Source organism: Salvia splendens, chromosome 18 (assembly GCF_004379255.2).
Source record: "Salvia splendens isolate huo1 chromosome 18, SspV2, whole genome shotgun sequence".
Classification (NCBI taxonomy): domain Eukaryota; kingdom Viridiplantae; phylum Streptophyta; class Magnoliopsida; order Lamiales; family Lamiaceae; genus Salvia; species Salvia splendens.
This window is the reverse complement of record NC_056049.1, coordinates 18,307,001-18,413,960: the sequence shown is the minus strand read 5'-3', so window position 1 is coordinate 18,413,960 and position 106,960 is coordinate 18,307,001. Positions and strand designations below refer to the sequence as shown.

The 106,960-nt window shown below is 39.0% G+C and overlaps 7 protein-coding genes, 3 long non-coding RNA genes and 1 pseudogene across 11 annotated transcripts; 4 read left to right on the top strand and 7 right to left on the bottom strand.

The window, feature by feature from the left end:
- Positions 1-6,952: 6,952 nt before the first annotated feature.
- On the top strand, positions 6,953-9,219 carry LOC121776847 (8-hydroxyquercetin 8-O-methyltransferase-like). Its single transcript, XM_042174006.1, has 4 exons — positions 6,953-7,229; positions 7,323-7,492; positions 7,601-7,792; positions 9,184-9,219. The coding sequence occupies exons 1-4, from the start codon at positions 6,953-6,955 to the stop codon at positions 9,217-9,219; spliced, it is 675 nt and encodes a 224-aa protein (XP_042029940.1).
- A 12,600-nt stretch (positions 9,220-21,819) lies between these two features.
- Positions 21,820-23,282, bottom strand: LOC121776572. Its single transcript, XM_042173765.1, has 4 exons — positions 22,734-23,282; positions 22,435-22,647; positions 22,187-22,354; positions 21,820-22,093 (listed from the first exon to the last, which is right to left on the bottom strand). Exons 1-4 carry the CDS (start codon positions 23,238-23,240, stop codon positions 22,013-22,015), a joined length of 969 nt encoding a protein of 322 aa, XP_042029699.1. The 5' UTR covers positions 23,241-23,282; the 3' UTR covers positions 21,820-22,012.
- Positions 23,283-31,136: 7,854 nt separating this feature from the next.
- On the bottom strand, positions 31,137-35,766 carry LOC121777409. Its single transcript, XR_006045488.1, has 5 exons — positions 35,681-35,766; positions 32,721-32,785; positions 32,209-32,265; positions 31,626-31,743; positions 31,137-31,421 (listed from the first exon to the last, which is right to left on the bottom strand). It is a non-coding gene; the product is annotated as an uncharacterized LOC121777409 (long non-coding RNA).
- Positions 33,070-34,809, top strand: LOC121777408. Its single transcript, XR_006045487.1, has 2 exons — positions 33,070-34,444; positions 34,547-34,809. It is a non-coding gene; the product is annotated as an uncharacterized LOC121777408 (long non-coding RNA).
- Positions 35,767-39,650: 3,884 nt separating the features above from the next.
- On the top strand, positions 39,651-41,511 carry LOC121776358. Its single transcript, XM_042173529.1, has 3 exons — positions 39,651-40,110; positions 40,184-40,300; positions 41,122-41,511. The coding sequence occupies exons 1-3, from the start codon at positions 39,667-39,669 to the stop codon at positions 41,287-41,289; spliced, it is 729 nt and encodes a 242-aa protein (XP_042029463.1). The 5' UTR covers positions 39,651-39,666; the 3' UTR covers positions 41,290-41,511.
- A 395-nt stretch (positions 41,512-41,906) lies between these two features.
- Positions 41,907-42,683, bottom strand: LOC121777036. The gene is made up of 2 exons (XM_042174163.1): positions 42,206-42,683; positions 41,907-42,109 (listed from the first exon to the last, which is right to left on the bottom strand). Exons 1-2 carry the CDS (start codon positions 42,664-42,666, stop codon positions 41,953-41,955), a joined length of 618 nt encoding a protein of 205 aa, XP_042030097.1. The 5' UTR covers positions 42,667-42,683; the 3' UTR covers positions 41,907-41,952.
- A 1,521-nt stretch (positions 42,684-44,204) lies between these two features.
- LOC121776846 lies at positions 44,205-50,787 on the bottom strand (annotated as a pseudogene).
- A 6,743-nt stretch (positions 50,788-57,530) lies between these two features.
- LOC121777977 lies at positions 57,531-60,388 on the bottom strand. Its single transcript, XR_006045569.1, has 2 exons — positions 59,468-60,388; positions 57,531-58,062 (listed from the first exon to the last, which is right to left on the bottom strand). It is a non-coding gene; the product is annotated as an uncharacterized LOC121777977 (long non-coding RNA).
- Positions 60,389-72,356: 11,968 nt separating this feature from the next.
- Positions 72,357-72,743, bottom strand: LOC121776845 (glycine-rich protein 5-like). The gene has a single exon (XM_042174004.1). The coding sequence runs from the start codon at positions 72,741-72,743 to the stop codon at positions 72,357-72,359; it is 387 nt and encodes a 128-aa protein (XP_042029938.1).
- Positions 72,744-77,476: 4,733 nt separating this feature from the next.
- On the top strand, positions 77,477-78,441 carry LOC121776844. Its single transcript, XM_042174003.1, has 3 exons — positions 77,477-77,569; positions 77,666-77,803; positions 78,233-78,441. The coding sequence occupies exons 1-3, from the start codon at positions 77,477-77,479 to the stop codon at positions 78,368-78,370; spliced, it is 369 nt and encodes a 122-aa protein (XP_042029937.1). The 3' UTR covers positions 78,371-78,441.
- Positions 78,442-97,699: 19,258 nt separating this feature from the next.
- Positions 97,700-100,221, bottom strand: LOC121777436 (probable pectate lyase 8). 2 transcript variants are annotated; one of them, XM_042174698.1, is made up of 7 exons: positions 100,076-100,221; positions 99,899-99,958; positions 99,724-99,798; positions 98,783-99,425; positions 98,600-98,703; positions 98,392-98,530; positions 97,700-98,319 (listed from the first exon to the last, which is right to left on the bottom strand). In XM_042174698.1, exons 1-7 carry the CDS (start codon positions 100,180-100,182, stop codon positions 98,098-98,100), a joined length of 1,350 nt encoding a protein of 449 aa, XP_042030632.1. In that variant the 5' UTR covers positions 100,183-100,221; the 3' UTR covers positions 97,700-98,097. The 2 variants fall into 2 exon arrangements, with proteins under 2 accessions (XP_042030632.1, XP_042030633.1); XM_042174699.1 differs by having other exon boundaries at positions 99,899-99,955; positions 100,076-100,216.
- Positions 100,222-106,960: the final 6,739 nt, after the last annotated feature.

Sequence of the window (106,960 nt, the reverse complement as noted above, 5' to 3'; positions counted from 1 at the left end):
AACTTTGGAGGCTGGATCGAGGCTTGAGGCGGAGGTCCTGGCAGTCCTTGAGGACGTGATACTGGCCAAACAATTTGGTGATCATATCTGGATTGAGTCTGATTCTAAGATGGTGGCTAGGTGGATCTCGATGGGGCAGTTGGGTGTGGCAGATGTATGCCACAGCTTGGCGAGGATTAAAGGTGATCTGAGAGGTATTTCGTGGCAGATGACTCATATTTTTAGGGAAGGTAATAAGGCAGTGGATCATCTTGCGGCAATTGGCATCAAATCAGCGACACATTTGGTTTTTTCGAGGATGTCGGCACCCCCCTTGGTGAAAGCATTGTGCAGATTAGATCAGCTAGGTCTCCCTAACTTTAGGTTTTGATGTTTTATGTTTTGGTTATCTAAGTTTGTTGACAGATTATCCACTTTCGGGATAGTTTTATGTGAACTCTTTCTTTGATGATATATATGGAATGAGGGTCCTACTTAATCCTCCACCGTGAAGGTGTTGGATAAAAAAAAAGAAAAAGTTTTTAAAAGTCCAAATTGGCCAAACCCTCTAAAGGGTATTTTCGTATAAAAAAAGCCAAGAGGACCAATTTCAAGATAAACCCTTAGTCCAAGGTTGTTTGACGATATTTTTAAAGTCCAGAGACTATGAAGGAGATAAACCTATAGTGCATGGACTATTTTTATAGTTCACTCTTTATAATAATGTTTGTTAATTTCAAAATTGGTAAAAATAATTATTTTTCATTTATTTGATGGTAATAATCCCAAAAAACATCTCATGCTCGAATCTAAAAAACCAGTGGTTTTCTTTCGTTATACTCGCGCTCTATCTACAAACACTTGGTGTGCATATATAAACCAAAACCCATAAATCGCAGGCACAGACACATATTTCTCAGTAACTTCGACAACTCTACTGTGTGGTGATGGTTGAATATCACCGACGGGGCTAATCGGAATTGCCGAACTGGCCGCGCCTCTGGATTGATTAACCATCTTATACAGATCTTGTTTATTGGAGTTTCTAGATCTGAGGTTTCTCGATTGAATCTGGGTTTTATCTTTCTCGCAATGGCCACAGATTATCCTCTGCCCGTCACCGCAGCCTAGGTCCCATTCCCCTCTCTCTTCTATAGCAGCATTTGAAGGGTTTTTACAATTAGAGCAGCGTACAAGATAAGCGTGCTTCTGAATTTTATTGCCCCTTCTTCTGAATAAATGCTTTTGGAAATTAGAATTTGGATTCATCTACACCTTTGGCTTTCTGCTTGTTTCAGTATCATGCAGTAGAATAAAGTGGTTTAGCGTATGATTTGTTCAATACAAAAAAAAATGAATCTTTCGTCTTCAAGGATTGGAGATATAGACTAATGCGATTACTTGTTGTTTCATCTACTTCTCAATTTATGCAATTGTAATGTAGATATTTGTCATTGTCTCATTGATGGATATTGTTGGATTCTTGTTCATTAGTTTAGGTGGGTACATACTTTGTTGGACAATACTATAAGATGTTATGTTATAATCGGGGCGCGATTGAACGAGATCAAGAAGAACAATACGAAGGGAATTTTACGTGGCTTGGTTTTGGCAAACCTACGTCCACAGGCAAGAAATGGATTCACTCTTTATTGATGTATGTGTGAGGGTGGATTACAACTCAAGGCTACTGTGTATCAATCACCTATCACTTCTAATCTCACTCTAATATACAAAGCTAATCAAATTATGATGATACGCTCCTTGAATCTAGTGTGTGTGATATGTGTGCTCTTGGTGTTGAGTTCCTTTATATACTCAGCTCCTAGCCTCTCGTAGCTCGTGGTCCCAGCTCGAGTGTTCACACACATCACTTCACATAACAGAAAAACGGTTGACAACTCGCAACAACTCTTTCCAAAAGATCTAACCAATTCTCTTCCCTTTTCAGCCATTGATCTTCTTTCATGAACATCCAACGACTCTCAATAGGTGATGCATGGTTACATCTAACAATCTCCACCTTAATCATGACATCAACTTTGTGATTCTTGCCAAACTCCTTTCTGATCTACTCTTGAAGTCCCACCAGCCCTAGACAGTACTTAAACTTCACGGCAGGCAATGGCTTTGTCAACATTTCTGCAGCATTGTGATCTGTTGAAACTATCACCATCCTTATCTCTCCCTTCTGAACTTCATCTCTGACAAAATGCATCCTTACATCAATGTGTTTGCTCATCTCATGAAAAACTTGGTGCTGCTATCACAGAATATGTCCACAGTTTCTTGTCTTTCACCAAAGTCTTCCAAAATCCCCTTCAACCACTTGGCTTCCTTTACTGCTTCTGTAATAGCAATATACTCGGCCTCCGTTGTTGATAGGGCCACCACATGCTGAAGTCCCGACTTCCAGCTTACAGCAGTACCAAACAAATTAAAAACATAACCAGTTTGTGACCTTCGATTATCTCTGTTGGAAGCATAGTTCAAATCACAAAAACCTGTGAGAGCTCCACCTTGATGATCACTTTCTGCCTTGTAAACCAGACCAAATTTTGATGTACCCTTGAGGTATCTGAGCATCCATTTCAGTGCAACCCAATGTTGTCTCCCATGATCAGCCAAACCGGCTAGTCACACTAATGGCATGTGCCAAGTCTGGCCTAGTACACAACATCGTGTACATAACACTTCCTATAATATTTGCATATGGTATCTTGCTGAGCTCATTCCTTTCCTCATTAGTGCTCGGTCTCTTATCCATACTCAACTTAAAATGGCTGGCAAGGGGAGTGCTTACTGCATTTGATTCATTCATTTGGAACTTTACTAGCAACTTATTAATATAATCAGATTGAACCAACCTGAGCTCTTTCTGTCTCCTATTTCTGAATATATCCATCTCGAGTATTCTTCTTACCTCCCCCAGGTCCTTCATTTCAAATTTCATCTCCAAACCAAATTTCACCTTCCTCACCTCATCAATGTTGGGTGCTGCTACCAACATATCGTCTACATATAGGAGAAGAAAAGTTAGAGCAATCCCCTTACTTTCCTTAATGTATACACAACTGTCGAAGTGAGATTTTCTGAAACCCAAACTAGAGATATGCTCATCGAACTTGATATACCACTGCCTACTACTTTGCTTTAATCCATAAAGACTTTTCTTCAATAAGCAGACCATACCTTCACTGCCTGGTGCTATGAAGCCCTCTGGTTGCCGTATATAAATTGTTTCTTCCAAATCACCATGTAGGAATGTTGTTTTCACATCTAGTTGATGCAGTTCCCAATCATATCTCACAACCAGAGCCGACAAGATCCTTATAGAAGTGTGCTTGACCACGGGTGAGAATACTTCATTAAAATCCACCCCTTCCTCTTGAGTGAAACCTCTTGCTACAAGCCTAGCTTTATACCTGATACTTTCAGCTTCCCTAACCTCAATTTTTCTTTTGAAAATCCACTTACAGCTGATTAGCTTTTGAGTACCAGGATTCTTCACCAGAACCCAAGTCCAGCTTTTCAACAGAGATGCAATCTCATCTCTCATTTCCCTGACCCACATTTCTCTATCCTTACTCTTCATATCTCCTGAATAGTTAGCAGGTTCTGAGTGCTCTATAATCTCAGCAACACATAAGGCAAAAAAACTCATCTCATAGTCATTATACTTGGATGGTCTCTTCCCTACTCTCCTGACTCTATCTCTAGCCAACATGTACTCATTGTCACTGCTTCGGGTTGGCTCAGATTGTTCACCCCCAGCCACATCAGTCAAAGACACACCTTTACATTGAGTGGTTCTTTCTTCAGCAACTGCAGAGGACTCAGCTCCACCTAGATCAGAATACTCAAAGACCACAGACTTCAGACTATTTTGGAGCTGTTCTTCATCTCTTAGATAAGGCATGCAGGTTTCATCAAAAATTACATCTCTACTGATGATAATCTTCTGATTCCATTTCTCTGTACACCACAATCTGTATCTCTTTACCCCATGCTGATAACCAATCATTACACATTTCAGAGCCCTTGGATCCAACTTCCCTTGCTTGCAATGAGCATACGCTCTACAACCACAAACTCTCATCTGATTGTAGCTGGCATCTTTACCATACCATCTAGCATTTGGAACTTCATTTCCTATGGCAGAAGAGGGTGAATTGTTGATCAGTGTAGCTACAGTGGTGACTGCTCCCCCCCAGAACACCTTAGGCATACCAGATGAAAATAACATACATCTGACCTTTTCTAAAAGAGATATGTTCATTCTCTCCGCCACACTGTTCTGCTGTGGATTGGCTGGCACCGTTCTGTCTTTGAATGCCATTATCTTTGCAAAAGATCTCAAACTCTGAAGATAAGAACTCCAATCCATTGTCAGTCCTCAAGCACTTGAGAACCCTGCTTCAACTTCATCTCTTGTCACCATTCTTTGAATTTTTCAAATGCCTGCGACTTCTCTTTCAGAATGTATATCCACACTTTCCTCAAATAATCATCTATGATGGACAAGAAATGCTTTCCTCCACCCATAGTGCTTGGCTATGCAGGCCCTCAGAGGGTAGAGTGGGCATAATCTAAGATCAAGAGGAACATCATGTTTCACTTGGCTTGGAGACTACGCTACCAGTGATAGATCAAGAGGAACAAGGGCAAGTCGAGGAACTCCTTGCCCAAGGTTCAAGTGCATTAACCTTGTCTCCTTGTGATGCCCCATTGAATGTGGTTGGATTAGAGAGGTCTATTTGTCTTGGTATATTTTTCATTGTTCATGTGTGTAATATGTGGCATCAAGAGCTTGAATTGTTAAGTCATAAACCCATTTTTACATCATATGCTGATCCTTTCTTGAGAAATCCAAGCATTGATAAACATGTTATTTCTATTGTGGATTCTAACTTGTAAGATGGATTGCATGCTAAGATGTCTAAGCTTTCATTTGTCGGTAATCTTGTGCTTCATGAGCATGTGGATGGAAATAGTAGAACCACGAGGAGTGACATTGTTGATGCGTTTAGAACTTGGTGTTTGTTTTGTTTTCATTGCAAAATGGTTAAACCCTTCAACGGGATTGCAATGTTTTATGGCCATTTTGTGAAGGATTTTTCCACTCACATGTCTCATATAGAGTGTGTTGTGATTAATGGAATAACAATGTATCGTTCTCATATTTGTGCCCATGCCTTGAGATTGTTGGGGCAATTGAGTGAAATCCTTTTTGATAAAATTGGTTTATTGGTTGATACATCTTCTTGCAAGCTTGATGTGAATTGTCATGAACCTACTCGATGTGTTGGACAAGAGTTTTTCAATTTGTTGAAGAGTACTCCTTAATTGAGCAAGAATGATGTGTTAATGGTTGTTGATGGTCTTCCCTTGTATGATCTAGAGGTTAGAGATTTTGTGCTTAGGCTTTTCTTGGTGATATTCAACTATGCACAATATGAAGACCCTTTCTTGTGTACTTTTAGCCCTAATGTGAATGTCAAATCTTTTGTGAAGATGTTCAAGAATTTGAGCATAGATAGTGTGGGGATGATTGAGCCAAATAAAAATAAAGTGCTTGGGACATGTGTTTTTTGTCATGTTAATTGTTTTTATTGCATCTCAATCAAGCCTTTTAATGCATTTGAGATATTTTATGGTCTTTTTGTTAAAGACTTTGTTTCTAATGGTCTTGTTTGGGATTTCATTGTGAAAGAATGTATAGGCTTATGTGCACCCACGTCTTGTGCCTATTTTTTGAGATTATTTGAGTATTGGCATGAAGGATATCTTGACGACTTTCTTTGGTTTTATTATGAGTATAATAATTTGAAAAATTTCTATGGAAATCTTGTTATAGACTTTTCCCTCCATGGATTGGTTTTGGACATGAAAGACTTCATGAATTTATATTCTTATAATGCTTGTGATTTGGTCTTGAACTCGATGAAGCATATGAATATGTTGGATTGGCTTTTGGTTTTGTGCATGATAATACCCACCTTATTGGTGTGCTACCCTCTTTTGGATGTTGTCGTGGTCTTCATCCCTTTTATCGTCCTATGATACTTGGTTGGTTCGTGTTTACTCTTGTAGGTACGCGCGGACTGGATTTGAGGACAAATCCTTTCCAAGGGGGGGAGGATGATATGACCATGCATGCCGGGAATCAAGAGTCACTCCAACAACGTGAGCCGTGGATTGATTGGGGTCCAAGGATGAGACCGAAGACACTTCAAGGATCTTACAAGGCTCGATGGCCTCTCGATGATGATAGGAAATGAGCACGCTCAGATTTGAGGACAAATCCTTCTCAAGAGGGAGAGGATGATACGATCATGGGAGCCGTGCATCAAATATTTCAGCCGCAGTAGGATTCCAAGGGTAATCGACCTATGTAAATGACGTCCAAACGATCTTCAAAGGCCACCATTGTGTTCATCTCCGAAAGAGGGTCGTGTGAGTATATTGCACGCCTCGATCGGAGTCCGGTGGAGAGAGTTATGATCAATTTACCAAAGCTGCGCAGAAGAGAGAGCGAGTCTAGAGAAAACGCGCGGGCGGGCGATTTTGAGGTTCAAAACGCCCGGTCGGGCGTTTTGCACGTTTTTGCACAATTGAGGCAAAAAGTTCGCCCGGCCGGGCGATTTCACTTGGACGAACCTCCCGACCGGGCGTTTTTACTGCTTTAGTCGTTTTTCACTTATTTTTTGCCCTTTTCTTGGGATTCCAACCCTAGCTATAAATACTTTTTTGTACGACTTTTATCAGGAGACTTTGATGAATGATATTTTGAAGACTCCTTTGAGAGCATCTCCCTTGTGAGATTTTAATCCAAATTTCTACATGTAGGTTGCTTGGTTTATGTTCATTAGACTAGATCAAGTATAGGTATGCATTTATGGTAGTGCAGTCATGAATGTGGAGCCAATGTAGTCATGAATGTGGAGCCAAATCCCACGCCCTCTATCGCCTCATGCGGATGCTAGTCCACTCGAACATCTTCCACAAGGAGGGAGAGGCCTATTCCCTCACCACGGCTTCTCGTCTTTTCCTAAGAGATAATCCTCATAGCCTTGCGCCTTTCGCGGGTGTCTTCACTGACCCTATCATGATGCACCCCTTCCATCACTTGAGTGAGTGGTTTCGAGACGAATGCCTATCCCCATTCGTCACAACACATGGGATGAATTATTGGGAGTTTGTGGGGAGTGATGAGAAATGGAACCAGTTGTTCAATGAGGCCATGACTAGTGATGGACGGTTCGTGGGGAGCATAATTGTTAAATAATGCAGACATGTTTTTGAGGGTTTGGAATCTGTTGTGGATGTTGCTGGTGGCTCAGGGGCGGTTGTGAAGATTGTCGCGGAAGCTATTCCGGGATTGGAGTGCGTTGTCCTGGAGCTTCCACATGTTGTTGCTGCCAAGGAAGGCTTGTCTGATCATGAGAATGTCAGATTTGTAAGTGGTGACATGTTTAAGTTTATTCCTCCTGCTGATGCTTGTTTCCTTAAGGTATCAATTTTTATTCTTGTTATTTAAACATAGCTATGATTTAGGCTTCTATCTTTTTTCAAATTGTTATTATTAATCTACAATGGATACGGGTGGAACGACGAAAAGTGTGTTAAGATACTGGAGAAATGCGAAGAAGCGATGATTGGCAGCGAAAACGATAAAGGCGGGAAGGTGATTATTGTGGACATGGTTGTGGATGAGGAGAAGGAAGAAGAGAAGGGAACTGGAACTCAGCTGTTTATGGATATGGTGATGATGGCTCATTTTAATGGGAAAGAGATAAGTGAGAAAGAGTGGGTGATAAGTCGTATTCTAGGCCTTGGTTACTGGTGAGTATGATGTGCATATTTGAACTTTATCTGCAAAACAAGTTGCTTAAGCGTACAGGTTGAGTGTTCTACCCAGTAGGCAAAGCTTCAGATACTTCAGGTGAAAAGGGCGTTAGGACGATTACGTATTGACCAGTATACATGCAAAAATGGCTAGAGATGGAGAAGAAGGATAGCTGGGACTGATCAACCACAATTAAGGGCAAAGAAGTCATCTCACCACAAGGTTTTACCCTAAAATCAAGGGTAAGCCTCCCTATAAAAGGAAGCCACTTGGAGAGAGAAAGGATCATCAACAGATTCATCATCATCACTCTTAGGTAGAATTCTCTCGGTAGTTCAGTCCTTCAGCCCAGTCCAGAGTCTCGTTCCTCGCCACTGCCATGGTCACTTGAAGATCAAGAAGTTCCCAGAGTTCCAGACGTTCTCATCCAGTCATCAAGATCGTAGTTAGAAGTTCCATCGCCCAGCGTGGCAAAACACTTTTATTTCGCTTTCGTAGTTAAATTGCTTGTTTTTCCTTACGCTGGATCTTTGTTTGCTTTTGAATTTCACCGCCTAGAAGTACTTTGTTTGAAGATCCAAACATGTTTTATGCTATGAAGTTGTTTTCTGTTCAGTTTACTTCGCCGATCTCTTTTCCTTCTACCTAGTTAGCTTAGATCTAGAGTTTCTGGTCGTTTTGAGTATCGAATCGTGTGTGTCCAGTTAGTAGTTTATTTCTTCGAGTTAGCATAATCTGTTTACTTTTATTTCATAGAGGTTTGTTTCATGCAAGGTGCAGTTATGTGTTTCCTGTTTTCTTCCATGCTGATCAGTAGGCGGGATTTCAGTTTCGATGTTTGATTTTCGATTTGGAATTTTTGATTGTAGATCTGTGTTCGTGAGTTATTAATCTGTGTTTTTATGGTGTTGAATCTGGTTTGTTTTCTGATTTTAGTTTGTGTTTGTTGAAGAAGATGATGTCCATATCCAAGTTTGGGACCACTTTGCTTTTTAGATGCTTTTTGCTTTTTGTCCTTCACTTTTAGTACACCCTGCAGATCTGTCTGCCTAGTCACCACAACTACCACTTATTCTCTGCTTTTCTGTTTAGCCTTTTATAGAAACCTAGTATTTTCCGCATATTTTCTGTTACACCGCATCCACGGAAATGATGGCTACCAACGGAGATGATGATCCAGATAATGGTACCCTGAACGCGCATACCGAGGGAGAACCACCGCAAGCCATTGTAGTCACCCATGGGCAGACTGCCTGTGATGTGAAGCCCCATGTTATCGCAATTCTGCCTACATACTGCGGAAAGAGCTATGAAGGACCTTACGAGTTCCTGCATGAGTTTTGTAAGATTTGTAGGGCGCAAAGGAGGCCAACAGGGGCGACCGAGGATGACTATAGACTGAAGGCTTTGCCGTTTGTTCTAAAAGGGGAAGCCAACACTTGGTTCATGCGTCTGCCACCCAACTCCATTGAGAGTTGGGCCGATTTCAAGTCAGCATTCTTAGGCGAGTTTTTCCCATCGTCGAAGATAAGTGCGCTGAAGAGATAGATAACTAATGTGAAGCAAGGGTACGATGAGCCTTTGAGTGATTACTGGGCGAAATATATGAGCCTCTTGGATGCGTGCCCCAACCATCGCATGGCAGAAATTGAAGTACACCATGTCTTTTATGAAGGGATGAACAAAGCAACCAAGGATCTAGCGAATTCCTCGTCAGGAGGAAGCTTCACGCAGCTAAGGGTCAGCGAAGCTAAAAGGGTCCTAGGGAAACTGTTGAGCGCAAAAAAGGAGTATGACAATTCCAGAGATGGTTACAGCAGAGAAAGGATTGCCAGCGCCTTGTCTACTGACCAGGAGCAGAAGATAGAACAGAAGATGGATTTGAAGATGGACGAATTGAAGAAGACGCTCTTAAGCTCAATCGAGAAAAATGCGCCACCAACTTCCCCAGCTGGAAACTACAAGGGTGCAGAACAAGGGAACCAAGGGCCGAGCTATGATCAGCCCAATGACTTCGTGAATATGGAGTAAGTCAACGCTGCTGGGTATTACAATTCTAGTGGGCATTGGATCCAAGGGAGACAACGGGATGCACCATGGAGGGATCATCCAAATTTTCGATGGGGAGATGGGAGCCAAAATCAAAACCAAGGTCAAGGTCAGAACCAATACAACCCCCACCCGAACCAGAATTTCAACTGTGGCCCAGAAAATCCAAACAACCAGTTCAACTGGTCAGGAAGGAACCAACAACCCCACAGTCAACAACCTCAAAACCAACACCCACAAAACCCAAACCCTGTTTATGTACCACCCCACCAGAGGAACTTTCAAAATTATCAGATTCAACCTAACCAAGGACCACCACCTCAGCAAAACCCAACCCAGTTCCAAAACCAGAACCAGAACCAATATCCTACTGATCAGTACAACCCTCCTGGCCAGTATAACCAATACCCACCTAACCCGAACCAGCAAAATTTCCAAAATTCCCAGTATAACCAGCACCAAGGACCGAATCAATCCCAATATCCTAGCAGGTCAAGAAGATCTATGGAGGACATGATGGGAGAATTGCTCGCATCGCAGCAAGGTATCAATGGTGAGTTACAATCCCATAATGAAGTAGTGCAAGGGATGCAGAGTGCCCAGAAGGAGCATAAGGCGAACATGGATATGATGAATAGGCAGTTGGCCCAACTGGCCAGTTCGATGGGTGAAATGAAAGGAAACTCAGGGAAACTCCCATCCACAGTCCATGTGCCTGAAAAGGCGAATGTGAGCAAAGTCACACTACGATCCGGCACTACCTATGAAGGACCCCAGCCAAAGAAGTCTAGTGGAGAACCAAGTGGAACAACATTATTGGGGGACGTTGTCTCAGAAGAAGAGCTACGCAGACCTCTACCCCAGATGCAGGACCCATTTTTCTTGGGAGAAACACCATGTGGAAAAGGCGAGCCCGAGAACGTACTGGTCAGGAAGGAACCCCATCAAGACGTAGAATCCAGAACGAAGGAAACTCAGACCCAGAATCTGCCCAAGGAAGGTCCCAAGAAGGTTGCTGAGGGACCGGTAGAGGAGAGAAAGGGGGAGAAACCATTCCCTTACCGTTTGTAACTAAGAGGAAGAAGGAAAACCCAGTGGATTACTTGTCAATTTTCGGGAAACTGGATGTTACCATACCATTCCTCCAAGCTGTGAAGATACCCCCACTTGGGAAATTTATTAAGGAGTTCATAGCCGGGAAAGCCCAGGAGGATGGAAAAATTATGGTAGAAGGGATCGCATCAGCAATAGTGCAGGAGAAGCTACCGCCCAAGAGGGCCGATCCAGGTATGTTCACCCTGCCTATAACAATAGCAGATGTGAAAGTCGAGCATGCAATGTGTGATCTTGGAGCTTCTATTAATGTCATGCCTTTGTCGATCTATAACCAATTGAAAGGGGTTAGATTGTCGAGTACTAGGGTGTTGATCCAACTCGCTGATAGGTCATGCATAAGTCCTGAGGGTGTTTTAGAGAATGTGTTGGTCAGAGTGCATGAGTTTACCTACCCTGCTGACTTTTATGTGATCAAAATGAGTGAGTCCGAGGCTAGGGAATCTAGTGGAATATTGTTAGGTAGGCCATTTTTTAGAACGGCCAAGACGATAGTAGACATGGCTGAGGGAACAATTTGCATTGATTTTCATGGGGAGAAGTTTACTTTTGATATTAATGAGGCCATGAAAAAGCCTATCGATTCTGAAAATTTATTCCATGTTGATGTGATTGACCCCTTAGTCTAAGATTTTCTTGAGACCGAACTATTGCAGGAAAAGCTCCAAGCTTTAGATGTCTATGAGCAAGCTGACGTAGAAGCCGCTGCATGGTGTGATCTGATCAGTAGCCAAGGGCTGACTGATGAAGAGATAGAAGGAGCAATTAAGAACTTCTGCCAGAAATCAGAGTTCATTGGAGCCGCAGGGGTTCAGCTACCAGTCAGTATAGAGGAATCTCCAGAGGGAGAATTAGAGAAAGGAGGAGAGGCTGAGAAAAACCCTCTACCCGAAGACACACTTCCACCCCAAGTTGAGCTGAAGTAACTGCCATCGAATTTGAAGTATGCCTTCCTCGGAGAGGAGAACTCACATCCAGTGATCATCAGCAGCAGCCTTACGAAGGAACAAGAGGCTAGGCTACTGACCGTGTTGAGCAAGAACAAGAAGGCGATTGGATGGAGTCTCACAGATTTAGTTGGAATTAGCCCCGACGTCTGCATGCATCACATTAGGTTGGAGGAAGGAGCAAAGGCACATCGAGATGCTCAAAGGAAGGTAAACCATAACATGCGAGAAGAGATATTGAAGGAAATCTTGAAGTTGTTGTCGCTAGGGATTATCTATTCAGTGCCGGACAGCGAGTGGGTCAGCCCCATTCACATGGTTCCAAAGAAATCAGGGATCCAAGTCGTGAAGAATGAGAAGAATGAGCTAATACCAACGAGGCTAGTCACGGGTTGGCGAATGTGCATCGATTACCGTAAGCTGAACAATGCGACCAGGAAGGACCATTTTCCCTTGCCTTTCATCGACCAAATGTTGGAGAGATTAGCTGGGAATAAGTACTTCTGTTTTCTGGATTGGTACAGCGGTTACTTCCAAATTTACGTGGATCCGGAAGACCAGGATAAGACCACCTTCACTTGCCCATTCGGAACCTATGCATACCGACGCATGTCTTTCGGTCTATGCAACGCTCCAGGCACGTTTCAACGATGTATGATGAGCATATTTTCCGATTTGATTGAAGACTGCATAGAGATATTCATGGATGACTTCACGGTCTACGGAGACTCTTTCGATTCTTGCCTTCATCATTTGGATATAGTTCTAGAAAGGTGTCAAGCAAAAAGTCTGGTGTTGAATTTTGAGAAGTGTCATTTTATGGTCACCGAAGGGATTGTTCTGGGACACGTGGTTTCAGAGAGGGGAATCCAGGTGGATAGAGCTAAGGTGGATGTTATATCCAAATTACCCTTCCCTACTGATCAGAAGGGGATAAGGGGTTTTCTGGGGCACGCCGGATTTTATCAAAGATTTATCAAGGATTTCTCCAAGATTGCCCAACCCCTTACCCGACTCCTTCAGCATGAAGTAGAGTTTGTTTTTTATGAGCAATGCAAGGCTGTGTTTAACCTTCTCAAGGAAAAGCTGATATCCGCACCTATCATACGGGCTCCTGACTGGGACTATCCTTTCGAAGTGATGTGCGACGCCAGCGATTATGCAGTGGGAGCCGTACTGGGACAGAAGATCGATGGGAAGAGGTACGTAATTTTTTATGCATCTAAGACTCTGAATCAAGCCCAGCGGAATTATGATACCACTGAGAAAGAGATGCTGGCAGTGGTGTATTCTTTCGAGAAGTTCCGGCCATACTTGTTGGGATCCAAGGTCATCATTTATACTGACCATGCAGCGATTAAGTATCTGATTGCCAAGAAGGAATCCAAACCCCGCTTGATTCGATGGGTCCTTTTGTTACAAGAATTCGATTGGGACGTGGAAGATAAGAAGAGAGTCGAGAATAAGGTGGCGGACCATTTAAGTAGAATAGTGCAAGAGGGAAACAGCGAAGAAGTGTACGACAAGTTTCCAGAAGAGCATTTATGTGAGGTAAATTTTGAGGCCAGGAAGATTGACTGGGAAGAAGTGATGAAGCTTACTGGCCAGTACGATACTGAAAAAGGAAAAGAAAAGGTAGGGCAAGAGCCGTGGTATGCAGACCTGGCCAACTACCTAGTGACTGGAGAACTTCCAGAGGTGCCGAGTATTACCATGGCCCAGAGAATGAAAATCAGGAGTGAGGCAAAATACTACTTTTGGGACGACCCTTATCTGTGGAGAGTAGGATCCGATCAAGTGATAAGGAGGTGCGTTCCTGACTGGGAGCAAAGGGACGTTGTGACACATTGCCACTCTTTGGCATGTGGAGGACACTTCGGTCCTAAGAAGATGGCAAGGAAGATTCTAGACAGCGGCTTTTATTGGCCAACGCTCAACAAGGATGCGTACGAGTTCTGCAAAACTTGTGAGCGCTGTCAACTGACCGGAGGAATATCTGCCCGGGATGAAATGCCGCAGGTACCCGTCATTGTTTGTGAGTTGTTCGACATATGGTGAATGGATTTCATGGGTCCATTTCCTTCGTCCTATGGCAATTTGTACATTTTAGTTGCAGTGGATTACGTCTCCAAATGGGTGGAGGCCAAGGCCACAAGCACGTGTGAAGCAAGGGAGGTGGCCAAGTTCCTAAAGAGTCATATCTTCAGTCGGTTCGGAGTACCAAGAGCGATCATATCGGACCAAGGTACACATTTCTGTAATCGCACAATTGAAGCATTAATGAAAAAATACGGCGTACACCACAGACTATCAAGCCCCTACCATCCGCAAGCTAACGGTCAAGCGGAGATTTCTAACCGCGAGATAAAGAAGATCTTGGAGAAGACTGTAAATCCTTCTAGGAAGGATTGGAGTGCAAGGGTAGAGGATGCTCTATGGGCATATCGTACAGCCTACAAGACCCCCATAGGAATGTCTCCATACCGGATCATTTTTGGGAAGATGTGCCATTTACCGGTTGGAATTGAACACCGGGCATACTGGGCAGTACAGAAAGTGAATATGGATGCTACAGCCTGTGAAGAGGAAAGGAAGCTGCAGCTGCAGGAGCTTGAGGAACTTAGATTGGAGTCATTTGATTCAGCTATGTGGTACAAGGAGCGAACCAAATTGTGGCACGACCGGAATCTGAGGACCAAGGATCTCCATGTTGTGCAGAAGGTACTACTCTTCCAGTCGAGGCTGAAGCTCATGCCTGGGAAGCTCAAGTCGAAATGGACAGGGCCTTATGTCATCACCTCACTCCGTTCCAATGGAGCAGTGAAAATTTCAGGGAGTTTTCCTAACTCTGAACCTTTCATAGTAAATGGACATAGGCTAAAATATTTAGGGAGAATAGTGAGGTGGGTGTAGTGGATGAAATTCCACTGCAACCACTTACTACGGTTGTCTACTGATCAGTAAGATAGGAATTTGGAGTTCCACGTGGCTAGTTTCTTTTTTTTTAAAATAGTTTGCATATACTGGCCAAGTGGAATTCCAAATTGCCTAAGGAAGATGTAAATATTGTAAATACGTAGTTAATCTCTGCATGCAAGATAATTTCTAAAAAAATCCAAAAAAAATTTCGGGCCTTAATTTTAATTTGGAATAAGTATTGAAAAAATTGCCTATCTGGTGCTATTTCAGATTTTATTTAAGGGCCCATTTGATTTATTTTCCTTATTAGGTAAGTATAGGGGGGATTATGGAGAGGACGAAAATTTGAATTAAAGTTGGTGCAGCTTTTGCAGGGTGGCAGCGGCTGGGAGTGGCGCGTGAGCAGAGAGAAGGGACACGCTGACCAATCAGAGGCCAGCAATCTCAACCGCCTCCCATCTGAAGCGTCGCGACCGGCAACCCCTGATAACCGGTTACAACCACCTGCAACTGCTCTCTCTCATCCAAATTAAACTCACCGTCCCAACCATTTTCCCTCACAAACCCTCATTTACACTTTCTCTCCCAAAAGTTTCTTTCCCATTTCCACCAGTTCAAACCCTACTTTCCACCACCAAATCGTAAATTTCCGATCATGGGGAAGAAAGCGTTCGCCAATAAAATCAAACCTCGCCGCCAAGAAACCCCGGAGGCACAACCACAGCCAAATCCACCACCACCGGCACCGACCGCTCAGCCGCCACCCATGATTTCCATGGATGCCATGATGGCATTTCTTCGCCAACAAGACCCGACAAGAAACTGGACGACGGCGCTGACCAGTTTCGGCCAAATGGGGGGCATAGGAACCGCACCCAGTGAAATTCCGCCTGCGCCGGTTAGCCATACAGCAGTACATTCAGAGGAGGGAACTCCTTCGGCGACCGCGCCATCGGAAACCTCAGTACCCAATTCGGCGGAACTTGACGCTGTCGCTGCCCATTACGACTCTAACCCTGAGGAGCGTGAGGCCAGGACGAGTCAGGAACAGGGAGACAAAGAAGGGAGCGGTGAGACAGAGAAGACACCGATAGCAGAGCCGGTTCCTCAAGGAGTAGCAAGAGAGACCATAGATCTAAATGAGACGGCCAGAAAGCAGGGCCTTATGACGGATGAAGAATTTCAAGCGATTCTGGAAGGGGCATATCGGCAGGAAGAAGACGCTGCCAGGATGGTTGAGGGACCAGACCTCAAATCCGGGGTAGCAGGAGGAATGGTGGAAGACAAGTCAGAAACTCCCTAGCAAGAAAAAGGGGCAGTTGAGGAGCATACTGCTCAAAAGAAGACGGCAGAGAGTTTAGAGGAATCTGAACAAGTAGCACCACCCGTGATAAAACCAAAGGTAGTTAAGAGGAAGTAAGTGTTGAAGGGAGACCAGAAGGAGGTACAACCGAAGCCGCAAAGGGTATCGCAATGATGCCTGGGCAAATGGGCAGCTAGTAAGGCGAAGCCGAACACAGAGGCAGATCCCGTGGAGATATTGAGTGAAGATGAAAGGACCACTCCCACAAAACCTGGGGAGGAGCCTTTACCTGTTACCGACCTAGAGGATACTGCAATGGAAACCAGAGCGGTATCTCCAACACTGAGTGGCCAAGGTGAAGAGGCTGACGGGATGGCTGAGGGTCTGGACCTCGCATCCAGGTCAGTAGGCCACAAGGAGACCAGTCCTACTATCCAGGATCCACTTTCAACACAAGCTGAGAAGGAACCCGAAGAAGAGAAAGACAAAGATGACGGAGAGGAAGTTAGATACCGTGAAGAGAGAAAACGAAAGGGGAAGGCCCCTATGAAGAAGAAGCCCAGCAACAAGAAGCCACGTACAGTAAACACTGGCATAGTCATTACTGAGTCAGTTCAGCAAGTCTAGGAACACCGGAGGGAGTGAAGTGATAGCGAATACGCTGCCAGCGAGGAATCAGCCTCCGACAGCGATATCTCTTTGGAGGATGAGGAGTACGCAGAACAACATCTTCAGAATGATCATCGAGAGTTAGTCCACCCACCGGTAGAGAGACTGAGGTACCGGCGCTGGACAGTGGACCTTACTGATGATCTGGTGGAGGAGATGAAGCTTTTCGACTTGAAGGAGCTACAGAAAGCTTTCGATAGCAAGGATGAAGGGAGTAAGCAGGTGAAGAGCGGAAAGTTTTAGGCTGTTTGGCGTAGAGATACGGATGAGCTTGATTGAGTGGACCGTGCGTCTGGGAATGTGCAGTTTAGAGGAGGCCATAGGGCCTGAGTGGAGAAGTAGTGAGCGGGGAATTCCCCGCAGGCATGTGGAATTTGAGCCCCAGGAAGCCTGGGAGGAACTTACTCACCCTGATGCAGGGCAATTCCAGTCCACTATTTCCCGCTCCGTTCATTTTAACAACCCAATTCTGCGTCTTGTACAGCTTTACCTGAATTTCAATTTATTGGGGCAGTCGAACTCCGCTGTTAGGACATCGATGACGGAGTTATATCTTCTCTGGTATGCCAAGCAGGGGAGGAAGTTGCATCTGGGTTTTTGGACCGCCTACCAATGCCATCTAATTGCCACCCACCCAGCGAGGAACCTCACTCTCTGCCATGTCTTGGGAGTGTTCGTCAGAAACAACATCATCATCACGGAGGCCGAAGACTTATCCGACCAGATCATGGTGGATCCTCCTGGTCTTTTTGATACACCTTTGTTCGTCCGAACGAACACCGTTTACATGAGGCAGGGCGCACCGCAATTCTACGCAATGGGAGAAGAAGCTATACCGACTGGGAGATCTGCAGCACATCCGGGAACACAAGATCAGGAGCAGAGACAGGAAAAGCTAGAGAAGGCTATGGACGAGATAGCGGAGGAAAACAGACAGATGAGATCAGAAATGACACGGTTAGCATCAGTAATGGAAGGGATCCTGAAGGAGTCTGCAGGACAGACGAGGCAGAGTCAGAAGCAAGAAGCTTTGGAGACGATTGTTACTAGGCTGGGAGAGGAAAACCACCGGTTGATAACAGAAATGGCCAGGATGACGTCCGTGATAGACGAGATATTGATGGAGTTAACACAACGAGGCCAAGAGGAAGTTGTTGAACCAAGTGGCCATGGAGGCCGAGCTAATGAACCACGAGTATCAGAGGAGGTATTAACCGAGACGACAGAAGCAGCGCAGAAACTAGAGGCGGAACAAGAGGAAGGAGATGCCGAAGAGTCGGCAGAATCTGGGAACAAGCAATCCGAGAATGAGGAGGAGAAACCGGTAGAACCACATGCACCACAACCTGCCCCGCGAAGGAGCAGGAGGAACAAGTGACCACCACACCTACTGACCAGTTAGTTTTTTTTTATGTTTTTAGTTTTCCGTATTTCTGATTGTGTTTTGTTTATTTAGGTAGTATAATTTCTGTTTGTGCGCAAACCCCATTGATAACACTTAGCCTATTTTATAGTCTAAGTGTGAGAAGTTAAGGGTTTGTCTTTTTGGCGCATGTGTTTGTGTTTTCTGTTTTCTTTTTCGTAAGCATGTTGGCTCACACTTAGCCCATTGCATAGCCTAAGTGTGAGGAGTTTTGTATATATGTGTGTTTTGTTTGTTGGTTTCTGTTTAGGTTTTCAAACTTTCCCACTTAGCCCATTCCATAGTCTAAGTGTGAGAAGTTTTAGTTTTAATATGTTGTTTTTGTCTGTTTGTCTATGTGTCCATCATACTGGTCATTATCTTTTCCACTTCACAGCCCTATCTGAGGGCAGACACTTGTAAAGTGGGAGGGGGGACGCAATGACCAGTATGATGAATGTGTATATGTGTGGTCTGTGTTTGTGCTTGTGTTAGTGTCCTGTTAGGTATAGTTTTTTTTTATTTTGTGTGTTGATTGGGCTTAAAACTCAACTGTCTTGAGCTGACGGTGAGGGGAATTGAGGGAAATAAGACATGCTGGAAAACAGAAACCACCCCCCTTAGTACCTCCTAGCCAGGATAGATGATGTGAGTATGAGAGAAAAGCTCATACTTAGAGCCAAACACGAAAGCCCTCTTAAAATGTGAGTTATAAGCTTTAAGTGGAACCACTTTCCATATGTTTAGAAAAGAAAAGAGCGGCTGCCACAAATTGCGTAGGGTGAAGTGACTGCGTGTAGCAACACTGAAGGCAGTAGGAACCCCCCCCCCAAAAAAAAAACCACCTTTAGAACCTCTTTTCTAACTCTTTATACCCAGATAAATACCCCTAGCCACTGGGACTGTGTGTGTGCAAGGCATGAAGCGAATGAAGCTTACTGGCTAGAAGGGTGTACAAGAAAGCAGAATCCAGCTGGACAAGAAAGTTTGGAAGAAAATCGGCCAGGGAGCCATCCCAGGCCCAAAAAGAAGGTATAAGGGTGGCGAAGCCACGGGGGAAAAAGTAAAAAAGAGAAGAAGTAAGAATATGAAGAAAATGGTCAGAAAAAAACTCGGCCTCAAAAAAATTGAAGAAGGAATAAGGGTGGCAAAGCCACAAGAAGCTACTGACCAGTTGGAGATCATAGCCAGAAGCGCCAGCCAAGAGAAGCAACAACCAAGAGCCCAAATGCACACAGTTTCCCCACCTCAATGAAGTAGAAATTTTGAACCTAGAGCCTTAGGAACATCCACCCCAAAACATTACAAGCCAATAGCCCATTTACAAGCTTTTAAGTCCTTCAGTCGCTGCACGTGAGATCTAAGTCCGAAGCATTTTGTGGTCCAGCAATTAGAGAGAATAGTCCTAATACTCCTGGTGAGGTATGAGTGACTGAGTGAACCTAGTGTTCGGCCGAGAGTGTGGGCGATCTTGACAAGCGGATGTACTGACTGGGAAAGAAAAGGGGGGCGGCAGAAGTTCAAGGCAGTCTAAGGCCGGATTGCACCTGATCCTGAGGGGAGGGATGGTTGAAAATATAACCCGATCTTTGTGTTTTAGTCTTTTTATGTTTGTTTGTGTGTTTTTTCTATGTTTGTTCAAGTGTTTTTCTTTGCGTCGTAGTATAGAGTCTAGTTTAGGTAGAGTCGGTCAGGGGAGTAACCAGGCTAGAATTCGACTTATTTCTTTTTTTTTGTTTGTTCTTCACGCTTGAGGACAAGCATGTGGTAAGTGTGAGCAGTTTGATAAGTCGTATTCTAGGCCTTGGTTACTGGTGAATATGATGTGCATATTTGAACTTTATCTGCAAAACAAGTTGCTTAAGCGTGCAGGTTGAGTGTTCTAGCCAGTAGGCAAAGCTTCAGATACTTCAGGTGAAAAGGGCGTCAGGACGATTACTTACTGACCAGTATACATGCAAAAATGGCTCGAGATGGAGAAGAAGGATAGCTGGGACTGATCAACCACAATTAAGGGCAAAGAAGTCATCTCACCGCAAGGTTTTACCCTAAAATCAAGGGTAAGCCTCCCTATAAAAGGAAGCCACTTGGAGAGAGAAAGGATCATCAACAGATTCATCATCATCATTCTTAGGTAGAATTCTTTCGGTAGTTCAGTCCTCCAGCCCAGTCCAGAGTCTCGTTCCTCGCCACTGCCATGGTCACTTGAAGATCAAGAAGTTCCCAGAGTTCCAGACGTTCTCATCCAGTCATCAAGATCGTAGTTAGAAGTTCCATCGCCCGGCGTGGCAAAACACTTTTATTTCACTTTCGTAGTTAAATTTCTTGTTTTTCCTTACGCTGGATCTTTGTTTGCTTTTGAATTTCACCGCCTAGAAGTACTTTGTTTGAAGATCCAAACATGTTTTATGCTATGAAGTTGTTTTCTGTTCAGTTTAGTTCGCCGATCTCTTTTCCTTCTGCCTAGTTAGCTTAGATCTAGAGTTTCTGGTCGTTTTGAGTATCGAATCGTGTGTGTCCAGTTAGTAGTTTATTTCTTCGAGTTAGCATAATCTGTTTACTTTTATTTCATAGAGGTTTGTTTCATGCAAGGTGCATTTATGTGTTTCATGTTTTCTTCCATGCTGATCAGTAGGCGGAATTTCAGTTTCGATGTTTGATTTTCGATTTGGAATTTTTTATTGTAGATCTGTGTTCGTGAGTTATTAATCTGTGTTTTTATGGTGCTGAATCTGGTTTGTTTTCTTATTTTAGTTTGTGTTTGTTGAAGAAGATGATGTCCATATCCAAGTTTGGGACCACTTTGCTTTTTAGACGCTTTTTGCTTTTTGTCCTTCACCTTTAGTACACCCTGCAGATCTGTCAGCCTAGTCACCACAACTACCACTTATTCTCTGCTTTTCTGTTTAGCCTTTTATAGAAACCTAGTACTTTCCGCATATTTTCTGTTACACCGCATCCACCATAATTCCACGTACACCACTACATGTCGACCACCATTCACCCTTCCTAGTCAGTAGGACACCATCTTAATTTCCCGTCTAGGTAGAGACTCAACCCAAGCGTGGTAGCTAACCAAACCATCCAAAATATCACCGCAATCTGTCCAACCGTCACCATCTCTGTGGGATTCGACCCTTACCTTCACTATACTACCCAGTAGAAGAGGGTTGAGGATTCTTTGAAAGCAGGTTCTAGGCTAGCGGGGATTCTTATACTGATCAGTAGGATAGATCCTTGCTTGAGCGACACCTATGCAAACCATGCTCTTTCAGTGGGCTAATTTGTTTGAAGCTGCTGGCTTCAAAGATTATATGATAACTCCTGTGTTGGGAACAAGGTCTGTCATTGAGGTGTTTCCCTAATTGTGTTGGGCTAAGGAGAGTATATCCTACCTATGTAATGTATTTTTTTATCATAAGGCATACATTAAATAAAGTTGTTGACTAAGATATTTCTTCTTTGGAAACCCTAATCCAACTAATATACCTAATCACAGGTTAAATTGATAGTATAAACATCATGAAGCTTAATTTAAAGAAACGAAACCAAATTAAATCGGAGAACTTTACAAATCAAACAAACAATAAAATCGAAACCTCTCGAAGCAGCTCGATATAAAGGTCATGAAATGTAAATTATTAAACACACAAAACATCGAGCCTCATTAAAACCTCTCGAAGCAGCTCACCATAAGATGACCGAGTAGGAAAAAGAGTACTCGTCCACATAATAAACACACACAAAAAAATCAAATAACATTACATTTCAACTATATGTAGTCACATGATAGTGCACATGCCGGAGAGGCTGGCTATGGTGAGGGCCATTTCCACTATTTTGAATGTGGTAGTCACCATTTTCTGGAAATAAAAACACAAGAAATTAAACAAGCGTACTGAAAATGAAAGATATTATATAAGATAAAACAAAACAAACAGCAACATAACGCTAACCAGTGGAGATATTGTTCCATTTGATGAAGAAGTCTGCACGTTTGGACCATAACTCGAAGGAATAGGAATAGGAATAGGATGATTCGCGTAATATGTATAGGGAGTTGAAGGTGAAGCTGTATGATACGCAGTTTTTGTTTCTGAGGTTTGTCTGAATTTCATTGCCAACTGCGCCACAACATAATTATACTACTATAAATCTAATCTTAGTATCCAAAACAATATTGCAAATCAACTTCTATCAATACCGTGTTCTTCATATAATTAGTGGCAGGATCAGAATCAGGCGCGGGAGTAAGGAATTCCTCTTGCTGTTTGGTGAGAGTGGACGAGAACTTTTTAATATCAACGCGGTTGTCAGATCCCATGGATTTGAAGTAGCTAACCGCCATGCCCTCCACAGCCGGAGAGGCTGCTCCAGCTTTGGACTTGGCTTCCTCCCACATTCTTTTCAACTCTTTCTACATACCATTTGTACTTAATATATCACTTACTATAAATCTTCAGTCATAACAAAAATATTGATTTAATGAATAATATTAATGACCTTGGATCGAGAGGTTGATGGATGCGCAGAGATGAGGTCGCTAAACTTAATAAGAAGAGCTTGGTCGCGCAACAAAGAGGAGGAGGAGGACGACGAGGAGGTCAAGGGGTGTCCGTGTTGGACCTTTCCCGTGGCATAACAAGCATGGCAAAGGGAGAATCTGTGGTCAGCAGTGTTGAAGAAGCATTGGAAGCATGAATAAGCAGTGGCGAATATAAGTACGGAACAGCCGCGACAACGGAGGATTGTGATCGCCTTTTTCACGCTGTGGTAAAAGAGCAGCAGAACATCTTCGAATTCGAGGAATCCGTCTCCGTTTAAGTCTAGTTGCTTGAAAATTTTCTCCTTGGAAAGACTAGATTCCACACCCTTTTTAAATTCTAGCACCCTTATTTTTCCGTCTCGTTTCGACTTTAGTCTCTCATAAAACTCACTCGCTTCTCTTTTTTCACTTTGGCTTGCTCTTTCATACAAAGCCCTCGCAATTCTTCTGTTCCCTTCACCCATGTCGTAAAACTAGTCTATTTTTTGAAGACAAGTGATACGAAAGGGGATTGGTATGGCATGCTTTTATAGTACGTGTGACAAATTTATTGTTCAGTCATATGTTAATGTTACATTAAAGAGGTTTGGTATACCATGCAATTTTTATTATACACTATTTTTTTAATGTTTTTTGTAAGCCTGCGTTTATATTTTGTTACGTAAGTTGTTTCTTAACGTAATCATTTCTCGATAAATAAAGGAAAGGTCAACTGTGGAAGTTAAACTGCTCATTTAAAAAAAATTAAAAATAAATAAATAAAATGTTCAACTGCTCGAATTATTAAAACCCAATTCTAACTTCAAAGTCTTTCTTTACATTTTTCCTATTTTCATGTTATTTACGATTGAAGAGACTATGTCGGTATAGAAAGTAGTAGTGTTAATATGTAACTGCAAGAAGCATTCCGGTGAAATTACTTGTAATCAAGTCAAAACACAAATAAATGTTTAATAGTATGATATGAATAAACAAATAAAGAGAACTTAATTATAGAGCATCGAATTTTGCATTTTATATATTGATTTAAAATGTTCAATGGATTGATTGATTATATTAAAAGATTAAAATCAGAAACACTTCACATATTAATGGAATGCACAAAATTAGCAGGGTCATCAATAAATTTCGTTTTACTATGAATGTATTAGTATTTGTCTTGGGCAGATTAATCTATATCTATACTAATCTAAAGTGCCAATGTGGTGAAAAGACATTTCGTTTTAATATGAATGTATTAGTATTTGTCTTGGGCAGATTAATCTATATCTATACTAATTTAAAGTGCCAATGTGGTGAAAAGACATTGATATCCTTTTTTGGAGGGAAAATAGAAAGTGGTAAAAAAATGTGAGAAGAAAAATACATAGAGAAATGAATTGACTGCATTTGTGCAGAGCTAAAGTGGTCTTCCCAAAAAAAAAGTGGTCGTCCAAAAAATTTAGCTTAGAAGAGAAGCTTTGGAGCATTATCTATAAAAAAATGCACCATTGCTACAAAAGCTTAAGTTGTAGAGAGGGAGATCTGACTGCGAGAAACGGCTATGGTCTTTTAATGTGCACATAGGTGGAGCAATGCGGCGAGGCAGGCGGGTGGGTGAGCGCGAGGCGCTAGAAGAGGGTGGAGCAGCGAAGAAGACGTCGACGGTGGCGTGTTTAGGTGGGGCAGTGGCGGTAGTCAACCACCGTATGCAGCGGCGGCCACCACCGCCCGCAGCAACGGCGGAATGACTGACGGTGTTGAGGTGGGGGTCGAGTTTGCGGGGACGACGAAGAGGCAGGCGGTGCTGTGGCTGACGGCGACCGGCGAGTGCAGGCAGCAGCGTTAGCTGGGGAATGGGAATGGAGGTAGAAGTCGAGAGAGAGATATATCCGAAAGAGAGAGATAACTAGAGAGGTTGAGAGAAAGAAGATATTGAGAGAGAAGGATCGCCGGAGGAGGAGGCATGGCGGGCAAAGGCAGAGACTGCGACAGGTATAGAGAGAGGGAAGATCATCTCTCTCCAAAAGGTTGGGAATTGTGATGAAAAAAGATGAAGATAACTAGGTTGAGTATTTATATTTTGGGCCGGTGATTTATATTTCTCTTGGGCTGAAACCAATGCAAGAATTTAATTACAAAATTAATTAAAGAGTGTTTTCTTAAATTTTCGTAGTACTTACTCTAAAATTTTATGTATGAATATGAGACCCAAATCGTGTTTCTTTTAATTGTTAAAAGATTTAAAAGAATTATATGCATTTTATATTACTGATTGTGATGAATTTTGAATATGGGATAGTTTGAAAGTCATATATAAAATAAAATATATTCATTTCATTGGATTTTGAAATGAAATTTAAGTAAATATTTTAATTTTTACATAAATCAATAATGTTTAAATTTGTCTAATATTGTAGAGAAATAACTTTATTCTATCATCGGCTATCATCGGCTTTATTCTCTTCATCTCTATGTTTTGAATATTTTAATCTTAATGAAATAAGTAATTACTCCCTCCGTCCACTAAAAATATGACGCATTGTGAATGGCACGGGTTATACACATGAGAGATAAATCATAAATGTTTTAAGTTGTGAGGTGCTATTCATCTAAATCTATATACCTTTTGTAGGACAAATTAAGAACGTGAATAATCATAAAATTGAACAATCTATAAACCTAATGGAGCTTATAAGAAAATTGAAAATCACAAGGTTTTGAATTATATTTATAATTCAATTCATATCAAATGAACTATATCTATATGTGAAACTGCCGAAAATGACTTTAAATTTAAGCAAATTTTTTTATATAAATTTAAATTAATATAATGCCATTCATGTATTTTTTTATGAAAACTCTCCTTTTATATATGTATAAATAAATACATAGATATATATAAATTATTAATGTACCAATTTATCATTAAATGGAAATTTGTGAAAAACAGAGTTCTGGTCTATTATTATTATTGTTGTTGTTGTTGTTGTTAATATTGTTATTGTTGGGCATAATAAAAAATAGAAAAGAGAAATCCTAGTTAAAGAAGAAGAAGCCCTAGAAAATTATCAATCCTTATTTCTCATCGCATTTACGTATACTCCCTTCTCCCTCACGCCTGAACCCACCGCCGGACTTCTCCAACGCCGGCAGCAGCCCGCCGAGTATCTTCCCTATATATTTTTTTTCAAAACTTGTCTTTTATCTATTGATAGATGATATGAAGAGTTAATAGAGAAATCTTACCAGTCTTCAGTCATGGACAGTTGTATATTGCTATATCTAGAGTTACGAGTCGTGGAGGTCTCAAAATTTTAGTTTGTGGAGATGAAGATGATAATAGAAGCACTTATGAACTATTGGTTGATTTGTTGTTGTTTTCTAATTTTTCTCTTTAATCTCTACTCAAATAATAGGTTCTTTATTTATGTATCTTATTCTAACTAACTCATACTCTTTGATTCATGTTATTTACATCTCTTATTTGTCATTTATTTTACTCCACTTATATCATAAATTAAAATCGATTGCCGAATATGAAATATTTCATTTATAGTTGATGAGTAAATTCTTCATTTATTATGAATATTTTATTTATAATCACATTTATGTTTTTGTAAATCTTTATATTGTTTTTAATTCTTAGTTTCTATATTTCATTAAAATTTATATTCATTATTTAAAAATTATATGCCCCGTGCATAGCACGGGTGTAAATACTAGTTAATAGTAATATGAAAGATATATGCGAATGATTTATATGAAATACCAGGAAATTACCCTGCAAAGCATCACAAATACCGCGCGTTTTCTAGAAACTATACCTCAAATTGTATATTCACATCCCCAACTAAAAAAAAATAAAAGATCACTATCTATTGGACTAAACGGATTGACTAACTCATAAATATTTTTGCAATATACGTTTTCACAAGAAAAAAATTAATTAATATGGGCCTTTCGAATGAACCAACTATTTAGGGGCTACTTGGTATGGTAGAATAGAATCATATTCCTACTTTATTTTTTTCCCTTAGAAATAATGATTTCATTCCACATGGAAATAGTCATTCCTTCCATTTAGCTAAGGAATAAGCATTTCTCTCCATTTCATTATCCTTTCTTCTTCTTTTAATTTTTAACAAAATTATATAACATAATATCTTATATTATATTTAAATTTAATATCATCTCAGTTTTAAAATAAAACAAAAAACTTTAGAAGTTTTCATGATTGAATTGACACACACACAAAAAAAATTAATTAGTACATTAATACTTAGTTAGAAAAATTGGAATACCATAAATATTGAATAGCTAGAAAATCACATCTGATCTGTTAGCTAAAATTTTTAGGGCCAGTTTGGGAATTTTAAGTGACGACCTTATCTATGTTGCACGAAAAATATTAGGCAAAAATATTTTTAAATAAATATTTTTTTTGATAAAATTAACATATTAATTATTGGAATAAGGAAATCAATTAATTGGATAACAAGAAAGCAATGGATGAAGTTATGGCAAGAATAAAGAAGGAAAGCAATTAAAGATTATGGAAAATCAAATAAAAAGATATTAGTATAATTAGAATATATTTTCTAAGTATAGCTAGAATTGGAGCCTATAAAATGTTGTGTAACCATTGAGATAATAAAAAAATCAAGTCATTCAAAATATAGTTTTTGAAGTTCTCTCCGTCTTTTACTTTCTGCAATAATATTTTATTTTCCGCATTATATTTTCTAACATGATATCAGAGCAGCTAACGATCCTTCGCTAGTTTGTTCAAAACAAAAAAAAACACAAAAAAAGAAGTTATCATTGGTATTCATCATTGAGAAAGCACACAGCCGAAGGATTCCTCTTCGAACTGAGGAAAGAACCATCTATGGAAGAACAACCACAGTCAAGAGTCGCTGGTGGTCGCTGATGGAGCAAGCATCGCACAACCACAGTCAAGAGAAGAAACAAGGAGTCCAAGGTTTGTTTGGCCGAGGGAGAGAGGAAATATCTGACCAAACAATTCCTCTAGAATCTATGTTGGTAGAGAAGGCCAAAGACACCCCCGATGAGAGGGTGAGAAAGCTGCAGATGACGAAGCCACACCCCAATGCCTGGAATGAATCTCGGAGATGCATTCTGAGCTAGACCAAAGAAGAAGAAGCCAAGGCTGCCAGAAAGGGAGTCGAGAAAGCAGCCATCTAAAAAGGACCGGAGAAGGAGAAGCCAAGCCAAACCTTATATTTGGAGGTCGTTAGATCCAAAATAAAGTCTTTATATTTAATGAATCATCCGAAAGAGAGGCAGAGCACTACCCTTGTCGAATGATTCCACCTACCGCCGGAGAACGCGAGGGGGTAGGCGTAAGGGCGCCTGGAAGAATGCTTAGAAGAGAGCAGCAAAAGCAGCCAGTAGAATATGGGCCGCCGAGAAGGGCGAGGCGGTGACCGAGTATATGCAGTCGAGAAAGCTGCAGAGCTAAGGGCCGACGATTCTCCCAGATGCAGCCAAGGAAGCAGTCACCGAGGAGGAATGACCAAGAATGCTGCTAAATGAAGACCAAAGATGACCGCCGGTAAGAGGGCGAGAATGCTGCTAAAGTATTTACAGCAAAAGGATTGATGGAAGAATTGCCCCAAGAGAAAGCTTAATAAGAGAAAATAGTATATTAAGTAGATCTGTGTCACAATCTTCAATAATGCAAGATGAAAGGTCCAGTATTAAACATCTCTCCACATCAGTAACAGCACTCTTCAGCATTCTCCTAGGGACAGCTTTCTCCTAAACAATGAGGAGAAGCTCAGACAAAGCCATGATGAAAGCACCTCAAAGAAAGCAACATGCTACTATAATAAGCTAGCTGTAGTAAAGCTTGCCATGAAAGAAAGCACAACCGACGAAATGACCAGAGAAATCTCCTAGAGACAACTCGTGTCAGCTTCTAAAGTGGAAGTCGTCACAGGTTGTCCCTGGAAAGCTAAGGTTGTGGAAGCGGTCACTGAGAAGGGGACCAACGGCGGTGGGAATTGTCTATGGCCGGAGAAGAAAGCAGTGACCGGAGGAAAAGAGCTCGGGCTACTCAACCATAGAATTATCACCCACTGAGAAAGGAGACATTGATGGAGGAACCAACGAAATGGTTGACAGAATCTTGAGAAGATGCTGGCAAGTGCATTGCCGCCGGAGAACAGGTTGTTCTCCGAGATGAGAAGAGGAAGGAGACATTGTGATATGTCTGCTTCATTGTTAAGTTTCCAAAATAGAAAAGTAAATTTGGGCCTAGTAGTTATTAGGCTCAAGAAAGAAAAGAAATGAATGGGCTCATAGTTTGAGTTGGAATGGGCTGAGAATGGTCTAAATTTGGCTCCTAGATACGAGCAAAAACTGTCTAGATTAGCTCCTTGACATGAGTTAAAACTGTCTGATGGCTCCTAGATATGAGCAAAAATTGTCTAGATTAGCTCCTCGAAAAGAGTCAAAACTATCTGAATTAGCTCATCGACAAGAGTCAAAACTATCCGAATGAGCTCCTCGACACGAGTCAAAACTGTCTGAATTAGCTCCTCGACATGAGTCAAAACTGTCCAAATTAGCTCCTTGACACGAGTCAAAACTGTCTGAATGAGCTCCTTGACACGAGTTAAAACCGTCAACAGAAAATTGAAGAACTCCTTGAAACGAGTCTAAACTTTCAATAACTCTTTGATACGAGTATAAATTATCAATGATGAATTGAAGAAGCTATATGATACGAGCATAAACTATCAATGGAAATTGAGGAACTCTTAAATACGAGTATAAACTATTTATCAAACTAAAGATCGTGCAAGTTAAGTGTCGAAAAACTCGATACTTAACTTGAGGGGGAGTGTTGGAATAAGGAAATCAATTAATTGGAGAACAAGAATGCAAGGGATGAAGTTATGGCAAGAATAAAGAAGGAAAACAATTAAAGATTATGGAAAATCGAATAAAAAGGATATTAGTATAATTAGAATATATTTTTCAAGTATAGCTAGAATTAGAGCCTATAAAAGGTTGTGTAACCATTGAGATAATAAAAAATTCAAGTCATTCACAATGTAGTCTTTGAAGTTCTCCCCGTCTTTTACTTTCTGCAATAATATTTTATTTTCCACATTATATTTTCTTACATTAATTATTCATATATCATTTCATTTCATTCATATATTATTTGTAGTTACTAAACATAGAAATTGAATCAATCGAGTAATAACAATTTCATTCCCTTTATATTCCTTGTACTTACCAAGCACAACAATGAAATGGAATTGTCATTTTATTCTCTATCTCCATTTTACTCCTTCCTTATTCTGTTCCATCTTACCAAAAAGTCCGTTAATCATTCAGTTGACGTAAACCGCGATGGTCTACCAAGGTGCGTTGTTAACAAGATAGCATGTCCTAAGTTGACTACGGAGTTGCTACAAATATGACATCACACCCATAAATTATCGCTTAGCATTTTAAGAAGTAATATGTTTGGTCAGTTTTGAAAATTCTATCAAGCTCACCAATTTAATAAAGTAGTACAATGTAATTCCTCCGTCCGTCATTAGCAGTTCCATTTAAATTTAAAATAAATTTTAAAAAATATAAAAAAATGAATGAAAAAAGATAATGGAATGTGAGACCCATTTTCATATGCTATTAGTTTTATAATAGAACGTGAGTGGAATGCATTATTGGAAAATGAAGTGTATCTACCATTTAAAATAAAAGTGTAAACCGGGACTCTAATGGTGGACGACCTAAAATGGACGGAGTGAGTAAGTATTAATTTAGACCATTATAAAAATTAAGATTAAATTTATATTCATAACTAAATAATTAGTAATTTGAGACTCCTTTATAATTCATTATTTCATGTATTTGAAATTTATGATATGGATCAATAATTAGATCATGCTATCGGTTTTTATTAATTAATATATTAACCAAGAGTTATTACTTTGCTGAAGATGACAAGATTCGGGAAACCCCGACCTGAGCAGGGATTTGAGAAGAGGGGTGAAAGCAGCTTTAGATGATTCAGTGCATGTAGATGAAAGTTGAACTGTCCAAGGACTCCCTGAACCTAGTTACTTGTCATTGAGCACCTAATCCAAGTGTTCAAAACCATAACCCACTAGCTATTAATCAGTATATGGAAGTAAGGATCAATCCCACGAAGATGAATGGATTGTAACATGTATGCATGGATATTTTAACAAGGGTTTGATTGCTGCAACACATTTATGTGAGTTAAGTTTTACTTACTTCAAACAGGACTCCAAACAGAGTGTATTGACTAGACTGACTAACTAGCCACAATATAAAAACAAAGCACGATCGCATTTTACTAAGGATAGCAAAGCTCGATAATCTATTACTACAGATGAAAAAAGAAGAAGAGGGGGTAGAAATGGGGAAGGAAAAGTTGACGATCATGCACTTAATAGAGTACTAGACTGATATTCTTACAATACGACTTATCAAACATCAGAGTCTTAAGGAAACTGAAAAGTTCAACTTATTTTAATAACACAACGGAAGCAAATGAAACATGATTTCATGTATGAAGACATGAACCGCCGAGAGTCCTACATATACATAAGAGTAAGTCACTTGGATCAGCACACTTCACTCCATCACGACTCAACCTACACATTTAGAAATACATGCAGGGATGAGTACATGGGTACTCAGTGAACACATTGCCAAAAATGTAATTATTAAAAAAGTAATATTATGAGGCCATCATCACAGTAAATACTTGAATTTTTCTTAAACGGCCCAAGCTTACTAAATATTCTTTGTAAGCTAAAGTCCGACTACAGTTTAAATTCTTTTGTAATTTGCCATACCTGAAATAATGTACTGGGAAGTGGCCGCTTTCCTCGGTCACCGGACATGCCAACCCTTACGATGACTCATGGTCTCCGTGTATACTAGTCCGAGTAGGGACTCTCCCCTAGCTAGGACCTAAATTCGATTTATCAATTTTGGCATAGCACATTCGGTATAACCAAAATAGATAGGCATTATTACGTAAAATAAAATCATTTATGGAAAGACAACATCATTTGCATAAGTAAATATCATCTCGAACAATTTTACATTTTTATCCATATTAGGATAGAAAAAGTTCACCTTAGCCTTCCAACTTTGGTAAACTACTTACTCATTGGGAAGTTACTTGTCACGACCACAACTCCCTAGTGATAGTGAGCGCAGCTATAACGTGACTAAAATAGTCTCAAATGAAAAAGGATCAACATAAGGGATAAGTCAAACTCAAAACATTAGTTCTGAAGGCGAAGATGGTACATAGTCAAAAGAGAATCAGAGTATCAAGACTGAATTCATAAATCCCTAGAACATAGTTCTATTGCAGTGGAATAATCCAAGACAAAATAGTATGTATGAAGACATACTACTTTGGGATACCTTACTACTTATTAATAGCCATTTCCCAACACCTTCACCTCCTCCTTCACGTTCAACCTGCACGTTGGAAAAGAAACATGTAGGGCTGAGTACTTGATATACTCAGTGAGCATCGTGCCAAAAGTAAGTTCCTTTTAATTTGTCAGCCATAGTTGAGTGAACACGGGGTTTTCATTTTAAAAGACTCGAGTCACTAAGTTCCTTTCATTTCATAAAATTGATTGCGCAATCACATAACATAGATACCATATCTGAACGTATGTGAACCGGGAATATGGCCACATTCCACGACGGTCACTGGACCGGCCAACTCAAAAGCTAGCACCGGTCCCCATATGTGTGTACAATAGTCCGAGTAGGGTTTGCGGCCCTACTAGGACTCGAATTCGATTTAACATGATTGGCATAGCCAAGCAGATAGGTAATCGTAAAAACAAAGCATGGCATGACAAACATGTTTAGAAAAGATTCACATTTTCATACTAAAATCACGTTTTGAAAAGAATACCCACCTCAGAAGCTATTTCCCTATCGAAAAGTTCCTTGATTCGGTCTTAAGCGACGTGTGAAGACTCCCCTTTAGAAAAAAAGAATAATGTTTAATTAGGCTTAAGAAGCCGAATAACTTAACGTGGATGCATCCTAAATGCATGATCATTTTATTCATTATCCATATTCCATAGAAAGTCCTTCAGCATTAATTAAATCGAGAGATTTAATTACGTGGAGACTCACAAAATTATTCGTAGTCAAGAGAGCATTACCTCCTATGCAAATTATTCCAGCATTAAAAAAAATAAATCCGAGGTCTATGCATTATTTCATAATTAATTAGCGTACCATTTCTTAACATCAATTATTCGAGCATTAGATTAATGTTCGGGAATTAAGTTTATCATTGTTGAATTAATTAGTGGACGGTCAATTTCTTGATAGGCAGAACATTTGGAGGGCCCGTGATTAAATTTTTAACCCAAACTCTTAATTTTTAATGGGTGGCCCAACTCCATAATAAAATTCGCCAGCCCACTTCCCCATTTAACTCTTTAGTCTATAATTAATTTGTGAGGCCCAACAGCAAAAGGGTGGGAATTAGGCCCCAAAACAAAGAAACTTGGCCCAAACCCTACCCCTTCCATCGCTGCCTCTCTCTCCCCTTCACTTCTCATTTCAAAATCCCCGAATTGGGGAAGGGAACCCTAGCCCTTATCTCCCTCGTCCTCGGCTCCTGTTGGCGACGCAGCATCGCCGCCTTTCTCACCATTGTCGGTCGCTACTCCGGTCGGTGCCATTAATTGGCCGTCGGAGCTCGTTTCTTCTTCCTCCTTTCGGCATCTCCTCAGTCGAGCTCCCTCCGCCGAGCTCTCTCACTCCGGCGGTGCTCCGATAGGGATGCGACACCTTGCGGTGGCTGTCCCACTCTCACGGCTGTATGAACTCCCTCCGGTTCTCTTCTTCGCCCACGCTAGCCTTGGCAGCCGACATCCAGCGGTTGTCCCACCGTCGCAGTCCAGCCGAGCAGCGGTGCCGCTCCAGGAGACTCGCCGTCACGGTCGATGCTGTGACAGCTCCGCCCGTCGCCGTTTAGTACTCCTCCGATGAGAAACTCGAGACCGTCGATGTATAGAGATGAGTTCTCCTAACTTCCTTCTCGTATTTTCGCTAGAAACAGTTGCTCTTTACAGCTTAATTTAATTGAAGAACATGAGTCTTATTCGTGTGTGGATTTGGTGATTTACGGGTCAATGCCTTTAGTTGGATGTTTTCAATAGAGGTTTGTTGGAGGTGAGAGTGCAGAGTTGCAGCTGCGGCAGAGTTTACTTACCTTGGTGATGCAAAGGTTTCTCTTTGGAATTGATTGGAAGTGGTGAAAGGAAAAAAGTGCGAAACTGAAAAGAGGCATTATGGGTTCATATATATTGGAACTGAAACCTGCAGTCTCTTGTTTTTTGTTGAGGACTTGATGGCTGTTGTTTGTAGTACATGGTGGGTACTCGTGGTGTTATAAATGGAGCTGTTCTTTTCCTGCAGCAAATGCTCTTTTCTTATACTACTGCAGCAACTCTAACTACCAATTGGTGGTGTACTAGGAGATAAGGACTCTTGTATTCATGTTATTTGTTGATTTTGCAAATGTACATGGTGGTGATGCAAAGGTTTGTTGGAGGTGAGACTGCAGAGTTGCAGCTGTGGCAGGCTGCCCTTTTGGGCAAGTTTTTTCTATTACTCTTGAAAGGTTTTGCTACCCTTTCCTCTACTTAGGAAACATGTTTATTTGATGTTGTTTGCTAGCTTTTGGTACTTCAATTGCTTTAATTAACTTGTTTGCATATTGTAGACTTTGGAGAGAGATAAACTGCCACACGGGCTTGTAGCTCTCGGTCCAATGGGCTGCTTCGGACACGGGCCGTGAAGGTGTGGCTTGGGCTCGAAAAGAGAGGCCCACGTTTACATATTTGTATACCCACACATTTGTAAACATAGTTACTTAAGTACATGTAATAGTTCTTATTAAAGCCATCATCTTAACTCTTAGTATTCTCTTATATTAGTGTACTTTGTTTAATTAGAGGAATAAAAACACTAATTCGTTTTAGTTCATTCGAGTATCATTTTAACTTTTGTTTCGCGAGCTAACAACACTAAGCATTCACAAATGGTAATAAATTCCATTCCAAAGCACAAATCAAGAGAGCTAGATTTACTAGTTCGACCTTAACGTTAATGGAAAAAGATAATAAAAGGGGTCGGTATTACTTCTTGCTATTGCCTTTATTTGAGAAAAATAAATAAGTTACTTAGCTTCGAGATTAAATATAAATTAATGACGGATGACATGCACCTATCCTATAGGCATATGCATCCTATTTCGCCTTATACATTTGTTCGCAATTTCTTACATTATAACATAGAAATTAATTAATCAAGAGATCAATTAATTATAAATCCTAAGGATTTGCTTAAACGAGCATACTTGCCCATAAATTAATTTAATTCAAGAAATACTAAATTCCAAGTAATTGATTTAATTTCATTCACAACAATTAAAAAAACTTTAATCGAAGGTCAATTAAGCTAAACCAAAATGTAACAAATGAGTCCACCAAATAAAATTAGGACTAACCATGCGTCTCTCTCTCACTCATTCTCTTTCTACCGTCAAACACTCCCCTCTCTCACACCTCACGGCTTTTCTCGCCGCCACCCGCCGTCGACCACCCGCAGAAATTTCTAACCCGAGGTGAGCATCCTCCCCCTCTAGTTATTTCTTAAATAGCTGACTTCGAAAGCTTATTTTCCAAAATAAAAGCTTCTTTTTAAACACATTAAAATCGAAAGAGTGACAAAGAAATTTGAAAAGTTCATGCTTGGTTTTAGTTTTGGCCGAGGCTATCTTTGAATTTTATTTTGTCTAGGAAGTGCTACGTAATAATGTATATTTTGAAGTAATAGCTTCGGAAAAGAAACTTACTTCAAAGGGAGAAAATGTGGAAAAGTGAGTGAGCTTCAAAATGCTGCAAAAAACTCCTTTCTACCTTACTGACTTGAAAGTTCAAGAGTGCATTTTGGTGTGTTAGTGATGAAAGCCAAACACAATTTTTATACTAAAACTTTCGGTGCAACATTATGAAGATTTTGAAAACTTCTTTTTGTCGTGTTGCAGTCAACTTTGAAAAACTAAAGGTTGTCTGCCAAGAAATCTTTGCACAATGTAAATATGTTCGTGCAATGATACATCTAAAATGTAAAATCTTTTTACTATTATGCAATTCTCATGAAAACAAAACAAGTCTACTCCTTAATTTTGCACATGTTTAAACAAGAGAGGAGTGGCAGGTCGTAGAGAAGAGGACACATCCGCTACTATTCCACACTCTATATCATTTACTATTTACTATTCACTATTCATTTTTACCTCACGGTAAAAGTATTTATTAACTTACCTCTTTACTTTGTAGGACCATTCCCAGAATTGGAGCACCGAGTGTTACAGCGTAGATTTAAATGCACTAAGTGCATTTCTCCTTTGTAAAGAAGGAGCTTTATCATTTGTAAACAGTCACTTAATATCCACTTAGACTATACTTGCATGCACAATTTACCTTCTATAATTTGACATCTTGAGTAGATATAATTCTCAAAAAGTATTTAAATACGAAGATATAAGTGGGATGTCACATACTCAGACTTGACCGATAATGAGAATTAACTTTCAACCGCAGTAATCTATTAAAAACCAGTAAATAGATCAGATGAAAACTATCTTAAAGAGACCAACAAACTGAAAAAGCAACTTGGGATCACATTTCCTAATTAACCTGAAAGAACAAAACTCTGAAAAGTAAAACGATAAAGCATAAACAAACTGCAGATCTTACCCTAATTGATTTCCTACTGCTTCTTCTCCAAATAACAACTAAAACAAGTAATGAGAACACCATAGATGAGATCAGAACAAAGCAAGAACCTAACGAAGACATGAAGTAAATCTGGTCAAAATAAACAGATAAGATCGGAACAAAGCAATAACTTAACGAAGATATGAAGTAAATCTGGTCAAAATAAATAGAAACTACTTAAACGGATCAACTTGCATGCTTAAGAAAACTAGACAGAAACTAGATCTAAGCATTTTTACCGATTGTAATGAAGTGAAACATTCACAAGACTTTAAATAACTCGAGATCTACCATGTCAAAAATAAATTAGTCGCGCCAAGCATCCAACGTCAGACATCTAACAAACCCATCTCAAAACAAACATAAAATTCCATAGATTGACAAAAGCTAACAATATTTAGAGTTTCCAAGCCAACGTAGCTTCAAACACAAGTATGAGATTACAGAAACTTAAATGCGAGCAAGATTTAAATTACAAAATACTAAAACGTGAGATATAAAGTAAATAAAACTGGAATGTAGAATTGTTTCTCGCTCCAAAGAGCGGTAGGACAAACTAGGGATGTCAATCGGGCCGGCCCTACTCGGGTTGCGGATCAATCGGGTGTGGGCTAATCAGGTTGTGAATTCTTTCGGGTTGTAAAAGTTCAACCCTAACCCTAAAAGCTCGGGTTTCGGGCTAGCCCAGCGGGTTAATCAGGTTGCTACCTATAAGATTAACATGCGATCAATCAAATAAATAATGATGAAAATTGAATTAAATAATATTTGAAGTAACTTAGATGTATCCACACTTAATGTGTTAATAACAAAATCCACTTGATACACTTTCTCACTTCGGATAATAAATCTCTGCTTTGAGCTCACTTTCAAATAAAAAGATAACAAGCTATTTAGCTGCAAGAAGTATTTTGAAATTGATCATTTTCTGGTTGTCATAAGGTAGTTGAAGCATTTACCTTTTTGGTAAAATCTTTATCTTCTCACTTAGGCCATCCACAATGGGGCGGACGATGGCGCGCATCGTCCGCGCCCGCCATCGTCCACCCCATTGCAGGTGCGTGACATAGGCCGCGGACGATCGTCGCGCCCTATACTAAAGGCGCGGAGTATAGCGCGGACGATGCCCATCGCCCGCGCCATCGTCCGGCCCACTGTGGGCTACGCGGACGATCGACGCGGACGATGGCACGCGGTTTCGTTTATTTATAAATAGAGTTCATTTGTAATTTTATTTCAGGATTTCACTTTCGAAACATATTACATTTACATAATTACTACGAAATGGATTCAAGTCCCAATAGTCCTATATTTAGCGGAGAGGCGCGTTGGCCGGGTACAGAACCCGGCGAATATCGTTCGTTCGACGCCGACACCCAGTACGATCCCGATTTCAGTACGGAATCGTACGGGTTGTCTGACATGGAGCCGTCTCCAAACCGACCAAGCGCTCCCTCCCACCGCTTCCGCCCCAGCCAAAAAGAAGCGGAACCGGCAGTGGGCGCAGAAGTTGCCGCCTCCCGGAAATTGCGATGAGTACGCCCCCGGCCGTACGAACTACACCGACGACGAAACCCTCATTTTGGCCCGGTGTTAGGTAGATATATCGGAAGACCCGATTTTCGCGAACAACCAGAGACAGGTCGCGTACTAGGAGCGCATCGCCGGCCTCTACAATGAGGCTAAGCCGGCGACCGCGTACAAGCGCAAACGTGAGCAACTCCGCAAGCACTGGGATCAAGTGAAGAAGCAAGTGAACTTGTACGCGGCGGAGTTCGAGAAGTTCACGCGGGCACAGGGGAGCGGCGAGAGCTTAAGCGACGTGCGCGCTAAAGTGCTGTTGTCGTACCGGTCGATGTACGGCGACTTCAAGCACGAGGCCATCTGGGCGCTCTTGAAGGACAAGCAGAAGTTCCAAGGTGGAATTCTGCACACTGATGCGCCGGAGAGGACGAAGACCACCGAAGCTGGTGATTACACGAGCAGCGGCAGCGGCAATCACCCGGTTGACCTCAACCGGACGTACGTGGATGAAGGGAGTTCCGGCACACCGGTGTCCTCCCGGCGTCAAGGCTGCAAAGGCCAAGGGGAAGGCGGCCGCGACCTCATCCTCGACCGCTGCAAATCCATCCCCGTTCCCGGAAACGCTCCCGACCCAGACGGCCACCGCGTTTAAGTCGTTGGCAACAGCGTCGATGGCGAGGACGTTATTGCAGAAGCACAAGGCCCTCAAGAAGTGTATCGACCCCGACGAAGCCAAATATCTCCGGGTGTTAATCGATGAGCTGCGTCGGAAGTTGGGAATTGCACCGACTTAGTTGTTTTTTTTTGTAAGTTGAATGGTGTAACTTTTTTTTATTAATGCGTCGCCATTTGTTATTTAGACGTTTTTTATTTACTCGTTACTTGTTATTTGAAAACATTTAAATTAATTAAACAAAACAATAAAATGATGATGTGGCGTGCCATAGGGCGCCCCACTGCAGGTGGGGGGGAAGGAGGATAAAACTGATGACGTGACGCATCTTAGGGCGCCCCACTGCTGATGCCCTTACTTTACTCTCTCTTCTGCTCTATTACTTTACTCTCTCTACTTCAATATTTAACACATAATTTCTTAAATCTCGTGCCCAAAATAAATGCCTTAACTATCTTGGAATAGAGGGAGTACTATAATGGAACAAACATTCATTCTTCTACATTGGTCACTTATCGATAGATTCATGGTTATAGAAGATTCTTGGTTATTATATTATTCATCCTTAATCTCGATTAACAACTTCTTCTTTCAAATATCTTAGCTAATCTAGGTGAGCTTAATGTTCAAAATAACAAATGGGAATAATGGGCAATTTTGATCATACAACGCAATCAATGAATCAATACTCAAATCATACATATGCAACAAGAATTCCATACAAAATATTTAACCAAAACCAAACTGTCTGGCTGAAATGACCGAAAAGCCCTTGAAGTCGCTACCACTACCAGTATATAAAGCGCGATTCATTCCCTTTCCCTCCTCTCCCAATTTATGAAAAATTCAGTTGCAGCAAAGATGGGTGATGAAGAAATCACTTACCTCCAACACCAAGACAACATCTGCGATCACCTCTCCATCGGAAAGACACAGTATCCTCTATCCCGATCAACTCTTCCAGAACCCCTCCCCAAGAGGCCCACTCTCAGCCCCTCCTCCGATCCCGACCACTTCGGCTTCAAGAAACTCTCCCTTTCTCAGTATTTCACCCCCGCGCCGCTCCGCCGCACTATTTCCGAGCCAATTTACTCCCCAGCCACCACCAATTCCGCCGCGGCGCCTCCAAGATCGTCGGAAATCCCCAATTGTCCAGCTCCGGTCAATGCTGGTCAAGAAATGTCGCCCTCTCTGCACCGCACACTGTCGGCTCCGATTCCTATCTTCTCCGCCACTCCGCCTCGCCCTTCCGCCGGGAGGAAACCTTCTAGGTCTCCCAGCCGCGGAGAGAATCCCAGTGCCAAGGCTTGTTTTTTTTTTCTCTGTTCAATTGATTTGGGGGAAAAGCGATTAATTAGGTTTTTTTCAATTAGGGCAGAGGTTGAAGAGGATGAAGGAGAGGCTGAAAGTGATGAGCGAGTGGTGGAATCAAGTTGCCAGTGAAGACGATGACGATGAGGAAAATCTTGAATCGGAGAATGATAGCGATCCCAAGGTCTTGATTCTTTTCACAAATTCCTCCTATTTTCAATTGTTAATTCAATATCCACAAATTCCTTCAATCTTTTGCACATAGATTTCATAAATTCAAGTATCTGCTTTCGTGTTATTCCGTTTTGCTCTGTGATGTTTATAAAACAACCTTTAATAATGATTATGTTAGTATTTCTGTTTGTATTTTGTTTGATCAAAATGAATGTTTCTTGTGCTGCCTGCTTCTTTAGAATTTAGGGCTTTGCCTTTTTATGATCAGTTAAACTGTTATTATGATTACCATCTCTAGTTTGGAAAGGGATTTATTGATATTTCAGGATATGTAATTGTAAGTGAATTAGATTTCTGTTAAAACTCTGTTCTGATGAAACTCGAAATGTTTTCTTACCTTTTGGCTTATTATTTTTCACTTGGTTTATAAGTGTAGGCAAACTTCTTTAAGTGTTTTTGTCATACTACTTTGAGTTCAGTACATTCAATCTTTGGTCCTTGCGAAATGGACCTTGGTTTTATCGATGCTTCTGAAGTCCGTCTGCGTGTTTCATGTTACCATATGTAGTTGAGGTGTTACATTTTTTTTACCATATGGAGTATCATAGTATTTCTGATTGCTTTTATTGAATACTGGGTTTTTATACAGTTGAACACTGTTAATGTACGCTTTAACTCAGAGCACACTTCTACCGATACTGTTTATCATCATATCCAGTGTTGTTGTAGTTTCGCTATATCATACACTCAGTTGCTTGAACAATTTATATGGTGCATTGTGATTGATGTTGATTAGCTGTTATTAAAGGAATTAGTGGTGTAACGTTGCAGGAAGAGTGCGAAGGAGAGGCTGAAATTCCTTCACAAGAAGCTGTGTTTGTGGAGAAGAGTGGAGAATGCCTAGTCCTCCATTTCAAGTGCCCTTGTGGTGATGGCTACCAGATTCTGCTTTCTGGGAACAACTGCTACTACAAACTCACTAATTTCCGAAACTGCTGAGATTTAATCTTCTATCTCGAAGATTTCTAGCGACTGATCAAATATTCGACATGCTCGTTCTCTTGTGTAATCTACCCCTCATACATACATCGTGTGATTAATTTTCATGTACAAAGAATTTCGCAGGATATTAGTATATGTTTGTTGATTTGTTTCTTTGATGAATAAGCAGTGAAACTCAAGTCAAGTGTACCATTTTCAATAAACTGATCTTTACTTTTATACCTTTTCCTTAGATGGATTATCAAGAGTAACATCTAGTGTTAAAAAGTGCACATATTTGGTATTCCTAATAGCTCCATCTTTCATAAAAATACTAATACTGACAATACAAAATAAAATTAACCTCCCTAATCGAAATATGCTAATACAAATATTAATAAATTGAATTGGTGAATACGGAAGTGGTCGTGCCGGAGTGGTAATCGGGCATGACTAGAAATCATGTGGGCTTTGCCCGCGCAGGTTTGCTTTTTTAATTTTTTTTTATTATTATCATTGCATTCAATTTCATTATCTTCATGTTTAAGAATGCATTCACATAAACATTAAAAATCAATAAAAATCAGAAATACACAATTTCAATGATGCCTTAAATCACTCGATATGATGGGTGAGTAAATCTAAAGTATCATACATAATAAAGCCAAGAGGCAGAAATTTTTAAGCCAAGAGCCAGAAATTTTTATGTGTTTTACTATTAAGAAGATATCCTCCTCCGTTAGCCTTTCTCTGCACTGCAACACACGTGCATTTACTATTCTCAACCGCATACTCCGCCGTGTCTGCCAATCCTTTCAACGACAAACCTCTTCTCGCCCTAAACAACAATACCAACATTCATTAATGGATACGTTAAAATGCTAACTCACCAACGCGTTGTGTATTAAAATTTTGATTCAAATTATGAACTCACCCTAAAATGGATTTGGAAAAAGCACTCCGCTTTTGGCCTATAATAAGAAGCTCAACATTGCTAGCGGCGCTATGGGCAACGATGACGGCGCCCTTGTCCTTCCCTTCCGGCACCTCCGCCTTCTCCACCGCCACCTTCACCATCGGCTTGGCAGCCGCGCACGCGCGCCTCATCCCATCGAGAAATTCCACCTCTCCTCCTCCTCCTCCACTGCGACCGACACTTCCCTCACCGGAAGAGGTGGGCCCACCGAGACGGGGGACGGCCGGGGATATTGGATTCTTGAACAAGCCGCCGAAGGAGTTCTTGGGGGGCGGGGCGGCGTGCTCGACGTGGAGGAGGATCAAGGTGTCGTTGTCCACCACCGCGTGCGAGAGGGCGTATTGTAGCGCTCCGGCGGCCTCGCGGCTGCCATCCGCCACCACCATTACTCGGCGGGCCGCCGCGCTGTCGGCTTCCATTGTTCGTCTACCTTGATTTTCTCTGTTGGAAGGATTGTGGGTGTGGTGATTAAGAGGTCCTCATGCATGATAACTTTTTTTTTATTTCTCTATTCTCTATATTTGCATTCAAACTTTCTGGCTTTATTACCTATATTTGTGGGAGTTTATGTTTCATATACCGTTAAAATCAGTTATTAACGATAGCCATTCAGATTCTACTATATTTAAATATATTATCCATTCAGCTAGGGATAAAATACTACCTTCATTTTTAAAAAATACCCTCTGCATTTTTCCATAGTTGAGGCGAAACTTTTCAGCAAGAAATTTAAGAAATAGATATTAAGTGTGTTAGATAAATAGATAAAAAAGTAAGAGAGAGAATATAGTAGAAAGTGAATAAAGAGAGAGAGTAAAGTAAGATGGAGTAAAATAAGAGAGAGAAAAAGTTACTCCCTCCGTCCCAGCTAAGATGACACATTCCTTAGTCGGCACGAGATTTTAGGAGTTATTGGTTAATGTGGTTAATTGGAGAGAGAAGAAGTGTGTGTAAGTAATGAATAGAAAGAGAAAGAGAGTTGAATATTTAAATGGAAAGAGAAAAAATTGGTTGGTTGTATTAATTGGAGAGAGAAAGTTACCAAAAATAGAAATGTATCATCTTGGTTGAGACAAACTAAAAATGAAAGTGTGTCATTTTAAGTGGGACGGATGGAGTACTATATATGGAAATGACTCAACTATAAGGGAATTTCCTGAATGGAAAAATGACTCAACTATGAGGGAATGGAGGAAGTAATAAATTTTTAAAATGGTACAAATTTTAATACACAATGATAAAGTAAGGAGATGGATCATAAAGGAAGAGAGATGGAAAGAAAAACGATTAACATACGAGATATTGGAGAGAAAAAGTGGAAGCATTGTTAGTGAATTGTGGATCCACTTTCTAAAATAGAAAGTTATAGAAAATTTATACTTTTACTAGACTAAGGTAGTATAGCTTATTAATTTATGGATCCGCTTTTTAAATAATCTTGTAATCTTTTTTACATGAATTAACTGATAATTAAGCTATTTTTCAATAAATGACTTCGATTTCTTCGGCGAGGGGCCGATTTTAATTGGACCCTGCTGCCTAACCGACATGGATTTCTTCAACTCACGATTTCAACGACCAGACATCATTTTCCATATAGAAACGAGACTATTTTCGTGGACATGCCAAAATGAGATTATTTTTCGTGAATAGGAGTAGTACATACCACATCAATCTCTCATCGCCTGTACATTTTGCTGCAAAACGATTTATCAGATTCGAATTTCAGATATCTTTTAGTGCTCACTCATGCTTAATGATGAAATTTTAATAGATCTCTTTTTAGCAATCCCTAATTTCGCCATACGCTTGATGTTTCATTTGGCCTTTACTTCCAAAATAAAACTAAAAAACAAGTAAACTTTACGACCATTTTGTTAAATAAAATCTATGCTCTCCTAATTAGCCACTCACTAGAAAATTGAGATATAAATATTGCAGTTGAAGCATGTGATGATGATAAAAGCAAAATATGTGTGTGAATGAATCCCCCACATAGATCTTGTAATTCATCAGAAACCAGAATTTTGATATAAAAGGGAATATTAGGATTAGTCCCTTCCTCTTAAATCAATAATTAATAAGGCATTCAGCAGAATAGCCCAAAGAATACACACTCAAAGCAGCTAAATTAGCCGGCGACCAGCAAAATGCATAATCGACCACCGCATCAGCACAACATTTCCTTCTCTACTTCTTAGCATTCCTCTTTGGCAAATTCCCAACTGCACATAATTTTAACTTCGCGACTTGTTAGATTGGGAACCAACCTGACACAAATAAGAAACACTGTTGAGCTTGCTGGAACAAATCCTCGGCCTTAAAGACATATTTGAGGACAGCTTCCGCGTCATAATCCCATGCTTCATATGAGTCCGGATTGTGCGAATAAGAAGCTGATTCTCATTCTTGTAATAGAGTTACCCCATTTTTATGCAACACAGCACCTGAGTACTGAAGCAGGTGTAACATTAAACATTTATCCTGGCACAAAATTGGGCTCACATCATATACTATACTAAAGAAGATAGATCTAACTAACCGTATGAGTTCTATAGGGTGCATAATGTGAGATATCACGATCAACTTTCCTATGTCGATGTTGGAACCTTCAACCAAAACAAATAAAATTATACGTACTACGATATAAGCAATTGAAGAGGAAATATATGATTTAGGGTATGGACATGTTATAATCATTAAGTGCTTCACCTAATGGATGGCCAAAATCATAATTAAACCTATAAATTATTATTGATTAGCACACATGAGCATTCTCTACCTCCACCATGTTATTATCATCTGGAATGAGGGATTTATTGGAACTGAAGCCATGCGAACTATCACATTGAAGGATCCTCAGCTTTCCTTCCTGGCACGTTAAAAAAAACCATATTTGAAGTAAAAAACTGATTCATAAACTTGAAAAACATGCGTATTAGTTTCCTTCTTTACCTTGGTTCCGTATACAAGCCCGCCTCCAACTAAAGGGTGGAAACAAGCTACATTAACCTCATCCTCTGCACTTGGAAGAACTCGCACAAGTTCCATATCAGAAACTCTATAGATCTGTAAGATCACCAAAGATCTAAGAAACATGGAAAACAAACTAATAGTGTATATGGATATGCAAGTATTTCAAAATTCACAATTGATTGTACAGCAAAAAAATAGAAAGATAAACAGCCGGTGCAAATCATGTGAAACCTGCAAAAGCAAAAGAACATCAAAATTATAATTCATGAAACATCTTACCTCCAAAATAGTGTATATGGGTACTGTTGTATCTCCACCAATGACAACACTTTTAAGAAGTGAACTATGGCGCCGACCATAGGAAAGTAAAAGATTCTCAGAGGTTGGAGAAAACTGCAAGCCAATAAAAAAGGATATAACACATCGACTTCCCATGGAAAACATGCAGATTAATAGTTATAAATTTGATCAAACAATAAAGATTTCAATACACCAGTAAAACGACATCATCAAATCAAATAAATGACTTTATCTCCAGCAGAGAAAGCATATACAAGCAGCTTGATTGAGAGAAGCACAGTGTCATAACTGGAAGCAAGATAATGGAACATCTTGCAACTGTAGAACCTTGCCCAAGAGACACAAAGATAGGATATATATTTATGTAGTTTAAGTACTGACAATTAATGTCATTGACCTACTCCAGTTATACCCAGCTTCTCCTACATTTATTTTATATGGCAACAAACTAGATCTCTTCATAAGTATATGCAAGTACCAACTAACCCAAAAGAATTACCTTACAGAGAAGACCAGCACTAGTAAATGGGTAAGAATAATAGCTAGATCAGAGAGCCACATATGCACTATTTGACCAACCTACTCAGTAAATATTGTGCATCCATATTCTACCATGAAACATAACTGTGTAGTGTTTGCAGAATCTGTATCTATTACTAGCAGTTTCATAATAAATGCTACTTATCTACTTTAACTGGACAACCTCAAACTTCATAAAATCACTCGAAAACAATAGAGATATCTGAACTAAATATCTCAGAAATTCGTTTTTGAAACAGACCTTCCAACAGATGTTCAATATACATTTAAGAGCAGGTTTCACCCAAAACAATGTTCAATTTCAAGCTCATAATTTCGATTGAATCCCGCAATACAACTAACCTGTATTGATTTCAAACAGTGAGCAGCTCTGATTGCCCGAGAGGCCAGAACAGATCCAAATCTACAGGAATAGAGTCATCATCCCTTTATGAATTTATTTTATTTGGCTGATTATGTAAGATTTCACTATTGCAGCAAAACAAAAGAAAAAGGCTCACGTGGTCTTTTCAAGGGAATATATCCTTAGCTCATACATAACCCATTGAGCTGAAATCGGATGTCGAGTAGGTGATGTCGAGGCCTCAATTACACCATGAATTGGGCTATTAAACCCTGGATCAACATCCGTTGTTGGTAGAATGCATGCTACACACACTGCCAAAAACCTTCCACAAGGTGAAAAATGAGCACCCATTTCACTGCAAAAACATTTTCCATGTAAGAATTTAGAACAATCCAATTTCCAAAGCTAATAATTAGGTGAATTAAGCAACATCCATACCTACAAAGTATGACATAAAGAATTATTAACTGACATCGTTCTGAATCAAGACGTGCGGATGGATTTTTTAAATTATAAGACCATATTCTAAGCTTTACGGTACAAGGCAACTCAGCAGGCGCAGCCAGTGATGTGGCAACCTCAGACTGGATTTGGTTCATGAAAGGCTGTGCATTGCTCTGATCTGGTTGGCTATTGTTAAAAGCAGCAGTATCTCCAGATCTTGCTGTTGATATTGCACGGGTGCGTGGAGACTGGTTCGGCAAGCCAGATCTTCTAGGAACCCTTAAATTTCTGCCTGTACTAGGTGATACTGGAGGACCGACTGTTGATAGGTCCCCTATAGCACTACGAGAAGGCAGACCTTCATTACTGTCTCCATTTTGTGAGTGCATAGCACGTTGGCCAGCTTGGCTTTGACCAATCAACCAACCCTCCAAAAATGGTAGCAGCTCCCAATTCGCTGGGTTGCCAAATGGGAAAAAATGATTGCTTCTCGATTCAGCTAGCATATCTGTATCCATTGTATCCCTTGCATGCTCAGAAACAGAATTTCCAGTTTCCCTTGTTGAATAATTATTTCGCCGCTCATCTTGTGTAGTGGAGCTACTAGATCTACCGGAGACAATACCAACTCATATTGACCAGATGGAGTTGAATATGTGAACAATCGCACAGAGGCAGAAGTATCCACCCTGTTGTGAAGCATTAGAGCTAATATCCACATCACTTTGTTGTGAAGTCCTATCACCTATTCTGATTGAGATGGTACAGGCATGGCGGGAACATTTCTTGAATTTGACTGATTGTTTGTATGTTCGTCTGCCAAATATATAGTAGGAGGAGGGTAGTGCAAGTAGCCACGCGAAGTTGCAGGGATCATTGAAGGGTCAGACGAGTCAAGATCGTTGACCTGGAAAATCAGTATTACATATTGATCACCGATAATAAATTTTGTAACAGCACCAGAACAAATACCTCAGCAGTCAGAAGAAATGGTGTAGCATGTGGGTGGAAATGCACAGCCCGAAGCGTACGGCGAGTCTTTAATATAACCGTTGGTGAGGAAGCGTTGCGTCCCTTGGCGTAATGCCACATATAGAGCTGCCACATAAGCAAAGGTTAGCAGCATATAGCCACAAAATCAGAATCAAAGGTGCGCAATCTAGGTTGCTAACCTTGTGACCAGAGGCAACGGCTAAAATTTGCCTCTGGCATGGAATGCAATTGAAGCTATCGGACGATCTGCATGAAAGTATTTCAGCAAGAAATTTGATAAGGTTTAGTTTATAACTGAACAGAAACAGAAACTGAATAGCTTAAATTTAGAAAAGTCTTCAAAAATTACGAAAATTCCGCCATCCTATACACTTGGCAGCTTTTGCATCCCATAATCGAACTTCATGGTCAAGACTTCCACTAGCGAGAATGTCAGGATAAAGTGGATGAAATCTAACCTGCAGGAAGTTCATATAAATGATCAGGCAAGTATTGCATGTAGGACATGCTCGAACTAGAGCCAAAAATGAAGAGCTTACATGACCTTAGGCTAACAAATAAAAGCAGCGTCTACGTAAAAAATCAATCTATCAGTAGTCCATACTCCATGCATTTTCAGCTATCACAATTCACGAATGTCTCATTAAAAAATTGGCAGATCAGAAAACAGCCTTACCACCCAAGGAGTCCTCCGATGACCACTTAACACTTTCAAGCATTTTCCAGTTTGACAATTAATTATTTTCACAGTATGGTCTCCGCTGCCACAATCAAAGATCTTACTTTTAAATATGCACCTAAGATTTTGTATATAACAACATAATACTACATACAGAGAAGAAGAGAGAGAGAGGCAGTAACTGTGTCGATGCAAGTGTCTTTCCATCAGGACTAAAGGCTGCAGCAATTATTGACCTAGGTCGAGGCTGTAGAGAACAATACTTGGCTGATATATGCAGCAATGACCCTGACTCAACCCTATAGTCCAAATAAAGATGATTCTAAACGATTAGCAATCGTTTACAGTGACCCTGACTCAACACTATCGCTGATATATGCAGCAACGACCCTGACTCAACCCTATAGTCCAAATAAAGATGATTCTAAACGATTAGCAATCGTTTACAGTGACCCTGACTCAACACTATCGCTGATATATGCAGCAATGACCCTTGATAGCAACTATATTCCGTATAAAAACAGATAAAACCATAGATACCATGAACGAAGTTCTTGTCTAGCATCATTGGCTGATTCAGATCTAGTTCTGCAGGCACCAGCACAGTGACTGGAGTCCTGGCCTCAAAATTTTCTGGCCAGACGCTTTCTTTGAGGAGATACCTCTCTCTGAGCTAACAACTAGAATACATTACTGAAACTGCATTTGGAAGAAAAAATAGAGAATCAACATGATAATAGAATCATCTTGATTAAAAGGAATTTCTCAAATGTCATGAAAGTCTTAGACACTGCTTGTAACTTTCTTCATACAAATCCTGGAAACAAGTCATCCAGGCCAGGCATCTTTTGCAACACTGCCAAACTTACCAAATAAGAGAAATAACAGAATTGTTATAGGTTGAGAATAACAACACAGGTGCAGAGTAAAATAGTTATAATCCCTGGATACGGTCTACATCTAAAATGTAATAAAAAAAATGTGTTATAAAATGCACATGTAATCACGTTTTAGCACCTAGAACGCAAGAAACAAAATCCCTAGAGACTATCCAAAAGACTTGCTGAAATATAATAACATGCAATCAGATAACTGCTGCACCACATCCACAAGATACATATATAGTACTCCCCCGTCCCACTCAAGATGGCCCACATTCTTCAGTGGCACTGAGTGGGATAAAGTAGAGAGAAAAAGGAGAGGTAATCATCTTAAATGGTGCAGAGGGAGTATGTATTATATCGGTGGAAAACAAGATGGTGATTGTTCAGATGTGTAAAGATCTGTTATCCGGTAAACTGAAAATAAATTACCACCATATTTATTCATTGCATAGAATGTGTAGCATATATTTTTAAATAAACATACGAGCAGACCAAAGCCTTGTGGCTCAAACCCCTTCTGCTTTCACAAAAGAAATCATGCCAATACCATAAGCAGAAACTTTGTTGTTATTAAACCCTCAAAAGTGCTCTGTCATTAAACAGAGGGCTTGATTCCCATTCTCAACTAGAGATACATATCTTTCGAAGAGTTATTAACAAACATATTATAGAGATAGATTAGCTAAATTCAACAGCATCTATAGCATTTAAAGTCCGAATTATGCTATCTTGCAGAAAAAAAAACAAGTGATTTACCGCTCCGCATTTAAATTAGCTCATTGCCTCCATTTTATTAAGATTGATTAACGAAAAAGTTCTCATGAGTTTTCAGCAAACACATAAAATCAGCTTAATTCAATCATGCACCAATAAATTTCGAGAGAGGAAAAGAAAACGCAACAGAGGACACCGATCGAACTCCATGCATGGAAGTAAGGCAAAATTAAGGTAGGATAGGATTGGGGTACGAAATTGAATTGAACCTTTGCCTCGGAAGAAATTTCTCGGGAGTGCCTGTATCCACAGGCGGGGGCACGAGCTGCTGGAAACTCGACGACGAAGACGCGGCAGAGGCGGAATCATACTTCCGGATCGAAGATGACATGATCGCAAGCAACGATTCGCAATTTCAAATCAATGATTCTGGAATCCTAATACAATTACCATCCTAATCGTCGCGATTCCAGCATAAACGAGGCTTACGTCTACCGATGAAAATGCCGAGGAAATGCCGTTGATTGAGGATAATTCGAGGCATTCAGGAGGAGGGAGATCATAGAGGCATGGGCAAACGAGCAGCGAATTCGTTGGTGGAGGCGGAGCAACATTTTCCGGCAAACGGGGCAATGGGTATTTTTCAATATGAGTAAAATTTAATTGGAGTAAAACCAATAGTAAAATTAATGACAAAAAGTATGATTATGAGTTAATTAAAATAAGATATACTCCTTCTATCCCATTATAAATGCAACGTTTTCCTTTTTGGGACGTCCCACTAAAAATGCAACATTTCCTTAAAAGGAAAAAATCAGGGAATTTTAATTACTAATTAGGGCTCACTAATTAAGTTCATTAAGCATTAAAAAATAAAAAAAACCCTAGCAGACCCTACCCTACCTACTCTACAATCACTTTTCGTCTACCCTCATTTCTCCCAGGCGATGGCTTAATTTCTCCGCCGCCAGGCCTCCGACGACCCCGCGCCGCCAGGCCTCCGACGATGACAAAGCTTCCCGCTTTCCCATGCGCCTCCGAAGACGGGAACACTTCATGATGTCTGATTCACCTTTCTCGCCGCTTGATTTCCCCGTTCGCCTCCAGAATTCCACTCTTCACTCACTGATTCCCGATTTTCTAACCTTCGTCGCCCAATTATCCCTCTTCGTTGTCTGATTCGCCGCGTTAGGGTTGATCCGCTGCTCAAACTGTGGAAATGTTGCTCCAAGGTTTTATCTTGATACAGATCTTTGTTCTCAGTTTTCGAGATCTTGTTAATTGCTTTGGGTTCGTTTATTTTTGTATGCTAATAATATGCGATCGATTTTATTATCCTAATTATAATAGCAAGGCTGGTTTATTGAGTGTGAGGCGCCATAATTTTAAGACATAGCCGCCAACTTTGAAAATTAGACTTCGAAATTTTATAAATGTGGTTGTTCTAATTACTTTGGCATTTGTATTGTTTATCATTTTTTATTGTGCTTATTATAATCATTTTTTAGAACATTATTTAGAAATGTGGAATCAAAATTACGAATATGAAACGCTTAAGTACGGACGGCAAATTTGGTAACCGAATGTCAAATTTATTCAAGTCAACAAAATAGAATTAATAAATCAAGTCAATATATTCACTTTTTCTCTCTCCTTTAAAACATCCACCAATTTTTTCTCTCTCTTACTTTTCTCTCTCCTTTAAAACATCCACCTATTTTTTCCCTCTTTAATCATTCAAACTTTTCTCTTTCTTACTTTTCTCTCTTCTTTAATCACTCACCTACTTTATTCTCTCCACTTAAATTCACTAAACCATCTTGCATAAAATCTTGTGCCCAAAAGGAAACGTTGCATATTTATCGGGACAGAGGGAGTACAAATAAAGAAGATATGTGTGAGTAAAGATGTTTATTGACCGTGCTTACAAGTCATTAATCCAAATAAAAGGAAATTAATATAAAAATTTAATAGCTTAATTTAAAAAAAATTAATTTGAAAATATATATGGAATATTAAACATATCCATATTAAATATATGAATAATTTAAATCATAAAAATTTAAAACTTCTTTGAGAAGTCAAGTTAGAAAATTTGTATTATCCAATAATCACATTTTAGTTCACTATTTATTTATTCCGTTTAATTTCAGACCATAGCATAACTTGATATATGGTCAAAAACTAAATGAATTTTTTATTTTGGAAATAATAAGTTTCTTACTTCCCGCTACATATACGTATAAAAAGTAAATTATCACTTAAAATAATGATAATATTTTATGCATCTTATTTGTTTTGAATAATATGACAATTTACATTACTATTTATATTAAGAAGTTATACAAACTTTATAAGTTAGATTTAATTTTAAATATATATATATATATATATATATATATATATATAATTTCATCGTATTTTGTAGTTTAATCTATAAACTTAGTAGTATTATCTAATTAATTAGATAAAAATTAAAATATATGAATTAAAAACTTTAATTGAGTAAACATAAGATGAAAATTGTAAACATTACATATTTATGTTGTCATTTAGCTTGTGAATTAATTTGGAGAAAAAATATTGCAATAAATTATTAAATCTCAATTTTATCCTAAATAAATGGAAGACAAACTAAACTCTCTAGCACAGTTCCAATTTTAACTCAAATATAAGACTAATTAATATATAAACTTAGTCACTTAATTATAAAAATTAATGGTTGTTCACTATTTAAATGTGTTTTAAAACTTCTTTAAGAAGCTGGCATTTTATTGGACCATTATTTGTCCAATTATTTTTGCATAGAAGACACTTCATCTTTCCATTTTCCCTCCAAAAAGGGCATTAGGGTCTTTCACCCAACTTGCGCTTTTGATTAGTATAGATTTGGAAAAGAATTTGTTATGCACAACCTACGAAGAAAATGTACTCTCTCTTTATCAAAAAAGTTTGAGTTGCTTTTTATTTACATTTATTTTTAAAAAATTTATTCTAATAAATAGTTAAAGTGGATAAATATAAAAGTAAAAGTGAGAATAATGTAAAGGAGTAATAGATCAGAGCCGCTTCTTTTTTGAACGAAGATTAAGAATAGTGTGTTAAGTGGATAGTAGATAAATTAAGAGAGAATAATGAATCATCGATTTAGGTTGTTCTCATCATGCAACCCGAAAACAACTCCTTTTTCTCGAAGATACGTGATCATCATGGAGAGTGGGTTGTTGTTACTGTAGACAACTCAACTCATCCAGTAGTCAAAGAAGGTGGCGTGATTATTGACGTTGTTAGAAATCCAACGGCCAAAAGTGTCAAGCAGCATTATATTTACCACGGTCCAAGTTTGAAACCAAATCTAGTTTCGGTTACTCAAATTATCGATCATGGGAAATATGTCCTGTTTGGTCCTAAATTAGGGGTGGGTAAACGGTCGGTTCAGTTATTACCCGAACCGACTTGTCGGTTAATCGACCCTAAAAATTGGTTAAAAAAACTAACCAGAACCGACCCAATTTTTAGCTCGGTTACTTAACTAACCGACTCGATTAGAACCGATCAGTTATCGATTATAACTGAACTAACTGAATGATTCAAAGATCAACACTTTAACTTTAAAAAACAATTCATCTACTTTTTAGTTATAATTATTATTATATTATTTTTCCTAAGTAATACATAAATTTGTTTAGGCACTTCAAAAGTTTAAACTTTAAATGATCTAAAAACATTTCTACGGTAATTAAGTGAAGGGATATCCTATTTTTAAAATAATGTTTAGGCACTTTATTGACTTTGAGATATTATAAATGAAAGTGACACAAATTAAATTAGACTATAAAAAATTTGAAAGTAAAATACATTTTCTTCTATCGTGACTCCACATAAAGAAGTACAAAATCAATGTAACGTAGATATGAAATTTTAAAAGTATAAAAATATTATGGAAGTTTATTCATTAAAAATATAATCGAATTAAAATTGAATCTAATTTAACCGATAACCGATAGGTTATAACTTATAAACGATTTCTAGAAAAAATGCAAACCGGTACCGACCCGAGCACCGTGGATTTCGGTTATCGGTTAACTGATAACTGACCAGTTTTGGTTCGATTCTCGGTTAACTGAATAACCGAGAATCGTTTACCCAAGGTTCACTCAAGGTTCACTCGGGGGAAACCTTTGAAAGAAAAGAGTGAGGCTTTGTCCAAGTTTATGGAGTTCAAGGACATTGTTGAAAAGGAGTTCACGAAGAAGATAAAGTGTCTTCGGAGTGACAATTGTGGAGAGTATATGTTAGATAATTTCTTCCAATATTGCAAAAATAATGGTGTTCAACGACAAATGACTTGTCCAAACACTCCTCAACAGAACGGAGTGGCGGAAAGAAAGCTAGCTCATCTCACCTCTATTTGTCTTTCATGATTGCATGTCAAGCATCTTCCTCGAGAACTTTAGGTTGAAGTTGTTCCATTGCATGTCATGTGACGAACACAATACCTCCCTTGCCAGGTACTCAAAAATCACCTTTCGAAATGTTATATGGTGAAGTCTCATATGTTAGTTACTTCCGGGTCATTGGTTTTATTTGCTATGTATATGTCCCTAAGTCTAATAGAACTAAACTTGACACAAAAACGAAGAAGTTTGTATTTGTAGGATATGATTGCTATGGAAAAGTGGAGGTGCATGGATCCAAAGACGATGAAGTATACTACGTCTAGAGATGTGGTATTATGAAGTGCCATCACTTTATTCTGCTCGAGATTCACAGCTCTTGATAGGGATCAAGATAGTTTAGAGCCGCTATTTCTTGACATAGATGTACAAGCTTCTAACCGTCAAGAAGCTGAAAATGGAACACCGATTTTTGAACAGATTGCTGATGCTTCTTTAGTCCCTAGACAGATTGGAAGTGCAAAAAGAAGAGAGACACGACAACTAGATTATCTCAAACATTATTCAAGAAACATAAACAAATATGTGCAACAAATATATTACCTAGCGCCACATGGCATATAGGGCTGGTGCACGGGGGCTACTACGAAGGACGGCCTCAATGTGGGTATTCTTTCTCACACCCATAGCTGCAGAAGCATCATAGGTCCGCCCAACTCGTTCCTCTAACCTATGGAAGCCTCACACAGATAATGGTACATATAAGACCAAGTGACACTGCCCCAACTAATCGTGATCACCTCATCCGGATCCTCAAAAGCATTCAGCCACATGAAAGGAGCCTTACACCCTGTGATGTAAGGTAAAATGAGTCCCCCAACAAAATTAGACCATGAATACATGCCCTTTGGATATATGCATAAGTAGGTAGATCATCATCCCAAGGTATCTTTGATTGGTTGATCAGAGTTGTCATCAATGTAACACCCCTTACCCGATTAATTCAATAATCGAATAAATGATGACACATTTCTGGTACAAATATGAAAAATACAGAAAATCCTTAATTATTTATTTGTTTATAGATAATTATTTTTCATTACATGGCAAATGGAAAATCTACTATATAACGTCTATATATATATGTGTGTGTGTTAAGGTCCTTCGCAGCTTTTCAGCCCAAGCTTCAATCAGATCACAGCCCTTAGATCCTTGAATTGGATGGTTGTGATGATCTGCATTATTACAATATAATTGTGCATTATTCAACTGAAAATCTGCATTATTACACTATAATGGTGCATTATTAGTCGGTGTGCATTATTCAACTGAAAATATGTATTATTAAATGACACGTGGCATCAATCTAACCATCGGATGACAAAATCGTGGGTCTGAGATTAAAAAGAACAATAGAACAAAAGATACAAAAAGAAAATGAATACATCCCTACATATATATATATATATATATATATATATATATATATATATATAGTAGTGATCTATAGCAAACACCTTTTAACCATATAACTAGAGAACAAATAATAGCCACAAGATCAAAAAAATCAAGGGCTAATATTAATTTTCGAATTTAATGAGATATTAGCTCCATCAATCACAAATTTACTCCATAATAACAAGTCAGGGGTATTATTGTCATTGCACAAAAAATTAGATTATGTAAATTTTTACTTCATTTGAAGGTTAACTTCACGGACATGAAGCGAGTGGATCTGATCAAGGAGATCGCGGCGGAGTTCGAGCTGATCGCGAACCGGTTGTCGGAGACGGAGGTGGCGACAGTGGCGTCGGTGGTGGAGTTGGAGCCGCAGCATCTGGCGGAGATCGCGAAGCGCGCGCAGAAGCTGACCGGGCCGAAGAATGTGAAGCTGAAGACGGTGATCGACAAGTCGCTACTCGCCGGAATAATCATCCGGTATGGGAATTCCGGCTCGAAATTGAGTTTAATTACTCTTAGGTTGCTGAATGTTGTATGTGAATTCAAGAATTATTGAAGAATTCGGAGCTCTGTTCATCAAAGCTAGAATTTGTCCGAGCAAAGGCGGCGATCGGTTTCAGCTATAAATACGGCGAATTGAGCTACAGAAATTCTTGTAATAATAGTAATTGAAGTTCATCCTCTTCTAATTCGGCTAAATTTTCATTCTTAATTATTTATTTGATCAGAGAGAAATTTGTAAATGCTGATGCTAGAAGGTGTTTGATCAATCTGATTTTACTTCACTCTTGTTTAGAAAATGCTTCACTCTTGTTCACAAAACACATCACTCTTATTCTAATTTTACTTCACTCTTGTTCACAAAACACATCACTCTTATTCTGATTTTACTTCACTCTTGTTCACAAAACACATCACTCTTATTCTGATTTTACTTCACTCTTGTTCACAAAACACTTCACTCTTGTTCACAAAACACATCACTCTTATTCTGATTTTACTTCACTCTTGTTCACAAAACACATCATTCTTATTCTGATTTTACTTCACTCTTGTTCAGAAAACGCTTCACTCTTGTTCACAAAACGCATCACTCTTACCATGATTTTACTTCACTCTTGTTTACAAAACGCATCACTCTTATTATGATTTTACTTCACTCTTGTTCACAAAACACTTCACTCTTGTTCACAGAACACATTACTCTTATTATGATTTTACTTCACTCTTGTTTACAAAACACATCACTCTTGTTTACAAAACGCATCACTCTTAGCATGATTTTACTTCACTCTTGTTTACAAAACGCATCACTCTTATTATGATTTTACTTCACTCTTGTTCACAAAACACTTCACTCTTGTTCACAGAACACATCACTCTTATTATGATTTTACTTCACTCTTGTTTACAAAACACATCACTCTTGTTTACAAAACGCATCACTCTTAGCATGATTTTACTTCACTCTTGTTTACAAAACACATCACTATTAGAATGATTTTAGTTCATGTTGCCTCCCAAATGATAGACAAATGAGTAGAGAGTATGAGCAAAAATGACAAAATCAATCAGCAGAAAATCACGAACTCAATTCTCCAACGTACAATGGAAAGAAAACAAAAAAGGAATTCAAAATTAGAGAAGGAAAATGGAGTAATTATCATCATATCATTCTCGAATCGTAATTATAGCTAGGGATTAGTAAAAACCCCTTGTAGAACCCTTTATTTCAAAATCTCCTCCAAATCTCACTAATTTACAAAATGCAATATCGAGAATAAGACGAGAATGCGAAAACAAATAAATGTTGATGGAGTTGAGCAGAAGCGAGTTCCAGTTGCGGCGCTGCTCGGTAATGAGATCGGTTAAGATTCAGCGAGCCGCAAACAGCCCGGCGGAGGACGCCTTCAGTGGAAGAACCGGCGCATGTGCGGCGGCGGCGGAGAGGTCGGCCATGGCGGTGGCTGGAGACAATTCAGATTCAGATTGTATAAATTGCGCAGAAGACAATTCACGCTGATACATTTGAGATATTGAATTCCAAAAATGCCCTTTGGCTATTATTTTTTTATAAAAATCTGCAAGATTATTTAAGCCATAAGATTAATTTGAAGTATAAAGATGTGTGACTGAGATTTGTTCTCTAGTTATACACTTAAGATTAGTTATACATTGATCACTATCCTATATATATATATATATATATATATATATATATATATATATATATATATATATATATATATATATATATATATATATATATACTTATACAACCTGGATAACCATTTAAGAAATTTACATGTTTAACAAAAGTGTACGAAAACTAAATCGCTGCAGATACATTGTACTTCCTATACATGCCACAACTAATATAGCAAAAGAATTACTCAAATGCAAAACATAGCTAATGACCCGACATGTGTATTTATACCACAAAAGCAAAAGGGCTAGTCTGATCACCTAATCTGCAGGGGGAAAGGAAAGGAGCGAGCTTCGACAAGCTCAGTAGTATACTCAAGATTAGAGCGTAATTTCCTAAGTTTATCCACTTATATTTATTTAAATTCAGAATCAAACAATATTAAAATCTTACATTTATGTCGTCAATCTTTGATCTCATGGAATTTTACCAGAAAGTTTATAACCACATATCAACTCATAAAGCATATATGATAATACAAAATAAAATTGCATAACACCAATTACCAAGCGAAACACAGAATATATAACAATATTATTCAATCACCAACACCTATGCAGATCACTAACAATTTCACATATTCAAACACATATAGCCCCTTTAAGTGCTTAGTGGCAGACTAAGAAGAAGAAAAAAAGTGCTTAGTGGCAGACTAAGATACGCGGACCAGATCAGAAACAGAATTCAGAATCAAACCACCCATTTAGGGTGCAGACGGATAGTCAGACCACCCATGAGGATGCATTTCAGACATATCAGATAGACAGATGTCAGACGATCCTCGCTTCGGTTATCCAAAAGACGAGTGATCAATGATAACACATCAAGCACGGGGCGTAAGCACAATCAAATATACTTTATATCTGACTATTTCCGACATAACACATCAACGCATATAGACCAGCCATCATCACAGACAGATCTGACATCTTCCCATGTAAATCATATAAGTATACATATCATAGGCATATATCATTTATCTCATTTACCTTAATGCTTATTTCCACATTTATCTCATTAACTTTACAGCCACAATTATATTCATTTTCTCATCAAATTACTTATTTCCAATAATCTTTAACATATCAGATCATCTTTTCACACCATATCATATTAAATAAACAGATAAATTCCAATTCTATCAATATCATCACATATCCAATATTCACATATTTCACCTCATAAGCAAAATATATAGATCACATAATGTATCACCGATTAACACACAATATTCTATATGCAATCACGTAAACTTAATCCAGGAATTAAGACGTAATTACCTCAAAATCAATGTCTTTGACATGTGAATCTCTTTATTCCTCCCCTTCTCCTTCTCCTTGCCCTTGTTAGTTCCTGGCAGAACAGGGGCAGTCTCCTTACAAAAATCATTATAAATTCATTTGAACTCGGTTAAAGCTGAATCTCGGTCACAAGGCAGAAGACACGCAAAACTATGTTAAGCTAAAATTTGGTAAGAAAATGAGGTCGTTTACTTGGTTAAACTGGAGTCGCAATATGCTGCTAGAACATGACACAATAGCTGCCTCTTTGGTTTCTTTCACGGTTTCACTTCAGCATGATTTCTAGTTGTATACTTTATTTCTATACTTTATCTCATACTAGCAGTGTGAATTCTAAAGTCACGTCAAAGTAGCAACAAAGATTAAAGAATGCTAAGCTAACATTTTATTTATATATTAAGATCATATTTTTCTTCCAATTCACCTCCCAACGATCTCTAGAAAAACAATTTTCCATCAAAACTTTAGAATTTTGTCTAAATAGCTGAATTTCGAAATGAGAATCACTTGAGTATAAACCCTAGCTTTCAATTAAAGATGAAATTGGACAAATATGAGGTGAAAGGAGGTTGCTTACACAAAGCGGAGTCAAGTCTTTGTCTAAATCTGCCCGAAAATGGCAATGGCGTCGCCGAAATCAGTCGGGCAGCAGCAACGCAGAGGGAAGAGATCGGCGAGTGTTTGAGCAGCAAAAGAGAGGCTGAGACACAAAGAGAGAGAGAGACGAATATGAGTGTGCTGCGCCGGTCGTCGGAAGGAGGCGACGGAGTCGCTGTGTGCCCCCTCCGAATGGTCGTGTATGGCGGTGTATGTATGTGTGTAAATTGGAAGTGTAGAAGGTGTGGTAAACATTATTTCCCGTAATTTCTAGAGCAAAGATATTTTCTCCATTTTCCTTATCTTTTCAATTTACTTTTATTTTTAAAATCCCACACTATTGGATTATCATTATATACACACATTTCTAATCATTTGAATTTCCTATTAACGTGACACAAATTTTCAGGTCCAATTTAGTTTAATTATTGACTTCTAACACATTTTTTTAAAAAACTAATTTCCGAGTTATGAAATTTTGGGTCGTTACAATCAACATACCGTCTTGTTTTATCTCAGTGTCCGGATCAGGTATCCATCCTAACAAATCTTTGCACTTGCTAGCCCAATCGGTATATTCGACGGGATAATCACGACCTGTGAAAACACAACCGTCTATTCTCAATCCCACAGGGCTTGCACATCTTCTAACGTCACTATAGCCTCTCCAACCGGTAGATGGAAAGTGTGCGTCTCCGACCTCCAACGCTCGATCAAAGCAGTGATAAGCTCGTTGTCGAGCTTCATCGACTTGCCACAATCCACCACGCCTTCAAAACCAAACATGTCAAGCCAAGGCCTCACTTTGTGATGATTATCAACTTCCCAAATTTTACTTTCTATCCGGCGAACCTTGAAAATTTGTGTTGTGCCATTTACCAACAATTGACTTGAAATGTGCTTATTTTGAAGATGTAGCACTGACGGATCTTCAGGTCCATAAAATAATTATCCTCTAGTCTCCATGTAATCAAATATATTTACAAAAACAAAAATTACAAATAAATTTTAGAAATAAAACATATATAAACCATATAATTTCAAATTCACATCTAATATAAACATATAAACCATATAATTTCAAATTCACAACTAATATAAATTTTAGAAATAAAACATATAATTTCAAATTCAACATCAATATCACAAAATATTATAAATCAAATGATGACCTACACCCCTAATCGACTCATATCCACAACAAGTAGACATTGTACATTAGAATCTCACATCTCTAATTGCACAAAACTATTTCACATCTAAATTCAAGCATGGTTTAATGATGGTTGTTACACTAACCAGGGCACTAATGTTGGAGAAAAAGTGGTCATTTAAGTATGCAGGAGCTGAAAATACATCGGAGCAGCTAAGTGTTATGGCAACTTGATCAACTGAAGAAAGAGCGGAAAAACTGCCAAAAAGTGAAAGCAAACTGATCAGGTGGAGGCAAGCGGAGCAACTGAGCCTGGCAGCTGAGTGAGTTGATCAAGCGGAGCCAACTACATGGGGATATGAGATGATAAGTCAGAGGAGAGAGAAACAAGGAACGCCCCTCTTAGCAAGGGTATTAATGTCAAATCAGGAGGATCTTGCCCTAGGGATTGGTGCCGAAGCCGTCCTATATATAGAGGAGGACATGAAGAAGAAAGTATCATTGAGCAACACACTCTCTACATTCTCTCATATACTTAGTCCGCAAGATAGCAATGAGCAAGGGGGATAGCAGCCACTGGAGTCGAAGTTCTACCACTACACCCCTCTCTTCTTCCTCATCTAGGAAGAAGGGAGCTAAATCTTAGAAGAAACTTTCATCCGTTTGTGTTTCTCTTAAATCCCGAGGGGTTGAAACATTGTTTATTTAGCTTTCAGTTTACTTTCTCGGATAATTTATGAATCCTTAGTTGTTTTTGATGTTTTCTTTAGTTAACTCTGGTCGCAATCTGTTTTTGTTGTTCGATCTTTGAATCTGAGTTTGGAATCCTGAATTTGAGATGTTGTTATTTGAAGGGTGTTGATGAAATGGAGTTGGTTTAGATCTGATGTTTTCCGAGTTGGAGTTTGTTTCGCTTGAGTTTGATTCTGTGTTTATAGCGTAGATCTGAGTTTAATGTTAGATCTCTCTGAATCTGTTCGTTTATGTATGGATCTGAGTTTAATGTTAGATCTCTCTGAATCTGTTCGTTTACGTTTGGATCTGAGTTTAATGTTAGATCTCTCTGAATCTGTTCGTTTACGTTTGGATCTGAGTTTGAGATATCAGTTGCATGGAGTAACAGTAGTTTCCATGTTGATCTGTTTTCCTTACGCTTGAATTGCATGGATCTACCTCAGATTTGTTTTCTTGTTTGTTTTGAGCTAAATGCTCTGTTTGGATTTGTCGTAGTGTTTAGCTACTCTGTTTTTTAGTTGATTGTAGAAGAAGAAGGTCGTAGTTAGTTAGCATAACCGTCTCTGTCACCTTTTTCGTAGTAGCATCTTTACTGTAGTATGTCGTTTCTTTTCAGTGGTCCCGCTTACTTTTTGCAGTAGCATCTTTAGTCAAGTTGATCAGTTTGATATGCCTAGTTTTCTGTTTGCTTAGTTTAGTTTCGTGACTTGAGCAGTCTATTCCCTTAGAAGTAAAACTTAACCTACTTTGAAGCGTGGCAGCAGCCAAAACCTCCCAAATGTCCCAAACACAACTCGACACGCCTTTGTCTCTATGGGATTTGACTCTTACTTCCCTTTACTAGTTAATAGTATTGTAGGTTAAGGTTTTGAAAGTCGGAGTCTCTCAGGTTGCACAAACAACAAGTCAGTAGTTTACTTGATACGTTGACAGTTTGCCTTGATCAAGTGCGCAAATCGTATATGTTTTAATCAGTGCGTGAGCTAGAGAACACTCAATCCAAAATAAGAGCTTTCAGTTATATATCCCAAATATATACAGCCCCATTTCCCATTTTTACTAGAAGCTAAATTGACATCTAACTTCATAAAGTTACAACAACACTTTCATGAACTCTCTATAACTTAACAAAACAACAACTAATTGAGCAATTAACAATGAACAATGTATATAAAAGCCATCAAAATTAACAAAACAACAAATCATTGGACCAAATTGAACGATTTTAAAATAAACCCTAACTTATAAAATTGGGGAAAACCTACACAAAACAAACCCTAACTTATAAAATTTGGGAAAACCTACGAATACCAAAATATTGAAGAAAATGACCACAATCATCGGATTCATCAGAAAATCGCTTGGAAACCTCGTTGCTGCCTCTCTCTCTCGAGTGTGTTCTGTTGTTCTGGGATGAAGGGTTTTATTTCGTGGAAAGACGCATGAGCTACATGCGTCTCTTGTAAAAACGCATGAAGCTCATGCACTAGAAAGAAAAACGTATTTTTTGTTATGCGTCGTTACATCAACGCATTCGTCACATGCGTTTCATTAATAGAAACGCATGTCCGTCATTCGTCACTCCCTTTGTGGAAATCAATAAAAAAGCAACCCTCTTTTACGGAATGTTTAAAGTTCCCTAGAACAAAAAAAGAATTTTCTCGATCATTGCTCGGTTGTCTTGTGTTGCTTTACATGAGAGTTGAAGAAGCAAAAGGTTGTCCAAATTCGGAACCTTAGATAGAAACAAGACATGGGAGTTGGTGTCCAGACCAAAAACTATCAACTTGTCTCGTGCAAATGGGTGTTCCGCCTGATCAAAAAGACGGATGGAACCGTTGACAGGTTTAAAGCTCGTTTAGTTGCTCGCGGGTTTTCTCGGAGCTATGGAATTGACTGCGAATCAGCCTTGTAGTAAAAATGGTGACAATAAGATCTATATTCTCAATTGTTGCGTTCAAAGGTCGGAAGTTGTGGCAACTCAATGTAAAGAATGCATTTCTTTACGGTGAGTTAGACCATCCTGTGTTTATAGAGCAACTCGAAGGTTTCGTTTCAACAAAGTTTCCAGCCTACGCGTTTTGCCTGAAGAAGGCGCCAAATGACTTGAAGTAAGCACCTTGAGCTTGGTATGGTAAAGCTACTCAATGTCTTCTCTGCTGTGGCTTTGGCATATCTTCCTCGGATTCCAACTTGTTCGTTAAAGTAGAACCACATATACACCTCATGATATTATTTTATGTTGATGACATGATAATAACAAGACAAAATGAGTCAGAAATCTCTGAGTTGATGAATCTGTTCGGTTTGAGATGAAAAATTGGGAGAGATTGGATGTTTCCTTGGCTTAGAAGTGGAGAAAGCAGATCAAGAATGTTTTGTCTCTCAAAGAGGCTATGCAAGGAGTCTCTTGGAGCGCTTCAAAATGGGGAAATCGAAAGATATGGTTACACCTATGAATTCAAATCTCAAGTTGAAGAAAGAATAAGGAAAGCCACTGAAATATGCTAACAAGTTTCAACAGCTCGTTGGGAGTTTGATTTATTTGACTATCACAAAGCCCGAAAATAATAATTTTTTTTTTCTAAGCTCGAAAATAATAATCTTTTTGTGTTATTGCTCAATTTGTGCAAAATCAAAGGAGTTATTATTTAGATGTTGCAAACATGATCTTGTGTTATCGGTCGATTATCCTGTACAGATCTAGTGCAATAATGAAGATGTTATAAAGCTAGCTTCAAATCCAGTTTACATGCTCGTATGAAGCATATTGAAGTCCGACATCACTTTATTCGTGAGAAGGTTCTGAATCAAGAGGTCGAGCTAGCGGGAGTTTGCACCAACGATCAAGTGGCTGATATTTTCACTAAGACCTTGGCGAAGTCTATGTTCGATCTTTTTTGTGTTGTCTTAGGTATAGATGATCAGAAGTTTGACTAAGATGGAGTGTCAAATTAGTGCCAAAAAATAGGAACCACTAACACATGTTATGCCTAGTGGCTGATTTATTTAATTTGTTATTGTTATCAATTTGTTCTAGATTTTACGAACCATTCATCGTGCATTTACTATAGTTTCGATTTTTTCTCTTTTGTTAGTGGCAAACATGGTAAGAGTGCTATAGAGTTTTTAGGAATATGTTGAGTAGTCTTGCCTGTAAATATGGTGTACTTGGAAGTTATCAAAACACACTGATTTGTGCCATTGTTCTTCTTCTTTTTCTGCTTTCCTTGTATTGTTATAGGTAGTTGTTAATGTCGAATACTGCCAAAAATTAAATCAATGTGAGGGTATATATGCAACTTCACAAGTTAACTTGATGCGGGAATCGAGGCAAGAAACGAGATGGGGCCTTAGAAAGCGATACTTTAGCTGCCCATTTTATGATTCCAAGCTCAGGCCTTTGCATTTGCACCGTCCCATCACAAAGGTTAAAGACAAACCAAACATGAGAAAATGCATGAAATATGACCTTTTTCTTGTGATAATTAGCAGTCCAAACACGCCCTTAGGATATAATAAAATATTATCTAAAAGCCTAGCAAAAAATATCATTCAGCTCGACGGACCCAACGTCCGCGACCAAAATTTGTTTGTCCTGCATCAATTACCGCAAATTACCCCTCTGATACGATAAATATTATATTGTGGTGTTTTCATTGGGTTCTCATTCTCCATCCATGAATTCCGTCGAGGAAATCATACTGGCTTACCCATTCGATTGAATGATGACCGCCATCAATAAAATAGACAAGAGGTTGGATGAGTATGACGAATTTATTTTTTCGTTTGTCCTGAATTCAGCCCCGACGTATACAACTCTGACAATTTCTCCTGCATAGACGACTCGTCCTTGGGATTTTTATATAAAAGTTGTTTTGAGCGTATATGCTCTTGTGAAGTTACTCAAACATACGTATACGACCCCGATCCATTTCTAGCCCTAATAAGATTTAATAACATTGATAATGGTTTATTTTAAACAAATATATGTGCAAACACGTACTCCCTGTGTCTAACCAGAAGTGAGACCCTTTTTTTTTGCACTCATTTTAGAAAAATGATATAAAATAGTTAAAGTTGAGAATGTAAAGTAAGAGAGAATAAAGTAGACAAGTTTTGAAAAAATGGGTGTAATAGAGAAGTGCCTCGTTTATAGTGGGACAAATGGAGAATAAAATAAATAAGTATAAAGCTTCTACATTGCAGGCGAGTAGTGGACAATCTGAAATGACAAAACATGTCAGATTTTGGCGGACGTATTATCTGGATTCTTGTGTTCCTTGCTTAGATTCTGGACCTCTAGCTACTATATATAGAACTGCATATTGATTCTAGTTTTATTACAATTGATTTTAAGATTTTTTTAAGGGAAATTGTACTATAATTTAATTTTTCACAATCAACCCACCTCTACATGTGAAAACATAAAAATTAAAGAATCAGAAGGAAAATACACTTTCATGGGCCAGGTAAGGAAATACTTCTCAAGGCTATCATCTGTTAATTATGGAGCCTAATTTATCTCCTACCATGTTTAGGATTTGTTTCCTTGAAGTATTTTTTCCTTGTGATATATGTTTCCTAGTTTGACTAGAATTAGGGCTCTCTAGTTGCTTATAAATAGAGGTGCTCCCTCATTGTTAAATCATGCTTATTCTGAAATTATATAGTGAAATCTCTGGCTTGGCATCGCCCCCAGACGTAGATACACATTGTATCGAACTGGGTCAACAATTTCTTGTGTTCATTCTCTTTCATATTCGTGATTGCCTGTGTTTATTTCCCAACAACTGGTATCAGAGCCTAGGGTTTAAGAGGCAGAATCACGATGGGGATCGATGAGAAAATTGCTGTAGAGAAGTTTGACGGATCTGATTTCGAATTTTGGAAGATGCAGATTGAGGATTACCTGTACGGTAAAGATCTCTGGAAGCCTTTAAAAACCAAACCCGAAAACGTTTGGCTGCAACAATTGGAAGATTACCAAGGGAGCTATGATAGTAGCTCGAGGTAAGAAGGAGGGTACGTTGTATACCACAACTAACTCCAAAGATTGCATTGATATTGCAAGTGAGGCAAATAATGCAGATTTGTGGCACTGTCGTCTTGGCCACATGAGCGAGAAAGGGATGAAGATAATGTGCTCAAGAGGTTTACTATCTGCCTGAAAACTGTTGAAGTTGGCCTGTGCGAGGATTGCGTGTTTGGGAAACAAAAAAGGGTGAGTTTCTCAAGAGGAGGCAGAAAATTGAAGACACAGAAGTTGGAGATGGTCCACACGGATCTATGGGGACCAGCACCTGTGAAGTCCCTAGGAGGCTCTGAATATTATATGACTTTCATCGACGACTCTACTCGAAAGCTATGGGTTTATTTTCTGAAGAGTAAATCCGATAATGGAGGAGAATATGAACTTGCAAAGTTCAAGGAGTTCTGCGCCGAGAATGGAATCCGCATGGAGAAAACTGTGAAAGGAACTCCACAGCAGAATGGAATCGCAGAGCGCATGAATAGAACGTTGAACGAGCGAGCAAGAAGCATGAGATTGAAAAGTGGATTGCCAAAGAGTTTTTGGGCAGATGCAGTCAACACACCTGCATTCCTAATTAATAGAGGTCCATCAGTTCCCTTGGAGTTTCAGATACCCGAGGAGGTTTGGACAGGAAAAGAGGTAAATCTATCTTTCCTACGCATCTTTGGTTGTGTTGCTTATGCTCATGCTAGTTCCGTTGAGAGAAGTAAGTTGGATGCTAAATCTATTAAGTGTACGTTCATTGGTTATGGAGGCGATGAGTTCGGTTATAGACTCTGGGATGAGCAGAATCGTAAGGTTATTCGCAGTAGAGATGTCATTTTCAATGAACAAGTATTGTACAAGGATAGATTGGAGGCGTCGAGTCCCAGCAGTTCTGAGCCACAGGTGGTCGAGCTAGACATCTCAAACTCGAGTGGGAGCAAGGAGAGTCAGAATGCTGAAGAGGTGCTTGAAGAAGAACCAAGCACTCCACCACCGACTATTCCGCTGCCTAAATCGACTAGAGAGCGACGTGCACCTGATAGGTACTCGCCCTCTAATTTCTATTTGTTACTTACTGATGGTGGTGAGCCCGAGTGCTATGCAGAGGCAGGAGAAGGCCCTGATAAACGAAGGTGGAAAATTGCCATGGATGATGAGTTTGCCTCTCTTCTCCTGAATGGCACATGGGAGCTTGTGGAATTTCCTAAAGGGAAAAAGGCTTTGTATTGCAAGTGGGTCTATCGAATCAAATGTGAAGCTGATGGTAGCAAGCTCTACAAGGCTAGGTTGGTTGTCAAGGGATTTGAGCAACGATACGGTATTGATTATACAGATGTGTTCACTCCTGTTGTGAAACTAAATACTATTCGTTTAGTGTTGAGTATGGTAGTTGCAGAAAATCTATTGTTACATCAGATGGATGTAAAGACGACATTCCTTCATGGTGATATGGAGGATGAGTTGTACATGACACAACCTGAAGGATTCGTACTAAAAGGAATGGAAAATCATGTGTGCAAGTTGAAGAAGAGCTTGTATGGTTTAAAGCAAGCTCCAAAGTAGTGATACAAGAAGTTTGATGGATTCATGATGGAGATTGGCTATAAAAGATGCTACGCTGACCATTGTTATTACTACAAGAGGTTTGACAAGAGCTATCTTATCCTGTTATTATATGTTGATGATATGTTGATCGCATGAGGTGATCAAAAGGAGATGGATAAGTTGAAAAGGCAATTGTCTGAACGATTCTCCATGAAAGATCTTGGAGAGGCTAATCAAATTTTGGGCATGAGAATCGAGCGTGACAAAGCGGCAGAAAAATTGTATCTTTCGCAAGCTGCTTACATTGGTAAGGTTTTGGAAAGATTCAACATGGATAATTCGAAGCCAGTAAGTGTGCCTTTAGGCAGTCACTTTAAGCTGTCAAAGAAGGAGTCGCCGAGTACAAAAGAAGAACGTGCTGAAATGAAGAAAATTCCTTATGCTTCAGCAATTGGCAGTATTATGTATGCAATGGTGTGTATGAGGCCTGATATTGCACAAGCAGTGGGAGTAGTGAGTCGGTTCATGGGTGATCCGGGCAAGCAACATTGGGAAGCAGTTAAATGGATCCTTCGATACTTGAGAGGTACTACAGAAAGTGTCTTATGTTTCAATGGCAAGAATGTCGAGCTGGCAGGTTATGTGGATGCAGACTTGGCGTCCAATGATCTTGATGGGAGAAGAAGCACAACCGGGTATGTATTTACTTATGGTGGTACTGCTATTTCATGGACTTCTAAGTTGCAGAAGACCGTTGCTTTGTCTACTACGGAGGCTGAATATGTAGCTGCGACAGAGGCAAGCAAGGAGATGGTGTGGTTGCAGAGTTTCTTAGATGAACTTGAGAAGGAGAACAAGAGTAGCATACTCTACAGTGATAGTCAGAGTGCTATTTTCTTGGCGAAGAATCCAGCGTTTCATTCTAGGACAAAGCATGTGGAGTTGAAGTATCATTACATCCGACACCTAGTGGAGATGAAAATCCTGCAACTTGTGAAGATACTTGGAAGTGAGAATCCTGCAGACATGTTTACTAAGGTGGTGACCTTAGAGAAATTGAAGCTATGCATAGCTTCAATTGGCCTTGGAACTTGAAGAGAAGGTTAGGCGATGCTAAGCGGATGAAGGGATGAGATCACGAAGAAATGGTTGTTTAGGAGTTGTTAGTCTCCAAGTGGGAGATTGTTAATTATGGAGCCTAATTTATCTCCTACCATGTTTAGGATTTGTTTCCTTGAAGTATTTTTTCCTTGTGATATATGTTTCCTAGTTTGACTAGAATTAGAGCTCTCTAGTTGCTTATAAATAGAGGTGCTCCCTCATTGTTAAATCATGCTTATTCTGAAATTATATAGTGAAATCCCTGGCTTGGCATCGCCCCCAGACGTAGATACACATTGTATCGAACTGGGTCAACAATTTCTTGTGTTCATTCTCTTTCATATTCGTGATTGCCTGTGTTTATTTCCCAACATCATCCAAGCTATTCGAACATTTACACAATGAGTTGCTTTCTTCTCCTGGCTTCTATTTATGATGAGATTGAAAAAGGCCATGGCACGCTTCTTTTGGAATAGAGTGCAAGAAAATTGTAAATCCACTGGAATGCATGGAGTTGTCTAACAACCTCCAAGTTGGATGGGGCTTTGGATTTTGTGATCTTCACCGGTTCAATTCAGCTATATTGGGTAAACAACTATGACGAATAATATAAACAACTATGGTGAATAATACAGAAGCCAACTCTCTCATTAGTCAACTTCTCAAAGTAAAATATTATTCAAATATGGAGGTCCTCAGTGCTCCTATAGGGTATCAACTAAGCTATTTATACAGAAGCCTTATAGCATCTCGCGAGCTAGTGAATAAAGAAATGGCCCGGAGAATTGGCAATGGAAAAAAGTTTCAATTATTGGTGAGAAATAGATAAATGGATTGCATACCTTAGCACAAAAAATCTTCCAAGCAACATAAACCTCCTTCTTCTTAGTCGTTGACTTAATTGAATATGATACAGAAAGGAGGTGCAATATATCAACTCTTTAACAAGGATGAATCGGATCGTATTTCTGCTATGCCAATTAGTACTCGCGAGTTGGATGATAAACGAATATAGGGATACGAAGGAATATATTCTGTCTGGACAACATATCATAGTCAGACACACTTCTTTGGAAAAGTCACGAGTACAAAGCCTCCTCAAGTCGAATGAAAAATGGCTGGAAAAGATTGTGGCATTCTAAATTTACACCAAAAATTCAACACTTCTTATGGAGAGCAGGTGTAAACAACTTTCCCACTAAGGAAAATCTTTATCACTGAGGCATCGATGCAGGATCTATTTGTGAGATTTGTAGCTTGAGTTGTGAGTCAAGTGATCATCTATTGTTACATTGCACTGAATTGGCTAATTTTTTTGAGGTATGGCCCCTCTTCGCTTGGAATCTCATCTTCTTAATAGCTCTTCTTTTAAGCAAGTGGTTTGGTCTCTTTTGGAAAAATTACTTCATGAAGCCTTCGCACCTTTTGCTTGTACTACATGAAATAGAAGAGGAAAAAATGAATTTTATTTTGAGCAAAATTTTTTTAACTGGAAATAAATTCTTTCATTGGCACTAGGGCTGGGAAAATATACCGAAATAAAGCACTTACCGTACCGAAAAAATACCGAAAATACCGAATTTTCGGTATACCGTACTTTTCGGTACGGTATCATACCGTACTGACAGTTTTAGGTACGGTAAAGATATGCATTTTGTATATACTGCGGTATACCGCGTTATACCGCAATTGCGGTATATACTGCAAATAACACGGTATACCGCAAATACGGTATATACTGCAATTGCGGTATATACCGGAAATCACGGTGCACCGCTGTATACCGCATATTGCGGTATACCGAAATCACGGTACGGTATACCGACAAAAGCAGTACGGTAACGAGATCTAAATTTTGGTATACCGACAAAAGCGGTACGGTAAAGGTTTGGTTTTTGGTCATACCGCACGGTACGGTACGGTATGCGGTATGGCCATTTCGGAACGGTATACCGTACCGTTCCATCCCTAATTGGCACACAAAAATTGGAGGAAAATGTCAGCCACTTTGGAATGGGATGCTGGAAATAAGACTGAACATTGCAATTTCCAGAAATGGAAACCTCATCCATCAGACACTCTTATGATGAAAAGTAATATAAATATTCTCCAGAAATGTCGAGTTTGATTGGTTGTGATCTTTAGAGATGAAAAGGGGATGGTTGTCTTCGTGTGTGAGACTGAACTAAGAGTGGCTGGGTCCACAACATTGATGAAGGCTATTGCAATTCGTTTGAATACAACCCTTTTACAAAATATATCTAAGGTATATGTGTAATGTGATAACCAAAATTTGATTAGGGGACTACATGGTTATGTGGATCTTGATCCATACAGTGAGGTTATGAAAGATCACATCAGTGAGGTTATGAAAGATGACATCTTCACTATTGCGAGAAGAGTTAACATTAACGATTTTCAATTCATCCTTAGAGCTTGTAAACGTGTTGCTCACTTATTGTCCAACAGTCCAAACTTTATAGGAGTACTAAAGTTATCTTATTTCTCGAAAAAGAAAAAGAAATTGGCAAAAGAGGCAAATCCAAAAATAAACTGAATTGAAGCCAACATGCATGCATTCATTACACCAAGAAATAAAAGCAAACTACTTTGGAACACAACAAAACTAAGCAAACAAACAATCTTAACACAAACTAGCTAGGAATTAAATTCATGAACAAAAAAATCATGCATGCATTATAACTCCACCAACAAATTCAAGGCACAATGCCGCCGCCGATGCCTCCTACTTTCCCAATCCCTCCGCCGACGCCGATACCTCCCACTTTCCCGATCCCGCCACCGACACCGATCCCGCCTACCTTACCAATCCCGCCGCCTAAGCCGCCGAGTCCCCCAGCGCCACCAACTCCTCCCATGCCACCGATCACCGGCATCACTCCAACGTAGCCGATCCCGCCCCAGCCGCCTACACCGCCGCCGTATGAAATGAAGTTTTTCTCATCGGCGACCGAATTTTGTGAAGGGGCAAATGCATTGAGATTAGGGTTTGTTGTTTGGGGATTAGTTGGAATGTTTCTTGCGGTTGCATGAGCTGCCACTAGTGCAAGTGCTAGCAAAACAATCAAGGAAAATTTTGCCATTTCACTATGACTCTAGGGGAATGTAGTACTATTTGTATAGGATATGAATTATGAGGTAAGCATGCGAGATCTATGGGTATATATAGGCAACTTTTTTTGTTTTCATTGAAACGGTGGGCAGTTGTGAGAATTGAAATTAAGTCAATATTGGTAATAAATTCTGGGTGTGGCAATCTCGAGAAAGACGTTGGATTCTGCATGTAAAAGTGAGGGCATGCAGAAGTAGGTGAATCAAAGGAAAGATCATTTAAGGAAATGGTTTGGTCAACTCACAAGAAACAAAATTTGTTTTCATATATATTCTTTTATCATATTTTCATATTGAGATATCCTTCATGGCGTGTAGGCATGCACAAGGGTCGAAAAGCGCCGGTTCAGGGTCATGAACCGGCGGTTCAAGGGTCGGGGAATGTATGAACCTGAACCGGCCCGCCTAGCTCCCGGCGGTTCCGGTTCCGGTTCAAAAAACCGGCGGGTTACGGGGCGGTTCAAAACCGCCGGTTTTCGGCTTGAACCGCCGGTTCCGGGCCGGTTCGACGGTTCGACGAATTGTTTTTTTTTTTTGCATTTTTCAACTTTTCAATTTTAATCAACTTACATTACACTTTTCAAGTTTGTTTTTTGTATGAAATGTGAGTAAATAAAATTGAAAAAAATACGGATAAAGTTGCAATTTTATTGAAATTGCATGTTTACAAATTACACGTTACAAGTTACAACAATTACAAATTGAAAACATATGGCGGTCTTGAAGTCTTAAACAAAATTTAATTACAAATGAGACTACTAGTGAAGAACTAATTACAAATGACAAGAAACGATGTTGAAGTTCTTAAACGTATAAGTGTATTATATATATACTCTTAACCGGCGAAGAAGATCTTTCTACATAACTAAATTAAGGACACATTTAGCAATTCAACTTTAAATGTTGAGTTTCGTCTAACAATCAACAAATATAGTAGAATTGTCAAAAGTTTCCCTCATTTAGCCGTATAGAGAAATATACTTCATCGACTAGAGTATATACAAATACAATTATGTAATTGTTTTTGCATATACAAAAACATATGGCGGTTCAACCCTAAACCGGCGGGTTGTCCACGGTTTCCGTCAGAAAACCGTCGGTTTCTAACCGAAAACCGGCGGTTTCTGACCGGTTTTGCAGGCCTACACACTGACCCTACGGCCTAGCCTCTGAAAAGTTGCCGGAACCGTCAGAAACCGGCTCCCTAACCCGCGGTTTACCCCGACAAACCGGCGATTTACCCCTCAAACCGGCGGTTTACCCCGCGAACCGCCGGTTCCAACGGCTATACTAAACCCCTACGCGAACCCTACGAACCCCTAACCTACGAAACACTATTTAACCCTTTGAACCGGCGGTTCGAACCGCCGAACCGCCGATTTTGAACCGCCGGTTCAGGTTCAATATATTGCCGAACCTGAACCGGCCCTTCCGACCCTTCAACCCTTCTGCCGGTACAACCCGCCGGTTCCGGGCCCGGTTCCGGTTCATGAACCGGCGGGCCCGAACCCGCGGTTAACCGCCGGGCAGGGTCGGTTTGTGCATGCCTAATGGCGTGTCTCATTTTATTTTTATTGTATTTTATAAATAGATACTAGCTCTCTCCATGACTCCATCCATCACTTAAAGAACCATTTTGACATTTTGGGTTTTCACGATTTATAGAATCATTATATTTTTCTACTTTAGTATGCGGACCTCACATTTAATCAAATTTTTGCACTCACGATTCAATGTAAAACTAATACTTCAAATGGGTCACACATTCCACTCACTTTCTCCGTTTACTTTTCTTCACAAACTCAAAACAATTTTTTATAACTCTTCTGAGTCAAAAGAGCCCCTTAAATGGTGGACAGATGGAGTAGGGTTATTTCACTCATATTTTATTGATGTATAAAATAATTATTCTTTATGTTCCCATTTATAGTATCAGTTTGCATTGATATATAATTTTAAAAATGTAAAGAAAAAGTGAAAGAAAATTTAGTAGTAAAATGTAGGTTCTACTCTTAGATATTAACTTTATACTAAAATATAAGCGTATTATCTACCAGTGTAGGGTCCACTACTTTGTGAAATTAAAAAGAAGGTAACTGGAATTTTAAATTGTGAACATCTTAAAATGTAAATTGAGATAATCCCTCTGTCCTCAAAGAATATGCAATTTGGATTCATCACAGGTTTTAATATAAAATTGGTAAAATAAGAGAGATGTAGAGAGAAAAGGTAATTAAAGTATTGTTAGTGGAGAATATGTCCCACCTCAATAGAGAGAAAAGACTTTTTCCCAAATTACAAAGTGTATATTCTTGTAGGACGGACTAAAAAGGAAAGAATGCATATTGTTATGGGACGGAGGGAGTATTATTTAGTGGACGAAGAGAGAAGAGCGTATATATAAAAGTGAAATTGGCATTCCCCTTATTTTTCATCAGCATTTCTTAAAAACTGTGGATAATATAATATTTAATCGTGAATGTGTATAATCGTTTGTTAAATGAAAGGAGAAAGATGGGATAAAATGATCTGATGATTAGTTAGTAGCCTTAATAGCAATTATGCGATCAAATTCTTTTTGTTGATCTCTCTGGGGCGAATTGCCGATTTGTTTCGTATTTTGATGAAATATTGTCAATTTGTTTTTAATTAATAATCTTGTAGCATATATTAATTAGGATCATGCAATGCAGTAAGCCATGCAGCCTCTGCTGCGTACACTTGTTGCAAGAACATGCAGTGGGATATTTATTGTTGGTTGTCTATACTTAATTAATTGCGAGTTTGTGACATAAATTCGAGTCAGGATGATCATCATTTTTTCTGCGAAATTTACTGTCATAATGAATTGCATTCAAACTTTTAGCTGCATTAGGGTTTGTATATTGCATTACGATCTTACTTGAATTAACAACAAATAGGGACATTGTGTATAATGAGAGTAAACTTCGTTTCTTAAGTCCTTAGAATATACGACCGCTTCTACTGAGGTGGAGCTTCCTAATACTGAAAGTGAGGAGGGATCATCTTATTTGTTATTGCATCAAGCTATAGAGCTTCACAATCAAATTAGTACTATGAAGTTTGATTTGCTAGTCGGATTTTGGGCAAACCTAGCAGGCTAATCGGGCTACTATCCATAAAATTAACATGTGAGCATTCCAATATATAATGATGAAAATTAGTCATATTTAATTATAGGATGTAAAACATTTAATTATGATAATTTTGAAGGATACTCTTAAACTCAAACATGATTAAATATTAATTTTGGATTTATCTATATAAATAGAACAAAATTATATTTTGACAAATATGTTTTATAAATTAAAATATTTCTAATAGTGAATGTCGAATTTTCTAATTTATTTACTTGCTATGGTAAAAATCTAACATATATGTATATTTAAAAAGTAAAATTTAAGGTTATTTTTTATAGCTATTTATATTATAAAAATTATCAATGATATGTGTCAAACAAGACAGAACAATAGACAATAATAGTTGCACGTGAGTCTAACTCATCGGTCAAGCCCTACTTACATTTCAGGTTAATCGGAATATCGTATTACTATAATTTAATCGGGCTACAAATTTCAACCCTAAACCTTTAAATTTAGCTGGTTATTCGGGTCAGACCACGAGTTATCGGCTGCACTGACATCCCTATTCATAAATAAAATGATGAATGAATAGATCTTGACATTATTGGATATGATGTTGATCAAAATATATGTCAAACTATAGAACTTGAATAATGCCTTGTAGAGTATCAATCAAACAATAAAGTTTGTATACGAATGGTCAAGTAGTGAGCAAACTATTGTGGTCGGCCCACGAATTTCGGGCTGTATTGACATATGTAACGCAGGTGTCCAAAAATGAAGCAAAGTTTGTCATAAATGTCCTTATATAATGTAAAGAATAGAGTGGCTCGGGCCAATGTTATGGATGCTTTGACGAAAATATCTATTATTTCATTTATTTATATTTTCTCTATCCGGTGATTTTTTTCAAGAATGCAATAATCAGTAAGATAGAAAAGAAGTTATAGCTAAGGTCTCACAATAATTGATTAGTTAATAACTTAAGATTGGTTATTCATAATTAAAATACATCATCATTTCCTTTATAAAAATATTTTTTTGTGGAAATATTTTAATGAAGTCATGGTTTTATTGAAAAATAAATGATGATTTGAATTCATTAGTTATAGGGTATAGCTATTGTTCTACTCACGATTACATTGCACATACAAATTAAAACACTAGCATATATGATATTCATTATATTATTAAATTTGGTTAGATTTAATTTCATAAAGTTTAAAAATAAAATATTAAATCAGGATGTTTGAATATTACTTAGTTGTTTTATTTATATACGAAATTACACATATTTAAAAACACTAAAGTAAAATATTTTTTATTTTTTCTCTTATTTTAATTAAACAACACCGTTTTAAATAGAATAATTGGAAAAATTTTAGAATTTGACATAATTAAAAAAAAGGATAATAGCCTAAATTAAATTGTGTAGAAGTATAAATTGTTGTTGCGGATTACGTAAAACTGTATTCGCAGATCCTTCAATCCTCATCACAAAGCAACCGAAACTTCTGCAAAGAAAGCATAGTTTGTTTAACATATATGTCTTCCCCAAACCTATAAATTAAGCATCTCTAATCATCACAAAATTGAGAAACATGGCTCTCTCTTCCAAATTCGTAATCAATGGATCACTCAATTATGCATGGTTATGCAGAGGATTCGTCTCTGCCACCGCGCCATCTCACAAAGTAAGCCACATCCATTTTCGTTTATTTATGAAAATCTCAAAGTAAAGAGTACAAAAAAAGAATAAAGGAAATTTGTGTGATGATTTTATAAAATAGGCTAAAATCGATAAAGACACGTGCGAAAAGATCATAGAAACGGCCAAAACGTTAAAAGAAGGGTCCAAAGATGTGGTTAAGGAAGTCAAGCGCGTCGGCGAAGCTATCACCGGAAAGGTCACCAATGCTACCGGAAATGTATGAAATTTCTCTCCCTGTCTCTGTGCAAGGGTATTGTGAAATTGTATGACAAATGGCATGTAATCAACTGCAACCTCTATATACTATACAAACTCTAAACTATGATCTGAACTGTTAGATTTTAATATTTGATGTCAACAAATGACAAATATGGTCAACAAAAAATGTTAATAGATAAAGTAAACACAGTAAAATCGATTGACATTGTGTTGATATTTTCTGTAGAATTTATTTGTCACTTGTTGACATCAAATCTGACAGTCTAAATGATAGCTCGAAGTTTATAGAAAATATGTAGTTTGCTCACCACCCTATGACAAATTAAGAAATTGTGTATATTTTATAATTATATTTTGAGTTCATAAGGATTATTTTCTTATTAGAAAAAACTAAATATATCCTTATTTAATATCTTTACGGTGGCAGATGGTGGCGGATGCGGCCAAGAAGGGGTTCGAGCGCGCAGCGGAGACGGCGGAGACTAAAAAAGGCAAAGATTTGTTAGATACCGGTAAAGTTGCCGCCGAAGCTGTACAGGAAAATGTCGAAAAGAAGGATAAATGAAAACACAAATAATGCATATTTTATGATATGATAAACAGACTAGTTGGATTGGATATCATGTGATTTGGATGATGAAGGTATATATTTTTACTATTTCTTATTTTTCGTGTTTTAATTCAAATAAGTATATCTTTTTTTTTTGTGTGATCACGTGTTTGATTTGGAAATAAATATTTACTTACAATGACCGAGGATGATATTTTAAATTTTATTTTGTCGTTCTAATGGTCTAATAAACTCGATATTTTTGGGATACACATTCTAAAATAGAACACCCGAATTTACCAGGTGTATTCTAATTTTGATCTCCGAGACTCCGAACCATATTTTGCAATGATCAACAAATCAATTGCTAACTATTTAAGTTACTAATTCTGTTAACTCATCAATGCAGAGAATTAAAAATTTCAACACGGTGACATGTAAATGTCAACACATAATTTTGTTGAACTTCAGTATAGTATGTTGATATTATGTGTTGACATTTTAATGTCACCGTATTAACATTTTTAATACACTGCATTGATGCGTTAGCAACTTAAATAGTTAGCAATATAATGCACCCCTGATCAACAATATATTAAAATATCATTTGTAAAATAAATCAAAATTTTAACGACTATTCTACTCTTTCACACCTTGGTTTTCAACCCTAAAATGTGGATTTAATCCTATCTACAACTCGCCAAAACAATAGATATAAACTACTCATATAATTAATTGACTAATATAAATTTCAATATATTCTTAATATATACTCCCTCCGATTATCTTCGATTATTTTAAGAGGATTATTTGACTTTTTTTAAAAAAAATAAGAGTAAAAAGTTAGTGGAATGCGTATCCTAATTTTGTATATTAATTATTTAATAATTATATGGAGTTCACTTACTAAAAATGACAATGACAAAAGTGAAATATATAACTGCCTCCGTTTCACAATAGGAGTCACTCTTATTGTGGGCATGTATTTTAAGAAATGTAAAAAATAGTGGTTCGAAAAGTTAGTGGAATATTGGTTTTATAATAAAATATAAGTGAAGTGAGTTAGTGGAATTTGGGACCTATTTATCATTTATGGTAAAAATGAAGTGTGTCACTTATTGTGGGACGGACCAAAATGGCAAAGTGTGGAAATCTGCGCCGGATCTCTATTTTCTTTGGACTCATTTAGTGTAGGATTTAATTAATTTAATTTGGGATCAAGACCCTTTGTATTTAATTTAAATTGTGTAGCCCACAATTTATATTTCACAGATTTGTATTATTTATTTATTGGATTGTACCCAACACGGAATTGAGTTCAATAAATATCCCTCACGGAAAGGAATTATTAAATCCACCCATTGCATGTATGTGGCAATTGATTTTAAGACATGTGTGAAAAATACTCAATTCATAGAGTTAAAGGCTATTTTGTTTTATATGGTTGAAAAATGGTTAAAATATTTTGCGCGTATTCAAAATGTGTTTTTGATTGCAAAATGCTTGGATCCAAAGTGGAAGTTGCATGGTGTTCATCAAATTTTAGACATGTACTATGGTTGTTTGCACGATTTGAATTTTTCTCAACTTCGCGAAATGGGCTTGACAAGAGGAGAATGCTTCGAACTAAGTCTTCCGAATGTTGATGAAATCTAACTAAGGTTAGATAGTGCACTTCGTGCTCTCGATGCGGAATATGAAATGCGGTATAACACCACTCACCAGGTACGTGCTCCTCCTAGTCCTTCTACATTTGATTTTGGTGGCGGGAACTATAGCAATGTAATGATTGATCCAGACGTAGTATCACAATTGCAAGATCTATACGGTGCTACTATATCTCCACTCTACCGTGATTCTTTCTCCCATAATCTGCAAAATAAAATTTCAATTCAAAATCAGTCAAGCACAATTTAATTCTGAAATCAATTGCTCCTTTCATCGCTCCTAACCGTTCCTCCACTTATCGATCTGCTCCAAAAATAAACCACCAATCAGCCTTTAATTTCAATTATTTTGAGAATCAATTACCTCAATTTCTCACTCAATACACGGTTATATCATCTCTCTACCCTAATCTTTCTGCCTCACACCCACTAAATTTTTTTGAATCACAATTCTCTCAAGGCGGCAGAGGATGCAGTGAAACGAGTTCATCTTCCTCCCTTCTAAATTCTGATTCCACTAAGGTAATTGTCTATCCATGTTCTACCTCACAAGTTCCACTCTTTCCAAATCAAACTCATGGAATTTTTGTTGAACAGGGAGAAAGCAGAAAGTTAACAAATTGTTATTCAAGACACACTCTTTTTGATCCTTGCTAATCTTGATTTCTCATATGCTGAAGTAAATTCAGAAAAATCTATCACCCTGCTTCTCACAAGATGAATTCACATTGACACAGAAAACTTATTTGACAGAAATCGAGAACTAAATTCAAGAGAGGTCCTACATCGTTTCGTTCTCGTTTCATTCACAATCTGTCAATTGAAGGTATACAATCTTGTGAATGGGAGTATGCTACTTTTTCTTGGGCCGATGTGTATTTAAGTTGGGCGGCCGGAGTTAATCGAAATACAAATAATCGAAGCCGTCAAATGCATGCATCTTAATTATTGTCTGATTCCTTATGTTGATCTATGTGTTATTTTTTAAATTCTAAAGGTGATATCTCGCATAATGAATCGTGATCGCAAGGGAAGAATATAATTTCGGATTAAGCACTCGAGGTGGGCTTTCTTTTGAATAAAGACAATGTCCTAACTATTTATCGATGGGAATGAAATATGAAAATGTTTATCATGTCGTATTTTGGTCTTGCCATTATTATTTAAATCGAATTTGGGTCCTTGTAGGTCGCAAACCCTACTTAGATTAGTGTACACCTATGGTAGACCGTGTGCCAGCATACTGGTTGGCCGGTCTAGTGACTTGGTTTGTGGCCACATTCCAAGTCATGTATGAGCAGATATGGTTGACGTCTATGGGAAAATGGTCGGCCGACCGCGATTTTTGAATGATGAAATATTTTGGTGCCTCGGGTCTTTCTAAATCCAAAACCCCGATGGTTACCTGAAAATGACATGATAAATATAAATAATTTTGATAAACTGTTTTCGGCATAAGTCCACTGAGTATTTTATAGTACTCAGCCCTGCATGTGTTTTCCTTATGTGTCGGTTGAGCGGTGACAAGCTGGGTGGTGTTGAGCTTAAATTGAAGTCTTGCTGGTTATTAACTGAATCCCTAATCTCATCGGGTCTTCATGACGTCACTCTTTCTCTCGAACGCTTCCGTTGAGATAATACTTTTTTCACAATTATATTTTGAACCCTTTTACTCTTGGACTATAAATTATGAAATAGTAATTGTTGTCGTTGGATTTAAGACATTACTCTAATTTTTCCTTCCGTTATTTGAATATAAATTATTTAGTCAAACTCTTTGTTGAAACCCTAGTATATTTCCCCTTTCTTAAAGTCCTATTAGTCACGACCACCCGCATTTATTAACCCTAGAAAGGGCGGTCATGACAAGTATATTGCGGTATATTGAATCTACGGTATATACCGAATAATGTAATTTAGGTATGTTATAATAATGTAAACCCAACAATAGGTGCTCACTGTGTCCGCCAATAGGTGTTCCATTTTTAATGGCTTACTCTTTGAGAAATTGTTTGACTTTGTAAAAGAAAAGCGGTTAATAAAGTTATTGAAATATAGACCCTATTTTTATATATTGATATTATAATAAAATGTAGTAAGTGAGAGGTCTACTTGCCAAAAACAATAAAAGTAAAATGACATTTATCTTGGAACAAAGTTGTTAGCGCATGTCAAAGCGTCTATCATGTTTGGGGTCCAAGAGCTTCTAAGTACAGAAATAAAACGACCCCCAAGCGGATCTGGGATTTTAATTTGGGAATGCGATATTTACATTGTATCTTTAAAATTGATCGATCACTTTTCTTCGGTATTATTAGTTGTTATATAGATATTTTTATTAGTTATGAATAATTTGTGCGAATATGAATATAACAATGACATAATAAATAATATACTAAATCTTTTCAACATATATTATTTGAATAAATTTAAGTTGTTTTATAAAATAAAAAAGAAAAAAATAATCTGTAAACAATTGATAAACTATTTGTAAATCTTATATAAATAGGAATGTAATAATTATTCAAGAAAATTTAAATTATTTTCAAAATAGAAAAGAAACTTAATCGTAACTTATAGTAATATGTTAAAGGAGAGCATTAGAGTGACACCATGTTTAAAGTGACACCATAACACTAATCATAGCCCTTAGATATTTAAGATGGACGCCTAGGATTTTATTGATGAAATAGAGTTCGGATTGCAATCTTATGTATTGGATATTGCAGGAGTGGGTATTTGGTCAATTTCCAAAAGTTTAAATAAAAAACGAATTTGATAATATGTAAACTGCAAATACTACATGGTAATACTGAAATATTCATAGAGTAACACTGCAATCTGGTAAGGTAAAAAACTATTACGAAAGATACAGACACGTAAACTGTAATATTAATAGAGTAATACTGCAATATTCATAGAGTAACACTGCAATCTGGTAACAAACTGAAAAATAGAGAATAATGATTTTGCCCTTCAACGTTTTTTTATGTTTCAATTTAATTAAAATAGACTGCTACATGGCAGCTTGAGAATTACACGATCTTCAGATATAGCCTGTATGCTAAATACTTAGAACTCTCGATGAACAAAAATTAATATTTTCAAAATAAATTAAAATATAATAGCTACTACTCTATCCGTCCCATAAGAATATGCATTTTTGGTTTAACATGAGTTTCAATGCAAATTGATAAAGTAAGAGAGATGCAGAAAATAAAAGTAATTAAGCATTGTTAGTTGAGAACGGGTCACACCTTATAGAGAGAAAAAAATTTTCAAATTTAGAAAATGCATATTATTATGAGACAAACAAAAAAGAAAATAGCGCATATTTTTATGATACAGATATTACAAAATAGAAAGTGAAATATATTAAATGCAATATAATAAAAAGTACTTCTATCAACTAAGAAAGTGAGGACGACTGGAATACAATAGGGAGGACAAAAATACAATGCAAAGAAAATAAAAAGATTGTTTAACAGCCGAGGTTTGAAATCTGGCCTTTTAAAAAGAGCAAGTTACATTCTATTGCTGGACTACCTAGCTTCTTTTAGAATTTCATTATAGGAGTATTATATAGTTAATCTACAAGTTTTGGGGTAGAATTGCACCCTCTAGCACTATACTGGATCCGTCCGTGACGACCCCATAATAAATGCAGCCGTAGAAGCAATGCTTGATATGGGAATAGCTAGGATATCTCAAGTTAGGCGTGCACAAACCGAACCGGCCCGGCGGTTAACTGCCGGTTCGGGCCTGCCGGTTCATGAACCGAAACCGAAACCAGCGGTTTGAACCGTCCGGCGGGTTGCCGGTTCAGACGGGCCGGTTAAGGGTCGAGGTATTTGATACGAGTCTTCTATTATTATTATTTTGTTTAGATATTAGAGCATCTCCAATGGCGGCGTCAGCGTAGGCACGCCGATTTTTCGCGGACGCCGGTGCTGACGCCGAACCATTGCAGCCGGCGTTAGCGAAACCGGCGTCAAAATCGGCGTGTCTACGCCGATTCTTGATATGACGCCGATTCTCACGGCGACATTGTATGCCCCGAATCGGCGTCAGACCGACGTCAGAATTTTATTTTTAAAAAAAAAATTTCGAAACACTATATATACGAGCTTTGGACGTCATTTTCATTTGCACCACTTGTATTAACGAGTACTCTCTCTATCTTAATTTCTGTACAAGATCAACAACGAGAAATGAGTAATGCCGGTGGTGGTGGTGGTGGTGGTAGTGGTGGGGATGCTGATGAGTACGAGCGTATGATGAACGAAGAGCTAGATGCCTATATGAATGGTGAGGTTGATCGATGGTTGGAGAGTTATATGCAGCCGGCGGTACCTCGCCCACGACCAATTGTCCACCGTCGACAAGTGGTTGATCGTGATCATGTAGCTGCACATTAGCGCCTGTTCACAGATTACATCGCAGAGGAGTCGCGTTTTAACTCAACCATTTCAGGCGTCGTTTTAAGATGAGGCAGGACGTGTTTATGCGTATTGTTAACGCTTTGAAACATCGATATCTGTATTTCCGCTTTAGACACGATGTGGCTGGCAGACCCGGCCACACCCCTATTCAAAAGTGCAGTGCGGCAATCAGGCAGTTGGCCTACGGGACTTCGGCAGACATGTGGGACGAATACCTCCACATCGGTGAGACGACTGCCATTGAATGTATGAAGCATTTCTGTCAGGGCGTGATTGAAGTATTCGGTGATTAGTATCTCAGAAAGCCTACCCCCGAAGATTGTCGGAATCTGCTGCGGATGCACGGGGATCAACATGGGTTCTCGGGAATGTTAGGCTGCATTAGGAATGGAAGAACTGTCCCGCTGCCTGGAAGGGGTTCTACACGACCGGCTACAAGGGAAAGAATCCCACGATGATCCTCGAGGCCGTAGCTTATTACCGGCTGTGGATTTGGCATGCGTACTTTGGGATAGCCGGTTCGAACAACGACCTAAACGTCCTCAACTCATTGCCCCTTTTCAATTAGCAGTGCCAGGGCGTCGGTCCGGCCATCAGTTTTGTCGCCAACGGTAACCAGCATGATATGGGATACTACTTGGCGGATGGGATATACCCTAGGTGGCCAGTCTTTGTGAAGACGATCCGCTGCGCATCAGATGTGAAGAAGGCCTACTTTGCGACGCGGCAGGAGTTGGCGCGAAAGGACGTGGAACCCGCACTTGGTGTGCTTCAGGCTCGATGGGCTGCAGTTAAGGGACCAACGCGTTTGTGGCATGTCGACTGCATTGCTGATATAATGTACGCATGTATTATCATGCACAACATGATTGTCGAAGATGAAGGTGTACAACTGACTAATTGGGCCAACGACGATAATGTAGCAGGTCCAAGCCACGGCCTCGCCGCCGCCAACGTACGAGGTGGGGTACCTCACAATGAAGAAGCCCTTCTTCAAGCACATGCCGACATGCGTCAAACGGATGCTCATATTCGACTCCAAAAGGATTTAATTGAAGAGTTGTGGGCGCGGAGGATTGCAAGGCGTTAGTTTTATTTTAAATTATGTAATTTTTTTAAATGTACTTTTAAATTTTTGTACTTTATTTTAAATTAATGTACTTTTTATATTATTTTTTATATTATTGTACTTTTTAAAATTTTAATAGTATTATTCAATTTTTCCGTATTTGTCTCATAAATTAAATTTTGTATGTTGCTACGTCTGTAAATTAAATTATATAATTGTTATTAGTGATGTGGATAGGCTATGGGAGGGCTATTGCATGTCTAGTTGCATGTCCAAATGATGTGGCGGGAGGATTTTAGTGCAGATGATGTGGCAGTGGGAAGGCTATGGGAGGGCTATTACATGTCCAGAACCATTGGAGATGCTCTTATAAGGATTTAGCATATCTTTTCATATTGTATCCACATATATTATAAATATGTGTGGAGTCTCTCATTCAATCAATCAATATATGAAATCATTTATTTGGCTCACATAAATTGTGCATCAAGAAACCTTCATTTAGGCTGCCGATGAGCACAACTCGCGCTCAGCCGCCCCTCTGCCATTCACGTCGCCGACCCAAACGCTTGGGCGCTCGACAACGATGGCTCTCGTTAACGATGGCTCTCGTTTCTTGATTGTGTGTGGAATTCAAACGTTGAGGATCGTTATCCTTAACAACTGGTGCTTTTATTGAGAGCTCACCCTCCACAACACCGATCGAACCATAGCTACGTCGCTGCCCGAGGGGAATCCACCCGCGCACAGCAACTAGTCACACCGCTTCCCAACGGAATCATTCCGCACACCTTCCGCAACACCACCATCACCACCGCATCTCACCCTCCATATTCTATCAATAAAAAAAAGATGGATACCTTCTTCACCAAAAAAAAAGTACCACCGATCACTACCGTGCTTCACTGCCACCATTCAACGTCATCATGTAACGCAATTAAACCGGAGTTGGACGGAGGGTTCAAATCAGCAATCTGCCGTGCAACTTTCCAGGGACGAGCGAGATTTCCTCCCCCGGACTGGAGAAGATCATGGCCCGGTTCGCAGAAGTGGAGTTCAGGCTGGATTCGACGGATAGGCGAGTCGATAATCTGGAGGCGCCTCGCATCCCTGAGCCAAAACCACCCTACATCTCACACCGCTTGGATCCACCTGATTGTCACCCACGGAAGAGATACTCGCCCATCAGGTACCGCCATCGCGCGCAGGATGCGCGGCCTCGACACCGCAGCGGCTACGCCGAGAGGGGCCACCTATTTGATCGCAGAGATCAACGAATCCAATTAAGGTTCGATCACCACCAGGTTTACGCAACGCAGCCGCACCGCCCGACGTGCTGGGACCGACCTCACCATCAGGTGGTGGTGCGAGCGCCGCGAGGCTAGTCCGCCTGCCACTAGCCACGCCACACTGTCGATCAGCCACCGCACTTGATCCTCCCGCCGCGGAACCTGTACGGTCAGCCCGCGCGTGTGACCAATCAGACCCCGTACCAACCTCCGCACTCGCCTAACTGTTGGGACCCATCGGGATTCGCACGCAGCAGGGATACCCGGCAGATGACATATCTTTTGAGAGATTTGGAAGTGATAATCTATGTTGGGGGAGAAGGTCATCTCTCTATCATAATAGGTATATTGAGTGCTCAATGCCAAGTCCAGTGAAGAAGATGAAAGCTACTCCTGGTCTTCGTTTGCTTGGGAGTCGGTGTGAACCAGATTATCCAGTCAGTGTTGGAATAAGGGAGCAAGAATGAGATGAAACATCTGACTCCTCGATTTTAGATGAGCAGATTGCAAATTCTTGTGTTGAAGCCAGAGTTTTCGACTGCGTTGGTGGTCGTGGTACGAGCGAAGAGGAGCTTGGTGATTTCGAGGACTCCATATTAGAGCCAGCAGCAAAGAAGACCGGGGATCGTGATGCTGACAGTTTCGATATAGGATCTGTATCAAATGTTGCCATTAGATTGCCTATTGAGAAATATGAATCTAGGGAACGTAGAGATACCAGCCCCGACGACCAACTAGTTTTATATTGTGAGGATACCTACCTGACGTGCAGCTCCGAAACGAGTAAGGAAAAGGAGGAAGATGAATTGTTAGACAATGATGAGGGGGACGATTCTACTGACGAAGGGAAGAAGGTCGTCGACTCATCCAATGTTGTTCGAGTGCCATCCAAAAATGATGTTGAGAATTCTTGGGGTGAAAATGAAGGTGCGATGTTGAGAAAACTTTCCAAAGATTCACTGGCTGTTGATGAAAGGAAATTTACATTTGATTCGGTATTTGATGACAAGAGTGGTGATCTTCTTGATCCAACACAAGGGGAGTTCGAGATAAAGGATGGGGTATGAAATGGATCTGCATTTGCTCGAATACAGCGACCATGCACATTTACATTTGATCCCAGAGGAGATAAATCACCAAAGCTTCTTCTTTTAACTTTTCATTGTTTCATGGTTTCCACCTTGAGGACAAGGTGGATTTCAACCGTGGGGGAGTTGATACGAACCTTCCTTCAGTTTAGATATATTAGGGATTTGCATATCTTTTCTTATATTTGTTTCTTGTTCATTAAGTTAGGGTAGTAGTTCTATTGTTATAAATATGATCGATTGTTATCTTGTTAGGCATTAAACCAATTAATGAAATCAATATTTCGCCCAACTTGGCTTAATCACAAAACTCTAATTCTCTATCGCTGCCGACGAGAACCTCTCTCGCGCCCAGCACCTCCTCTCGCGCCCAGCACCTTCTTCCTCCTCATCTCTTTCTCTCCCTCGGTTCCCCCTTCACCGTCGGCATGCAGAGGCAGCGGCTTCGCCGCCCTCCTCCCGGCAGTCCGGCCGTCTCCAGACAGCAGCGGATCGGTGCTCCCTCTCTCCGTCGGTTCCTCTCTCTCTCTCTCTCTCTCTCTCTCTCTCGGCTATGCTCACGCCGCCGCCACAGCCGAGACCGCTGCCCCTCGCTGAACTCCCGAAAGGTAAGGTGTAATTGTTAAAATTTCTTCCTCTTTTATTTCAGTTTCTAAGGATTTAAAGTCTTAGATCTGAGGTTTTTGGAATTTAATTACGAAGGTTGGTGAAATTAATGAAGAATCGGGATGTGGGGCTGCCACAGTCGACGACGGCGTGCCGAAACTCAGTCGCTAGAAATCCGGCAGATTTGCATTCTCGAGATAAGTTCTTAACTTGTGCTTACTATAGTTGTAGAACTTGGTTTATCTGTTTTATGAATTCGACGAATTTGAACAATTGTCTTACTATTAAAAGACTTGATGGTGAAATCATGTTGAGCTTATGTGTGATGGGAATTTCACTTAGAGCATCCACTACGCGGCGCGCCGGTGTCCCGCGACCCATCCCGGAGAGACGAGACCATCGCGCGCCGCGTTGCAGCATCCGTCCAGTCCCGCAACCCGTCCCGCGTCCCGTGTCGATGAGACATGCGACGGGCCGTCTCGCCACGTGCCTATGCGACGTGGCGCGACCCGGCGTCGTCACGTGCTGACGCAATAAATATATTTTTTTTAAAATTCGAATTTAAAAATAAATAAAAAATAAATAAAAAAAATTTCTAACGGTAATAATACCATTTTTTTGTTTTTTTTTTTATTTTTTTTATTTTTAAATTAATTTTTTTACTCTATAAATACTCCTACACTCATCCTTATTTCACACACAACTACACATCTATTCTTCTATCATCTCAATTTCCTCTCAAATTTCCTCTCATCACAAGATGTCTGGCGAAGGCAACTACGGCGGTTTCGGCTCCGGCGGGTGGGATCTCAACGCCTTCGGCAATTGGGAGACCATGATCAACATACTGGGCGGTTCCAGTGCGTTGACGCCGGGGACCCAGGGTTCGGCGACGCCGGGGGGTACCAACCACCCAACTTTGACGTTGATGCATATGCCCGTCCCTCCGCCCCGTGGTATTCGCATGGATTATCCCAGATCCGGGAGGATTTTTCCGTTGATCCAACTCCGGGAGTAGGCCGAGGCGGTGGAGGTGGACGAGACGGTGTACAACCCCAGTCGGGCGAGGACGAGGAGGAGGAGGAGGAGGAGGAGGAGAGGAAGAGGAAGAGAATCTAGGCCGGCATCCATACAGCAACCATGAAACGCTGGCGGTGTACAACGCCTGGATCACCGTCTCGTACAATCCCATCGTCGGGAATCAACAACCCCGGAAGTGTTTATGGGAAAAGGTCTGCGAGGTATACCACCAGATAAAGCCGAAAGGCTCCTACAAGCGCAAATATAAAATGCCCCGCTCTCACTTTGACCGAGTCGACCGACAGGTCAAAAAATTCTGCGGCCTCTACTCGGCCGAAGTGGCGCGCTACCAAAGCGGCGCCACGGCAACCAACATTTTGACATCCGCTTTGCGCGCCTACTACCAGGACACCCGTCAACAATTCAGATTTGTTGATGTTTGGCAGGCCGTGAAGAACGAGGAACGGTGGGCCGGCGGTTTCCGCTCCAGCTCGGGCTCAAACTCGAAGCGCACGAAGCATACTACGAGTGGCCAATACTCGTCTGGTGGTGACACCGCTGAGGGCATCAGCCCACATGAGGCTGAATCGCAGGAGTTTGCGAGTACGGTCGGCCACAAGGGACGAAGGCGGCGAAAGCGGCTAGAGCGAGGAAGGGCCGAGGCGAATCAAGCCAGGCGGCCTCGGGATCGGGCTCGCGGTGAGGCTCGGACACACTTATGGTGGCGTACATGACCGCCACAATGGCGAACACTTCCCGCTTCTCGCACGCCCAATTCGCGGCCTGGTGGAACGGAATTGTGCATATGGCAGCACAACTTGGCCTTCCGACTCCCCCTCAACCTCGACCGCCTCCGGAGGATGATTAGCCGGCGAAGTAGTTTTTTTATTTTCTTTAAATTTGTATTTTAAATTATGTTGTGTGTTTTTTAATAAAGTGTGTTTGTTTTAATTGAATTGGGTTGGAAAAAAAAATTAAATGAATAGTAATTTAAGGGACGTAATAAGGGACGGTTAAGGGACGGATGGTTGCAGGTTTCGTCCCTTAGTTAAGGGATGGAGGAATAAAGTACAGTGGGGCCATCATATAGTAGTTTAAGGGATGGTGGGGGACGGTGGAGGGACAGCGTAGTGGATGGCCTTAGGCTGATTCTAGTTGCCTATTTATATATGCATGCTTGTACATATATGAAAGAAAGAAAGAAAGGCTTGGAGTTTACCTTAATTTGGTGGAAAAATATGTTGTTGGATTGTGGGACTTGGCAGTGGGAAAAAAATGTTGTTGGATTGTGGAACTTGGCCCTATAATTTATCTGCAACTCTCCACTTCTCTTTGACTCCTTGTCTCTACTTTGAATTTGTTGAAGGATTTTAAAGTGATCTCTTATTGTTTTGAGAGGGGCGATGGAGAAGGAATGCTAATTCTTATGTATATACATATATGCTTTGCCAAGCGTATCTTGTACATATATCTCTTATTTTGATATGTTTAGATCTTTTGCAGAGATTTGATATCTTATTTGTTTACGTGGCATAATCTACTCCGTCAAATCTTGTGATGAAATCTTCAAAGATTATATGCATTAAATGCACACAACCCACTTGCAAAATCCTACTTATATCTCATCATATTTTATTTGATATAATACGTGAATCTTCACAAATGAATGCCTAGGTAAATCTTTGAGAAAATCTTCAAATCCATAATGCTACATTATATTTTGATTTTGGCATTAAGTTCAAGATCTTATATAATTTCCACTCTCGCCCAAAACCAATTTATGCAGGAACATTCATTTGGGATGTTGGTGATACACAGGATCGGCCCTCTCTTTTTTTTATTTTATTTGTTTATTAAATTAATTATTTAAGTATTTGTTCACTTATTCTTTTAATTTGGTGTAGGTATAATTGGTTCAAGTTCGTGGCTGTCCGCGCTGAAGTACCCGATTTTCTTAGAACGCATGATGTATAGATTAAATTTTGTTGGACTTTTGTTGGATGTATTGGACATTAAAATTTTAATTTTGGGATCTTATTTATTTATTTAAATTTATTATATTCATATAGGTGTAATATATTTACGTGTTCTATTACTTTCCTATCGTCAAACAAACAACAACAACAATCTATCGTAGCTCGGATTTAAACGCCTAAAAGTTACTTATATAGATAATCAAGCTAATAATATCGTTTCTAATAATATTGGCTTAGCGGGTCGTTACAATGATAGATCTCATTCTCGTATTCCGTCTAGCACCGGCAAAAATGAGGAGAAGCCTCCCCCTCCTCCACCCACTAACACGGCAAAAGCTTTGAAATCTTATATTTTTGTCAAACACTCCAAGAAGGTCCCGGTGGTGATTCCAAGTCCTCATGATTCGCACTCTCAAGATGAGACATCGGCGTTTCATGCGTATTGCAACTATTGCGATAAAGTGTACAAATTCTCGAGTGGTGGGGGATATGGCACCCTCCATCGCCATTTGGTGACAAAGCATCAGGTAGAATGCGGCACTACCTCTACCCAAACCCAACTAAACTTCCAACCCGGTGGCTCGGGTTCGTCAGCTACGCCTGTTTTTAAATATAATCAAAAAAAATTCTGATGTTATGACTAGATGGGCGGCAATGAAGCATTTCCCTTTTAACGTTTATGATGACAAAATTTGAGGTTACTATGCAAAGTGGTTTAAACGTAGCTATCAAAAGAATAGGTAGAATGACTGTTCAACGATCTACCGTTAGACAATATTTAGAGAAAAATGTTGAATTAGCACGTTATTTAGTTAACTTGGGCCACAAAGTGAACATTTGCTCAAATGTGTGGACTGATTGTTTTAACCGCCATTCATACATGGGCATTACGGTTCACTTTGTGGACAATAGCTGGACTTTCAACAAACGTTTAATAGGTTTTAGAGAATTTGAAACTCTACACACTGAACCCGAAATTGCTTCTTTGATTATATAAGTTTTGAATGAGTTTCTATTATGTAACAATATATTTTCTATTGGTTTTGATAATGCAACTACTAACACAGCAAATATTAGCGAGTTGATTGCTGCTTGTTCTCCTGTAATTGGAGGTGAGTATTTTCATCAAAGATGCATATGTCATATTTTAAATTTATGTGTACAAGATGCGCTTGAATTATGGCAAAAGCATGTTAGTCCTATTAGAACTGCAGTTAGATTAATCCATCAAAAGCCAGCTATTGGCAAAGCATGGAAGAAATATTGTCATCAAAACAATGTTAGATATACGAATTTTACTATGGATGTGTCTCATAGATGAAATTCAACATATGATTGTTTGAATTCCACTTTGACGCATAAGGATTCTTTATGTGATTTTTTTAGAACATATCCCGTACATGATTTATATCTTTCACATAGTTGTTGGGAACATAGCGTCGCTTTATTTAAATTGTTCAAATATTTCAAAAATGTTACTATTGAATTATCGGGTGTTTATTATTGCACTGATGTACGTATTTTAGAGCATTGCATGTATATATCACTTGGCTTTAAAACTGCAATGAAAAATGCTTCCTCTTCACCGAATTAATGTGTGTTTTATATTATATGATTGAAAAATGGCTTAAGTATTTCAGTGAGATTCCAACCGTGTTTTTGATTGCAAAGGTATTGGATCCAAAATGGAAATTAGCCGGCACCTCTAAGATTTTAGATTTTTATTATAACAATTTGAGTTCAATTGATCTTGGCCCCTTCAAGCAATCCAATCCGATACCAGTGACGAATTTGGAGTAGACCTCTCAGAAACCTTTCAAATAACCCTCCCGGACCGGTTCACTATCCAACTTACCTTCGAGTTTAACTTGCGCGCTCTCTACACCGAATATGAAACAAAGTATAACAATACCCACCAAGTCAGAAGACCCCGCCCCTCCTCAACAACATAACTATGGCTTTGCATTTCAAGGCGATTATGATGACCCCGACGCTCAATCCCAACTAGCCGACCTATACTGCTACAGCACCGACGGAAGGTCCTCATGTATGGTAAGTGAATTAGATTTATATTTCGATTCACTCTTTTCCTTTGGTGATGAAGGTCCTACTCCTCCCGCCCAAATCGACGTCCTCGATTGGTGGGGAACCCACGAGAAAGATTTTCCCATCCTTGCGTCAATGGCCAAGGAGATTTTTTCTGTTCCGGCTTCCACTGTCGCCTTCGAGTCCGCTTTTAGTGTTGGCTCGCGTGTGTTGGATGAAGCAAGAAGTAAGCTCTTGGCGAAAAATATGGAAGTCGTGATGTTACTTGATAATTGGGCCAAAGCCGACGCCAGAGAACAAGAAAATGATTGGGATGATCGTCGGGAGGGATCACAAGATGAATTCACCGGGGATGAATCGTAGGCCAACCGTCAACCGCCGCCGGCCAAGCTAAATAGGTAAGTAAGGTAAGAGAACTACGTGTGCTTTGATTCCCTTTTGCAAATGAGCATTGGGGATACGTAGGCACCTCGACTTAAATTTTAAATTTAAGTTGAGCTCAAGTCCTTTTTCCTTTATTTCTTTTTTTCATTTGTTCCTACTTTAAAAATATGCAAATACAATTACATAATTGTATTTGTATATACTCTAGTAGATTTCTCTACTCGGCTAAATCCGGGAAACTTTTGACAATTCTACTATAATTGTTGATTGTTAGACTAAACTCAACATTTAAAGTTGAATTGCTAAATGTGTCCTTAATTTAGTTATGTAGAAAGATCTCTTTCGGCGATTAAGAGTATATATACTTATAAGTTTTTTTATAAGAACTTCTACGTCGCTTTTGTCATTTGTAATTAGCTTCGTTGTTGACTAGTAGTCTCGTTTGTATTTAAATTTTTGTTTAAGACTTCAAGGCCTCATGGTTTTTCGATTTGTAATTGTTGTAACGTGTAATATCAATAAAATTACAACTTTCATCGTATTTTTTTTAATTTTAGTTACGCATATTTCATACATAAACAAATAAAAAAATGCCAAAAAAAATAGACGAACCGCCGAACCGGCCCGGAACCCTAGTTTTTTGAACCGGAACCGCCGGGACCCTTGGCGGGGCCGGTTCCGGTTCATGCATATCTTGAACCGTGAACCGCCGGTTCATGAACCGGAACCGACGGTTCCGAACCGTTGTGCATGCCTATCTCAAGTGATCTCTCGCAAAAAAGGAAATGATGCACTGCATTTCTACCACTACTAAAGAATGTCAAATGAGATTCATCTTGTATTAAGTTATCTGTTCCATAGTAGTTTAGTCATTTTGCTATTTTGGTACGTTCATAGTAGTGGAGTCAACCTTTTTAGTAAAAGTCAACACATTTCTTCTTACTTTATGTTCTCTTACTTTATTCTCTCTTCATGTCTCTACCTTTTTCATTTTCTTCTTTATTCTTCTTTTACTTAATTCACTTAAACACATTTTTTCTTAAATCGCGTGCTGAAAAGAAATTTTTCCACTACTGCGTAATGGAGGGAGTAATTCGTTGAGCTTTCTGCCACCATTTAAATAAGCAAAAAGAACATATTTTACATGAATAGATCATATTTTACATGAATGAAATTCAAAACGAAACAAATCTTGACCTTAAAAATATCCAAGATCTGTATTTATCAGTCACGAACAAACTCGGATTTCATGCCCTCAACTATTCGTATAACCGGCTCATATATATGGCAACGTTATCTCGAACATTAGAGCATCTGCAGACAGCACGGCGCATACCCTGCTCGCCGTTGTGCTCTTGCCGATGGCACGACCCTGCTCGATAGAGAGAGCACCGCTGTGCCGAAGAGCACGCTTACGTGGCGCCTCCGGATTGGCTCGTTTTTATTCCGTTAAATTTATTTTTTTTTTAATTCATAAAAAATCGAAAATAATTCGGAAAAAGGAAAAAAAATCGGATTTCCAAAAATATAGCCATTTTTTTACCATTTTTTTCAAAATTTTTTAATTTTTTTTAAAAAAATATCCCAAAATCATCTATAAATACCCACATTCATCATCCATTATTTACATCAAATTATCTCTCATTCATACTTTAATTTTTTTATTATAAATTTAATTATGTAATTTTTAATTTTTTGTATTTTAATTATGTACTCCCTCCGTCCCCGATTAATTGTCACTCTTTGACTGGGCCCGGATTTTAAGAAATGTAAAGAAAAGTTGGTTGAAAAAGTTAGTGGAATGTATGACCTACTTACCATTTATGATAAAAATGAAGTGTGACTATTATTGAGGAACGGACCGAAATGGAAAAGAGTGAAAATTAATCGGGGACGGATGGAGTAATTTTTAATTTCGTAGTAATTTGTAATAGTATTTCGGGTATTTTTAATGCATTTTAATATTGTGGAACTGTTTTTAGTAATTGAAGTATTTAAATTGAATAATAGAATGGTGAGATCCTTGAGCATGCTCTTGCGAAAGAGCATGGATGTGGGTGTTGTGCTCTTGTAGAAGAGTATGGAGTAAAAAATGAATAAATGTGGGTCCAGGCCCTCATCCATGCTCTTCCGCAAGAGCATGGATGTGGATGGGTTACACCTAATCGGCACACCCAAACATAAGAACTTTAAGATATCAACCATAGATATGATGGCTCTATATTTGAATGAGAATGATTAGCTTATGAAGACTGTATCCATTTCACAACTTTTGTAACTCGTCTCTCATGCATGCCTATCCTTGTCATACCTTCACATTCTTTTTAAATACTTGTTTATTCTCTCATGGTATGACGAAATCCGCTATCAGCGGCGGCGATTGATGTGAGTGAATAGTTTTGCTAACCATATGATATGCCTAACAACAATTAGGTAGATATTGAAGTAGATGAAAAAAGTAGGGAAATGATTGAGATTAGTGTTTATAGTGAATGTGAGAGTGACACCTATGCATATAAACAAGTAACATGGGCGTTAACAAATGCATGTGGGCATGGTTGGTGAATTAATTGTGACTCGGTAGCTGTTGGTGCTGGCTTGGCCCCATTTTCATCAAACCTGCTTTATGGACCCATCATCACATGCCACCCTATGTGCTTCACCAATCTTTGCATGTGACCTACAATATTACCCAATTTCTATCATCCTTCAATTTTCATCTTGTGCCAAATCCTCCTTTGCCATGGGATATTTTCATTTATTTATAATCAATTGGTTCTAAATGGATTATATGGATAGATTTTATGACTATGTTTGGAGCATATAAACTTATCTTTTTGGTGAGAAATGCTAATTATGAATTAATATAGAATAAATGTCAATTTTGGTTATAAACATATGACCAAAATATTAATTTGGTCCAAAATATTTACTTTTTTGAAATAAAAGTCCATAACAAATGAAAATGTCGCCGAAATAGTTATTTTTTTACGATTCCATCGAAAAACTAACGGTCAACTCTAATTGCATAGTGGCATGACCGTTAGTTTTTTGACGGAATCTTAAAAATAGGACCACTCCGACAAGGATTTCATTTTTTATGAACTTGTATTTCAAAAAGTGAATGTTTTGAACTAAATTTATATTTTGGTCGTATGTTTAGAATCAAAATTGACATTTACTCATTAATATATGACAAATTCTTATACCTAAAGTTGTGTCTAAGGTTAAATAGAAATTATAACTTGCAAATTAAACAAATTTAAAATCCATCTAAAACTGCTTTTCTTGACAAAACTAGCAAAGTAAACATGCATCTGTTAATCTTGAGATTATTTCTAATTAAACTCTATGGATTCTTAGTTAAAGTAAATGTTAATGATAGTCCTTACTACTTTTTACGGCAATGCATATATAAATAATGATTTACTCGTATCACATCGAGATTTAGCCATGTTTCTAATGGGGTCTAGCAATTTATTTGGCGACTATTTTGGCACTTTATTTCCAAAGAAAAAGGTGCCTTTATTGCATGATCATTCAAGGGCAATTACTATTAAAATTCTGGAACTTATAACACTGACAGATCTCTATCTAATTTATGAGATTAGATTTTCCCATCTCCATTTATTACTATTTGTTTTATTTTCCCATCTCCATTTATTACTATTTGTTTTACTGGTATATTTTCATTAAATAACAACATAAAATCCAGAATCAAACAGAAAAATGGAAAGGGGAGTTAAGACAGATGAAATAAAACAGCAAAAATGTAGTAAAAGCATAATGTATTGAGCCTCACTACTTACATACTATGCATCATCTATTACAAATGTTCCTTGTTTTATCTTTTCCACAAAGTTTTGGACTCACAATAATAAATACTCTTAAAAATGTACTATAGATTTTCTCTGTTAAGACAGGGATGGAGATGGAGAAGATTTTGGACAACGCTTCCGTACCTGTTCCGAACAGCAATGTTTTCTTTCCGGCTGAATCAGGCCGAGGTTGCACAATAACATAATGCTGGAGATGCAATGGAGAGTGTCCAGACATGTATAAAAAATGTACACTTGCCAATGTGACTGAAGCATGGGCTTCTGCAAAAAATTTTGACCAATTTCTTTGTTCTGTTTTTTCATGTGATGGGCTAAGCTAGCACTTCCGCCCGAGGCGGCAGCCAAGGGCCCCAGCACCGGAAGTGATAGTTCCAACCATGGAGGAAGATTTGGCTCCCAAACTCGAAGCACGGGCATAGCTGGCTGAAGCTCCGGCTCCGGATGGTGTGAAGTAAGCCCCATTCAGCAACAGGTCTCCTTCTGATCTCCAGTTCCAGCTCTTCCATTTGCTCGCGGCCGTGTCAAGTCTCTTTGTCACCTGATCATGGAAACAACAGCCAACGGTTAGATCTTGTTTATCGAAAGATCAAAGGTGTGTGGATATGCAGACCTGTTTTGCAAAGGGATTGACCGGTGCTAGGTATCTGTTGCCCTGGCTGTTGATGGTGGGCTCTGCGCTTCCTCCTATCGCGTACATCTCCCAATGAGTGTAGTCGTTGTTCACGACGTGGAAGTAGCCATGCCTGCACCTGAAACATTTTGATGTCTAACACGTTAGATAGATGGATTGATTCCAACAACATTGTTGATTATAATACCTTGGCATTCTCTGTATGAGACCTTCTCCGAAATGGTTGAACGCAATCGTCGCCTGCATTGACTTGTCTCTCATGTAGGAATCACTGTGTCCTAACAGAATAACCTGTGTTTCGACCAAACTGTTAAAATCCGAAACAGAGGAAATGATATTAGTAAAATTCAACAAATGTGAAAGTACTTACCTCATTGTGGTGTGTGAAGTAATTGTTGGAAATGGTGATCGCGGTGGACCCCATGACCGCGTCAACAAGGCCATCCGCACAGTTGGAGAGGGAGTTATGGTCGACCCAAATGTGGCTCGAGCCGAAGATGGAGATGGCATCACCATCCGCCATGGTCCTCCAACCGTAATGCGATGGCGAGCTCCTCACCATCGCATTACCAGTCGGCTTGCAATCATGGATGTGCAAGCCGTGGATGATAACATTAGTAACAAACTGGATAGTGATGCATGCGCCATTAGCAATGTGCACGTTGGCTCCGCGCCCGTCGATGGTCTTGAAGCTGTTCATGATCAACTCCTGCTTCAGTGTGATGACCATGTCCCGCTTGAAGACGATCCACAGGGGCTCGTCCTGTATGACCGCGTGGCGCAGAGTGCCCGGTCTAGGGTTGACAGGGTTGTCGTCGCCAGCGTCCGTCACCACATAGTAGCGGCCATCGCGTCCGCCTATGGCGTTGCGGCCGAAGCCGATCCCGCAGTCAGCCAGGCGCCTGCGGTTCCTCTGCCAGTTGGGGTCGCAACGCCAGCAGTCGTCAATGGGGTTGCCCGTTCCGCACGAGAAGAAGCCGAGTTTTCTCCTCTTAGTGCTGTTTCTTGTTGCCCTGTAGGGTTCACAAGATTTCTCATCATCAAAACACAGAAATTAACCCATTAAAACCAACTGCTACTGAATTTCATTCGTTCACGTAGAAATAGTTCATATCTAATTATGACAATATTTTTCTACTTCTCTCTTACTTTACCCTTATGGGCCCCATATTTCACTATACAATTTCAACTATTTTTTCTCTTTTCTCTATTATTTTACCAATTATGCATCAAAACTCGTGTCAACCCTAAATGACCTATTCCTAAGGGACGGAGGGAGTAAAATGTCTGAGGTAAAAAGGAAACACATACATTTCTACCATTCTTGCAACCTCTTCTGGATCATCGACAGCGTGTTCGTTGAAATACTCCTCAACTCCTTCAAACCTGAACCAATTTTTTTTAAAATTTTAAATAAATGAATACATAATCACATGATTGTGTAACAATAATGGAATTTTGAAGTAGTGTAGGAAAATTTACTCACATTTCCGGCTCCGCCGAATTCCGAGAGCTCTCCTCCAACTTCCCTTTCTCAACCGCACTGCTGCAACCAAACCAAAATAAGGAAAACATAAATACAAATAATTCGTTTCACAAATATGTCTATCCACTGAAATTGAGGATGCATTTTGGAAAGAGAGAAGAAATATCAAAGCTGAACCTCAAAATAGGTGATTTGTGATTGTGATTGTGATTGTGAATTGTTGAGAGAGCTCCAGCGACAAACGAGAAGAGCAGCAGCAGCGAAAACAGAGTGTTCGACGCCATTCTCTGAAGAAATAAATGTGTATTTGATACAAAACCATTATAACGGCCTTCTCATCGTTTTATAGAGATCACTTAACGTCCGTTACTTAACAGCGCGCCATCAATTACCGGTTAACGCCATTCACTGCCAATCACAAATCACGTTTCATCTTATTAATATTCAAATTTTCCGATTTTATTTTTGACAAAAATCGTGTTATCAGATTGACATTTTGAATTGAGACAACCCACTCTTTTTATAATAACAAACTCTATGAAAATGTATGTATTATAGACTTAGGTCCACCCCAACTATTTATGTCAAATTCAAACTCATTTCTAAATATATGCATCATATTAAAAAGTAATTTTACTCTAATTATTTATACTCATGTCTCATAAAATTTTTGTAGTGGACACATATTTGGTATTGTTCCATACTAAGGTACAAAAATGAGTTTGAGCTTACAATATGATTGAAGAGTTTTCTATATCAAAAATGAGATGTGGTGTATGATTGGAGATTACCTTACCCATATTTTAAATACAATCAATCACCTTTGGATTGTGTATTTGTGTTACAAAACTCATCTATATACTATGACACTTTTACTTTTTAACTTCTAAGTCAAATTTTATGATAACTTAGATTTTGTACCCTTCGCTTATAAGTCGATACTTCATTGAATAACTAAGTTTTTTTTATTTATGACAGTCTCCATCCGCTGGCTTATTTGATTTAGGCACTTACAAAGATAAAATTTTGTAATTATGCATAAAGTGACATGGTCTAGTAAATTTACTTACTTTGTGTGTACAAAAAAGGTTTCCCTTTTATAAAGGCCATTTATAATTAGAATAAAACAATTCAAAATAGTAGTAGTACTATAAAGTCACGTATAATGGGACATAAAGTAAATATAGTTATTTATTTTCCTTTCACGTACTTCCCGTCCGTGAAATAATATCCTATTTTACTATTTCAGGAGGTATGCAATTTAAAGTCTCATTTACCTTTTTTTTCTAAATAAATGGACGTCATTATTCAACTAACTTATTACACTGATCACATTCCAAGTAAAATTAATACTATAAAAGTGAGGTTAACATTCCATTAACTTATTTACCTATTTTTCTTCACAAAGTCAAATACTCTTCTCGTCTCATTCAAGATGATCACCTTTTATTTTTAGTTTGTCTCACTCCCTATGTCCACTTTCTACATTTGAAAATAAATTCACGTATCTTCTCTCCTCATTAAAATATTCAACTATCATTTTCTCTCTACTTACTATATCTAACAACTGAGGAAGAAATTTCTTAAAACTAGGGACGAGTCAAAATAAAACTATAAATGACAGACGGAAGGAGTAATTTAAGATTTGCATACTTTATTTTCTTTATAAAAATATACTTCATCCGTCCCCAAAGAATATGCACTTTGGGTTCGACACGAGTTTTAATGTAAAATTGGGAAAGTAAGAGAGAGGTAGAGAGGAAAAGTAATTAAAGTATTGTTAGTGGAGAATGAGTCTCATCTCATTAGAGTGAAAAGAGTTTCTAAAATTGGAAAGTACATATTCTTATGGGACGGACTAAAAAGAAAAGAGTCTATATTCTTATGGGACGGGGGAAGTATAAACTTTTATTAATGCGTAAAAGATATAAAGTTACAAACATTCTTTATCATTAACGTAATTAACTGAATCTATATTGATATCCAATCTATAATCTATACTATAAATCAAATGTTAGTGCCATACACATGCCCTGATTTTAGGAATCACTCAAAATATTCTGAAGGAGAAATGAATTTTGATAGCTGCATGAATTAAAAAGTTTATACCGTATTCGGATAATTTAATTTAATCTTCATGGTAAAGAGTAGTCTTCACCATTATATTATACGTGCACGTGTAATTATTTAGCGACCTCTTTCCGAATAATTGGAGAATAGTACAGCCTATGATAGAATTCAATATTGTTATGCATGTGGAATTGTGGATAATGGATTATTTATCAGTATGTTTTCATAATAAATGAATATTAGTATTATTGTCTTATTGATTACATTAGGCATCCACAATGGGGCGCCCTATGGCGCGCCACGTCAGCAGTTTTATCCTCTACTCCCACCTGCAATGGGGCGCCCTAAAGCGCGCTCTATGTATTTTATTTTATTTGAATATTTAAATAACAAAAAATTGGGAAAAACTTCATTGCATATATAAAAATTAATACATTACAATACGAATTAAAAAAATACGCAAACTCAACGACGACGGTTATGGGCCCACACTTCTTCAATCATGTAGTTCACGAGTTGTGCATGGTCTCGTTGGTTGCGCATTGAGGCCTGTCTAGCTAGAACCTCGTCGAAGCCCGACGGCAATCCTCTAGCGGGGGGCTCGATCGTCGTGCTGGACGAGCTAGATGCACCGTCATCATCGTTCCACTCGGTGATGCTCACACCTTCATGCTCGACTATCATATTGTGCATGATAATGCACGTATACATGACGTCGGCGATGATTTCCTTGAACCAAAGACGAGCCGACCCTCTCACAAATGCCCACCGTGATCGGAGCACACCAAATGCCCGCTCGACATCCTTCCGCGCCGACTCCTGCTTTTGCACAAATAAAACCCTCTTCTCACCCATTGGGCAGCTGATCGTCTTCAGAAAAACAGGCCACTGTGGGTATATGCCATCGGCCAAGTAGTACCCCATGTAGTATCGGCGCCTGTTGGCAGTGAACTCGATGGCCGGGCCCTTGCCGTTGCATTGCTCGGCGAAGAGGGTGGAGGAGTTGAGGACGTTGATGTCGTTGTTCGACCCGACTACGCCGAAGTACGCATGCCAGATCCAGAGCCGATGGTCAGCGACGGCTTCGAGGATCAAAGTCGGGTGGCTGCCTTGTATCCACTAGTGAATTGGCCTCTCCACGCCGTCGGACAATTCTTCCACTCTCAGTGCATACAGTCGATGCTCCCTAGCATCCCAAGAAAGCCGTGTGCCGTCTCGTGCATCTTCATCAGGCCCAGGTAATCAGTGGCAGTCGACTTGCGCAAATATGTGTCGTCGAAGGCCTCCACAACTCCCATACAAAATCTCTTCAAGCACTCCCGACCTGTTGTCTCCCCGACGTGGAGGTACTCGTCGAAAATGTCCGTCGTGGTGCCGTATGCCAACTGACGGAGTGCAGCCGTGCACTTTTGCAACGGTGTAAGGCCGGGTCTGCCGATGCCTTCTTCCCGATACGTGAAGTATTCATCACGTGACGACAACGTCCAGACAATGCTGAGAAATAGGTAACGCGGCATTCTAAATCGCAGGCGGAAAACAGTCGGTCCCCACCGTGGTTGATCGGCAAAATAATCTTCAACCAGACGTTGGTGAGCTACCGCGTGGTCGCGTCGGACAGACGTCCGACGTCGAATAGGCCTGCGGATCTGCTCCGCCGCCTCCTCGCGCTGCAGTTCGAGTAAGCATTCCGCCATGGCCTCTTCAACGGCTACATCTAAGGCTGCCGAGGTCTCCGAGTGCGAACTACCCGACTCCGAGGAGCTAGAACTAGTGGTATCATCGTCGTGGTTCATTTTGGTATGTGAGATAGGTACAAATGTGAGAGAGGAGCGAAACGAGAGAGGTGAGATGTTCGTACGAACAAGTGATTGAGAAACGAGGTTTAAATAGAAATAAAAATAAAAAACGTGTGGCATCGTCCGTCGATCCCACAATGGGCTATCGTCCGCGCCCATTGTCTGTCGAGCCCACAATGGCGCGGACGATAGCGCGAACGATGCATCGGGTGTGGCCGTAGGGCGCGGACGATGACGGGCATCCACAATGGGGCGGACGATGGCACGCATCGGACGTGCTATCGGGCGTCTCATTGAGGATGCCCTTAGTACTTGGAAACAAACTATTGATTTTAATTTTTATCTAATATGTCTGCATGTCACGTGCCCGTGTCGGAAGCTCACGTGGTACACCTCACATTTTCTGTTTTTTTTATATACTCAATTGAAGTGTTGGTGGCCGTCATTTTCGTGAGTTGCAAAATGTGACTCCCTTGGGCTCCATTTTTAGTCCATCAATAATTTAAAAAAATATAAAAAAATAGAAAAAAAAAAATCAAACATGAGTTTCACTTTTTATACTCTCTCCGTCCCTCTCCGTCCCCAAAAAGTATGAACTATTTCCTTTTCCGTTTATCCCTAAAGAGTATGAACTTTCTAATTTTAGAAAATACAAACAACATACTACCCCACACATCTTTTTATTTACAAATCATTTTATTTACAACTTATATCATTATCGTTAAAACTTATATCATTATAATAATGTGGACCACACTCTACACTAACATTATTTTCGCTACCCTTTCCCGCTCTCTCGCTTACTTTTCCTCTTATTTATTAAAACTCGTTTCAAATCCAAAGTTCATACTCTTTAGGGACGGAGAGAGTATTAATTTTACAATGTAATACTAGTGAAATGAGGTAATGAAGTGTGAAGTCTAATTAACATTTATAGTAAAAATTGAAGCGGACAATAAATGGGATGGGGGATTGACAAAAATAATAAAAATGAACTAAACTGAAGACGGAGGAGGGATTATAAAATTAATTTTTACAAATTTAATTATTCCAGTATCTTTTTTGTGTAAGGTTACTAAAATAGCATTAATCAATAAATGCATTCGGTGAATAGACTATAAAAAATTTAATTATTCCAGTATCTTTTTTGTGTAAGGTTACTAAAATAGCATTAATCAATAAATGCATTCGGTGAATAGACTATAAATATGTGTTTATTATGAAAGATCTTAATTTATAAAATGATGCATGAGAGAATAGATATAAGAGTCATTCAATCAATTCACTTGGTAAAATTGTGTAAAACAAAAAACTCCTTTCTATTATTGAAAAGAGACTATTTCCATTGAGATAATTGCTGGTTAAAAATGTAATGGTGCTAATAAGGATGGGGCCCACTCGGAAAAAGCCCAACGCAGCATCAAATTGCGTGGAATTTCACGATTTTTGCTTTTTCGTAATAATAAAATAAGTTAGGAATTGTTTGGGCGGCAAGTTTGTTTGACTTGCCTCGCTAGTCTCGGGCTCTCGGCGCACGTCATTGCGGAGAAATGGGAAGAATTTAAATATGGTTTCACTAGCAGCCAAACACGGTGTTGTTTATAGCATCAAGACAAACGTAGGATTTTTTACAAAGGTATACAGTTTAATCCATCCTGGTAGAATAAAAGATAATTCTAATTTCTACATATATAAATACCCGTAAACTTTTTAAAAGATTCGGTCAGTTTTCTTTCAACAGATTTTATTTGTTTGCCTCTATTATAATTTTAAATTTTAAATATCTAAAAGAAATCAAATTATCAAAATATTAAACTTCAACATGAGAAGGGGTTTTGACCATTAGTTCGAATATTCACATCATCAATTTTGATTGAATTATTATTTAATTTATTTTGTTTAATTTCATTTTATTCTAGTTTAATTTAATTTCTATTTTTCAGTTTTTTATATGTTACAAGCAAAGTAATTATACCAGTCTAATTTTGGTTTTTATGAATTTAGTAAATCAAAATGTCAATACTATGAGTATTTTTTTCAATGCATTGGAATCAAACCAAACATATAAAATTAAACAAACAACGTTGAACGTGTATAAAAAACGAAGGTGATACACATAAGATGTTTATATGAGGTATGTAGCATATTATATCTTTTGTTAGAACACGATTATTTAACAAATCAGCAGACTCCAATTGTTAGAATTAAAATTTCAATACTCATAGCAAAAGATCTTAATCAAGATCTTTAATACCCTGACCCCTCAGTCATTGAGTGCAATGAGTCTGTCTAGCTTTATGGGACAAATTACAAACTTTAAGAGTTTTAATGAAAATATTGAAGAAGTGGCCTCAAAAAGGGATTCGAGTGCGAGTGGGGAGCAAACAAGGAGGAGGATCATATTAAGGAGATGGGTAGGTGGGTGAATGGAGAATGGTCATGGAATTTAAAGTGGAGAAGACGACGCTTATTTGCTAGGGAAGAGGAACTAGTTGGGGACCTCGTCACAGCTATGAATCACACCGTCTTGAGGGAAGAGAGGCAAGAGCTGAGTGACGTGAGGGTGTGGGCGTTCCACAAATCAAATGTCTTTTCTGTGTCTAACTTCGTGGCGAAGGTTAATCAGTTGATGGGAGACGAGCTATCGAGGCGTAATCCAATGAGGCTTGTTTGGCGAAATGTGGCTCCTCCTCGTGCACAAATCCATGCTTGGTTCGTTCTCTTAAGGAAACCTCAACACTGGGGAAAGACTCTACAGATTAGGATTTGTTGGAATCGAGGATGATCTTTGTGTCCTATGCAAGGAAGGAGCTGAATCGATTGCACACATTATCTTCACTTGCAAGTTCTCGAGAAGTCTTTGGTATTTTTTCTGTGAGAAATGGAATCTCAATTTTTGCCTCCCAGGTTAACCAAGGTTGTGCTTTCTTACTTGAATGGATTCTCCTTTCCTAAATTTTGATAAGAAGTTGTGGTCGACCATGTTTAATGTCATTTCATGGTCGGTATGGGATCTTAAGAGTAGAGTTATTTTTCTAAAACTCAACCCTAATTAGGACATGGAAAAGAAGGTCTTTTTTGGGGGCATGGTATGTGGATTAGAGGTTTGTGTCCTTACCTTTCCCTTTTCACCTAATCGTAGTTGATGATGTATGAAAGTTAGAAGGTAGAAAGAACCAAGACATCAAGAAAAAAC

Coding starts and splice junctions, on each gene's coding strand:
- LOC121776847 (XM_042174006.1), top strand. CDS start 6,953: ATGCGGATGCTAGTCCACTCGAACATCTTCCACAAGGAGGGAGAGGCC. Junction 7,230..7,322: donor GTTCAATGAGGCCATGACTA/GTGATGGACGGT, acceptor CTGGTGGCTCAG/GGGCGGTTGTGAAGATTGTC. Junction 7,793..9,183: donor AGATAAGTGAGAAAGAGTGG/GTGATAAGTCGT, acceptor TAAGATTTGTAG/GGCGCAAAGGAGGCCAACAG.
- LOC121776572 (XM_042173765.1), bottom strand. CDS start 23,240: ATGGGTGAAGGGAACAGAAGAATTGCGAGGGCTTTGTATGAAAGAGCA. Junction 22,355..22,434: donor CTAATTATATGAAGAACACG/GTATTGATAGAA, acceptor GTTGTGGCGCAG/TTGGCAATGAAATTCAGACA. Junction 22,094..22,186: donor ATGGAACAATATCTCCACTG/GTTAGCGTTATG, acceptor TTTTATTTCCAG/AAAATGGTGACTACCACATT.
- LOC121776358 (XM_042173529.1), top strand. CDS start 39,667: ATGGGTGATGAAGAAATCACTTACCTCCAACACCAAGACAACATCTGC. Junction 40,111..40,183: donor GAGAGAATCCCAGTGCCAAG/GCTTGTTTTTTT, acceptor CAATTAGGGCAG/AGGTTGAAGAGGATGAAGGA. Junction 40,301..41,121: donor AGAATGATAGCGATCCCAAG/GTCTTGATTCTT, acceptor GTAACGTTGCAG/GAAGAGTGCGAAGGAGAGGC.
- LOC121777036 (XM_042174163.1), bottom strand. CDS start 42,666: ATGGAAGCCGACAGCGCGGCGGCCCGCCGAGTAATGGTGGTGGCGGAT. Junction 42,110..42,205: donor TTTTCCAAATCCATTTTAGG/GTGAGTTCATAA, acceptor ATTGTTGTTTAG/GGCGAGAAGAGGTTTGTCGT.
- LOC121776845 (XM_042174004.1), bottom strand. CDS start 72,743: ATGGCAAAATTTTCCTTGATTGTTTTGCTAGCACTTGCACTAGTGGCA.
- LOC121776844 (XM_042174003.1), top strand. CDS start 77,477: ATGGCTCTCTCTTCCAAATTCGTAATCAATGGATCACTCAATTATGCA. Junction 77,570..77,665: donor CCACCGCGCCATCTCACAAA/GTAAGCCACATC, acceptor TTTATAAAATAG/GCTAAAATCGATAAAGACAC. Junction 77,804..78,232: donor TCACCAATGCTACCGGAAAT/GTATGAAATTTC, acceptor TTACGGTGGCAG/ATGGTGGCGGATGCGGCCAA.
- LOC121777436 (XM_042174698.1), bottom strand. CDS start 100,182: ATGGCGTCGAACACTCTGTTTTCGCTGCTGCTGCTCTTCTCGTTTGTC. Junction 98,704..98,782: donor ACTTCACACACCACAATGAG/GTAAGTACTTTC, acceptor GTCGAAACACAG/GTTATTCTGTTAGGACACAG. Junction 98,531..98,599: donor CTCATACAGAGAATGCCAAG/GTATTATAATCA, acceptor AAAATGTTTCAG/GTGCAGGCATGGCTACTTCC.